The 144,179-nt window shown below is 32.0% G+C and overlaps 6 protein-coding genes across 8 annotated transcripts; 4 read left to right on the top strand and 2 right to left on the bottom strand.

The window, feature by feature from the left end:
- Window positions 1-20,732: 20,732 nt before the first annotated feature.
- On the bottom strand, window positions 20,733-23,585 carry LOC106125526 (uncharacterized). The gene is given in 4 exon segments (NM_001312708.1): window positions 20,733-21,094; window positions 21,638-21,804; window positions 22,142-22,317; window positions 23,313-23,585. Coding segments are annotated over 4 exon segments (708 nt in total). The 5' UTR covers window positions 23,482-23,585; the 3' UTR covers window positions 20,733-20,898.
- Window positions 23,586-25,900: 2,315 nt separating this feature from the next.
- On the top strand, window positions 25,901-40,767 carry LOC106125525 (uncharacterized). The gene is made up of 13 exons (XM_013322762.1): window positions 25,901-25,999; window positions 28,232-28,293; window positions 28,431-28,598; window positions 28,679-29,661; window positions 29,864-30,032; window positions 34,335-35,565; window positions 35,648-35,781; window positions 36,285-36,435; window positions 37,378-37,507; window positions 38,548-38,714; window positions 39,107-39,226; window positions 39,304-39,374; window positions 39,451-40,767. The coding sequence occupies exons 2-13, from the start codon at window positions 28,235-28,237 to the stop codon at window positions 40,127-40,129; spliced, it is 4,062 nt and encodes a 1,353-aa protein (XP_013178216.1). The 5' UTR covers window positions 25,901-25,999; window positions 28,232-28,234; the 3' UTR covers window positions 40,130-40,767.
- Window positions 40,768-44,237: 3,470 nt separating this feature from the next.
- Window positions 44,238-47,254, top strand: LOC106125474 (multiple inositol polyphosphate phosphatase 1-like). Its single transcript, XM_013322694.1, has 5 exons — window positions 44,238-44,523; window positions 44,958-45,379; window positions 45,449-45,547; window positions 46,202-46,659; window positions 47,001-47,254. Exons 1-5 carry the CDS (start codon window positions 44,367-44,369, stop codon window positions 47,149-47,151), a joined length of 1,287 nt encoding a protein of 428 aa, XP_013178148.1. The 5' UTR covers window positions 44,238-44,366; the 3' UTR covers window positions 47,152-47,254.
- A 709-nt stretch (window positions 47,255-47,963) lies between these two features.
- LOC106125473 (multiple inositol polyphosphate phosphatase 1) lies at window positions 47,964-50,770 on the top strand. The gene is made up of 5 exons (XM_013322693.1): window positions 47,964-48,224; window positions 48,292-48,707; window positions 49,040-49,138; window positions 49,815-50,272; window positions 50,538-50,770. The coding sequence occupies exons 1-5, from the start codon at window positions 48,062-48,064 to the stop codon at window positions 50,707-50,709; spliced, it is 1,308 nt and encodes a 435-aa protein (XP_013178147.1). The 5' UTR covers window positions 47,964-48,061; the 3' UTR covers window positions 50,710-50,770.
- Window positions 50,771-58,268: 7,498 nt separating this feature from the next.
- On the bottom strand, window positions 58,269-124,010 carry Rab3 (RAS oncogene family member Rab3). Of its 3 annotated transcripts, none has more exons than XM_013322681.1 (6): window positions 123,837-124,010; window positions 62,288-62,391; window positions 61,987-62,104; window positions 61,680-61,798; window positions 61,136-61,307; window positions 58,269-60,782 (listed from the first exon to the last, which is right to left on the bottom strand). In XM_013322681.1, the coding sequence occupies exons 2-6, from the start codon at window positions 62,389-62,391 to the stop codon at window positions 60,636-60,638; spliced, it is 660 nt and encodes a 219-aa protein (XP_013178135.1). In that variant the 5' UTR covers window positions 123,837-124,010; the 3' UTR covers window positions 58,269-60,635. The 3 variants fall into 3 exon arrangements, with proteins under 3 accessions (XP_013178135.1, XP_013178134.1, XP_013178133.1); XM_013322680.1 differs by lacking the exon at window positions 123,837-124,010 and adding an exon at window positions 64,598-65,073; XM_013322679.1 differs by lacking the exon at window positions 123,837-124,010 and adding an exon at window positions 62,455-62,569.
- On the top strand, window positions 69,499-133,517 carry LOC106125017 (extensin-like; the record flags this gene model as incomplete). The annotated part of the gene is made up of 5 exons (XM_013322105.1): window positions 69,499-70,121; window positions 86,972-87,893; window positions 88,129-88,317; window positions 103,617-103,725; window positions 133,295-133,517. Coding segments are annotated over exons 2-5 (1,167 nt in total), but the record flags the coding sequence as incomplete, so codon positions are not given.
- Between the last annotated feature and the right edge of the window lie 10,662 nt (window positions 133,518-144,179).

Here is a 144,179-nt window from a genome sequence, read left to right as displayed (position 1 = left end):
TACCTCATGGGAAAGTGAAGCTGGACATTAAAAACGCTTAGATTATTTATGTTTAAATTTTATGGATGGTTGAAATCATAAAACAACTTTTTACTATTGCAAAAATGTGAATGAGATTGTAAATCTTGATACTGTAATTTCCGTTTTACGGTTTTGAAGCTTTTTGTTTATTTCAGAGACGTCTGTTCTGTTATGTGCGTTCCGCTCGCTAAAATACGCAAGCTATTACGAGACTGCTCTAATGGAACGGGCCTTGTAACGAGACAGGTCGTTCAGGGGATTTAACGTTCCAACGCAGACTTCCTACTGCATCCTAATTTACACACCCACCATATCGTAAATTATTTATTTGGTTGATAGAGATGTTTGCTGGTTAATACCTTACACTTTAACAAAGTACATTTCATTATATTATAATTTTTTTTAAATAACAAAATATTCGATTTTCTTTTGTTTTATCTGAAGGAACCGTTCCAAAAGTTATAACTTTAAATATTTAACTGTTATGTTCATATGTTTCTTTTGTTATCAAATAATGCTTAGTTTTTGAATTTCACTTAAATGCTGGTGGGATGATTTCAGTCCTTTAGGTTTGTAGGAAGAAAAAACAAACTTATTTACTTGCCATAAATAACCTAAACTTTTGAAATTTCTCGTTCGATTCGCAACTGCTAAAAGGTCTATAAATCAGAGGAACGGAAACAATTTACGCAGTACGATATTCATGAGTAGGTGGCGCTAGTTTGATGGATGATCAAATTTTCGTCGCCATATTTTCACGCATCCGCATATTTTATTGCTACACCTTTTTGTTTCAATTTCTATTTTATCAAAATGGAAAAAAATACGGTGAGGTAAATCCACATTTTATGGTAATAAGCGAGAAAGGAATAGGGCAGTGGGTATGCCGTCTTATATAATAATTAAAATAAAATACTCGTAAATTAAAAATTATAGGTCACCAATATTCTTTACTTTTGATGCAATCACAACTTCTATATATCAAACTTATAAGAGCCGGTCACTTTTAGGTCATAAAATACAAAATACATATTAAAATTCTTCGTGGTACGACAACGCTTAAAAATAAATACTTCTAATGTTGTCTAAGTGCTCTTAATGATAGACCGCCTCCGCTTGCAGTCGCGCTTATAGATTATTATTAAATTAATATGTTCTACGAAATTAAATATCTTTGACAGAAATTTATCAGAACATTAAAAGGCATAATTTTTCGCATTTTTAACTTATAATTCAAACATTTTTAAATGGATTGTTTAATATGTTATTAGATAAACATAAAATAATTCTATAAATTTTATTTCGAATTATGATGAAAAAAGTATTTTGCATAAAGATTAAAATCAAAGAGACACTTGATTCAAATGAGAACATTGTTATGTATTACCAAAACAATGAACAATTCTTGTCTCTATTGCTGGAAAAGCTCGCTTTCAATTTGTACTGCAGTGGTCTACTCCTGATTTTATTATACATGAACCGTCCTCCCAATGCATCGCTGTAATTGCATAAAGAGACGACAGCGCCTATGTTTCTATTTCACTCTCATGAATATGTACTAGTTAAAAGAGAATAATTAAGATTTTCATTCGGAGATTATAAAAAAATTGGACATACAAATATTAATGTTACTAATAAGCTGTATAACTTTAAAAAGTTCTGAGAAAAATAAATCTAAGTTTCAAATGGAAAATCAGACATAGAAATTTCTTCGCTATTTTAAATCAATTTCTAGTATGAAATAATAAAACTTTTACAATAAAAACGTCTTCATTAAAAGAACATTGTTCGGAACTACAGTAATAATTTTTTTGCAACGGCACTAATTGTCGTAGTTGAAAATTATTTCTCTCTTTCAAGTAGTTGCTATTCAAAAAAAATTACTAAATTTTATTGCCATTTTATCCATCTATATGAATAAAAATTAATAGAAATATGTTTATACCGTAACTATGCGTTCTCAAAACAATGAGATTTAAATGAAAATTTTCGTAATTAATTTTTATTTAGTTAATAAGTCATTCTCTTACTTCTACGTTTTTTGATTACTTAAGCTCTTGATTACGTTTGACACTAGTAACCTTATAAATGTTTTTCCAAGACTATGTTCTACATCTATGCCAATTTTCGCCGAAATCCTTTAGCCGTTCTGAAGATACCTTGTAACAAACATCCATCTATTAACATTTTAACATTCGCATTTATAATATTAGTAAGATTGGAATTCAACACATTCTGGGTTCAGTTAGTTTTATATCTAGAAAAAGCGGTTATAGTACAATAGTGTGCATGAAAATATCTATGACTGTAGCCATTTCTGTGGCTAATGTTCAGTATGTAGAGACATTAGCGCATCAGTAAATAGCAGCATTGGGGTTTCCGTAGCGGTCCTACGGGTCCAGTCGCCATTACAACTACGTTAGCGTAGCATTAGCTAAATTCCTTTTATATCTTTTGTTCACATGCAAATATGTATATTTTGTGCAGTTAATGTTTTTGTTTACTTTAGGGAAATATAAACTTTAAAGAAATAAAAAGAAAACATGGTTAAGTTTTTCAAAAACAAATTTATATTTTGTATACAATTTTTTTTTTGTTTTTTAGATTTTGTATTAAGCGTCGATTAATTGTTTTAGTTTGCTATTAAGAATATTTTATGCTACAACTAATAGGAAGTTGTCCTGTATCCTACATTTTGTTTCTTTTTTTAACAGACTTGAAAAATGACACATTAGGAATTAATTTCAACAGATCTAGTAGTACAAAATCGTGTGTTTAAAATATAAATAAAAAGTGTATGAATTAATCACTTTTATTTATTGCAAACGAAAATAGCTGTTTTCAACGCTTTATTCATAAATCAACACTAGCTTCGTTAGTTCCAGAACGCTAAAAAGTGAATAGTTAGTCCAGTTTAACACGAATTTTATATCTGGCCACTAAGAAAATAATTTTATGCCAAAAGAAAAAAAATAGAAGCGGACATAGCTGCAATATTTCATTTAAAGCACTCAGAGGACTGAGTACTAGTATTTGTCTTCTAAACGTTGTGCTGTAATGAGCTTTTTACTTATATCGTGTAAATAAATTCCCTTTTCAGTGTTCGCGTTGAAAAAGGAGGTTTTATTACGAGCAAGTTTTTATGTTTCGTCTTTTATTTGAGTACACTAAAGATGTTTATCGGGCGTAATAAAAATATTTGCTCTGCTATAAAACCAATATGTGATATCTAAGTACGTGTTAAGGTTATGGGTTACTATTAATATTTACGTTCAATTCAAGGGATTATGACATACTTTAAGATCAACTTAAAAGCAAATGGAGCATATTTAGGGACATGGATACTCTAGAATTTAAAAATTTACATCCGTTCTGATTTTTATTCCACAATTACGTGTTGCACAAAGCTAAACTAACCTTATGTTGCGTGACCAAAATCTTTGGATAAAACATATCGTCATCTCTCTCAATATCTTTGACAAAACGATATGTTTTAAATGGGGATTTTGGTGTCCAAAAGTCACTATGAAAAGTTTTTTTCGTAATTTAAATACACGTCTATGAAATGAAAAGAAATTGATATTGTATCATTTTCGTACTACGTTACGTTTTCTTATTAATGCTTTAAAAATAAACAAGTTCACTTTTTTGCCTTAAAATTTGTGTCTGACGACATGAAAATCTAGGAATTATCTAGAAGAAAAGAATTATATAGAAATATCTAGGATACATCAAAGCTATGGTAAAGATTATGCCTTTCCATTTTATGCATTGATTTAAATCTTATCTCTTAAAATGTAGTCATAAAAATGATACTTAACATTGTTTTCTGAGTCAAAATCATTATATAGTTGAACAGATATTTTGGTCTCAGAAATCCACTATCTATTGATTAAATAAGCATAGTGGTGAGTAGTGTAAACTTCTGAGCGTTCTCAATATACTGGCTTCTATTAGATATTATGGTTTCTAGTCAAATCAATGTAACTTTAGTTATCTTAATATGCCTCTATGTGAATACGAACTCGGCTAATACAATCAAAATTTTATATGTAACTTTGCCTTTGTTCTTCGATTTCGAAGTTTTCTTATTCGCTAAAACTTTGTTTAAGGCAAACTGTGCCGACATTATTACTGTGATCGAGTAGTTAGCGATTCACAAACTTTAGGCCAGTTATTTGTTGAAACGAGCAACTAACTGGTGTTAAGTTCGCAGCCGCTTTTAGTAATATAAGAACATAACTGTTTTTACAAGCTTTTTAATTTAATTACAGGTTAGAACTTTAAGGTTTCTATTAACAGTTGTTAAAGTTGCTTATTTCAAATTACCTATTCTTATATATAAAATTATCATGTCACAATTTTAGTAACCATATTCCTCTGAAACGGCTTGACCGATGTATATGAAAATTTATATGCATATTCAATAGTTTCGAGAATATCCTACTATTTATTATTTAATCTCGCGTAAACGGAGTTGAGGACGACATCTAGTTTGTCTATAAAACATTACTTATTTAAATCGATAGAACTTTTTAAAATTACTTCGCTTGTGTGTCAATATTTCCAACACTGTTCTTGTTATGTTATGTGCAACATTGCAATATGTTTAGATGGATGGATGTTTGTTTGAAGGTATAGCCGGAATAGGAAATTTGGCAAAGATGTAGGATATAGTCTGGAAGAACATATATCTACGTACGAAGTTTTTTTTTTAATTTCTTGCGAATGGAGACGCGGGTGACAGGCAGTTTTATCTATAAAGTATAAGGAATAAAACTATCTTTCACGTGCTGTAAATGAAGTGAGATCTTTCATAAAGCATTCAATCCCTTAGGAAATCTTTTGTAACTGTTGGAAGAAGACATAACTTTATATCGGTAGGAATGATATTTCTTGTTTTTATAACAAAAAAAAAAGATTTATATGCTTTTGTGTGCGAACTTAGCGTTAACAATTACTGTTTTTTATTAATTAAAGCGCCATCTATTTAAAATAAATAAAACCTTTGTCATTGAACATCAATACTTTCATTTCATTCATTTGATATTAATCGCTGGTTTCTTAGGAAAGAAAGGAAGTTTCAGAAAACTATGTATAAAACATTTTGGTCTCAGTAACCAAGGGAAGTCCAATAAATTTAATATGCAATATGAAATAAAATAAAAAGCTTATTAGGTTCTGTTTAAAAACAAAATGTAATTCAAAAATATTATTTTAAACCAGTTACATAAGTACGTAACAATGTTAAAAATGTTTTTCATTAAGCACCGAAAGTTGTAAAAAAGGATATAAACAACTTCTTGATGTATATTAGCACGAGGGAACGCCAATTTATCCTTCGCACAATTAACCCGAGCCTTAGCTTCCCGTATAATATTTATAGGTACTTCTCATTTGAGCCTCAAATTACTCGCCTTCCAATGTACTTTTTTCTTAATAATTACTTTGCAAAATTGCAATACTTAAATACAAATTAACAATATTTTTTGATTATTTTTTTCATTTTTACCCCTTTAGCATGATGGTTTCACGTTTATTACAAAAAATAATATTTTTTATTTTTAATTGTCTCTTTGCATGTATATGTAAGGTGGCCAGTATTTGAATATAGAAGTTAGAGAATTGTGTCAGGACTACGCCAAATAGAAGTCAGTGGTCTCTGCCTATCTGCTTGGGTTAAGTGCGTTATTATGTTCTTGATGTTGTAAAGTTGGTTTTAATATTTTTTTTTCTCTTTTTTAGTCTAATAAACTATGACAAGAATTTATTAAATATGTACGGCTAAACAAGCACTTTACATGAATTTTAATTAAAGCAAGTATGCATTTTATAACATGTTAGTAAAAGCGTCAGGCAAATTACACTATGCGGATATTAAACGGATGACACAGTCAGTGTGCACTGACACTGCACTTCTGAATTTGACATTCCGGCTCATAGTGCGCGAATATTACAGTGCCCACGTTGTTCATAAGTTTACTATGACATTACTGTCGGTTACCGCTTCTGATAAATTCATACAGAACTGCAGGTTATACTCTTGAATAAATCTAAATACCAATATGTTTGCGTATAATCTTTTCGACCGTGAACACTCATAACTAGCTCAAAAACGATACACAGCAAGGATGAAAATCTTGTAACCTTTATGGGCATCGCAGTAAGTTCTTCAGGTGTGATCTTTTAGTTATCTCATTAAATATTAGATAATCTCACCGCCAGCAACATTAACATATGAAGCACAAACGGCGGACTTGTCTTCTGCAATACCACGACCACAAAAGGCAGGCGTGAAGTCTACCAATTTCATTGTTCGCGTGCGCGCCGAAGGCCTATTTTTAGTCCTCTTTTCCTGCTCAACCTGTCCTTAAAAGGACTGAATGGGAAGGGGTAGTGAAATTTAGGTGATCACTCGCTCGTTTGCCACCTTAAGATATAAAAAAATGATATATTTAATAGAATAACGTGTGTATATTGCAAGAAAAGATATTGGCTGCCTAAATACTAGCAATAAAACATTTCACTCGGGCCCTTAAGGGTAATGTATAAACATTTTGATTCCTTACCCGAAGTGGAGTTGATGTTTATTGGTGGATATAAAGTCAAGCGAATTGTGTCATCGAAATCTTTCACTTAAGAACATAAAACTTTTCTTCCGCACGCAAAGACGTTTAATGAATACTAAATGTAGATTTAATACCTGAAAGCTACACTAAATCTCATTATTAAACGTGATTGCATTAATGTTATTATAAGGATTAATTATTATAATCAATTCCAGATCACTTTAATATTCTATTTTAATTTAAGTCTTTAAATAAGTAAAATTCACATAAGTTGGTGACTAACCATAGTTTACTGAGATCGTTTTTTTATATCGTAAGGTGGCAAACGAGCGAGCGGCCATCACCGGCTGAAATTGCGAAGTGATCGTTGCCCATAGACATACGCAATTGCAATAAGCGTTGCCTACCTTTAATCGACGTAGAAGAGGATGCTAGGAATGAAAATATTTTCCCTATCCATGTATCCTCTTATCCGGAAAGTCCACTTCCACTTCCCATCTTGTCCTTATAAAAAAAGGGTGGGAAGGGAAGAGGACTAAATTAGGCCTCCGTGTCGCACACTCATCAGACTAAACTCGGAATTGCTTCCACTTCACGCCTGTCTTCTGTGTGGTCGTGGTTATTCACCGGGCGAGCCGGGACAAGTCGTGCGAAGATGTTAAAGCGGACTCTACCACTGTTAAACAGAGATTTTGGTCTCAGAAATCCACGTTTAGTAATCAATTAAAAGTAAAACTAAATTATGTATAATATAAGTTATCTTAATACAATAGTTGTTTTGAATTCAGATCTTTTATTCATTTTGCTGGATCAAATAAACAATGATCAACCATTAATCAAGTGAACGCATTAAACTTCTCTTTTGTTTACGTCTATGAAATAGTATCCCTTTGTATTAATGTTTAGTTTAACGACACAAAGTAAACTGAATGGCTGTTTGCATTATCTTTACGGGTTATATATTGAAGTTTTCTTTGTGTGATTTTATATAAGCTAAATTTAATGATGTGGTTTATTTTAATTTGTATTTAAATTATGATTTTAGTGACATAAAAGAAATTTTTAATGGCAACGGAGTAGTCTCCAGTATTAATTTTTGATTTCCAAAAAATAACATTTTTTATTACTTTAAGTAACAGTACTAAAAATATCCACCAGACTAGCCACTACATGTTACCGACGAGTTCTTGGATACTTTGGACATATTGTCCGGAGACACCCCGACAAGCCGAAGACAGGACGGCGTAGAGGCAGCTGGTCGACACGGCCGTAAAAGTATATCAAGACGAGCACGACATTCAGTAATGAAGTATGCGAAGAAGAGAAAGTAGCAGTGAATTTTTTTTATTATATTTAGGAATAAATTTTGTCAAATAGCCGCGTTTGATATATGTTATTAACTTTGAAATGTTAAAGCTGTTAGGTGTGTTGTGAATAGCATCGTTGGGATTTTAGGACGAAGCTCGAGTTTCAAGAGCGCATCATTTCAGCCATCGCTATAAAACGCTAGACTTCTAAAAGTTTTTAGGCTTTAAATAAAACTACGTAAACTTTTGCTAAAATATTTATTCATCCGTGACAACATTTATTTCTTAAATTCAATAGTTTTAAAAGTATTTACTAAAATTATAAATGTGAAAGTTTAGATGGTTGGATGTTTATTAGAAGGCTAGATAAATTCTAGTGGCTCAAGATCTGCCTGAAATTTGGCACAGATGTAAAACGTTATCTGAAAGAACACATGGGTTACTTATTAAGTTTTTTTTTTTTGAAAATCCGTGCGGACGGAGTCGCGAGTGACAGTTAGTATGTCATAAAATTGTTACGCAAGATCATTTCAGGTAACATAAATCGTGCAATAGAAATAGATGTATAAAAACCCACAGAATGATATGTCAGGAAAGAAGTCATAAATCACGATAAGGCAAACAATTTGTTACAACTTGTTACGTGAAAAAAATGAGTGCTCTTTTGGTTCATTTTACACCTTCGTGGTCGCATTTTTACCTTTCGTATCTCAATTCAACGCCTTTAAATCTTCACCAAATTTATTTTGATAACTTTTACATTATTCCCTTTTATTTCAATTGATGCATAATCATTAATTTTACATATGTATTTATATGAACTATCGTTTATCAACGGAAAATATCGTGTGTTAATTTTTGAGGATAACGATACATTCAGTTGCGAACTGAAGTGAACTTTAAAGAACAATCTTACTAATATTATAAACGCGAATGTTGTGATAGATGGATGGATGTTCGTTTGTAGATATCTTCAGAACGACTCAACGGATCCCGCTGAAATTTGACATACATGTAGACTATAGTCTTGGTAAACACATAGGCTATTTATTAAGTTTTTTTTAATCACATGCAGACGGAGTCATAGCCAGAAGCTAGTGAGTTATTATATGTAGCACTAACAGGCTTCACAGTATTATTATTTTAAACAAATTTCGTTAATTAAAACCACCTCAGATCTATACAGTTACGACATAAATATCTGTCTCTCCCGTGAAAAACTTTCCACAAATTAATTATTTTCAGTGTAAAAGTTTTTACATTTTTAATTAAAATTATATATGAAGAGTTATTAAGGATGAAAGTTGGGTTTTCACAGATTTTTACAGAAAATTCTTTTCTTTCATTTTTCGGTAATTTATTATGATTTCCCTTATCTTTTATCTTAATACTATTTAAAAGGTAAAGATGGAAATTAAATATTACATTTTGTAAAAATAAATTTCTCTTTGTCCTCTATTTAGTTCATATCCTTTAATTAATGAGAACGATTTAATTCGCGATGTCTAATATTAGGAATGGCATAGAACCAAAGTATGTAACATCCATGAATTAAGATTAAGAACCGAATACAGAAATCAATGTTTTTAAACAATTGTGTCTTCATCATCATCAGCTCACTATACGTCCCCACCGAGGGGCTCGGAGCCTACCCAAGTTAAGGGTGTATGGGCCCATAGTCAACCACGCTGGCCAAGTGCGTGTTGGTTGACCCACACATATCTTTGAATTTCTTCTCAGATATGTGCAGGTTGCATCACGATGTTTTCCTTCACTGTAATGTCGGTTAAATGTACATATGTAAATCGGAGTATGTCTTCATATTACAAAATTATCAACGATCGAAACAGATCATATATTAAAAATTAATCTATTTATCGCATTGTTTACATTTACATTACAAAATAATAATAATCAATAAAACTTTATTATTATTATTATTATTAATAATAAACTATTTAATAAAACTAATTAATTAAACTACCAAAATAATACTATAAACTATATACTAAAACTAAACCAAACTAAAAATAAAACTAAATAATATAAAAAATCGACCCCAAATCGCTGCGGTCGCACGGTAGGGTTCCCAAGAGGCTGGCGGCATTTCCCCGTTGGATGGCCAGGCTCAACCTTTGGCCGAAATGCGCGCCAGCCCTTGGATCCCCTGAGGCGTCGATGAGGCGTACGGAAATCTCCTTAAACAGGCGACGGGCTTCCGCACCCCAAGGCCCCAAGGTCTCCACGGCAAAAGGCGCAAATATATAAGGATCTGCCAACGCCGCATATTTACGCCTTTTATTGATTTCGGCTGTCGCCGCAGCTGCGCCGGCTTTACGAGCGGTCGCTCTCACGTGGGATGGAGCAACAGTGTCCACGCATGTGGCATCCCACACGAGTGACCGCCCGTTTTTCCACGGAATGAGCGTCATACCGTCGGGCCTCTTGCCATCGTCTCGGGCAATGCCATTGGGTTCAAGCACTGCCGGCACGCCGGAAGAGGCAAGGGCTCGACGGATGACGTCATTTAAAGCGGCATGGCGCGGAATGCGTCCTGCACTGCGACGACATGCTAAACCGTGAACAATCTATTATTACATCTCGATGAAGGTACGTCATTAATCATCTTTCCGCCCTAAGTTTGCGCGATTACGCGTATTTTTTATTAATTTTGTACATCTCAAAGAAATATGCACGAATTTGTCGTGAGACTTATTATTTAATAGATGGTTAGGAAAATATTTTAAATTTGTCATTATCATTGATTGATGAATATGTTATTAATAATAATAATAAAAATGTAATAACGTGATAAGTTGCTGATTCTATTAAAATAGCTGTCGACATCGACTACGTCCGCGCGGAATTAAAGATAAAATTAATTAGTAGCCTATATGTGCCATACATGTGCATTGCATATGCATATGCATTATGTGACAAATTAAAAAAATACATAGTAACCTATTCTCAGACCTACTGAATGTGCATATAAAATTTCATAAAAATCGCTCAAGACCTTTCGGAGGACATGGTAGCATTGTGACTCGAGAATTTTATATAAAAGATCTTTTTTTTATACGAGTAAAGAATTGAACATCAAGTAAAATGTCCTCGATTCGATCAAAGTATCAACTCTTAAGAATTCATTAATCACGATAGCGGTAACCATTTATAAAGTTTGAATTTTGAGGTGAAAAGTTTCTACATTATTCGAGTATCCCGGTAATTATAACATCAAGGAAACTAAATTTTAATTTGATCAATTAGATGACATTTTAAATTTATTTTAGAATTAAAAAAAGCTTTTATTTTTTGCAAAAAAATATAAAACTGACTTGTAAATATCTGAAGTACGGTTTTCAATGTTGATTTATATATTTATAGCAGATTTTCGTTCTCATTGCTGTGGCAAAATAAAACATAAAAAATTTCGTCTCAAAAAGTAGTTTAAAAAATCAATTACTGCGACAAAGTTCATATTCTATTTTTAAAAAGCTGTAAATTCCATTTCAATGAAAACTGCTGTAAAGTTAATTTTGTTGATAAATCATTATAAACGATGTTTTTCTTTGTCTAATAAGAAAACTAAACTATAAGTGCAATTAAAATGCGAACTAGTATAAAGAATAAAGTAGTAAAAGATTGCTAGAGAATAATTATTGGATTCTAAAGTTCGTACCGACTTCACGTTTGAACAATGCAGCAAGCAGTTTTAAATTAACTGATAGTTGCGGCTGCTATAGTTACTCTACCGTGAAGTCATTAGGACTTAGCTCCGCATATTGGCGAACTTTGTAAATCGAATGAAATTTATATTTAAATAGATAAAACTTTGACCATAATATGGTTAAATTAGTAGTAGGCGCTCTGGTTGCTAAATAGTATAAGATATGGTATGACATGAGTTTGATATTATATTCTTTTATAATTTATCCACACGCTTGTTAGGGGTTAATGTACAACTAGAAACTAATGCCAGAGTAATCCCGTTGGTACGTTAACTTACTTCAGATTAATAGATTAAATATAATATCACAGGAAAGACAATTTATGTTCCATCAATTGAGAACACATTCTGGGAAAAGTAAATTATCTGTTATAGAAGCTTATACCTATTAAATAGTGAACTAAATTGGAATCTACGTAGTGAAAATATATCGCTGGAATATGTTAGAGAAACAGTGTGATAGAACGCGACATAAACCAATTACGCGTTTATCGAATTATGCTTAGCAATCAACTTGGTCCACAATTAATTAAATAAAATTTTTCTTTGTTGCAGATCACGTTTGAACAGTCTGTATAATTGATGAATAATTTATACAGTTTACCGTCCATATCGACTACTGTATAAAGCAAGAGATAAAGACCAGAGTGAATGTGAGAGGAGAAATCGTTAGATGTGGTGGATGGATTTACCTTGGACGTTGGGTTAGTAGAGCGTGGATGGTGTTTTCGTGGGTGCGTCGCGGGGGATGGGGGCGCGGCGTGGGCGCGCCGGGCGCGGGGCGCGGTGAGGAGGGCGCGCGCGGGCGCGATGCGCGCACACCTGGCGCTGCTCGTGGCGTGGTGCGCGCTGGCGGCAGCGCGCGACCTGCGCGTGCTGCAGGCGGACGCTCGCGCTGTCTTCTTCGTGGGCATCGCCGCCCCGGCCTCTGCGGCTGCGGTTGTACGTGCCTTCAATCAGTCGCTGGCAGAGGTCTCGCACGCGTACTTCGCAGCCGACTACCCGCTGCACCTCCGCAACATCACGCTGCAGCCGCTCTACATCGAGCTACCCGAAGATGAAAGGTAATTTTTTCAGAAGAAGTAGCCACCATATGTGGTATGATCGACACTACAAATCATAGTCCGCAATCAGAAGTTTCGTAACTTAGATAAATCAATTCTGGTAATAGCAACACGCTTTTCTGACTGTTAACGTAAAATTGCAGTCGTTTTGATATTTATTTTAATAAAATAAAAGTCGAATGTTTTTTTTTTAATACAAACGTTGTTGTCCCTTATTTATGAGTACAGCTTTGTATGATTTGTAAAAACAAAAAAAGATGCGAAAGTCTTCCATGCGCCGGGGGCGCGGATTCGGCGTTTTTATGAATAGCGCTGTAGAGTCACAGAGGATTTTGTATGCTAGGTAGGACGTTTCACAAAGAAAAATATCGTTTAAATTGCGATGCCCAAGGCGATTCGTCTTGTAAACGTTCGCAGTCACTGTTGACATAGTGTCACTGTGTAACAAAAGCAAACTAGAATTTTTTAACACTTACAATCCCTGAATATGTTACATTCTCATGGAATTAAAACTGGAAAACATTGTGTAGCTAGAAAATAATGATGAATATGGTACAATTTAACTTAATCAAATTGTTGTTCTTCCGTTTTTAAAAAAAACTTATTGTCAAAAATGTTAACCGACTTTCATAGTGGAGGAATTCGATACATTCAATTTTTCTATTTTAGGTTTAGGAGTTTGAATAGAGTCTGCAGTTGAATTAGGATTAATTATCAGAATTTTAGTAATCTAAGCTCTATGGTCTAATTCATAAATAGTTAGCGAAATACACTTTTTCAGACATGCTCCTTTATTTAGATATTATCTTAAACTCTCTGATCAGTACTTATTTCAAATTAAGCCGCAGTTTAGCTTTATCGTAAAAACTACATCTCTCTAGTCTCTGGTTCGCTTCAATCAGCTTTTTCGAAGCTTATTGAAGCGGACCAGCCATAGACGATGCCGACACTATAGTAATTAAGAAAGCTGATCTAGACGCTAAATTAAGTTTGTAATTAATTTTGTAACTAAGAAATCAGATTGTTCAAAGCTAACACACTCAGCTTAAGTTAACACATTTCCAACGATAAAATTCTACTACAAAAGTGTATTTAATAACTGACTTTAGTGTGCTACAGCCAGTTATCAAAATCCGTCCGCGTTGACGAAAAAAAAGAGTTTGTTGCTTAGGCGTTATATGCAAAATACGCGACAGTTGTAAGTAAAATCAGCGCATAGATACATCGGTACTCTTACAGCCTTACTAACGTTATAAATGCGAATGTTGGGACGAATGGATGGATGGATGATTGTTAGAAGGTATATCCAGTACAGCTAAATGGATATACCTTCTTCGCTTTTTGTCATAGATGTAGAACATAGTCGGGAAGAACACTTAGGCTACCAATAACGTTTTTTTTATTCTGTGCGGACGGAGTCGCGGGTTTAAGGTAGTGCAAATTATTAGTACTTCAGACTGGATGAAACTAACGTGATTAAGATTTTCTTAAGCTACATTGTACAGTATATGACAAATTTTGTATGTAGCAAGTGAAGCTTTGTCACTATTGCTATGTGCCGGGTCGCATGGAGCCTGTCAATTGTGTCGGCGTAAATTAATTATCCTGCCGCTGCTATTAATATTACATAATTGAGACCTTCTTGCGAATTAATTTGTTCCTTGCAAAATGATAAGGAATTTGTAACAATTTGAATACGGCCATTTTTGGAAATTATTTTTCAAATTGCTCAACTGGAAACTTATAAGGAAAAACAAGTGTTTATTCATCATTTCTAATTGAATATCTAAGAAAAGTAAGTAAGAAAGCAGGAAAGAATAATTTTTTTAATAATAATTTGAAGAATTTAAATAATAATAATTATATTACCAACATTTTGTTTAAATTTTCCAACTCTCAAATGAAAAAGCTGTCGCATTATATTGAACGGCATAAAATCTATCTGAAAATTAAATCGTTTTGTACAATTTATAATAATGCATTTATAAGCGTCATTTAATGAATAATAATTGATTATAAAGGGTGTTTTAAAGTAATTATTTGATCGTTAATAAACGACGTTGTTTCATAGCTGAATAGACAAATGAAGTTTTTTTTATTTACTAGCTGTTGCCCGCGACTCCATCCGTGTGAAATAAAAAAAAACGTAATAAGTAGCCTATGCGTTTTTCCAGACTATATTCTACATCCGTGGGAAATTTTAGCGAGATGCGTTAAGCCGTTCCGAAGATACCTTCAAACAACCCCATCCATCCATCTTAACATTCACTTTTATAATATTAGTTAGAAGTGAGAAGAACACAAGCCAACAGAATACATAAAAAATAGTATAGTATTATAAAATTATATATATATAGTATTATAAAATTTTCACAATTTTTTTTCATTAAAAACGTTTACATCTTTTTTTGTAAACTAAAAACTGTAGGGATTCGGAAGTTATTATTTTTGAAACTCTATAGTTAGTTAAACTGTTGGTCTGCAACTCTTCTTTAATCTTCTACGTTATTCTAACTGAGAATGTCTTAATAAAGCCTATACAAATGGTAACGGCAACTATTAATAAATCAATCAACAGTACATAGAAGCTCTGTCCAGTTAATCAATCAGTGGTTGGACGTGAACGCGTGTTGCTGCTAAAATTTTGCCAGTTTTGCCGCCAAACGATCTCGTTAGCCAACGTCGGACCACGTCAAATACATTATTGATTTTTTACCTTACTATGATGAAATTTATAACATAACACTAACGTTTAAAACCCAATTGGGTAATCAGTGATTCATCATCGAGCTTACTATATTTCCGCACTGAGGGGTTCGGACCTACCCTAAGTTAGGGGTAACTAGGCCATAGTCAACCATGTTGGCCAATTACGGGTTAGTTGACTTCATACATATTTTAGAATCTCTTCTCAAGTGTGTGCAGGTTGCATAAAGATGTTTTCCTTCACCGTAAAAACGTCGGATAAATGTACATATGTAAATCGAAAAACACATTGGTACAAGGAATCGAACCCAGGATCTGCAGATTGTAAGTCAAGTGCTTAACCCCTGAGCCACCGATGTTTTCCATCATCGTAAAAACGTCGGATTGCTGATTCCATTTTTTGAGAAAAATTTTATTTTATACATGTAGTTATTTTTACACGGCCATGTTTTGATCATTGTTAAATTTGATTAACTTATCAACTACATAAATATAAAAATGCCGTTATTCAAGACCTAACTTTTGTAGTATTTTTTGAAACAATATCCACAAAGCGAACGCAACGCGAGTGTAAAAATATTGCGGCTTAAATTCCGACGCCTAGGGCGGGTCAACTCGTAAACCTATTTGATAACGGCTTTCATATTTCAATACATAACAGTGACGTCATCGATAATGTATGCTTTAATACAATAAATTCTATATAGAATAAATCATGTATTTCTTATTATTCGCTTACTTGTTACACCAACAGACTTGGAGCCTTTTACTATTTACTAAGGACTCCAACATGCAGGCTAACGAGGTTAATGCATGTTTTTCTATTGATATACTCCAAGCATGACTTTTCAACCGTTTTATACAGTTTAAATGAATTTATAAAATACAAATATCTGGAAAATAAGTTGTCCATTAGATATTGTTGTCCTCTATCTCATGTTTTAAGCAAAAAAAGTATGAAAAAATATTTTTTAATATAACTACGTAACGTAAAGAAAAACGTAAAATGCTCACTCGACGTTTGTAACTTTAAAGTTTTAAAATAGAACGATAATATCTTGTAGTGAGAACTCTTAGTAGTTGAAGTCATTTCCAATCAAATGAAACGTAGTGCAACTCGGGCGGTAGTAACATTTCGTAGTTTCACGACAACTTGAGTTGTCGCGCTCAAGCTAAAAGTGGCTTTGTGAGAAAATAAAATCCACCACAACTTACTCGTGTCTCTAGTTTAATATCACTAAAAGTTTTGTTACCCTTATTTTAAAGCTATGCTTAGCTGAAATTTTAACCTCAGTCGGTTTAGGTTTGAGGTTAAATAAAATCAATAAAAATATATGTACCGTCATGCATTCTATACCATCGTAACCTAACATGGACATCACATTCTTTTGCGCTATTTACACTTTATTTCAACTGCATACCAAAAGTTTATAAACAAATGACTGTCAGATAATTTCATTGGAAATATGAGAATTTGATTGAAATAAAAAACGTAACAGTAATATTTCTGAGTATTTTGCTTCATATTAAGGTAACTACAATTAAAACGAACATTTTACAGCTGACGATTTTGATGTAGGTCAGTGGACGATTGAAAGAATATTTAATATGAATTTTAATAAAGTTTACATTATATAAAAAAATATTAATTAATTTTTCACGTAAAAGATACACTGAAAACTCTCTTTGTCTTCAATAAATTACAATACTGCCATTGTGTAATTTTTGTACCATAAAAACTTTATAAGTACTAGTTTCAGTATATGGAAACCATTGTTTTGACGTCCACGCATTGTACTGACGAAAATGAGAAATGAAAACCTGTATTTACGAAAAGCGTATGAATGTGCTAATTTTGTTCCTTTGTTATTGTTAAGTGTTAAAAAATAAATGATTAAAAGGCTGTTTCATAATTCTATAGCAATGTAATATACAAATATTTATACGTATTTTTCATTGCAGAAACAAGAGTAACATTTTTGTTTTTAAGAGACAATCAAAGGGTTTACAATGTGTTTTTGTACACGTGTTACGTAAATAAAAACTCATAGTTATGACATGAAATTACTTCTTACTTCTTGCTAATTACGATGGATGTTTTTTAAAGTTATCTCCAGAACGGCTGAAAGGATCTTCATGAAATTTGGCATACATATAGAACATACTCTAGGAGAAGACATATGCTACTAATTATGTTTTTTTTTAATTCTGCGCTGACCAAGTCCCGGACGACAGCTAGTATTTATATATTTTACCAAAAAGCAACTTAAGAGTAATTTTTAAAGTTTTAGAATTATTTATGATAGGAGTACAGTAAATTATATTATGTTTAAAACAGGTTTTCATATAAAATTATTAACATCTCGATTCATTTCCAAAATTACACTCAAAGGGTCTTTCTTAAGTCGAAAGAGAAGATTTCTTTTTACAACCTGTCATAATACTTAACCGATATTAAGGGTCAAAGTCTGTTTAAGAAAGACTCCAAAACTTTATTATTTTTAAATATTAAGTTTCTCGCAATGTATTGATTATTCAGGTTACTTTTGTTTATAGAAACCTTTTTGAAATAAGAATAATTTAAAAACATTTGAAGTTCCCTAAACCAGAGATTTTTTTAAATAGATTTTGCTATTGAATTTAACTTAAATTAATTTTCCGTACCATAATATTTAGCCTATTGTTCTAAGAGAGTGTTCTTGGAATTTTTAATCCTTTAACACGTATATATTAGTACAGTGAAAAGGTGTGAAAATGTAGATTTTAGAAAAATAGACTCATGGTTTTAAATATGGAGAGATTGGCAGCAGAAATGTTTAGTTGAAAATTATGCAGAATCACGTATGTGACACGTTTTTGTGTAGGTTGCTTTTTATTTTTAAACTTTAGTTTGCATGAAAAAATATTAGTTATGCCTTTTGATTACACTTGTTTGGTACAATGAAAATCCCAACGGTGAATCTTATAAATGCGAAAGTTTAGATGGATGGATTGTTTTAGAAGGTATCTAAGCTTAAAATTTAACAAATATGTAGAAAAAAAAAATTCAGAACGCATAGGGTACTTACTTTTTTTTTTATTTAGCGCAGACGGAGTCCCGGACAAGAGCTAGTATAATTACATATAAAAAAAACCTTTTCGGGTCAGAACCGAAAAGAAATATTCATGAAAACTATTTTTAACACGTTGAGCGCCACGCGTAGTTCTAAAACAATCCCGTTCAGGCCACGAGCGCCGCTTTTGCGCTCGTATTAAAGGGACGGTGTTTCCGATCGCAGTACAAAATAGTTTACATTTTTAACGCAAAATAGTGTATAATTTTATAGTTCTCATGTTACACGCTGTCAGCCACCGATGGTTGATGCGACCTAAACAGAAAATCTAGTGTCAGCGACTGATGGCTGACGCGGCCTAAACAGAAAATCTAGTGTCAGCCACTGATGACTGACGTGGCGCTCAACGTGTTAAAGTAAATGTGACTTAGACAAGAAAATTTATTTTTCACTTTTTTAAATTCGCAAAGATTTTTTAATCTTTGATTAAGTCATATTGTACAGTGCCAGAACAGTCTCAGTATCAGCATTCCCAGCAGTGAATCTTCGTTTGCTTAAGCTTCTTGAATCGATAAATCCATTGGAATATTGCCATGAACCAATTCTAAAGGCATAAAGTTAGTGTAAAGTAAAATAAAGGTACATACGGGAACAGTTTGTGTGGCAGTTTTATTTAGATAACGTTAAAATACACATTCAAATGTTCCTGATATTTGTATTATTTGATTACAATTACTACTAACTGTTAAATAAATTAATGCTTTCGTTTATTTGGTGTTTATTACTGGTTAATTTTAATTACACATCGTAGGTAAAGCATGAATTGTATTGTTATGTTTTACGATACGATACGTAAATTATATTCGACTATATATTATATACATACTAGCTGTCGCCCGAGAGTCCGTCCGCAAGGAATTAAAAAAATAATTAGTAGCTCTTGTGTTCTTCCAGACTATGTTCTATATGTATGCCAAATTTCATCGATATCTGTTCAGCCGTTTCGGAGATACCTTCAAACAAACATCCATACATTCATCCATCAGTCCAAACATTAGCATTTATAATATTAGTAAGATAGACTACATATAAATTATAAATTTAGTACATATATACATAATTAATACGATAGCTTTTTTTTATCGAAACCATATTTTTCTTCTGTCAATATTTTCTCTTAATAAAGTGCGTGTAAAAATAATTTTTATATTAATAATTGTACTAGCCCTAACTGTCAAATAAACTAGAGGTTGGCTTAAAGGCTCATGGAAAAAGCAATTTAATTAAGCTAGCTTTCAATTCTGACGTAGAGACCGTTGAATTTGGTACCAAATCGTTTCTTGGTTGAACCACTTCAGTTACCATTCATTTATTTATAAATCTTAACGATTTAAATTGAATAGTTTTAAATGCAAAAATTGTTTATTCGAAGGTGTTTTTTATATAAGTAAATTTTATCTCTATTTAGTCTTAGGAAGAAAATCCGGCACTGTGCCGGTGTATCGGCGTAACACTAGCCTTATTAAAATATAAACGTTTATGTCCCCTCACTAATCAATCTGACACTTGACTTGGATAATGTCTAAAATAAGTAAGCAAAAAGTATACTTATAATTAAAAAAAAACATTTGACACCATATCTATTTTAAGATAAAGACCCTCATTAAACTCTTTAACGTCTAAAATGTAAATAATTCATGAAGTTACGAAGCGTAAATTGTCAGTCGTTTTAGTCGCTTTCCGTAAATTCAGAAAGCTAAATTCACAAAAGGCAATAAAATGCAGGCATAACCTTCAAACATATTATATGTATTAGGTAAAAATATGTCAAGCAAAAAATATCCTCAAAATTGTTTAAATTTTCTCAAACAAAAAGCTTTTTTATGATTTACTCGTTGTCGCCCGCGACTTAGTCCACGCGGAAATTAAAGAAAAAACTTAATTACTGGCCAATGTGTTCTTTCAGACTATGTTCTATAGCTGTGCCAAATTTCTTCAAGATCCGTTGAGCCGATCCGGATATACCTTGTTACAAACATCAATACATCCATCCAAACATTCGCATCTATAGTACTACTAGCTGTCCCCGCGACGCCGTCCGTGCCGATAAAAAAACTTAAATTGTAGCCTATGTGTTCTTCCAGACAATGATCTACATCCATGCCAAATCTCATCAAAGATCCGTTCAGCCGTACTAGAGATATTTTCAAACAAACATCCATCCATCCGAACAATCTCATTTGAAATATTAGTAAGATAGTTATATTTCCAATAAAACCCATATTATTTCAAATGTTTATTTCGACATAGATGATTAAATACAAATTTATACATGGAAAGTTTAATTAATAGTATTTATTATTATATTTAAAAGCATTATTGTTTGTTTTATGTGAGTATATAAAGTTTCTCGTAGCGATCAAGATCAACCGTTTCCAGGATACTGTTGCATTATTCAACTTTTGCCCCAAATATTTTGAGATCTTCAGTTTCAGAGTCGAACTCAATGTCGCATTGTTCGCCGAATTGTTTATAGGAAATCTTGAAAAGACATTCCATATCGGCTTTTTCTGCGGATTTTTGAGCTGAATCACTTGTAAATATACCTCCTGTTACTTTAAAGCCAAGCTCTTTTGCCAGAGCTTTCCTGAAAAATTAAAGCATTTGAGAAAAGAAAAATAAAATAGCAGGCTTAATGCATGTATTGTGTTTTATTGTTAACACTTTCAGTGCCAACAACTTAATTTGCTAATGAGCTTTAGAAAGTAAAATCGTAGTGGTATTGAAAGTGTTAATATAACACGTTGAGTACTTCGTTTAAATCAGGGAACTGGATTCAGTATTGACCCTTGATTGAAATAAGAATTAACGTATGATAAGTAATGTTTTATTACAAAGCCATTTGGTTGCAAAGTTCATAACATAATACGACGATTTAATCCAATCACAGTTCGAAATTTCATCTCGTTATTGTAATTAAATGCAGATTGAACACGATATTAAATCAGTGTATAATGAAACATACTTAAATATACATATATTCTTTAACCAAATTGAAATTATTCTCAAACCGGCTATAACAACATCGAAGTATTATGAAGTTATAGTCATTGTATTCGATATCGTATTGTAAATAAGCGAGTATGGTGTTTAGTCGGGATCTATTGTTGAAAAAATATTTTGTTAATACCTGGCTTTTAGCAACTCAACGGCAATCCCCAGACCTCTATATTCTGGTGTAACAGAAAGACCAGCTCCCATTAGGTAAGCGTTGACATCATATTTGTCATATATGACAGTGAACTTCGTCGCTTCCGAGAACATTCGGAGTGACAAAATGCCAGCTTTGGACTTCGGCTGCGGACAAAGTTAGATTTGTTAAAATGCTTACACATCTTGTGACATGTTTTGTGTTATGATTTTCTTTATCGCTTTTAAATTGTTTAATCGCGAATTATACCTATCTATCTATAATATCTTTAAAATTGAAAAAAAAAAAATGAAAAGGAAGAAAAGCCTTAATCGCACTGTACTTATTTGAATGAAGTGTATTTTATTGTTGATAAAAAATGCTGACATTTTATCAAATATAATTTCAGTACGTTATAATTCACATTTAAATTATTCTGTTTTATTTAACGTCGTATTCAGTTATATCTATAAAAATAATAAGAACGTATTAATAACTTCTTACCGGTACGTGTTCAACGAAGCGATCTTTTTCCTGCGGCATACACATGTTCACCCCTACGAGCGTGCGCCCCGCACCCTCTGGTGCCGTGAGGAAGCAAGCTAAACTCATTTTCTGCTCAATGATTGATGTCAGGAGCACCCGGTACTCCTGTATCGCTTCAGGGTCCTCCGCTGTGCCTGTCAATTGTTAAACTTTTTAAATTAATAAAGTTCTATTTGAAATTCACTTAAAGTGTTCCATTTTTGAAATTACAATCTAATTGGAAAACAAGAAAAGAACGAATTCAAAATAAATGAAGAGTGGCAAGGTATAATTTTCTTTTTAAAATTACAGGTACACAAAAGAACCAAAAAGGTTATGTTTTACCTGTTTTATAAACCAACAACAATAATAAATACATAAAAAAACGAGTTGAGAAATTACATAACATTTTTTCATCCTATTAATAAGATCCCTTCAAACACAGGCGGACAATTTCTCACGAAAAATACCGAGTCATTAGCCATATTCTGCGAAGCAACCACAGCCCAATTATTTCGGAGGAAAAAAGAGATTTTTATATTCTTATAGATACAAATACAAATATAGAGAAGTAATTTGTTAATAATCGATGTTTTATATTTTAAGTAAAATCATAACGAGAGTTGTTTGTTGAGTTCATACAATGGTATTAATGTTTTTTTTTTATAAATATATCATTTAAAGAATAAACCAGAATTAATTTAACATACTTAGTAGTGTAGTCTGTGTCACTAAACGTTTGTTAACATTCGATTCCAAACAAAGGTAAACTCAATAAGGCGTTTTTTTTATATATATAAAAATATTAGCAGATTTTTTTTTGTAAATTTACTAATATTTCTTTTACCATTCCAACTAAGCTCTAGGCTTGTGCTAGGATATGGTTTACGACAATAGTCGAATGGCGGGATTCGAACCCCCGACCTCGTGATCGGAAATCCGTACGCTTAACCATTAGGCTATTGACGCTTCGTTCGTTTAAAAATTAAATTTTCATAATTCAAGGAAAAAATCGTGAAGTCGAACATGTTCCTGTTGGACTCTATAACACATACGATTTGCATGACAATCATCATGAGCACCCAAATTTATATTTTAATTTATAATACCAGTAGTTTTGTAAATATTAAATGTATGATAAACATCTTACCTGCTGTCTTCCACCATACGTCTTCCTTAATATAACTTCCTAGCATAAATTCAACAGCCGATTTCCATGTGTCCTCGGGAACATCTTCGATTGAAAAATTCAATATGCGCCCGTCGTCAGCCTGTCTTTCAAATTCGCTCCATACTTTAGGATATATTCGTGAAGACATTGTTTTTTAAGTTCTTTTGTTGTTCGTTTATTTTATAATAAATTTGTATTGACTTGTGGTAGAGTGCGCGGACTGTAACAGACTGGAGTATTCCTATTGTGGTTTCATTCGTCGCTAACAATAGTACAGTATATGATAGTTGCGAATAGTATTGTAGAGATGTACAGGGTGTTTCATTTGTATTAAGGCTACAAATAGTCAAAATCATTATATATAATATTTTTACTAATAACTAATATTTCTTTTACCATTCCAACTAAGCAGGATATGGTTTACGACAATAGTCGAATGGCGGGATTCGAACCCCCGACCTCGCGATCGGAAATCCGTAACCTTAACCATTAGGCTATTGATTTCATTTATTAGATAAAAATAAACAGACAAAAATATCGCACAAAATTGTTGTACGTAGATAGTGGCTCATGTGCATAAGTCGTCTTAAGTACAAACCCACGTTGCAGAATACTTTGTTGCGAAAGAAGTGCATCAAGTTGGTTTTCTCCTGAGAATCCTTTTGCTAAATTGCTCTTTATAAAGATTGAGTCTGAGCACCATAAACGAAGCTAAAACCTTGGTGATTCGTTGAAATATTAAAAGTCTTTTCTTTCTTCCAGTCTACTTATATATGTGTGTTTGTTTTTAAATTAACTTGTATGCTACACTTAAAAGTGATTTCATGTTATAGATTGATTTCTAGTGAAGAAACTATAAATAGCATACAAGGAAATGCTATTTGTGTCTTTGCACAGAATACATGTGACTTGCTTTCACCCGCTTAGAATCATCCTGTTTATCATAAATCAATACGATGAAACATGAATCTTGTAAATGATCTTTGAAATAATATATTATTGCGGTTGTTATTAAAATGTAAGGATGCTGGATAACATTAGATTGATTTATGTATAACGATTTGTACCAAAATAATGCAAAAGGTTCAAAGACATTTTCCTTGCTAGAAAAAACTGAGGCGATTCAAATTTAAACGTCCAAAGCACGTTTGTAGAAAGCAAAGCTCTGCTTTATTTTAAATGAGAATAATTTCTGTAACAATAGAGCGAGTTATAAAGTAAACAGATCTACTGTTTGTAAAGTCGAATTGCATAATTTAATATTGCTTTGTGCTAAAGTTTCTACTAAAATTGCCTCCATAACTGTGTAGTTGTTTGTGACATGTAAATAGTCGTTTGTGTAACTAATGTACACATTACGACGGCTTTGCCAACGCTTTAATATGACACAAAAATAACAGTAAAAGACATTGCTTATTTCAAGAATTTCATTAGAATTAAATTCCAGAATTCTTTTTTTTATTATCTGTTCCATCATTATCAGCTCACTATATATCCCCGCTGTAGGGCTCGGAGCCTAACCTTTGTTAGGGGTGACTATGCCATAGTCAACAACGCTTTCCCAGTGCGCGTTCGTTGACTTCACCCATATAATTCAATCTCTTCTCAGACATGTGCAGGTTGCATCACGATGTTTTTCTTCACCGTAAGAAGGCACATGAAGGTATATACGGATACGTGTACATATGTAAATCGAAAATCGAAAAACACATTGGTACATGGAGGGTTTTGAACCTAGTACCTGCAGATTGTAAGTCAAGTGCTTAACCCCTGAGCCACCGAAGTTTCGGTTGTATATTAACTATACTGTTAGTCCTAAAATCTCTTAAATACACATGCCTTTTCTATGTTTACATTTATAATTAAGACAGAAACATTAAGTTGAAAGTTATAAAAAAGGTGCAAACGCTTTATCCTTAAGCCTATTTTAATGGACTGATCAACAGATCGTTAAATTTTAATTCTTAATTTAAGATCTTTATATCTTTCCCTCTTTCCCTCAAGGTGAATTATCCTAAACAATAATAGCCCTTGGCAAGCTAATTGGCAACCCTTGAACCTTTATTTCGCTCCCTTTCCGGAAAGGATGTGGCAACAGAAAGGTTGCTTGATTAATTGTTTCGGCCCCTAAATAAGACATCTATGGATACAGATTGTGAGATTCGACAATCATCAATCTTTCGATTGTCAGTTTCTTCTTGCAATTTTTTTTGTTATGTAACGATTCAAATAAATTTATACAACAATTTTAGCGAATAAGTTTTAGTAGTTACTTGTTATACAACCAACAATAGTTTGAAAAAGTATTATTTAAATTAATCTGAATACGGGAAGGGGGACATTAATAGCTAGTTAATTATCCAACTGGTCCAGATATATGTCTTAATTGCTTTGAAGACTGGAGTCATTCAATTTGTATTCTTTCCCGCCAAATAGGTCTGGACAACAAATGTTGAGTTATTTTTTTAAAATCTTTGTTATTCAGGTTTAGTACGCGAGTGCTGGAGGCGACGTGCGCGGCGCTGGCGGGAAGACGCGTGGCCGCGCTGCTGGTTTGCGGCGGGGGTGGCGCCGCGGCCGCCGTGGTTACCGCTGCCGCGCGCGCCGGCGTCCCCGTACTCCGAACCTCACCTTCACATCTGCATCTCTCTTATACTATCGCTAATGTGAGTTACACCTTGATACATTTATGCTTTTAACAGTCAAGAATATGATTAATGGATACTTACTAAACTGGTGTCTACTACCTGTCTACAGCACCATTTGACATCAGTTGGTATCCTGGTCAAGTATTGTGTTATTCACCATAAGAAGAAGCGATAAATTCGAATTGGTCAGAGTTGTACATGTATTGCCATTGTTCCGAATTGCAAAATGCCTTCTTGCAAGCCATTACATCAAGAGTATGGTTTGTGAAGTCTCTTAAATTCTTTTTCCTAGCCCTGGGTCGACAAATATTACGAAATTACGTGTTACATTTAAATACGATGCCGTAATAATAAGTCGCGCATTTAGTCATGTAATTACGCACCATAAAAAGCTTAAGATGATTCATAAATCTATAAATAATCGTAAAAAATGTTTATTATCCTTAGCACGTAATTATAGAAGACTTAATTCCCTAGTGCTAGTGACTATTTATAAATTCTTTATTATTTATCAAACGATTGTTTCATAGTCCTCAGGGATTCGATGTTACGTGTACGGTATTCTTTATAACCCTTTCAATTATAAACATAAAGGGTGTTGCACAATTTTTAAATTAATTAATGCATTAAATTTTGTATATTTTGGTCTTGCCACCACCAGGAAAATTATATAACAATGTTATAATGGTTTATATCCTGTAGTATATTTTCAATCCAGCCAGAGCTATTTCCATGTCGAATGCTCATTTGCATATAGGATTAAATGAACCGCTTATGTTATTACGAGATATTCAATAAAAGGTTTAATTAGCAGCTTAAATAAAGTATGTAGCGATTAAGTATTCTGTTAATTTTAACAATAATTTATAGTTTAATACTTTAGGTTTTCAATAAATAAGAAAAACTCTATCCAGAACTTATAGGAGACTGGTTATCGCCCGCGACTCCATCCGCGCTAAATATAAAACCGAAATAAGTAGCCTACGTCTTCTTCCAGACTATGTTTAATATATATGCCAAATTTCATCGAGATGCCTTCGAACAAACATCCATCCATTTATCCATCAATCTAAACTTTTGCATTTATAATATTAGTAAGATTATGTAACTCATAGGTAGAAACAAATAGTATTTGCTTTCAACTCTATTTTACTTTCGTACTTAAATGCGGGCTTTGCAAATGTACGATTGTTCATGCAAGTTGTAAAGAAATATTTACATTTTATATGCACGAATAAACCTGTGTAAATATTAAGAATATTGAATTACATTCACAAAATTGGTTACGCAAGAACTGTAACATGTTTCATTTTAAACAATTTGTCATTAAAACGAATGGTATTCTTTTAAAGTAATATATATTCTTGCTAAATTCCGTTCATACTAAAAAGCCATAATTTTTATCAAAAAAAAAGTTAAAGTTTGAATTTACTTAAATATAGATATCATCCGCGCGGATTAAAAAAAATAATAATGTTCCTATGTGTTCCTCCAGACTATTTCCTATATGTATGTATATACCAAATGTCATCGAGATCCGTTCAGCCGTTCTGAAGATACCTTCAAACAAACATACATCCATCTATCTATTCATCAGAACATTCACATTTATAATATTAGTAATATATAATAGTAGTACAATCTTAACCACAATGTAAGCGGTTAGATCTTGTAATAACATTATGGACATGTGGTCATAATTGGTACAGACGAACAGTATCAAATCTGAACAATGTAATCTAGCAACAAAACTCGAACTGTGTATTAATGATCCTAAGTAAAAAAAACATGTACATACAAAGCATCTTAACAAATAATGTGACTAAGAAATTGGAATTAAACAAAAACTTAAATGCCTTAACATACGAAAGGAAAAACTATTCATGTGACTGTCTACCCATTTCCGAATAAACAAGCAATAGTTTTCCATCTAAGAGTTTATCGTCACATGCGAGAATAATAAATAAATAGAGAGAAACAAAAAGCATCCGGTATTGTGAAACGTGGAACGTATATATCTACGAAATCACGACATTCCAAGAGGCTTTTTTGTCGCCATTCTATCCCCTTTTTCCAGCGATGTGAGCTCAACTAGGTGTCTCAGAAAATGATAGCAATTTATTTCCCACTCTAACGTCCGATTACACAGCGACATCGACTAATAGCCTGCTTACAATGCCAGACAATTTTGAATAGATTATAATGATAAAGTATGCTAATATCCGCTAAATGTATCCAATCTTTAATCAGGACATGCTACCCTTCGAGATAAGACTGGAGATTACTGCAAGGGAGACGTTACACGCTTTAAGGTAACTTATACGCAGTTAACTATCACTCTATTTAACATGTTTAAATTGTTATTGTAATCGTCATCATCATGATCATCACCAACATCATCATAAATAATTTATTAATAAAAAAATAAATAATAATATATTTCTTACAGGGCAACACTTTTGCATACCCATTGGCATACATTTACTTTGTTGGCGGAAGAAGATATTTATTCATCGCTTTATTTGAGAAAAGACTTGTCTTCGATTCTGACAACTCAACCGTTGAATCCTATATGGCTCTCGCTTCCCACAAAATATTCCCGACATGCTATTTTCAGGTTAGCTTTAACATATTGATGTAGCATAGAAATTGTTTTGTAATTTTAGTACATCTTATTTCATATTTTACTACTTTTAGGCGTCTCGCCGAAGTTTCAAGGCTAACACGAGGAGTTGTGGTATTGATATCAGATATTCATTATGCCAAACTTGTTATGGATGAGGCAAAACGACTCAATATGCTCGACGGACATTTTTTTTGGCTCTGGCTTGACGCTTCCAGTGAATTCGATGTCTTCCAAAACATAGTAAATTCAACCCAGTACACCGAAGACAGACGTGACTCTGCAAGCTTTAGTTATAAAGAAGCATTATTCTACGATAGCTTTGAACGCAGTAAGCGAGATGATGCAGACAATAATTCGATAGTCAATGCGAATTTCAGCTCTTCATCCATAAGACATAAGATAACGACTAATAACGTAATTAGTGAAGATATTTTAAAATTAGATAATAGTAATGGTAGAAGAAGTATTAATAAATCTAAAGCGCACATAAAAAACAATTTATTAAATGTAAATTTAATTAATTCCTACAATGTAAGTCAAAATGGTAGTTTGGAAAGTATTAGCAAAATAAATGTAGATAACAAAAGCGTTGAAAGTTCTAAAATTGAAAATTTATTAGAAAAGGAAGATGTTAGTTCCTTCCATGTTAATAATATGAATAAAGATAATATTGAAGCTACTTCTAGAAGTAAAACAGAAAATGAATCATTTAATAAGTATGTAAATAGTATAACTTTTAAAGACTTAGGTAAAGCAAGAAAAATATTAAAAGAAAGATATATAGATATTAATGTAAAAGACCGGGAATTAAGAGATAGTGTATTTTTTTCAAGTGATATTAGTGATTTCTTATTGAATCCCACGGTGCATACTTCTACTACGAATAATGTTAGAGATAAATTAGTAAAGAGAATGGATAAATATTTAATGAATGATGAGAAAACAGTCGATGAGAATAAAGGAGATATAAAAAAGTTAAAGGAGAATAGAAGTTCGGTGTTTAATGACCTTCCAGTTGGACTTTTAGCGTTGTACCCTCAGCCTATGATAATTGGTAAGCAATTTTTCGAACTGAAAAATAAATTCTTTGTTAGTCACTGCTTGACATAGAAAAATAAATATCTTGCGATTTTAATTTATCGTATATATTAACTAGACTTTTTTGAACTGATATTCTTATGAGTGTTTTTCGTAAATGTTTTTGTAGATACAAGTAAGAATGTAAGAAACTAATTTTTAGCATTTCTGCATTTTAGATGAGACTTTCATAAAGTCCGCTGTCCGTTTGACAGTGAGTGCATTGTACCGGGTGTTGAGAGCGTGTGATGCATGGTCAGCACAGGCTCAATTTTTAAGCGACGCCGCTGCGTCTTGTTGGGAGGAACCGAGTGACGCTGCTGCGGATTTTTCAATAGAATTTGTTAGGTAAGTTTTCAATTTAGTTACACTTCTTATTTCTTTGTTCGTCTATCTAATGACATGTGCTAATAATATAATAATATTTTCTTATTTTTACCTATAATTTATTTCTATCATTGAATGTCGTAATTTGTAGTAAATCTTTGCGTCTTTTTATGCGTAATTTGAACATAATACGATAAAAATCAGACTTGTAAGTCGAATGGCTTACGAAAGGTATGAGATGAAGTGACTTGATATTTGCACAAATTCTTAAAATACTTTAATATACACCACATATTATCCTTTCATATTAAAATACTCATAAAATATCAGCACAGAAGCAGAAATTAAAAGTGACTATAGTAATTTTATTGAAATTATTACAGCTAATGAAATGTTTTTCATACTTCTATCAAAGAAGGAATGGCTACTTGAAAGTTTTATTACAAAGCTAATTACGTACTCCAGTTTAGTAAAACGACTCTTGCTTATAAGAAAACGGCTGACGACCTCTTAATTATTCTTGTCCTTTGTAAGAAAACCTTACGTAGACAGCCGCCGTGACTGATTACACTACCCACCGTGATGGATAAGTAGGCATTGCGGGTTCCACCTAACACATTAATAAAACATTATTATGAATCTCATCCAAATACCTTTTTGAGGAGCATGTTTCTTACAGATAAAATTCAATTTGAATATTACAAAAATAAACGTATACTATTAAAATTGATTGAGGTAAATGTCCGAGCAAATATTTATAAAATAAATCAATTAATCAGTTTGACTTAATTAGTTACAAGTTAGCTTAGAAACAAATTTTGCTTCTAACTAGTATTTAAAATAAAACGTTAGGAGAACATACACTTAAAAATAAGTGATAACGTTTAAATAAAATTATGCTAATCTCCAAAGTATTCAGATTTTAAATGGACAAAAGTCGTTTTATATTATTCCAAAGAAGCTTATGTAAAGAATAGTACATGTATTGCAAATAGTAAACAGACTAGACTAAATCTCGTCCACTTTAAGTTTGCAAACATTGAACCATGTTTAAACTACGTACCGCATAAACTGCGGAATAGAATGGTAACAAGCGAGGCATCATCATAAAAGTAAATTGAGCGTCGAGTCCGAGAATGGTGCGAGATTACTTTTACGTCCCCTATCTAAAAGGCGAAGGTTGGCCGGTCTATATCAGGGCCTGCATGATGCTATAAAACCTTGTTTTCAAGACATCTTTGTTCATCTATTATTCTCTCTACGGCGTCATTTCTGAAATTTCCGTATATTTTCATGCTAAAATCTATACGTCAATATTTATAAAGAAAGAGCCAATATTGTGTTTTAAAGCGACGCAAATTGACGATGTGATTGCGTCTCTTTAAATCCTTATTTCAAGAGACAACTGTTTTGAAATATCTTTTCGTCTATTCGTTTTATAGATTTTTAAATATTATGCATATATATGCATTGAATATCTTATTAATTATGTCGCGCTATAGAAAACGGGGTCATTTGGTTTTATGATGTTGTTGTCAGTAAAAAAAGCAATGAGCAATAAAATGTCAAATTGTTAATTCTTGCATTCTTCCTCCTTTCCTTTTGCTTGATTTTTACGATCTGATTGTGAAGATACGTAGAAACAAACATCTAAAATATCGCATTTATAATATTAGTAACTAAGGGGTTCTAAAACCAAAATGTCAGTGTAAAATATATCGTCATCTCTCATTATCTTTGACAAAACAGTTAATGTTTTAAACGGAGTTTTCCTGTGTGAATAGATTAATAAAAGCGATTTCTAAGGTAACCAAATAACTAATCTTAATAAGCATATCTGTATAACAAGGCAATCATCATCAGCTCACTATACGTCCCCACCGAGGGGCTCGGAGCCTACCCTAAGTTCGGGGTGATTAGGCTATAGTCCACCACGCTGGCCAAGTGCGGGTTGGTTGACTTCACACATATCTTCGAATTACTTCTCAGGTACGTGCAGGTTGCATCACGATGTTTTCCTTCACCGTAAGAACGTCGGATAAATGTATATGTTAATCGGAAATCGAAAAACACATTGGTACATGACGGGATTCGAATCCAGGACCTGCAGATTGCAAGTCAAGTGCTTGACCACTGAGCCACCGACGCTCCCAAGCCGACATGGCAATAAGGAAGCAGTAATTGATGTTATGAATCTTTATAGTCTATTTTAAGTGATAGAATGCGTTCTGCGGTAGAGGAGTTTAGACATTGACGAGGGTATCGGACAAACTTGAATTCGGACGAAGATATATGCAGTGTGTTAACTTAAAATAGTAATTCCGTATAAATGTCATGTAACCTTATCTAAACCATTTTCACTGTGTTCATATTGAAAAAAAAAGACTTTTTTTATCGTAGATTTGAAAATAGTCTCATAGATAAAATTTCTAATTTATTTCTTAGTGAGTACTTTGGAGGTTTAGTTTGAGTTGAAATTTAGGAAAGTTAATCTCTTTAAAAAGACGTGGTAATTATAATTGTTAAATTATGTCACTTGATTTATATAGTACAAATCGCAAATGTATAACATAATAAGAAATCTTGGAAATCTTTGAAAATCTGATTTACACTGCTATATATTGAATTGTCAAGAAGAAATAGTACGGAAATATACGAAGAGCTGACTTCAATCTATGATTCAATAAGTACAGTATGTTCAGCTATTTGCCAATGTGTCTGTTCGGAAATAGCGTGATATATTTTAAATTTGTCTAGTTCTTGAATCGAGTAACGTAGTATAATCTTACTTGAATTATACTTATAATAAATGTTATCTTTTGTGTAATAGAATTAATGAGCAACCACGCATTTTTAGGCAAAGGCTGTTAATCATAAATCATTTACCGTAGATTTCTGAAATCAAATGCTATCTCCGTTTGAAACATACTGTTATCTCTGTGTTGTCTAAAGTAGTGACAAGAATGACTATATTTATAAACAGTTTTTGGTGTCAGAAACCCACGGTATAAAAGATAAAGCTATTTAAAAAATGTAAAACTCTGTGCCATCTTGAACCGACTGCGAAGTCTCTAGACGCATCTAATGTGATTTGCAGACCGGTAGTAATTTTTACAATGGTTTCGGCGGACATAATGTACGAATATTTATTTGTCTTTACGACATTGTATTAAAGTTAACATAACCACAATACACGAACATTATTTGTTTAGTAAGTTGGTACCCTGCAACATATGCGCTAAGCATACATTAACATTTCACCTAAATACATTTCGACATGTGTTTGTTGTTTCATAGAAAATAAATTATTCACAAGGGTTGTTTGTTTCACTTGTGACTAAGTTTGTTATTTCGCTAAGTCATGGAAGTACGTGAGTACTTTTATATTCGTTTCATAACACTCGAGTCAGCTCCATATGTTTTTGAATCTGTGTAAAGTTTTTATTACGATTTAGATTTCACATTTTATTTCCTAAATATCATGGCTAAGTCGTTAACGCAATTTTAATTTTAACATATTTTCAAATCTGCTATATAAAAGTGTGTAATAGATTTTAAAATAGGACTAAAACTGTACCTTCTAAATCAAGCGTGATATTTGTTAACAATAAATTTTCAGTATAAAATTAATTATAATTTGTAATATGATATTTTCAATATATAGGTTATTAGTGTGACATAATAAGGTTAAATTTTGGGTTGCAGCCAAGTCTCTCACCCTTTAATAAATCGGAAGGATGTATCCGGAAGAAAATTATTGGCTTGCGTCCAGGCTTGTACTGACTCATCAAAAAGTTGACGTTACATGACATGGCCGATGATAATTGTCTTTTTTATAGATATTAGAAATTAGGTCGATTAATAAGGTCAGGAGAGGTCATGTTTTTACGCACTCCTGACAAATTTGCTTCGTAATCCGTCCTCATTCGCAATCATCTCCCTTTTATTAGGTCGGTCGTCTAGACTTTTACTGCTATCATCAACATCTTTATGGTTCCCATTGAAATCTGTCCACACACATAAATATCTTTCTACGTTAAAATAACTCATTATCAATTGTTTTCTTCTATTAATTATGATTGTAATGAATACAAGTCAAGTTCTGCTACAATATTTTTAGGTTACAAAAACTAGTGTTGATAAAAAAGGCAGATAATGTGTTCATTGTTAAAATAATAACTGTGTTTTTATATAATTTGTGATAAGCTCAAGCTGTATCATTGTTACGATAAATATTTTGTTTAAAAATATTATTCTATTGTCTTAAACATGTTTACTATTTTTTTCTCTTTAATTATAAATTTTTCTTTTTTGTGATTTTAGAGAAATGCGAGTATTATCAGCTGCGGCACTAGCGGGTGGATTTGGAAGACAAGATACATCTCTTACAGCAACATTTTCTTTTCTTAATTTAATTTTGAATCCCGAGGGTGGTAATGTTTGGCGACAAGTTGGCCATATTAGAGGCAGGGATGTTCACTTGCATACTATCGTCTGGCCGGGAGGGCGACTCGTTGCCCATGGTCAGTCAGCTGGAGCTAGAACTATATTTCGTATAGTTACTGCTCTAGCTCCACCTTTTGTTATGGAAGGCGAACTTGATGAAGACGGACAATGTCTGCGAGGACTAGCTTGTCATCGACCACAAACATCCGATAGAGATAATCTAACCTTAGTATTTAATGTACTTGAAAGGGAGAACGATCAAGACAGTAATGATTTTTTCTTTCCCACTCCTAAACCAACAACATTTTCGCGTATGGCTACTCATTGCTGCTACGGATTTGCAATGGACCTCTTAGAAAACATAGCACAAGAGCTTGAGTTTGACTTTCATTTATACATAGTTGAAGATGGCTTGTACGGTTCGAGAAAATTAGTAAAACCATTTCAGAGAGCGGTTGATAAAAATACTGAAAATGCTTTTTGGTCAAAACATAAGAACTCACGACTTCATAATATAGATGATGATAGCGAAGCAGATAAAGATGTTAACGAAGACAGGCAAAGTACCAAGGAAGATCTTGAAAAATGGAATGGTATTATTGGTGATTTGGTCTCAGGCGCCGCTCACATGTCATTTGCCGCACTCAGTGTATCGGCTGCTCGAGCTGAAGTCGTTGATTTCAGTCAACCCTACTTCTTTAGTGGAATTTCAATACTGGCAGCACCAAATCAACGTCCAGATATACCCTTACTAGCTTTTTTATTACCCTTTTCACCAGAATTATGGATTGCAATATTCACATCGCTAAACGTTACAGCAATTGCCGTAGCTATATATGAATGGTTGTCACCTTTCGGCTTAAATCCATGGGGTCGTCAGAGATCTAAGAACTTCAGTATTTCTAGCGCTCTATGGGTGATGTGGGGACTTCTGTGTGGTCACTTAGTGGCATTCAAAGCACCGAAAAGTTGGCCTAATAAATTCCTAATTAATGTATGGGGTGGGTTTTCTGTGATATTTGTAGCCAGTTACACGGCGAATATAGCAGCTCTGATTGCCGGCCTCTTTTTTCACAATGCTGTTGATGATTATCAAGGAAGGAGTAACGTAAGTAAATATTACCAAATATAAATAACATAAAACTATTATTTCACTTGTTTCAGCTGTTAAATTGTAATAATTGTTTTAGTGGTTGTCTCTCCGGATTGGGACGGCTAAGTCTTCAGCTGCTGAGTACTATGTTCAACGAAATAATCCACATTTGGCTGAAATTATGCGTCGGTACGCTCTACAAGATATTGAAGAAGGAATTCAACGTTTAAGGTATTATTACGTTAAAAAAGATTAATTAATGTTGGGATTTAAAAATTAAATACAATGATTTTATCTGAACCCTGTATTTGAGGATATGGGTGCGAAGCTCCGTTTTATGACTTGCTTTATACACCAGCCACATATAGATTTCACGAAGGTTTAAATGTCGTAAAATCCATATCAATATTAAAGAGGCAATAAAATTTCACGATTACAGAATACGTGAGGTTTAACTTAAATCCCATGATCATTCAGTTCATAGTACCTTGAGGATTTAACAATTGTCTTTTATGTTTTCACGATCCGACCGTCAAAGCTGTTAACGTAAGGAAACAAAGATCTGAGTAGATTAATGATTGGAGGATTGATTATTATCATTTAAAGGAAACCTTGTATGCCTTACGATGTTATCTTATAGATTTTGCATTCCTAAGTTTTACCTTTTTGCTATCTATATGTATATAAGGCGTACATTTTTGATTAATTTGGTATAATGTTTTACTTCCTTTTAGAAATGGTACTCTAGATCTTCTAATAGCGGACACTCCAGTACTGGATTACTATCGGGCTACAGATCATGGATGCAAACTGCAAAAGGTCGGGGAACATGCACTAGCTAAAGACACTTATGCTATAGGAATGGCTAAAGGATTTCCGCTAAAGGTACTTTAGTATTATTACTACTTAAGTATGAAAAAAATGAAAATTATTCTAAAATTAAAAAAAAAAACATAATAAGTAGCCTATGTGTTCTTCCAGATGTTTTACATCTATGTCAAATTTCATGCGTGATCCATGCAACCATTCTGGAGATACCTTCTAATAGACGTCCTTCCATCCATCCATACATTCAAACATTGACATTTATAATATGAAGATAAATGAAAATGTGACATTCAAATAAATATCCAACGATGACAGTATAGGCTCATATCGCGAAAGTTATTCTTAAACATTGTAAAGGCTCACATTATATGAGGAAAAATGTTACATCGATGTTACATTGTTACTAATGGATGTTCGTGAAACGTCTACATTCATCAGAGCATTATATGTATATCAGAGTATTTACATGAGAAGAAAGACTTAGATTGAAGGTGTGAGTGACAGCGAAACGACTCCGCCTCAAGCGGGCTAAGATTGATGATGGATAGAATTTGCAAATAGCGTGATCGATAGGCTTAAATTATTATAAAAATAATAGCTATTGCCCTCAAATCCGTCCGAGTGGAATAAAAAAACTTACTACTAGATTTAATTTACTTAGACTAGTCTATGTCAAAAAGACATCTATGTCAAATTTCAACGAGATCCATGCAGTTGTTCTGTAGATACCTTCTAACAAACATCCATCCATCTAATCAGATTTATAATATTAGAAAGATTATTATTTTATCATTACCTCTTTAGGATGAAGTTTAATTATTAATTTATTTAATTTTATTAATTATTAATTAATTTTATTTATTATTTAATTATAATTTAATTATTGATCAAAGAATACAATTCTTTAGCATTTTTTTAGTGTGTTTTGTTTTATTTTAGTTTAAATACAAAATATCTGTGTACTTTTTAATGTATAAATATTATAACACCTTTCTTCAGGATAGTATATCAGCAGTTATAGCAAAATATTCATCTAACGGTTACATGGATATTCTAACTGAAAAATGGTACGGAGCTCTACCTTGTTTTAAACTAAGTTCAGATTATGGAATACAACCGAAACCGTTGGGTAAGTTTTATCTTAAACTTAGTTTATTGTTTCATTAAAATTTGCTACTAGAAGTAGCAAGTTCAAATATTTAATGTAAAATAATTGAACTATTAGTTATTACTATTGGATTGTTTTAATGTTACTATAGAATAAATGTGTATATCGTGTTTGACACCAGTACGGCTACTATTATAATGAATATTGCTTATACCAACGTAGTCAGCTGGTTCGTCTCCGCCGGAAATTTCATTAGAATTTATCGCCACCCTCGCTTTAATCCCACCCCCGGGGATGCGGAGGGGTGAGACGTGTTACCACCAGCCGACCTAAAAGATTAAACATAGGATTTATCGTCGAAAAAATGAGAGGCCACGTAAAGTGTGTTTACCTCTTATTTAGGACGACCTCTGATGAGATGATAAGAAAATTAAAACGTAACGAGGTTAAAATTTTGTTACGAGGCAATTTGTTTTTTTTTGTCCACCAAAATCTAATTTTTATGTTTTAATTACCAGTTTACTGGTGAGATACAAAAAAATTGAAAAAGTACTAAAAGAATATTTGTGATTTTCTATTACTTTTTATTGTATTCGTTTATGTAGCACATATTATCCAAAACATTGTTAAAACTGATTTTATTGTAATAAAATTGTACGCCTGTAAAAATCTAATAGCAAAATTTCGGTGCAACTAAATTGCTATTTACATTTTATCATCAAAGCGCAGTTTAGATTACACTTAACCACTACACTCTGTATAAACGATTAGTATATAAGTACGCGCTCTTTGTGCCATAATACGATGTAAAGCAATAACAACTCTTTGTTACAATGATGGCGCTACATAGCAACATAGTCATATAAATTTAAGTACGCGGACATAAACATTAATGTAATCCAAAAATATGTTTTAAGCCGCGATGTTTTTCTAATACGTAACATGGTATCGTAAAACGATTTCTGGATATTATTTGTAGCTTTTAAATAAATTCTTAATTTTTTTTATTGTTACTGTAATTAATTGATTATGTGTTTCTCACAAATATTTTATTGTTTTAGGCGTGGCTGCTGTTGCTGGTGTATTTATACTCCTTGGGGTTGGAATGATCGTTGGTTGCCTGATATTAATTTTAGAACACCTCTTCTATAAATATACTTTACCAATTTTACGACACCAGCCAAAAGGAACAATTTGGAGGAGTAGAAATATTATGTTCTTCAGTCAGGTAAAATAAAAGCCCATATACGATGACCTTACAAAGTTATGACTCGACTTGTTTTAGTGTAACAAGTTTTGATGCAAATGTTATCGATGCTTAACAAACTCCTTAACTTTATGACGTTCGTTCCATCATAAATTTGCATTCAAGCAAAACTTTGACGACACTTTATTTACCGTACTCAACGGTTAAGCCAAGACCGGATTACGTCGAGTGAGCCGCAGTTCACTGCAGCTTTTAACACCGAACGAGCTCCTTGTCATCATAGAGTATGCTTAATCTTCTTAAATTGCCTTGGTTACTTTTGTTTTACAGTGTAATATATTTACAAGTTGTGTACTAAATTGTTCGTTCTATAAACAGTTTAATATTGTACCACAAATTGTAATTTGTTGCAGAAATTGTATAGATTCATTAACTGCGTGGAGCTGGTATCTCCGCATCACGCAGCTCGGGAATTGGTCAATACCATCCGCCAGGGACATTTTACTTCTCTTTTCCAGAAAAGCGTTAAAAGGGTAAGTAATTGGGCTACGATTTTAATGAGTAAGTAATTTTATATTCGGTTTACGACAGGAGAGCACATTTGTTTCAGAAGGAACACGAGCAACGCAGGAGGAGAAAGAGCAAGGCACAATTTTTCGAAATGATCCAAGAAATTAGAAGGTATTTATTAATTGTCTACTTTACTTCTTTTCTTTTGTATAGAATAAAAAATAAGCAATTTTGTGTAACTTGTTAGGGTTCAGCAATGCAGAGATCACTCATTGGATTCTATAAAAGAAAATGTTGCTATTGAAACATCGGAAGTTTCCGAAGAAGTCACGGAATCAAAATTCTTGTCTCCATCTCCCGACGTATCCAGTCGGTCCCCAAGACAAGGTCGTTCACCCAGACAATTACGCTCTCCAAAAAGTAGAAGAAAACGGTGCAGTGTTGCTGGATTAAATGTAAGAAGATTTAGTACAGATTCAGTGTTAGGATCTGACTCGGCATCTATCTATGAAAGAACAAGTCTTAACATTGGCAGAAGACTTAGCCGTGATGTGAGTTGTTTAACAAATTCACCTCCAGACATTAATACTCGTCTTAGAACACCATCACCTATGGCTCGTCGAGTTGAAGGTTCGTCGACTCGTTCATATCAAGATGTTTCAGAGAGATCTAATAATTATCTGAATATTGACGTTCCGACACATAGAGCTAGTATAGAAATTATGGTTTCCCAAGAGCATGAATTACCACCTGCCCCACCGTACCCAAAAGTGTCACATTCCGGGGGCAATTCCCAATTATCACAACTATCAGAAGATGAGCTGATAAGATTATGGCGGAGTTCGGAAAGAGAAATCCAAGAAGCATTGTTAGCTGCGCTACAAGAGAGAAGAGCTAACTTAGATCCTAAACAAGATCCAGGATGAATTCAAATTTCTCAGGTATATCTGGAAAAGAAATCGTCTGTAGAAATAGATCACTTCGTATTTCTCATTGAATCTCAAGATGGGGATGATCGGGAGAATAGTGAAGAATGCACCTGTGGGTGTGAACAAGGTGCCTTTTTTACATTGTTTGATGCGTTCTCCTACCATATATTACTTAAACGATCGGTGTTCATTTGAGTGTCTTGGTATCGTGTTAAGCTGCCTTATTTTACAATAAAATTTCTCCAATTTATATTCGCGTCAAACAATTTAATTAATGGTACGATTAGTAAGTAAATGGAAATTGTAAAAAAAATAACGTCCATAATTCTCATTAAGGAATGATAAATAGATAAAGTATAGTAGAATAATAAAAAAGCGACTGTAGAGTCTATGTTATGTATTGTAGATATGACCATGACATTTGAAGTGCTTTATCCTAAATTTAGTCTAGTTCGTGGTAGAGTTTTATTGTAATAAAAATATTCATGTATTTATTACTTTGCAAGTGTCGTTTATTCATTGGGAATACGAAATACTCTGGTATCATATTTTATTGTGTCAAAATACTGTAACAAAATGTACCATAATGTTGTTTGCTGTGTATCTTTTTTGTTCTAATCTTTATACTTTCATTCAAAAATGAAACCCCTTATTTAAGCTATCAGTATTGAAATTAAGTTAAAAATTAAATGATTATTGTAGAACAAGATATAGTTATTATAAAATTACTGCCATTAAAATAATCGTAAACATTAAGTAAATTTTTTTCTTAGACTTGCACCCTAGCCCTATTTAAAAGAAAACTATAAAATATGCACACTTGTACTTATCCTCTAGTTGTTTATTGATTTTTTAACATATAAAATATTAAAGAAAAGAAATGTATGTAAAATATTTTTTCAGTTTAATTTTTTTTTTTTAGTTATTCCCTATAAAATATTTTTTTTTTAATTTCAACCCAATAAATATTGCATTTTTTTTTCACAAAATATAACAATATCGTTATCACGCAAAAAAATTCTAAATATTGTTCTTACATTGGTCTGTGAAAAAATATATATTTCTTTGTCTCCAATTATTTATTTGTACGACGTTTATAATATTTTTGAAAAATTAAAATTTTTGGACCAAAGTCAAGTTTAAATGATGAGTTTATCAATTCTATTGGATGTGATTCATCTGGTGATATAAAAAGTCTTATGGATTTCTCTCTTAGATATAATAATATTGATCTATAAATTTATTGATAATAAAAAAAATTAAAAAATACATGTAGATCGTACAGAATAATTGTATAAATTAAAAGATTGTAATGCACATACATTTCGATTCAGATTCTTTTAAATCTTTGTTTTATTTAAATGTAATTTTTCAAAATTATTTTTCAATTATAAAAAGTAGAAAATTGTATTTATCAACCTCATTTATTCCTAGGTTGAATAGCTGGCAGAAATAGAAACTGAACAAGTCTTCGGAGAAAGAAGAACGAATTGGAATATTTATGAAAACGTATAATCAAAATATTTCAAATCTTATAGTATTGTAAACCGTGAATTTAAAATTAAATGATATTATTTAATCTATGGTTTTGTCTTCAACAAGATATTTATAAGAGCTGATCTGAATAAAGTAAAAATTAAATATAATCATTAATCTTTATTTCTTCTAAAATGTTTATATAATGAAAAACATGCAAACATATGCGATACCCATATTTAATTGGAAATCTTTGTATATCTGAGGGCATAACTCGAATATTTCCTACAAGCACCTTCGTAGCGTCAACGAGATATGTCAAAATTTGTTTAAGATTTGTCGGTGTAAATTACGCCCCGTAGGGGGTGCTGCACAATTTTTAACTCAAAATACAGATTTGACAGACGTAATTCAGATGAAGTTACAAAACCGTTGTCACAATAATTCGTGTTAGGCCCTCAATATGCTGACGCCTGTGACTTTGTTACTTTTTGTATTCCATTAAATTTAAATGATTTGTATTGAAAATATTTTTAGTCAATTATCAAGTAAGTCTGCTGAAGTAAAACATTTTTCATCCCAATTTACATTGCCTAATTGGGGATTAGATGTAACAAATTTAAAAATAATTCTATAAAAATATATTTCAAAAGATCTAAACGAGCAAACAACTTAAACGGGCAGACAAGAAATAACTCGAGAGCTTCGAGGAGCGTTCCGATATAAGCAGCTTAAAGGAAATCTTATTGTGCTCGCATTTAACGTCATCGAGAGATATATTATTTCAAGTTTAGATTCTTTACAATATATAAGTTAGCTTTTGATTTCAAAAACAATCAAAAATTTGATATCAAAGTGATGCTAAACCATACTGATTTCGAAGTTATTTAGAACACTCTTGTAACTTTGTTTTGGATTTAGAAATGTATGAAACATGCATGACTAATACTTGATATGTCTTCAATCAGATCAGACCTTATAAATATTTAAAAACGAATTCCAAATATTCTTTTTACTTTATAAAACACTGATGTCAATATAACTGTAATATTATAAAGTACTTAAGTTATAAAACTCTATTTAATAAGGAATCAAAAGACGCCAATTTTATGTGTAGATTATATGAATTGTAGATGTGTAAATTATTCATTATATATTTGGACTTTAATTGTACATAATCATAAGAGAAACTAACGAATGTAACGCTTATAAAATTAAAATCAGTACATTGAATTGTTAAACATTATTAATTCTAAATTTATTGTAAATTATACGCTTTGTCAATCTTTTAAAAAACAGTGTGAAATTAATCAAAACCTATGTAATATTAATAAATTGGAATCAAGTTTAAATTCATTCAAAAAGAAATATTTATCTAAACATATTAGAATAATATTTAATCAATATTAGTTGCCATTGTCATTATACGAATAGGTAAACAAATAAAATATTTGTGCCAAATTGTATGTTTTATTTTTAATTTAATATTTCATTCGTTACTTTTAATATTAGGTAAGTAGCTGTCGCCCGCGACTTCGTCCGCGCGGATTTAAAAAATCTTAATTAGTAGCCTATTATTAGTAACTAAATTAGAGCGTCGGTGGCTCAGGGGTTTAGGCACTTGACTTGTAATCTGCAGGTTCTGGGTTCGAATCCCACCATGTACCAGTGTGTTTTACGATTTGCTTATGTACATTTATCCGATGTTCTTACGGTGAAGGAAAACATCGCGATGCAACCTTGCACATATTTGAGAAGAAATTCAAAGATATGTGTGAAGTCAATCAATCCTCACTGGGCCAACGTTGTTGACTATGGCCTAGTCATCCCCCTAACTTAGGGTAGGCTCTGAGCCCATTGGTGGGGACGTATAGTGAGCTGATTATGAGTAACCTATGTGTTCTTCGGGATCCGTTCATCCGTTCTGGAGATATCTTCAAACAAACATCCATCCATCCAAAAATTCGCATTTATATTATAATATTAGTAAGATAACTTACTACTTTAATTGAAGCATACACTGTTGAATACATAAATTTATCACCATAAAGATTAATTAGCTAAGATTTAATTTTTCTTCCCACTTAAATGATATGCGTACTAAAATATATGATAAAAAAATCGCAGCACTTAACGTTTTCTAGGATAAAATCGTAGGCCTTTTCTGACATAATTTACCGAAGCAAACTAGTTAGTTATTCATAAATAATTCATTACGTAAGGTCGATCGTTTTATCATAGCAAGTTTAAAAAAATATATTTAAATAATCTTTAAGATTTATAAAAAAAAATTCTGATACAGTTACAAAAATTGTTGTTATTACTAATTTAAAAAAATTGTTACTTACACATTTCTTGTCATCACGTTATAAATCTAATTTCGGTAATCGTCGAATTTAAAAAACAAGCAACCACTCCAATCACTTATTCAGATCTTTAAACACAAGCCTATTTATCTAACAATGCTTATAAATAATAAATATAAACAAAAGGTGTTATTCAATTTTGTCACAATACAAATTACATCATTCAAAAATTTCAGTTTAAATTTTGATAACTAAAGCTAAACAAATAATAATTATGGTAAACAATAATTTTAATTAATCAATCAAGACGCAGTAACCGGTATCGTTTCTTACATAAAACACAATATTAATAATACAACGAGTTAGTATGCTGATGACCTCGCAAAAGTTAAAACGATTGCACGTGTTGTGATTTAAAATATAGACCAATTCTGTTAAAGAACGATTTAAAAATGAAGATATTAATACTCGTGACGATACTTTTCACAATAAAAATGTCTAATTCCTCTTGTTATTGGAATGAAAACTGTCATTACAAACAATTTTCAAGTAAAACTCCGTATGAGTTTGTGAGAGGCGATATCAGAGATTCAGTGGTGATGAAACCAGGTAAGCAACACTTAATATCCTTATCATACTATATACTAATATTATAAAAGCGAATGTTTGGATGCATGTATGTTTGTTTGAAGATATTTCCAAAACCTCTCGCTGAAATTTTATCATAGACGTAGAACATAGTCTGGAAGTACATAGGCTAATACTAATTATTATTTTAATCCCGCGCACATGAATTCGCGGGCGACAGCTAGTACAATATAATTTTAGAATAGTTTAAATTTTTATCATCTTTAAGTTATCATAATATTAAACCTTTAGTGGAAATCCTTTAGTCTTACCTATAGCATGTGTATATTTAGCGAGCGCATGTTCCCTGACCTTTGGCAGTTTGCATAGGCATTTTTCTTTAATTCCGCGCGGACGGAGTCACGGGCGACAGCTAATAGATCATAATTAAATTTGACGTGTTAAATGTTTACCAGGATGTAAAACGATTAGTTTATGGGGATTAGTGAGACATGGAAAAAGAAATCCTGGTGAAAATTTCGTCTACAAAATGTTAGATGCAACTTTATTAAAAGATTACATTAAAACCAGCCATGAAAAAGGTGACGGTATCATGTGCGCACAAGACGTTGATAATTTAAGCAATTGGATAATTGATGAAGACACATTTCATAATGTTCACCAGATAGCTAAAGAGGGTTATGAAGAAATGGCAGGTTTGGGACACAGGTTCAGTGCTGTATTTAAAGATTTGCTAATTAGTACTGATGAAAAAAATTATACTTTACGATCTGCTTATGGACATTGGCTTGAAAACAGTGCTAAAGGATTTATCCAAGGCATAGGAAATGAATCACTAGTTATAGATAAACCACATAAAACCTACGATATTATTGCGGTTGGTATTTATCGAATGGATATAAAATTCTAAAGTTTATATAATTAAATTAATTTAACATTTCCCCAGCCTTATGAATCCTGTAACTATTACATGAAAGGTGTAAAACAAAATCCAGAAATATACAAAGAACCTACTAAGTATCAAGATATGACTGAATTCCTCGCAGTAAGTTTGTACATTTTTATAACATGCTAACAATTTGATTTCAATTATGCTAAGCCAACGGCTTGCCAAATTTAAACTTTGAATAAAATTATTTTAATAAAAATAACTACTATCTTCCTTATATTATAAACTAGCTGTCGCCCTCGTTTCCGTTCGCGTGGATACATAAAAATCTTAATTAGTGTAGCCCATCCATCCATCCACATCACATCCACCTAAACATTCGCAATTAAAATATTAGTAAGTTAAATAAAAAGCAGCTCTTCAAGGCATAAATTGAAAAAAAAAACAATAAGAAGAAAATGAATAAATAGTATCCTATGTCCGTCTCCTGGCTCTAAGCTACCTCCTCATCAATTTTCAGCGATATCAGTAAAGCCGTTCTTGAGTTATAAATAGTGTACCTAACACGACTTATTTTATATATATATATGTATATATATATTGATGAGAATGATTGGATGGATGGGTGGATGTTTGAAGGTTACTCCATTAAGGCAAAACGGATCTTGATGAACTTTGCCATATGTACATATAGAACATAGTCTGGAAGAACACATATGTAGGCTATTAATTATATATTTTTTGTAAACTCCGCGAGGTTGGAGTCGGGTGCGACAGCTAGTAAAGTTATAAATCAACACCATTATTTAGGTAAAAGAGGGAATTCAAAAGAGAACTGGTATCAATTACACACTGACTAATGAAAATATAACATCATTGTACGATTTATGTCGCTACACTTCTTCTGGGACTCACAAGAAGCTTAGTCCATGGTGTGCTCTTTTTACAACAGAAGACATAAAAGTTCTAGAATACATTGGAGACTTACGACATTACTACAGAAACAGTTACGGTACACCAGTTAACAAAATATTTGGTCGTATACCTTTAACTGATTTATTAGAAACATTTATAAAGGCAAAGAATGGAAAAGGAAATCTTTTTACAATATATTTCACGCATGCCACTATGATGGATATGGTATACACAGCACTAGGCCTATTTAAAGATGAAGTGCCATTGACTGCCGAATTTAGAAATGATACGAGGAAATGGAGATCATCTAAATCAAGTGCTTTTGCTTCGAACTTAATGGTGACATTAAATAGGTTTGTACTTAAGACTACGATAATATCTACGTCATATTTTGGACATTCAGTAGTACGGAGTATTCTAAGATTTACACTTTATGTCTCGTGTTTAGTTGTAAGCGCAAGTCTGCGTAGATGTACCACGCGCGCCCTTACGGGTGTGTCTCACTATTGTATCCTAGATGTCTCGCAGAAAATGGTATTTGGAAGCATCATAAAGTTTGGATGACACTATTTGCATACTGAGAAATGCATTGTACAGTTATGAAATTTATTAATTGAGGCATACATTTGGAAAAATAATATTTTAAAATTTAAATTATTGAGTATGCATTATAGATGCACCATTTTTATTTTAGATGCATTGATGGCGATGAAACCGATTACAACGTCGTATTTTATTTGAACGAGAGACCTTTAGATTTAATATGTAACAATGGAGAATGCTCATGGCGGGAGTTTGAAGAAATACTAAAACCTTTCGTAAACACTACACTGGACTTTTGTTAAGCTTTATAAGTGAAAAAAAAGCTATGAATGATGTTTTAAAATCTAAATATCTTTATCTCTATTTTATTGCGTACGTCATTGGAATAAATGCTAGTGAAAAATAGATTTTAGATTTTATTATATTTTTTAATAACATAATAGGTGTTTGGTAAGAAACTCGAAAAACATTGTTCCGACAAGATAAAGACATAACTCGTTTTTGTTTCTCACTAAACATGTTTCTAGTATGTATGTATGGAAATATTACTTTTTAATTGGACTATTAAAATCTAATTCATTTATTATCCTTATTCTTAATATATAACATTTCATATAAAAAATAAAAAATTATACAAAATATATTATATTAATAATAGAGCACCACCGGCTGCGGAGTCCCATGACTCAAACAACCAGTGGTCAGGGCTGCAGAGATAGGAACCCAATTGGACTTATTATTAAATTATCTACTACTATCTTTTGTGTAAGCGGATGACACAAAGTTAATAATTTTATAGGACAAAATAACATAAACAGAAAAAATCTTTGTTGGTATGAATAGGAATTGTCTTTAATTTTTTAAACACTTTTAAAGACACATAAAGTACAATGTTAGTGTTTTAAAATGCATACTTATAGTATAATAAATATATTATCACAATTGTCGTTTAGAATATTAGCAAATGTTTATTGACTTTTTGCAATAAATAAATTCAAATAAAAAAGAACTGAAACAAAATGAGTTTCGAGATAAATATGAGATCACAGTTACCTTTTTTTAATACAAGTTTGTTGTACAAAAGCAAATAATACATTAGCATATTGTGGAAACATTGGATAGTATTTAGTCACATCTCAGCCTCGATGGGGACACCAGGTCTCCTGACTACATTTATATAATTAAAATCCAAGTGATATAAAATATAATACAATGTTAAAGAACATATTTTTCATAGTAACGATCTCGTTATTTGCAAGTACTTTTGCCTCGTTTTGTCATTGGAATAGCGGTTGTCCTTACAAATATTTCGCTTCAAAAACATCATATAATGCTATACGAGGTGATATAAGGGATTCCTTAGTTGTATTAAAGGGTGAGTTCCAATACAACTAACTTTACAACTTTTTAATGCGGTTGAAATTAATATAATATTATTTCAGGATGTGAACCGGTGAGTATTTGGGGTTTATTCCGTCATGGAAAGAGATATCCATCGACTCGCTTTGGTAAAAGTATGAACGAAGCTTTAGCCATAAGGGAGGACATACTGACAAGTTATGCAAAAGGACATAGTTCACTTTGTGCCCAGGATATAGAAGATTTAGATGCATGGGTGGCAGACAAGAAAATGTTCGACTCAGCCACGGAACTTACTCCAGAAGGTCATGAAGAAATGTATGGAATAGGAAAAAGGATAAGACACACTTTCAACAATGTACTGGAGAAATTGGATAAATATACTTTCCGTCCAGCGTATGGTAAATGGATAGAAGATAGTGCGAAATCTTTTTTGAAAGGATTTAACAATGATAAACTACACGTCGAGAAAGCGCTCCCGGAATCTGATGTTATGGCTGTAAGTATATTGGTTTTAACCTACTTCTTACTATATTACTAATATTATAATCTTACTTAATATTATAAATGCGAATGATTAGATGGATGGATAAATAAATGGATGTTTGTTTGAAGGTATCTCCGGCATGGCTCAACAGATCTCGCTCAAATTTGTCATAGATATAGAACATAGTATGGAAGAGCGGATAGACTAATAATTAAGGTTTTTATTTCGAGTCGCGGGCGACAGCTATATAATATAAAAATGTATGATGCCTACTGTAGTTTTAAAAGGTATTTATAATGGCCTATGAACTAAGAACAATCAATTGATTATCATTATAATTTCAGCCATATTTAACTTGCGGAAAATATCAAAAAGATGTACAGAAGAATCCTAACATATACGCGGAATCAGAAAAGTATAAGAAGACCTCAGAATATTTGGCTGTGAGTATTTGTAATTCTTATAAACAACATTTTAAAATAACATTTTTACAACAGTAGTAATTTGACGTTGTTAGTATTCAACATTTATAACAAAGTTGTGAATTCAATTTCTACACAAGGACTCTATTTTTCGAATTTTAAAGTATTTAGGTACATAATTTTTATTATACATTTATATCCTAAATAAAAAGTAGATACCATCAGAGAACCATAAAATCTCCAAGAAAATGCTTATATGTTTAATTGCTTACAAACCAAACCTGCTTAGTATACAAAGTAGGCCAAGTGAATCTACTATTCTTGGCACGTCTTGATACGTCTAAGAAATTAAACGTAAAATTAATTTAGACTTGACTTTAAGACTTACTCTATTATGTCTTACTCTACCGCAACATATAGTAAAACAATTAACGTGTTTTGTTAAAATATTTGAACAAAAACGTGAGACTATTAAAAATAGAAATCTCATTGAAAAATTTTATGTATTTTACATAAAAACAATAATAGTAACGAAAAGTAAAATAATTCAAATAGCATAATAAATTCCAGCTTGATACCTTCACGCGTTTTTGAGAAAAAGGGTCTTGACAGACGGACGGACGGACAACAAAGTGATCCTATGAGGTACCTAAAAATGATATAAAGTCCTATTTAAGCGACATACAATTTGTTTCAGACCAAAGATAGAATACAACGAAGAACTGGAATCGATTACGAGCTAACTGACACAAATGTGACCGCACTATACGATTTGTGTCGTCACACTTGGTCCGGTGTGGAGAGTAAACTTAGTCCCTGGTGCGCGCTTTTCACCAAAGATGACTTGCAGGTCTTAGAGTACATACAGGATTTGAGATCTTACTATAGAAATGGTTACGGTACTGAACAAAGTGAAATATTCGGTCAAATTCCTCTAGCTGATTTATTAAGAAGCTTCCAGAAAGTGAAAGAAGGGGATGGAAAGAAGATGACAGCATATTTTACTCACGCGACAATGCTGGATATGGTGTACACATCGCTCGGTTTGTTTAAAGATAACAAGCCCTTGAGTAGTACAAACAGGGATCGTGATCGAAAATGGCGGAGCAGTGCAAATTCGGCGTTTTCAGTAAATCTTGTAGCTGTATTAAACAGGTATTTTATAATATTATTTTGTTTTTAGCTAGTTTTTTCGCAGCTGTCATAAATTTTAACGATAAATAATTTGATTACTTGACAAATTAATTTCAATTATTCGTTAATTTTAAGCGTCTCGTTTTTTAAACTAGATTTATTTATCATGTGTTTTAATTCTATTCTTAATTCTACGTTTCTACTTAAACGTGTAATTTCTTATCTAGAATTTTATTAAATACGAATCTAATATGAAATTCAAGTAAAAATTTTATGTTTGTTGCAGATGTACAAAGGAAGATGAAATTGACTACAACGTCGTTTTCTATTTGAACGAAGAACCCATCCGAGCTATTTGCGCCGACGGTACTTGTACGTGGAAGGAGTTTGAAGAAAAACTAATACCATTTTTGAATACAAAAATTGACTTCTGTGAATTCAAATCTGAACCTTATTAATTAAGTTTAAAGATTATAATAGCTTTTTAAGCTTTCAAGAAATAAAAGATTTCAATACAAATCGCTAATTTCATTTAAAAATCATCTCATTTGCCCGAACTATGATAAAAAATATATGAAATATACATTAAACATTAAGGACTAGCAGTCGCCCGCGACACCATCCGCGCAGGATTAAACAAACTTAATAAGTAGCCTATATGGCCTTTCAGACTATGTTCAACATGTGTGCCAAATTTCATCAAGTTCCGTTGAGCAGCTCCAGACATACTTTCTCACAAACATCCATCTAAACTTTCGAATTTATAATATTGGTAAGATAAGAAGTAAGTCTAGTAAAGTGTAAGAAGTAGCAATTATCAAGACTGTTGTCAGTTCTATTTTGATTATGTACTTAACTCTACAATTTTGTTTCCAATTATAGATTGAGTATGTTTGGTATAGTACAGTTTATTAAATTACACGATATGTATATGTTTTGTTAGTGAACACAACATTGTAGCATTTTTCTGTTCCCCTGCACTCTATTGTGAAGAGTATATCGATTTCTATTCGCTTACATTCCGCATTGTTGGATTTTATCGGAGCGTTTATATCTACAGAGACAGGTCACAATCTAAGAATAATAGGAAAATAGTTCTTTGATAATAATTATAATAAGAAAATAAACTACTTGGCTGTTATTATTTTTTTTTGTTTCCTAGCAATTATCTTTAATAGCTTTTATATATTTAATAACTTTTGGAAAAGTGTATAATTTAAATTATTCATATGCATCAACGACAAGACAACTGCAAAAACAAACAGGTCATAATTTCGAAATAAGGTTTTGTTTATTTTGAAATTATTAACTTTTTGAAAATATTAAAAAAAAATGTTTTTTTTTTCAATTAAAAAACTAAACAATATGAATAATAAATAGCTTTGATGACAAAGTAAATTAACTTTACTTATTCGAGAATTCAACATTGTGTTTTAACATTTTAGACGGAAAAATAAAGATCTCACTCTGAATAATGCGAGTGTACTACCATATCTGTTTCAGGTTAGCAATTAAAGAAAATGCTCTTACTAATCTTACTAATATGCGAATGTTTAGATGTATGAATAGTTATTTGTTTGAAGGTGCCTTCGAAACGGCTCAAGGGATCTCATGTAAAGTTTTTTTTTTTATCTTAGCAGGCGGAGTCGCGGGTGTTAGCTAGTAAAGAATATATAGAGGTAAAAAAGTGACACTATCAGTAATTCGAGTGTGTATGTATATCATGATTAGTACCTTACTCCTAGTACCGAGGAGAGCTTTAAGTTTTATTGTATTTATTATGTTTAATAATAGTCACGTTTAATGTTATATATCGTTGATGTTGCAAGAAAAATCTTTTAAGGTTTTTGGCTAATTATTAAGTTTATAATTAACATATATAATTTTAATTTATGCACCTCAAAAGTTAAGCCAAAACATTAAGGTATGTAAAAACTTGTATGCCGTCCTCACGTGTGTTCGAATCAGGCGAGGGAGATGACAAAATTGCTTGTCATACGTTTTGCATGCACCCATATATAAAGCCAACCCACACGATTTTAAAAAATTGATACAAAAAATGTAAAGGTCACTTGTTCACCTTAGAATTCTAATCTTAATATATGAATCTAAATTCATTGATCTCGACTTATTTATGAGCAAATTTGCAATAAACATGGACTCCCAAAAAGTTAAGATTATTATGTCCTTAATTTGATTTCACCTCCTTTTCACCTCTAAATGAAACAAAGATACATATGTGTTTTACAACAACAACAACACAACTTAGGAGGGAAGGCAGAGAAGGGCTTTTCTTTGTGGCATACATCTTTATATCTAGGCATTTCTGTACCTAGTAAAGTCCAACCAGGATAATCGAAAAACCAAGGGACCACGTCATTTTTCTCTCTACTAGAGTTTCTCTAACACCAGAATTTCTCGCGCATAAAAATCGTCCGTGGGGACTGAACAAATGACATTCGCTTATAAAGGTTTCTTGCTTATCCAAGTTCGACTGTATTCATATTTTTATGTTGTTCAATAAGTGGTACTTATAACCACAAACCTTAAAATGGAAATACTTTTCTTCTTTTTAAGTGATTTAAACAATTTTTTTACGGAGTTTTCATAGAAATACACACCTCCTTTGTTATCTTCACATTAACCACGTGTGTATCAGACACCCAGTCTTAACTCTAAGCAACAACGGCCGCAAAATTTGGCTGTTGCCCAACAAAGTAAATTTATTGTCATGACCTCGCCTAAGACTTTGCTATCAAAGGAGCTAAGCAAGTTGGTACTTTCTACAAATTTAAACAATTTGACACTCTATAATATGAAATAATTATTGTCGTTTTCTTCTAAACAGTTAATAAAAACAACGTTGGCAAAATATGCTCTTTGTATCTTTAAATTGAATTTTTTGTTCTTGCAATATATTAAACTAGCTGTCGCCCGCGACTCCGTCCGCGTGGATATATAGAAAAAAAATAAAATGAATAACTAGTATCCTATGTTCGTCTCCTGGCTCTAAACTACCTCCTCACCAATTTTCAGCTATATCGGTAAAGCCGTTCTTGAGTTATAAATAGTGTAACTAACACGACTTTCTTTTATATATATAGGTAACTTATATGGTGGCCAATAACTTTGAGCGAACTGGTTTGAACTGGATTATTGTCAAAAAATTATCGTTGGAGTAGTCTAGACGTTGTAAAACTTTTAACAAATATTCTACGATATATAAAACAATTTACTTATTTATATAATAAGATACACACAACCTTTTTTATCTACTCTCATATACAACTTAATAACAATGTATTGAAGTAACATTACCTATATTAATGTTTGAGTTTGCTTACGTAAATACCTGAGCAGCGATAGTGTTTGCACGGGAATCAAGCCGGCCACTAGCGGTTACTAACGACCTGAATTACAATTTGTGATACAATTACTAACGTTTATTGGCTGATCGTATTTATCTCTATAAATTGATTTCTGCATACGAGTGCGAATCTTATGCTTAGATATAATAATCTATATATATAAAAGAAAGTCGTGTTAGTTACACTATTTATGTATAACTCAAGAACGGCTTTACTGATATGGCTGAATATTGGTAAGGAGGTAGCTTAGAGCCAGGAGACGGACATAGGATACTATTTATTCTTTTTTTTCGAATTTATGCCTTGTAGAGCTGCTTTTTATTTAACTTACTGATATAATATTATAATTGCGAATGTTTAGATGGATATGATGTGAATGGATGGAAGGGTGTTTAAAGATATCTCTAGAACGGATCTCGTACTCTCTACTCTACTCGTACTACTCCCGTACTTGGCATACGTATAGCACATAGTCTGAAAGAACACATAGGCTACACTAATTAAGTTTTTTTATATATCCACGCGAACGGAGTCGCGGGCGACAGCTAGTAATGTCGTGCGTCTCTATATAGCGTCTCCACTTTACATTTAATTTATTTTTCTTTGTGCCATACTTTTAGCAGAATCTGTCTTTTCTTTGACACATCGCTCATTAAACTGAAATGCTGATAAAAAGACTTTATCACTTGAACAAATACGTAAATGATTGTCGCTGATTTGAATCTTATGTTCTTTTGCTAGCATTTTCAAAATATTGTTTATTGTCATCGTTATACGGTATCAGTTAACGTGTTTTATTCCTCTTAATAATTTTAATTTATAATTACTATGAGTTACTCTTTTACTATATTTGGTCAAATACCAACTCAATTTCATTAACTTGATTTAATAGGTCAGTAAAAGGTGAAACTATCTGCCACATTACACAAATCAAAGTTTCTTCTGGACTAGCTGTCGTCCGCGACTTCATCCGCGAGGAATTAAAAAAAAAAACTTAGTAGCCTCTGTCTGCCTTACTTATTCCGTCAGCTTTTATTCTACATCTACCTCAAATTTTAGCGAAAACATCCATATATAAACATGCGCATTTATATTATTAATAAGATGTATATTTTAAAAATTACAACAGAACCGCAAAAGCAAGATTTGTTGTTTTGTTTTAAAGTGGATTTTATGGATTTTATTAACAATCACTAAATTGTAAAGACTGAAACAACATAAAAGAAAAACTATATACAGATAAAGCGTACCCTAATAAATTATGAGAAACTCGTAAGCTGTAGAACTTTGATATAAATAAAATATTAAGAATTACCTATCATATGGATAGGAAATAAATTAAAAACTGCTTTCTTTACTTTAAAACAAACGCAGATTTATTGCAAAGAAACATATCGATATCGATATATTTATTGCAAAGAAACATATCGATATCGATAATTTACTATTATAAAATCTCAAAAATAATTTCGTACATCCTTTATCTATTAGTTTTTAATAAGCTCTCAATACTTTCATCATAAGTCTAAACCAATAATAATTTTCAAAAAAATTAAATCGTACGACGCCGACGATCAATCGATCAACGTTCAACAACCTTGAAAGGATTAATACTTGGGGATGGTTAAAATAACATTTTACTATTTAAATAACCACCATTGCAATTCTAAATTATCAATTGATTTCTAGTTGAAGGTAATTAATTTTTAATAACTGAATAGTTTACTAACGACATTTCGACGACAACTAATGAGTTTTTCATTTGCAGTTATTTAAAATGTTGCAATTTAAGATTCTTTCCCTCTAATAACTACAATAATAAAGCTATATTTATCATTAAATAATTGATAAAGTATTTAAAAATAACATTAACGAAGCAAATTACGATAACCTTGATAACCGTTCAATTAATCTTGTTTTTCTGGAGACATTGCTTGCGAATTCAAAGTATTTTGACATTTAAATATGATGCTATACATTGTAAAATGACTCAAAGAAACAAGTCTATCAGAAAGCTGCTGCCAATCCGATCCAAAATCCTTTAAAAACAAATAAAAGTAAGACATCGTTAACCTTATGGTTAAAAAGAACATATTGGTAGATATAAATAGAGCACACGCAGTCAAAGTTATTGTACAAAAAGATTATAGTTCAACTGAGGGGCTCGGTATCTGCCCTAATTTAGGGGTGCCTAGGCCGTAGCCAACCACACTAGCCCAATACGGGTTGGTTGACTTCACACATATCTTTGAATTTCTTCGCAGATATATGCAGATTGCATCACGATGTTTTCCTGCACCGTAAGATAAATGTACAAAACACATTAGTACATGGCCAGCTTAGAACCCAGGATCTGAGGATTGAAAGTGAAGTGCTTTAACAACTGAGCCACCGACGCTCGTTATAATTATAATGGACCAAAATCAACTATTAAGTTAGTACAAAAATGTGTACAAATATTTTTGTGTGTAATAACGACTATTAGCGACAATCGCACAATAGGCTGCGGCAATCGCGTACAAATTGCTTTGCGGTTAAATGTTATGTATGTGTAATGACGTAGCCTAATGGAGTATTTGTGTCGTCGCGTATCCGTGTACTGATTAGCAGCGGTTTGCCCTCGTCACAGTTAGGGAGCCGGTGCCAGCCGAAACAATGAACATTAATTTTATATGGGTTTTGCACGCGGATTATTTTTAATACCCGAGATTTTTCTTTACCAATATAACTATCGCACTCAGTTAAATGTTCAATACAATACAATATATTTTTTTGGTAATATTTAAAATATATAAGATAAGAGTACGATTTTCACAAAATTAATTGTCTGTTAAAAATCTTCATATGAATGAAGCTGGCTGTTCTTATTCTCAATCTCCACTAAGTGATATCCTTAATGATAAAGTGACTTTCAGTGTGGAAATAAGTATGCGATGCGTCTGTATAATTTTCTTCCAAGTTTAAAATAAGCTTCGCCTCTGCATAACTCGGACTGTCCCGGGTTTTTAAGAATAAAATAAATAAAATAATAAAATAAATCATCTTTGATAAGCAATACATGATTTACTAGTTTGTGTGCCATTTGTTTAAATAAAAAAAAACAAGAATAATATTTTTACGACACATAAATTATGGTATACTTCGGTATATCTTTTTATTCTTTACGTTTATTGTACGTACATTTATAAAGAACTAATACTTCTGGAAGTTAGTTTTTTATTACTTTTTATAAATGTGCATCTTGACATTTCCACTGATATTTAAAACAACGCCATCTATGGGTGTATAATGCTACGCATTAAGTATTTTGTAGAATAGCTTATTTCATGCTTACAAGTTCATACGATTTTCGAAAGAGGACAGAAGTGGGCACCACTAAGAGAGCACTGTCACGCCATCTATTTGGTACACCCTAATAAATTAAAAATTAATATTTGGTATACTTTATAGTATAATTATACTAAATAATTCTAGTATGAATTTTTTGCTTGTACTAAAAAAACCAGTAACTATGGAAGTATTATTGAAATATTTGTTATATAAGTAGTAAATACTTTTTACTTATGTATATTTAAATGATTATATACACACTTCAATATTTAAATATTACTAATATGTTACTTTCTCAAAATCTAAAAAAAATAATGTCTTTTTTATTAAAAATTCGATAAATGATTACAAAAGACTGTAAAATTTACTCGTGATTTATGAGTCGCCGTCCTTGACTTGTGTTTTATCTACACAGACCTATCGATTGACCTACTTGCCTATTGGATACATTTACAACCTCTTATTTCGTGTTCCTTTTTGCAACATGTTTTATGGATTACGAATCTTATATTTATTACATTGTCTTTTACTTTGCTTTATTTAAAAGTAGCTGTCGACCGCGATTTCGTCCGCGTGAAATAAGAAAAAACTAAATAAGTAACCTATATGTTCTTTCAGACTACGTTTTACATCTGTGCCAAATTTCATTAAGGTCCGTTAAGTTATTCCGGAGATACCTTCTAACAAACATCGATCCATACAACTATACTTATGTACGTATTTATAATATTAGTGATAAGATATAGTTTCAGGTTTAGTCAGGAAAAGCCTGCAATTAGGTACAAATCTATGAATATTTAAAAGGAAATTTGACAAGGATTGAATTAACTATTATTTCTCTTAACATCTAATTAAAAGTGTATTCCTGAATTATTTATAACCATCATCCAAATTAAAAATATTAAATCCTTCTACATTTTACTAAATAAAAGGTGAAAATAATTATTTTTAATGACTGAAAATCTTACTAATATTATAAATACGAATATTTGGATGTATGGATGTTAGGTATCACTAGAACGGCTGCATGTATCTCTCTGAAATTTGGCATAGATGAACACATGGACAGCTAACACCCAAGTTATTTTTTTTAATTCCGCGCACAGTCGCGGGCGACAGTTAGTAATTGTTTAAAATGCAATTGAATAACATTGGACCTATTCTCTAATATCAAAAGATTAGAGGTATCTATTAAAAACCATTTTGTATATAGTATGTATATTATATCAGTAAATCTCTTAAACAGTTATTTCTTTTAAATATTTTCTTTATTAACACACAACAAATATTATACATTAATAAATACAGCTAAACGATTATAGTTTTTTTTAGTGAATAACTACATTTGTGTCAGATAAACCGTAACCATTTTTTTTAAATCTAAATTTCAACTAAAATTGTAAGAATAGAAAATATTAATGTTTTGGTCATAATGTTTTACTATTATTGAACAATATTTTATTGTTTCATAAACAAAAATAATTCATCTAATTCCTTTCACTAAGATATGCTTCCACGCCCATTATGGCACCATCTCTCTACTGTTATCTTATGTCAACCCATAACCTTTATTCCATTTTTAAATGTATTTTCCTGAGAATATTATTTCATTGGATCATTATTTTGTAATTGATCCACTAAAATTGACATTTAAGAATACTATTGGAGGCGTAATTCTATTTATAAATGGGCAATTATTATCCAATTCCTTTTGTGTAGTTATAGTTTAAGTTGAAATATTAAGAGGTTTATTATTTTTAATTAATAATGATTATATAGAAAGCCTCAATTCAACCATGCTACAGGTACGGAATGTAGACGAGATTATTTAATAGGACTCAACTGGTATACGTATTATTGGTAGTACATCAATAGATGTCAGTTAGCTACCTAGTGTAGACACACCTTATTAGCTACAGTCTAAAAAATAATGTGCATGCTGTTAAACAGAATTTTGATATAAATTGTATTGTCTATAATTTCTACATATAATAAAATCAATAGATCTGTTACAATTGCGTATACAGCCGGGATACTTGTATTAATACATATTGTCATCCTTTTTATGCTCATTGAAAAACAAAGACAGCATGTGTCATTTAGGGAGAAAAACTGAATGCTCCAAGTAGGTGGCGCTAGCGTCAAGAGTGCGCTGTCATCTGTCAAATTTTTAAACGTCATTCTAGCGATTTAAAATTTTTATTCTTTTTTCATTTTTGAATTTTTTAATGAAATTTAACAGAAGTCCTTGTATACAAAATAAAGTGTTTTTTTGTATATCTGTGTTATTTCGTGTTACTTTCACTCTTGATCGTGACATCTATAGTAAGCAAAAAGAACTTTTTCTCCCCATAATCGCGTCAGTTGTTCACGATGACAATTTAATTAGGCGTACCGCAATTTGTAATTTAAAGAAATTAGATATCAACTTTAATATTTGAGATTTAAGTAATTCCTAAATTATATAGCATCATAGGTAACAAGAGTACAAACAGATTTATATGCATGTAGATATACTATACAGTTGTAAATTTACACAATAATAAAACTTATTTACAAACGTTGCATAAAATCAACGTAGAGATAAAAGCTATGTATTTCCAATAACATTCATATGCGAAGCGGATCTTTATACTTGCGAGATTACATAGACATATAATAAAAGCATATAATTTTTATTCATATCGTTTAAGTTTTAGGATTAAATAAAATAATTTTATTTAAGCATTCATAAATAATGTAACTTTAAACTATAAATTGTCAGCAACTAAATATGCGAGGAATGAGGTAATACATGGATTACAAAGTTTCTATAATGAAAAAACACATTTCTAAAAATATTTTGCGCCTTTTTAGAACTATGAAATCTTCTGAACATTTTCTTATTCTTGATTTTGGTCCATTATCCGCAATTGTGACGAATGTGCCGTATTTTGTTTCCGTAAAGTTATTTTGCGCAAATTGAATAATGAAAATATGTTTTTATTTAATTTATATGTCATTGGAAATTAAGACGGAAGGTAATTACGCAACACTAATATATTGAATTTTAAATTTTAACCAGAAGCGATTTGAATACATCAAAAATCTAAATGATATCAGATCCCTACTCCAGCTTGCATATATAGCTACCTAACATCTAAATTATAGATACTAATACATGTTATTATTGTTATACAGAGTTTTAACAATTTTTCTAAATTACATACATCAATGAAAATGCGTTGTTAACAATAAAATGTACGGCAATACATTAACATCAAGTTTATCTAATTTTCTACGAACTTTTCAAATTATTAAAGACATTTAACAATAACATGGCGACACATTTAATTTAATATAACGTAGAAATAGATTTATAAGAACATTTACGTCGATAACTAATAGAAAAATGTACTCAGAATTCAACAAGAAAGAACATAATTCTAAAGTTTAGAGAAATTAATGTAAATAAAATTATACCAAAGAATGAAAGATTGAAACTGAAGTATAAGATAGAAAAACATCAAAGGAAAGTATAGTTCGACATTGTTGGCATTTCCATCAGATTACATTTAACATTGATAAGTCAAACATGACTCGCAAAGTGAGCTTTTGTACGTCAGCTAGAAACGACGGAATCGCAGATAATTCAGAACAAGTCTTCGTGTAAATAGTATTCAGAAAGTAACGTTTATAGTATATTCTTAACAGTTGCAGTTGGGGTTTGCGTTGTTTTGCGGCTGCTCAGTAAGACGTTGGCCGCGTGCTCCGCCGGCGAGCATCGCTGGCTCAGAATCGAGGCTCTCGGACATCTTGTCGCAAATTATATCAACCAAACGCTCGAACACCGTCTGCAATATTTATAGGATTAAGAGGCACAAGAGCAGTCACTTTGACCATAATTATAGTAACTGTAGTACAAATGCGATTCCAGCCTTCCTTAAAGTAAGAAAGAAAACAACTGTTGAGGAGACAACCTCAACCGTAAGCTGTAGTATGCTAATCAAGATAATGAACATTTATTTTAATTATAAACAAGTGTACGAGCTTTTATTGATTCTTTAATAGCTCCTTGCATTTGATTTACCTGAAAGAGTGTTTTTATCATATCTTGCACGACAACGGTAATTAATTCACTCTTTCGGTACTATCAGTGCCTCAATTGATTTTAGCTGCAACAGTGTATGTTCTGTGAATGTCTTACCTTAACATTTATGTTTTCTTTAGCGCTGGTCTCATAGAACTCTACTCCAAGCTGATCGGCAAGCTGCCGGCCACGCTCAGCACTCACCACGCGCTCCTCCTCCATGTCGCACTTGTTGCCGACCAGGATCACTTGTGCGTTGTCCCAAGAATACGTCTTGATTTGAGTCACCCTACAACCGGAAGAAATTCGTTATTTGCTAATTTTGTAGGAGAAGGAATACGAGCAGATCGCCTATTCGACGCGACGCTCCTGGAAATCATTAAAAACAGAGGTACCTCAAATGCGTTGACGGTACAAATCTTTAAGTTTTTGGAGTTTGGAGCTTTTCAGATGTCAATTTAGTATGACGGTAGTCACGGTCAGACCCTTTTGATGGATGGAGTAGATTTGTAGTGTTAATGAGTTAAAAGAGAGGAAGGTTATCAGTTGAGAGATGCATAATCGTTACACATTTGTTAGCAATTATGCATTTTCTAAATTTGTTATCCATTTGCCTTTATATACTTGAAGGTGTTTGAAAAAATCATGTTTTTAAACGTACCAATCTTGAACACTATTGAAGCTTTCTTCATTGGTTATGTCATACATGAGTATGAAGCCCATAGCGCCTCGGTAATACGCAGTCGTGATGGTGCGATAGCGTTCCTGGCCTGCAGTATCCTGTAAGTAAAAAGGTTGGATTTGTTTTCTTTAGAATTTTTTAGAAAGTCAATTTTTTTTCGGCTATTATGCAATAAACTTGTTTTGAAGATTTTCTTTTTCTTCTTTTTTATCTTTCTTTTACAAGATCAAAAATTGAAAGAAATTATCTAGATACAAAATAGTTTAAAATATATAGTTATACGTACCCATATTTGAAGTTTAACGCGTTTGTCGTGGCGGAAAACTGTCTTCACCTTGAAGTCAATGCCGACGGTGGATACGAAGGCCGATGTGAAGGAATCGTCCGCGTAGCGAAATAGGAAACTGAAATTTTATAAAGGATAACTTAAAATTCGTACAAAGCTACCTAGCTTCATAGGTATGTCCACTACAATAGTTAATAATGGTTATAAAATTTAATAAAAATCGACTAATATGAAAGCACGAAACTTTACATTTATCTAAACGTATAATATTATGCAATTATTAATTTGATATCGAAAATACCTAGTTTTCCCGACAGAACTGTTTCCAATGATAAGAAGCTTGAACATGTAATCGAAGTTCTGGTCTCCAGCATCCTTCTGCCATTTGATATCAGCACCACCCATCTGTAAAAAAAGAAGAAATTATATTCTATAAAAAACGTAACATATAGATTTGCTTCTCAATACCTCCCCATTTTCTGCTTCAAAAAGTCCAGGGTTAATACATTTTTGTATTACATTTTCACTAACAATCATATTTAAATCCTGGAGAATTATTCCTTCATAATACAACTCTTTGTTACGAAAACCAGTAAACGAATAAGCTATCCCGGTACATTTGCATGTTCTATAGTTTTGTCGCGAATGAATTTCGACTTTGAAATTATTTAGTTATAGTTGCTTTTACTTTAAACGTCTACCATACCGACATTTGAATTCAACAAATTTTGTTATCTCTGTCGCTTCTAACTGGAAATGTGCTTTAGCTGTACGATTTCCATATCTCTGTTGATTAACGACAGCACTTAATTGTTTTAATAAAAATATACACATGATTCTAATTGTTTAATTTACCCGCACAATTTTTGCTGACGCACAGAGAAGTTTAGGAGATGCAAAACAATCTAGACGAGTAATATGGCCCTTAATAAGTCAATGATAATTGATGAATGAACTTACAAAGTACCTTTTTAATTATTCCGCTTAAGTAATATTAATGGGAATCTGTGTATGTTTGAGAAAAATATCTTTATGAAAAAATTCAATGTATTGTTTCTATTCTTTTGTACTCATAAGAGATATGTAATTTTAATGATTGATAAATGGAAATAAATTTTCTTAATTTAATAATGTGTCTTGATAAAGGTCAAATTATGTTTATTTCTATAGGAAAATTAAAACCATCGTTCATTACTTATTCAGGACATTGCCCGCTTTAGGTACCGTTGACATGATAAACAGCGTCAAGTCACTTGGCGAAGTCATAAATTACAAAGTATAATGACTTCCCATGGTGTTACTGAATGTAAGGGAAAATACGAAGAATATTTCGACTTTCATATAAGGTATGCGTTCGTTTTTTAAGCAACAAATAGAAATTCCGTTAGACGTATAAAAAATATGTCGATTTTCAGCTTAAAATTAAACTCAGAATCGAGAAGAGAGGAGAGAACATCTAGTATAATTATTATTTTTTTATTAAAATATTCGAAAAAAATTCTAAAAAATTACCTAAATATATTTGGGAGAAATTTATTTCTACATCTGACTGCTATTAAAAGAACACAATAAAATCCATTTAATTTTCCTTTACTATTCCTCATTGGTTCTTTATCTTTTAAACAATATTACGAAGGATATTAAAAGTTTGAGAATCGCTGGCAACAAGAAAACGTTATGAAGCGCGACCTATTTATAAATCATGATATTCTTTCATCGATCTTTGTCTTCATTTTCTTAAATATTTAAATCTTTTTAGCAAACTGGTGTAGATATGTACATGTATAATTAAAATAAGTTAATTTAGTAATACTAAACGTAATTTTATCAAACATTGGAAGAAATCGAATATTTATGTATTCATATTTTTTTTATTTTTTTTTACGTTTTATAAGCTAGCGCTTGACCACGATCCCACCTGGTGAAGTAGAGATTTGGACGAAAGATGGTACGCGCTAGCTTAGTCACTATTCTATATCTTAGTGCCTATTCACTATTCATATCTTTCAACATTTAAAAGTAACGCAGTAATACTTGTGTAACTATAAGTACTCGTATTCATGAGGCCCTAATAGCTCACAATTTTGTATAGAATTAAATAATATTATGTTATTGTTTCTATACATATCTTATACATAATTATGCTCAGAAATTAACACAACATAAACCTTTAATGAATTATTAGAATATAAATTGAAAACGTAGTTATTGAGGAAAAACTGATCTCAAGTATAATTATAGACGATTTCGTGGGCGTACTTAAATCATTGTAGGCGTTACAGGGAACTCTCAAATTGAGAGGAAAATTTATCCGGACTCGTAATTGATATTAGAATATAGATTTTGTAATTATGTAATAGTAAGATTTAAAGGATTTTTAACTATTATTTATAAAAATAGAACAAAAGGTAACATGCAATATGTTTGAAAAGAAACTCAAAAAAATGTTAAATATTTACAATTTTTTTCTGATTAATAACAATGATAAGCGATTGTAAAAAATAAAATAACCATTAATATAGTTATCTATATAAATTTTTAGAATCATAAAATGAAAATAGATTTTAGGCACGTTAAAATAAAATATTAAAAGTGCTTTTTGTATACTAACCTTTAATTAATACTTGACTTCGATTGTGAAGGGTTGTTCAGTATTTATATTTTATCACCAGACTGGCTATCAGCGTTGTAAGGGTACAGCTCTCCGCCTATAGCTATCTCTTTTAGATTCGCATCACGCAATGGGAGCAGATGTCAGACTTTTACGCGGTTATCGATTTTTTCCGTTGACGCTTTGTTACTTTTCCGATGACACAACACTTACTGAAAAATATTCCAGATATGTCTTCGCCTTTCAATAATTCAATGCTGCCAGCTGGTTGGTTTGAAAATCGATACTTCTAAAACGACTCTTTCATAATCGTTCTAACACAACATTTAACATTTCTAATTCATGATTGTTGATATTTGAACGTTAGATGATATATTAAGAATCCTCTTGAGCAACTATTAATCTTTTATATCAGAAAACTTAGCTCTTGGTGGTGCTGTTTCGCGCACACAGCTGTTAACTACGTCCTGGGACTCCACGGTGTCGCGGGAGAGAAAAGGAAATCTAAGATGGCGGCGGTTGCGCGCGCAGCCTACCCCAGCTTGTCAAGTTACTAGCGGACGTGTCCTCATTGGCAACAAACCACGGCAAGCGCTGCCCAATTTTTTACAAGTGCCGCTTAGCTGTTGACACACATTGAGCTTGATTTAAACAACTGTTTAGATGCGATTTACGGAGAAAATAAACGTTGTTTATGTGATAGTAAAGTACAACTCTGCAATAGTACAAACAGTACTGATTTAACTATCAATGTGGATAAATAAGAAATAGAAATTACTAACTAATCGCAAACCGCGACTGGTCTTATATAAATATGCAATGATAAAATGAACTTCACATGAAGGTTCCATCCCATGTGACTCTTCAGAGTCTTCACTGATATTAGTAGCTGCTAAGAATAAACAGAATAATGATAAATTATGTGTTGGGATGCTTAAGAAACGCGTTGTTAATTAAAATTTTGTTAGTCATACCATGACTTATATACCAGGGGTATTGTAGCTGGTTTCTATGTAGTAAAGCTTTAATCTGACTTAACTTTTATTACATTGAAGAATAGTTTCTATATAATCTATTTATAAGTAAAGTATGAGAGAATAAAATAAGCGAAGAAATGTTATATAATATTTTCCTATTACACTCGGTCCAATCTGCGATGGCTGGGATCTCGTTTCGCAGACAAAGATGTAAAGCCTTGACCTCTGTTTGACCTAATTTTTAGCAACTCATGCATTCCATTGAAAGTTGCATTCTCTCCTATTTAGTATATAATTATAGATATTTATCTACATTTGTCTATATACATAGTAAAATATATAAGGTGCTATTAAAATATGTTACTTTATTGATTTATCAAAAGCTTATTTGAAAACTATTTTTTTAACTTTGAACAACGTACCTTATTTTTCTGATTTATGTTTTTTTATTTTATCATATTAATTTAATTAAAAACCTCTACTTAATTAGCTCACACTTCACTTAAATTTAATTTTATTTTCAAATAAATTGAAATATACGCCATCTATGTTCATCAATGTTTAAACATAGTAGTTGTTTCAATAACATTTTGCAAGTGTACTGAAGTTTCGTTTGAGTAGTTACCACTTATAACGTAGATGTCGCTGTTAAATCATGATTTCATTCGTGTTCTACTAGATGGAGCAAAGAGAATACAGATCGTAGATATCGTAGGATATACTACGAATCGTTACAGTGGGTTTTTACTGAGATTAGAGTTAGAGATAAAATTAGAGGTACGACCAATTTTCGTATAAGTTTTTTCGAAATAGTAACTGCCTGTTATTGTTAAATTTGGTAATCTTCTTATTCACTTAGATATCCAAAGTTCTTCACAAAATTGGAAGGAAATTTGTCGAGTATTGAATTATTATTTTAATAATTCAATGCTCGACAAATTTCTGAAGATATATCTGGATGGATGTTAGAAGGTATCTCCATAACAACTGCATGGATCTCTCTGCAATTTGGCACAGATCTATACCGTATTTGAAGAACAAATAGGCTACTAAATAGGCTTTTTATTCCATGTGGTTGGAGTCTCGGGTGACATCTATATTTCATAAATATCCATCACCTGTTTACATTAAATATAACATCGAAATGTCCTCAGTTATAAATATATCTGCAGCATTTGCTAGCACTACACTAAGAGATTATTTTTGGGACTTGTTCAATATATTGTGGAACACCGCGGGACGAAAATATTTGCGCCAGTTCTTCTGCATTGAATTCTCTTAATTAGAACATAGCGAGACAATATTCCGCCTCGGAAAACAACTATAAATACATTTAACCGCCTTTTTAGCGTTAATTTATTTGTTTAAAATATGCAAACTAAATTGTTCCATCATACTTTCGTGCTTTGAAATAATAACTATGAGTAACTGGAATAATAACATACAAGAAGTCCGGAAAAATGTAACCTGTATAACATCACAAATGCCCGTGGTTGACAATATCATTATTTGAAACAATTAAATGCTATTTTCCAAACTGATAATTCAAAAAACCACAAAGAATCAGCTGGTGAATCGGAAGAGAAACGGTTGGAAAAATATAAATTTTCCCATCTTCATAAGAATAACCTTTTATTATAAAAATTACCTTTAACTTTACGGCGTATTATACATAACAAAGTTTGCATTTTAATTTTCAGTGAAAGGAACAGTAAAAGCCCTTTCATAAGTACGCTATATGTTTATACATACAGCGTGTTCTTTTATTTTGTAACAGCGACTTAATAGTATACATCAATAAAAATATGAAAATTGCGATCGTACACTCGACCTTTGAATGTCGTCAAGTATTTTGTGTGCTCTCGGTCGTGGTCGTGATCCAAGGAAATGTCGCGCGGACTAGAATAGACTCACCGACGACAGTTGGCATAATGACGTCACCGCGCGTCATGTGATGCGTTTACGCACAACAAACAAGCTTCAGACCGACGTACGTTTATTTTTTTGTTTTCCATTCCATTTATTTTTATTATTATTAATTATGACGAGATTTCTTAGCTTTCTACAAGCTTAGAAAAAGCAGTTGATTGTTATCGTAACGTAAGGAAAAGATGACTAAGTTTTTTTAAGACTTTAAAGTGAATGTGTTGAATTGATCAATGCTTTTAAATGTAGCTCATTTACTAATGACCACTATACAATCTGAAGTAAGGAACTAAATGTATACTTAGGATGTGACCCACTTCAGCCATGTTTTCGTAATAGCCGAAGTCACGATTGTCACGGATATCAATTGTTTTAGCATTAACATCCGTGACAATCGTGACATTTTATAAGAAATAATAATAAAAGAAAGAAATGAGTCTTCATATCCATCAATTTCATTTGCGATTTCAATTCTATTTATTTTTAAGTTTTCGAACACATATTTAATTTGAATTAAAGATAAAGAAATATATCTACAGTTTCTTATAAAGTGTATAGGTACACATTACACACGCTGAGACATCCTGTATAAGCGTGTAAAAATACTCATATTTTGTTCAAAATCGATAAATTTTTCGTCCGTCGTCCTGATGGATTGTTTAGTGACGCCTACGATGAAGCGATGCGAGAGGAATTCCGTGTGTGTTGTCGTCCTTAATGAGAAATGGAAAAGGCAAAATATGAAAGATGGATTGTTTTCCTCGCAAATTGCCTAAGTACCCTTTTAGAAAATTTGCATTATATAAAACCAACTTTACTGAAGCAATTACAATATATTCGTTCATTTAACATACACATAATATACATAATTTTATTATACCTTTTATAGACAGCAAATATTTTGATTTCAAAATAATTATAAATGCCACAGGATTCTTCCGAAGTATGTTCATACAGAGATTTGATATAGGGTGTTCTAAACTTTTTATACATTGTATATTGTTGGAGAATTTCAACAAATAATGACCGTATTAAATTTCAAAATGTAAAATCTAAAATACCAGTAAAAAATCTTTAAACATTTTCCATTAGAAAATAAATGATTCCGCGAAATATGATACACCCGCCTACGTACTATAGACAATGATGATTTAATTTTAAGTACTAAATGAAGATTAATTTATTTAACGTATTTTTATTAAATATTCTAAAGGAATATTTTAAATCAAACTTTCCATATAACATGGAGAATTAAAAATTTTTTTTGTTTAATTTTCAAATTACACACTAAAACACTCTTACACAATTAATTTTTAATAATAATTGACTGCATATTTTTAAACCGGAGTTCTGGTGTGCTAGCTGTCGCCCGCGACTCCTTCTCCGCTGACCTAAAAAAAATCTTATTAAGTAGCCTATGTGTTCTTGCAGGCTATGTTCTACATATATGCTAAATTTCAGGGAGATCCATGCAGCCGTTGTGATACGTGATACCTTCAAACAAACATCCATCCAAACATTCGCATTGATGATATTAGTAAGAAGTAAGATTGTAGCGACTAAACCCCCACTGGACCATCCCTAATATTTCATATTCACTTTTCGATAACGAAAAATCATTATAACCACATCCGCTGTTCAAATTGCATTCTAATCTTCGTTCAATCAAACCGACACATTTAATTAAAAAGCTCAGATGAGATAAAATCCATTTAATGTTTTCCAATTTCCGACCATTTAACGTATACAAGTATAAAATATTTTATACTCGTATCCATATACAAAAAGGATTCAATTAAAAAAAATTAACACCTTGCCTACCTTTTCTATTACGCGGTATAATTGAAAATGTGTGCCGATGTTATATTAATTTCCATTAATAATATTTTTCTCTCCAAAAAATGTTCGGTTTTGAAGCTTGATTGAAGTACAATTGGCATTGCAAAATAATGTAAGGTGTGCATCCGAGGGATATCGTCAGCGCGCGTCAGTCCTACTTCGACCTCCGCGCTTGCCGACCGCGCGCCTCTACGCCGCATCGCGCGTTCTACGCGTAACTACCAAATGACTTACGATCGACAAAACGAACATAAACAAATACATAAAAATTGAAAATATTCCCTCCTCAATTCCCTCTTCTAAGTCTCAAATCCCTTCTGCCTCCGAGAAAAATGACAATCGAACTCAATCGCGACAACTTTTTTCAACTTTCATATTTTTATCAGTGAATCAAGGAAACTTAGTGGGACTCGTTTTCAACTTTTTTGTTCCTCCCAATATGCAGCTTAAAGATAAATTTTATCAAAACTTATTTATACACAAGAAACGACTGAAAATTTCTACCTAAAAACCTTTAAATTTTACAAATAATTTTTAAACACAATTTACACGATTTTCGATAATTTTGGACAATCCTTTATCGTCTTAACCTTCCTCGTAGAAAAATTTAAGTGTGACCAAAAACTTAAAATAGAAGAAAGTATTGTGCATAACTTAGTACATAGTGTGTTTGAACTAGTGTTAGTTAAGTTATACTACATAATTAATTAAATAAGTAAAAAAAAACTTAGTTATTCGATTTAGTGTTAGTGAATTAACCGGTGAAGAACATTTATGAATTGGTAAGAACCAACTTATAACTTAATTTATTTTCTTATAATACACATTTAAAGTATGACCAAAACCTTTGTCAATTTCTTAATTATAATATTATGAAGGAAGATTCTACAATATTAAATTCGAGTTAATTAAAAATAAATATGTCAATTAAAATAAGTAACGGAAATGCATAAAATATTTGGCACTGAATCTCAAATTTTTATTCAGCAATTTAAAACAGTTTTCATGAATAATTTCATAATCAATATCTCATTTCATAACAGAGGATTCTATACATATTTCTTTAGAATACGTGTACAGTGAACATATTATTATTTACAAACATTTTTATACCTTCCCAAAGAATAGAGTAATATATAAAATACCATTATAGTAATATCAGTGTTTTTGCCCCCAGGGGTAATAAACATACAGCTGAGCAAAGGCCCTATCGGTTCTGCATTGCAACGCTTCATTGTAATTTCTTTGATTTTTTCTCTTTTTGATTGTGTTATGTGTTGTAATGTTTTTGAACGGATTAAATGTCTTATTATTATTATTATTATCTGATGTTTATAAGTATAATTCTTATGTAACATAATATTTTTTCGTAAAATTTCATAAAACAACTTTTTTTTAAAGAAAAAATTTAATAATAGAGCTGTTACCAAACATGCTATACCTACATGTCTATTAAATTAAGATCATATTATTCCGTCGGTGCCAAGTCCAATGACATCGTGGGTATTTTTAAAATTATATCACAATGCCAAACTGTAACCGTTAGCTTCCACTGGAGAGACACACTTAAAAACATATTGTTGTCTCTGTTTTACATAGAGAAAGAAAAGGATAGTAATATTATTTTGTCTGATAACTTCAATGGAAGCCCACGGTAATGTTAACGAAACGTCGTAGCTGCATTACTTCCTTGTCATTCATCGCCAATCGTAAATGTAAATTCTATTAGTAAAAAATAATGTACGATAAAAAAAAATTATCAAAGTTGAAACACTCGAGCGTGCTCCAACATCGTTAAAGGGGAATTTTATGACAAGAGTTTTGAATTAAAATATAAAATATACATAGTTTTAAATTAATTAAACAAATAAAATAAATATGAACGACATAAAAATATTAGCTAATTAGATTTTCTTTTTACCTTGAACCGAGAATATTTAAATATTAGTGAATAGATTCAGAAATATTACTCTAATTTATATCTTATTCAAATTCGTTGAAGGAGTCAAATATAAAGACGATATCATTAAGTTTGAAAATGTTTCACCTTAGTTAATTATAATTAAAATATTTCAATGGAATTACAGGGTATGTTTTTAGTGATCTGTCATTTGCACATAAAGCCTCGACCAGACATTTAGGCGCTCGAGGGAATATCAGAGGTGTGCTGTGCGTGCTTATCGACAATATGATAAACAGTAACATAATACATTTATATCATTAAAAAAAATTAATACTACATTTTAAAATTTATCAAAATGGTGTCAACTTAGTTCCAAACAAAGACAACCATACGATGAAAATAAAATCAAAACAAATACAATTAGGCGATTCGTTGCTCGTTTGCCCCCTTCTCCTATAAAAGAAATACATAATCACAATAAACTAGATGTCCCCAGCGACTCATTCCGGGCAAAATTAATAATTCATAGCTTATGTCTTCCTTCTTCCAGGTTAGTTCTACATCTATGTCAAATTTCAGCAAGATCCATACAGCCGTTCTAGAGATACCTTTTAGCAAACATACATCAAAATATTCGCATCTCTATTATTAGTAATTTTCCTTTAGAATTTGAGTAATATCTAGATATTTAACATCTACTCTCTCAATTTAATATTGGTTTTAGTCATCCTCCTTTAATTTATTAAAAAAAAACGAAAATGTAAGTACTTGCTATTCATACATTTCTTGGAGGAGATTCCTTTTCAAGTATTGTACCCATAAACAATATTAGTTAAGTTTAACTGCTTAACTGCGGTATATATAGCGATAACATTGACACAGTATACAAGCGAGAATACATAATGTACATAACTACTTAAGAACTTACAAGACTTTATGAACTTAGTGCTACAACATGTAAATCTTGTGTTAACCAGTTCTACCGAAAGCGAAACCTATTTTTTTTAAAATAACGAATATTGGTTTTTGGAACTGAATGCCATTTAGAAAAAAAACATATGAATATTAAAAAGTACGATAGATTAAAGAGTTGCCTGATATATTTTATCTTTCATTTTTATGTTCAAATATTTTTACATTAATTAATCATTATCGTCAATTGTTTTGGTACATGGTGTGAAATACCGTCGAGGGTCAAAACTGATCTTTTCATACTCTTTTTTTCTGATAAATAAATACATCCTGTATATTATTATTTCTATATTTTACAAGATTGAGATATAGATATTGATTTGACGTCTTCTAATTTCTAGTAGCCATCAATCTATCTCAGATTTATATGATTATTAACGTCACTAATTAAAAGTAATTTGAGGCTCCGATAAGCCATTGGATTAGATTTCGTCTTAAGTAATTAAGGGTAGATCAAATTCAGAAACCTTGAAATGTAATATAACAAATGTCAATTATTAGTATCGATATACATGCAAAAGTGAATAAAAGCACAAATTGACTTAATACAACCGTACAAGCAGCTAATTTATCAGTACAAGACTATGTAATTATTCAAACTTTCGTGAGACATTATACTAAACTGATATATAAACACGGCTAAACACTCACGTATGTGTATGCGTACACACACACTGGTATTATTTCGCGGACGCGGTATAATACCAGTATCACTCATCCTGATGAAGGGCCCCCGATGGTCTCGAAACTAGTCGGTGCCGCCACCGGACGAATATACGTGAGTGTTTAGCCGTGTTTATATATCAGTTTACAAGACTTTGTATTTAGAAAAATAAAAAATATGACAAAACTTGCAAGTACAATAAAGGGATAAATTATAATTATAAGAAAATTCAAAATATTCGAACAGCTACTAAACAAAGTAAAAATTTAGAAACGAAGTATGAATTAAGGTTTACTAATTGATGTTAAAAAAGCTAAATTTAGTATACCAAAGTTTATTCCCAAATGTAGGTGTATCTAATCTCTTACCGTATCGGATCGATACGACTGAACAACGAGCTTAAATTAAACATCCTCGTCCGTCACACTTCGGTATTATCCGATACCATGAATTTTGAAATGGAAATGACAATTTTAATAAAAAAAAGCAGAAATATAAGCATTTATTATTTATCAATAATCTAACAGTCACCGGCGATTCAAACCGCGAGGCAATAAAAAAATAATAAGTAGCCTATGTGTCTATTCGGGCTATGTTCTACATCTAAGTCAAATTTCAGTATGATACATGCAACCGTTCTTGAGATATCTTCTAACAAACATCTCTATCCAAACATTCGCATTTATAATATTAGTAAGATTGTGTAAAAGAGGATATGTTTAAGCAAGGAGAGAATATGACGGACGAGAGAAATGTATGAAACAGTAGTATGGACTTCGTAGAGTTTATGGTCTTTTGCAATACGGCTTATAATACAAAATATGTGGTTGTTTATTTCAATACACTTACAACAGCTGGCATTCATCCGTCTTAGACAGCATTAAATAGGTAATCCTGTTCCGTTTCAACAATACCTTACTAATTACATCGTAGGCTTACGCTTTGAATAATTATTTACATACTTATGCGGCACGAGGCTGAACGAATGAAATAATCCATTTAGTCAGTCTAATAGTCTAAAGAACATACCTATTCACTTTTTGAAGACTGTCCGCTGATTATGAAAATAAAGAAACACGTTGTAGTCTGCTAGAGTGAGTGAGACTCAAGCCTACTCTAAGTTGAGGTCTAACTTAGGTCTAGTTATTTGTCAGTATATGTGTTTCGTTTTTTGTAGAAACATTAAATAATTACCGAGCCCACTATTATTTTTCACACGGAAGCGTTATTTTATAAAAAACACATCTTTCACTAACAGCAACAAGGTTGTTCGTAATCCATGCATCGATTGCGCTGTCAACTTTGAAGGTTGACAATGTCCGGCGCTAAAAAATTTCAAAGGTCGAAGTTTGAGGAAATCACTGAAGAGCCAGTAATATAAACAGCTGAGAGCTGAGCGGTGAGTCCCGGCCGCAGGTGGCACGCTGTTGTAAATATAGATCGTGAGTTAGACCGTTCATTGTCACCAACACGCCAAGGCCCGATAAATTGTTGGCCCATCTCTATTACTAACGATACTCTAATTTACAATTACGTTACATAAATATAATTGTTATAACGTCTTTACCATGCAGTAGTATGATATTAGCGTACTAAATTTTTTTTATATCATTTTCATTCATTTTTTCATTTTGTCACCTGAAATCGCTGAAATAGCGAAGTGACCGTTGCCCATAGACATACGCAATTTCATATGCGTTGCCTACCTTTAATAGACGAAGGAGAGGATGCACAGAAAGAAAATATCTTCCCGTCCCATGCATCCTCTTATCCGGAAAGTCCACTTTCACTTCCCATCTTTTCCTTGTAAGAAAAAGGGTGGGAAGGGAAAGAGGACTAAATTAGGCCTCCGGGACGTAAACTCATCAGACGAAACGCGGAATTGCTTAAATTTCACGCCTCTCTTCATAAGATGGATAAGCCTAGATATAAAAGCTATGAATATACAATTATTGACCTCTCATAACTAAATAAGCATGCTATACGTCCGTTGTTAGGGATATGTATATAAATATGTTATCAATTAATTTCCTTTAAACTTTTTAAATAATTAAGAATAATATAGACAGTTACCTTTTAGCCAAGTCTCTGACCACGAAAAAAATATTAGAAGCCTATGTGTGTTCTTTTTTTCAAATTTCACCCGAATTCGTTAAGCCGTTCTGGAGATATCTACTAACAAATATCAATCCATTCAACCATCAAAGCTTTCGCGTGTATAATATTAGTAAGATGTATCGGTCACTCACCCGAGTTTGTCTATATGAAATTATGAAGGATATTCGTTACAGAGTTGTCATCGAAAATCTACCGTTTCAATCTCTCACACATCTTACATATTTTGCTAAACTAATTGAGTATCACAATAGTCTAGTAGACATGTTATTCGTGTCTTAGAAAATTCAATAAAAAATTTAAGAGTGCTATTTGATTGCATTTTAATTAATCACTAAAATTACTCTTTATTATTCTCATCACGTCTCTTTGACAGCTTTGATCTGGCCCATATTTACATTCAAAAGCGTTCAGACGATCGCTCGCCCAATTACCGTAGAGTTCGTGGTAATAAATCTTTCTTTAAGCGATTCACTCGTTGATGTTTTTCACGGGAAATGTACACCTATATTACTATGTCAACCATTAATACATATAACATTCATACTATAATAATATTTTCTAACTAGCTATCGCCCGCGACTCCGTCCGCGCGGAATTAATAAAAAAACAGGTCGCAGCGTAATGTTATATAGCCAAAAGCCTATCTCTATAAATGGACTATCCAAAAAAAAACAATTTTTCTAATCTGACCAGTAGTTCCTGAGATTTAGCGCGTTTAAACAAACAAACTCTTCCGCTTTATAATATTAGTAAAGATTTACATATTTGATTAAAATACTCAATATTTTAAATTAAAAAAAAAATTGGAAAAAAACTCTATTTGTTTCAATTAAGATCTTCCCATAAAGTTGTCAAGCTTCGAATTGGAAATACATCTGCAAATTGTCCCAAACATGTTTTATTTGGGATTTTTCACTTTTATCTGTAACGTAATATACCGCAATATTAAATAGTAGGCGTATAATAAGCCTTTAATATGGAAGGAGGTATTAACTTGGACATAATTATGACGCAATGGGAACATAAAGCACACCGCAGACAACGTTAATAATAGCACCTACTTTATTAGAAGAATATTAAGTATATTCAACAGTGGTAGAGCCCGCTTTAACATCTTCGCACGAATTGGCCCGGCTCGCCCGGTGTAATACCACGACCACACAGAAGACAGGCGTCAAGTGGAAGCAATTCCGCGTTTCGTCTGATGAGTGTACATCCCGGAGGCCTTACTTAGTCCCCTTTCCCTTCCCACCCTTTTTCTTATAAGGAAAGGATGGGAAGTGGACTTTCCGGATGAGAGGGTGCATGGAAAGGGAAAATATTTTCTTTCTGTGCATTCTCTTCATCGTCGATTAAAGGTAGGCAAAGCATATGTAATTGCGGATGTCTCTGGGCATCGGTCACTCGATTTCAGATGGCCGTTCGCTCATTTGCCACCTTATGATATAAAAAAAAAACATTTAAAAGATATTTCGTAGTACTTCCATCTCTTATATATAATACTCACGTCACAATGTCAGTTACCATACTTCTAGGAAACGACTTGACCGATTTTTATCAAATTAGGTCTAAAATCGGCTATTATCTATGTTGTAATCCTGCTCGGATGTAGTCACGGGCGATAGCTATTATTTTTGAAATTATAATAAGCGTATTATAATAAATTCAAAAAACTATTTTGGGTATATCATAAAAATAATTTTGATTATTTAATTTTTTCCCAAAGTGTAATTTAATAAATTCATGAGAGGGAACGTTCAGCTATGTATAAGTTTAAATTCCGCACCAATAGCTTTGTGCCATTATCAAAGTTATCAAACTCGACGTCATGTTCCAATGCATAAGATAGGGGTGAAATAAGATATGGATATCAAATATTGATTTTGTAAGCACACTGCAATGTTTAATAGAAAAGTCATATCATTGAATATTACATTTATCTTATACATGTATATAAAGTATATATAAAGTAAGTATTAGGCATTGTGGCAATCGACGGGGGAGGCCTATGTCCAGCAGTGGACAAATTTGGGCTGATTATGATGATGATGATGAATATAAAAGAAAGTCGTGTTAGTTACACTATTTATAACTCAAGAACGGCTTTACCGATATGGCTGAAAATTGGTGAGGAGGTAGCATAAAGCCAGGAGACATAGGATAATATTTACACGTTTTTTTTCGAATTTATGCCTTGAAGAGATGGTTTTTATTTTAATTATCTATATATTAAGTTTTATATATATCCACGCGGACGGAGTCGCGGGCGACAGCTAGTTTGATATAATGCTTTGATACAATTTAATTTATGTAACTTTGTTTTTCTAAAATAGGTTTGTCAAAGATTTTAAGATACAGAACGTGCGAACATATTGTAATCCTAATATTATCTTAGAAAACACAGAGTCAACTATATGGTTACAGTTAAGATCTGTCCAGACAGACATGAGCGGAAAGCAGACGTTTTTACGCAAATAAAATTGAGCTGTATACGATTGAAACAAAGATTATTTTACAACGGACCTTTAAAGACATTTCTCCATAACGATGATTGAAAAAAATAGAATTAGAGTGTTAAGGATTTGTTTTAGAAATTATGAGTGGCTTGGTAATAAGTAAAAAATCGGATATATATATTTTTTTGGTTCCCGAAGTAGAGCTCAATTTAGAAAAACCTTTCGGTAAAAAAAAAATCAGAGCACCAGTTACGCGGTAATATACATAAAAAAGAAAATACAGACGAATCGATAACCTCCTTCTTTTTGAAGTCGGCTAAAAATAATCCAATCCAAGAATAAAAAAAGGTCTGTCACTTTTGTTAATCACTATGTTTGTAAGCCCTCAAAATCGACACAAACACAATACATAAAATAAAAGATATTTGCTGTGATTTATCATTAGAACTATGTTATTCCCATTTATCATTTTCATTGATAAAAGAAACATACTAATGTATAATATATGACATAGAATAATTACTACAGAGCTCTTCTTTGATGAACTCAAAGCAATATAAACGATGAATTGAAAACAAATGTTTATATGTTTATACATAAAGTGTCATAAGATTTATCAACAATATTCTTTTCCAATAAATATTTTTATACAATAGTACATAGCTTCCTATTTTTAATAATAATAGAATAATATTGAAAGTAATTCCATCTTCCTGATAATCTTACTAATGTTATAAATGCGAATGTTTTGATGGATGTTTGTTTGAAGCTATCTCCGGAATGGCTGAACGGATCTTGACTAAATATAGCATAACATGTAGTTATTTTATAAATGTTATTGTTTCTTTCTGCATTCTTTGAACACTTAGATAAATAATCAAAAAACCGATGGCTGTGATTAAAAAAAACGAAAAGACTTTGACTAAAAAAAACATTTCAAGCTAAAAACATCACAAAGGGACAAAATAGGAAGACATAAAGGATAATAATAAAACAGGCCATGGTAGAATGGAAAATTATACTTTAGGAATTAATTTCTAGTAGGTTAGTCACACAATTTTCGTGCTGCAAAATTTTTGAAAAAATGAACTTATCAGGCGAGACGGAGACATCAAGTATACGGTTGATCAGTTTGCAGGTTATCTGCTACCAGTGTCACTCTACGTCAAAGATATAAAGTTGAGTTCGCAGTCAATCATAAAGTCATTTTGTTAAAGTAATCATAAATTTACATTCGCTTACGGTCGGTATATTTGCCACGAACATAAAACTTTTTATTACTCCGCATGTTCTTAACGCGAAGCTACGCAATATACATTATAGGCGTACAATATAAACTGCTAGTTGTTTTTTAATGTTATTACTGTCAGAGATATAATTTCAATCGTTAGTTATTTTGGAAAATATTAAGTGCTAATAGATATTAAATATAATTGTGGTTAAAATTCGAAATATATTTGTCATCAAATTAGTTTTGCAAAGCAGTACATTTAAATACAGATCTATTATACTTAGAGATTTGAAATATTATTATAAAACATTTTACCAGCTTACTCTTGTTTCTTTTACTTTGAAAGAGACTAAAGAGAACAAAGAAGTTGTTTTCAATATATATATTTTTGAAAAAAAAATTATATTACAAGTACTTATATTTTGCACAAATTTTTACACTTATTTGCCTTTTCTGGCTCTGATGACAACTTCCAGCTGGTTTACTTCAAAACCCTAACAATATAACAAATTAAAAGTTTTTGAGAGTTTTGATGAATGTATATAATTGAATCGAAATCTAATTTAGGGGCTATATAATCAAAATCATAGTATTATATACAGCGGTTCTTATGTTTTTATATACATTTTAAAAATAAATATTGTAGAATATAATGTTCTATAGTAATCATCTATTTTTGCATTGCGTTACATGTTTTGTCTATTCAAATGGAGACAAAAGAGCTCGATGCGCGACATTTTGCATTTGCTTGACGTCTCCTGCCATTTATCAAAGCACACGTGTTAAATAAAAATCAAAGCTCACTTTCTTAGCGATCTATTTGTAGAATTCTTGTAGAAATGTAAAATTTCAGCGAACATCTAATAAAATATATTTTTCTTTCACCTCTTTTGAAGTAAGGTGATATCACAAGCATGAAATTGTAAAAGAATGCTGGGCAAATCGTGCTTATTTATTTATCTTTATTTTGTTTACTAAATGTATACAATATCATAAATAACACTGAATACCAGAACTACGCAAGTCTATATATTATTACGAAAAAAAAACACTTGAGGTTATAATTTACTTTCTCCTTCGAAAACCATTAATCTTACTGAAAATTAAAAAACGTAGTCTAAAGGCTGTAGTCTCAGACTATAGATATATTTACTATATGCAAACTTATAGCAAGATATTAAAATAATATGAAATTAAGAAATCAATTAACCGACCCTATTTGACAGTGGTAGAGCCCGCTTTAACATCTTAGCACGAATCGGCCCGGCTCGCCCGGTGAAATACCACGACCACACAGAAGACAGGCGTCAAGTGGAAGTAATTCCGCGTTTCGTCTGATGAGTGTGCGTCCCGGAGGCCTAATTTAGTCCTCTTTCCCTTCCCATCCTTTTTCTTATAATAAATTTACGCAACGATATAGACAAAAGAAAAAAAACTATATTTTAAAATAAAATATTAACAACAATGACAATTGGAAACACGTGTATATGTCTCATAAAATAATATTTATGTGACAATATACAATTTGTTAGTTCAAACGAAATTATTTTCATATATTTCAAACAATAATTCATAACTTTTATGTGTTTTACGATTCAATATTTTGAAATTGAAACGTAAACACAAAAACGAAACATTGTGCTTTTAAGGCACCAAAATCTATCTTCCACCTACTCTATATACGTGTTAGGTTTACAATGTATCCTTCATCATCATCATCGTCATCATCAGCTCACTATATATCCCCACCGAGGGTCTCGGAGCCTACCCTAAGTTAAGGGTGATTAGGCCACAGTCAACCACGTTGGCCCAGTGACGGTTGGTTGACTTCACACATATCTTTGAATTTTTTCTCAGATATGTGCAGATTGCATCACGATAATAAAATATATCCTTACTTTAAGATAAATCATTTTGTTCATATAATTCTTTTTTACTTAAAAGAACGATTTGACTAAACCTGCTTAGAATAAGACTTTGAATCTGAGTAGAAACAGTTAATAAGACAACGTTCCGTAATGATAGAAATTCGCCAACTGTAAATAATTCCACAGATTTGAATACTTTTCTTCAAAATCACAAAATCTATTTACTAAGAAACTATCAAGCTTAGAAATTGTGTAGGAGATGTTTCTGGCATGTGGATAATGAGTGGCAAAAATAAACATTGTAACGATGTATGTCTTGACACAGTTTTGTGAGTCGGCCAAGTGCGGCAATAAATGTCGGTCAAGTTTGTCACTAGATAATTGTTCCGCAATAATTTTTAATTAACTATCGACAGCGAGTAATTAATTTAGTCTGCCGGTTTTAAGTATTCTTCAATCAATAGATATTTGTTAAAAAGTTTTTATAACATTAGATTATTATTTAAACTAGCTTTCGCCCGCGACTCCGTCGGCACGAAATTAGAAAAATTATTCTATAAGTAGCCTGTGTGTTTCTCCATACTATGTTCTAAGTCTATGAGAAATTTCAGCCGAATCCGTTCAGCTGCTCTGGAGATCCCTTCAAACAAACATCCATCCATCTAAACATTCGCATTTATAATATTAGTAAGAAGTAAGAATGTGACTGGGCATTGTGATTTATCTTAATTTTATAATGAAGATAAGAAGACGTATGATTTTGCCAAGAAATCTTGTATAATAATGAGATGAATTGTATAATTATGATTGTTTGAGGTACAATTTACAATATAAAAATGTAAAAGAATAAGACAAATCCCATCAAAATTGGTTAGGTCATTGATCCATATCCTTCGTGATAAGAAAACATAGTTTGTTTTTAGATTTTTACTATGGGTTACCACTGTCAATATTATTTTTATACCAAGGAAGACAAATGTTACATATTTTACATAATTACATATTCTAGTTGTGAAATTTTATATTTATTTACACACATTATTTACCTTGTCATTAAGAATAAGTTAAATAATATATAACATATTATATAAAACCCTCATTTAGATTACCATGAGGGGTTACATTTTAACGTGCTATATAATTGTTAATAAAGGAATTCTCAAAAGAACAAACTTAATGAATTATTTGCTTGCTAATTATTCTGTTGATGTTAATAAAAACAATATAATAATCTTTTTAATTTATATAATTTTAGTTTTAGTGAACTTTTTAAGTCCCCTCTGACCTTTAGTAATGAAAGTAATTTACAAAATGTTTCACAATCTTAAAACGTGACTTTAACTTTTTTAAGTTTGCTGATAAGTAAGTAGTGTTGTTGCTGATAAGTTAAATTAATTTGAAAACTTATACTTACTTTAGTTTTCTCATTAACAGTTAAAAACAATTACTAATTTGTTCATATTCAAGTTTACGGTATATATTTTTCATATGGTTAAATAAAAAAGACAATGCAATTGTTTGAGCTGTTCTCTTAACATTTTTATAAATTTTTCAATAAAATCTTTTGTAGCGACTTTATAATCTCTTAACCTTTTCAGATATTTAAGATTATTATCTAATTAATCGTGGGCTTTAATTTATAATATAAGTAATATTTTAACATACGAATAATGTTAACGAAACGTAGGAGTTAATACGTCGTTTATTAAGATTTTGTAATTGATTAAAATACTAAAAGCTTTGATGTTACACGAAGTATAGGACTAGAATTAAGAATTTAATATGTTTTAACTAAACATAAATTTCAAGAGGAAGAATTTATGATAAGGCTTTTGAAGATTTCTTACATAAAATAAAATTACACTATATCACCATCATCAGCTCACTGAACGAGTGGGGACGACTGGCTCGGAGTCTACCCTAAGTTAAGTTTGACTAGGCCATAGTCAACCACGCTGGCCCAGTGCGGGTTGGATGACTTCACACATACCTTTGAATTCCTTCGCAGATATGTTCATGGTGTATTATGATGTTTTCCTTCATCGCAAAAATGTCGGATAATATTTTAAACAACTACTTTTTAATAAAAATGTTCCAGTCTTTTATTAAAATCGAATATATTTTAACAATAAGTTAAGTAACTTAGCATTCATGTCAGATGCATACACTTTAAAAGCATAAAACCATATCGCTTATTATTTTCCATTATTTTAAAATTACATTGTATCAGAGATACGCGAGTACGCCTGCAATAGAGCTTTCTACCATATCGGAAATTGTTTTCCACGGGAAATGAAATACTCAAAGGCTTGTTTCCTCTAATGCAGAATAAACATGCATTACTTCGTACACATTTAGGTCAATTTTATACAACCGCAACATGTATTTTCTTCACTTTCATTTTAAAATAATAAAATGTTTAAATTAAATATATGCTATTTAATTTTAGAAGGAAAAAAATATTACAAAATATAATTAAACATTAATTAAATGCAATTAATTATCAAAGATATTTTAACTATTTTACACCTATATATTAATATACTTAATTAATATATAGTATTTTAGGTAAACATTAGTTATTTGTTCACTGGAGACGTAATAATTCGTAAGTATTCTTATTTAAAACCTTTAATTTTAAAAAGCATTGTTGTAGAACATCTCTTGAGAGTCATTAGAAAGCACAAAACAAAATAGCTCTGTCAAAAAGAATTATGGGAGAAACTCGAATGAATTTATATCTTTTACTTTAATAAATATTCATTTTTAATTATTAAATACATTTAGACAAAAGAAAATGTCACTATGGAAGCCTTTAGTACAAATTTTGTATTGGAAAGCTACATTAAGCGGCTTAATAAGAGAGAAATGCAATGAGTCATTTAATTTAGCTATAATTATATCTTACTTCTTACTAATATTACAAATGCAAATGTTTAGATGGATGGATGTTTATTTGAAGGTATCTCCTGAACTGCTGTATTGATCTCGCTGAAATTTGGCACACGTGTAAAACATAGCCTGAAAGAACACATAGGCTACTGTTTTAGTTTATTTTTAATCACACGCGAACGGATTCGCGGGCGATAACTAGTCAATTATATACGAGTATTTATAGAAGTAATATTTGACTTCATAATTCATTGAAATAGGCATTTAAACATGTTTATAGTAAGAGGCTATAGAATCTTTTTGTGGAAGTGGAAACTTTCCTTAACCAGTCCAGTACACATTAAAAAATAAGTTTTTTGATGTTTACTATACGTTGTATATTTATTAAGTTAACTTAGGTAGACTATTTTACAATAACTAACTACTACAAAACAGATGAGTTAATTTATATTTTATTAAATAAACTAAATACTAAAACTTATCAAACTAGAAATAAACCTAAATAAAATAAAAAAATCGACCCCAAATCGCTGCACTCGCACTTTAGATGTAGATCGTCTAAATATAACGATATAGAATTTAAAATTGTGATTATACACGTTCCTTTCAAACTTAATAATGTATTTTTCTGGTAAAAGCGACGAGAAAAGATGAAAATAAGCACGTATTTGATAAAATTTATTTAAGTATACTTGTGCTTCATATATATACAATGTGATTGAATTTTCCACATACTATTTTACGATGCCTACTGAATTATGAATAAAATAAATTTCATATATTCTCATAGAATTACGATCTCGAAAAGCCTGCGAGATATATGTGATAATGGTACAATTTTGATTTATTACAAGCATCCAATAATCCACTCCGTTTTACAAGAATATAAAATTAAACGCTGAAAACTAAATGCTTACAATATGTATAGATAACAATGGCTATTATGATGTTAATTCTATAATATGAAATTCTAGCATTATAAACTAAGTGATCCTGTAAGGGTTCCGTTTTTTCCTATGAGGTACGGAACCCTAAAAAAATACTTAGCAGCCTATGTGTTCTTTCAGACTATGTTCAACATCTATGCCAAATATCACCTAGATGTATTTAGCCGTTCTGGAGATAAAATCTAACAAATATCCATACATCCATCCAATGTTTCGCATTTATAATATTAGTAAGATTAAAACATCAACAAACATTAAATAAATGATTAGGAATATATTGTCATTAATGTAAAAAAAAAATCTAATACCGGGAATAAGTACATCTCAAGATCAAAGAGTGTCTTGGCCATATCCAGGTTACTGTAAACTCATAAAAATAATCTTATTCCCTCTACCAACGGAAGTGTGCTCGTGTCACGTTCTAGCTGGAGTAATATCCAGAGGTTATCTAGGTTAATTTTATACTGAAAGTGCCTCCCATCTTTGCACTCTACGTTAAAGTGGAAATAATTTAATGAGACCAGAAGATAAATAATAATTAATTGCTTTAAAATACCTCTTCCCGATATCAGTTTCCTGTGATCATGTTCGCTAAAGCATTCAGAGAGAACAAAAATATCTTTTGATATTTCTGTTCTGAGACGAATCTGTGGATAAGTGATCTAAAAAAGTAAATTCTCGTAAGGATAGAACTTTATAAGTTCTTATTTTATCTTATTTAAGCCCTTATTTAATTATAAAAAAGTAAGTTTCTCTTTTTTTGATAATTATATGAACTATTAAATGTCACCCGCGACTCTGTCCGCGCGTAATAAAAAAAAATAATTAGTAGCCTATGTGTTCTATGTTTTATATGTCTGCCAAATTTCATCGCGATCTGTTCAGCCGTTCTAGCGATAACTTCAAACAAACATCCGTCCATCCGTATAGACACTCGCATTTATAATATCTGTAAGACGTAAGATCTATTTACGTATTTTTGATATATAACGTTGAATTAATATACGTAAGTAATAAAGGGTAGAAACCATATTAACTGTGTGGCAGCCACTAGTCCTGTAATGAGACTACGATGAAAAGAACTCCGCACAAGCCTTCACATCCAACAAAGAAATAAATTGAATAGCTACAGGTTCCTACGTGATATCAGCTATCGCTAATACTACTTGGATACGAGTCACGAGTACTACCTTAAAATACATATATACGTAATTACAACAACATAAAAGAATATGTATACATTAAGAATTTTGTAGAGATTATTTTTCTCTACATTCTAGATTTTATATAATATTTTCATCGGTATGAGTACACAAATCTATGGTATTTCAGTAGTCAATTAATGTCCTATTTTAACAATTTTTTGTACATGATGTTAGGTAGAACTTAAGGTTATTCTCAACTAACTAAGTTACTTATGCGTGACTCAAATGCATACATTCTAGTGTGCTTTCCATATTTCCGTGACTGTTAGAACAATTTAATTTTAGCTAAAATACGAATTAGTGAAATTTTCTTAAAAATAAAAATTAATGTTTAGTCGTAGAGTAACTGGAGAATAAGTTTTTATTGGTAACTATATCTAGCAATTCACATCTTTGGGCTTATATTGGTTGATTCCATTGTGCCTTATAAACTTCCATACATGTAACGAAACATACATGAAGAGTATTTAATAAGAAGTTGTATTCAAAATATGTTGTGATTCTGGGCAAAGTTCGAAGTTGAGTGAAAATAGGTCGAGTTCATTCACATAATACAACTCTCTGAGAGCCATCTCTACCTCATTACATTCATAATTTACGGAATAAGATAAAAAAATGTCGCTTTTAACATATTTAAATTAGTTTATATTTATTTGACTTGAGTACGAATAAAAAGAAAAGTTGTGTCGACACAAATATTTAACTAAGTAATCTTAATACAGCATATGTTATTTTCTTAAGTTACATTAGACTAATTGGGTATGAAATATCAGATGAACATGTAAATGTTATGTCGTTCACTGTAAATTTCACTTATTTTCATCATAATATGCCCATTATTTTGGGCTTCAGTTGTTCTAAATCTTTATACTCGTAGGTTTCTGAGTCAAATAAACCCTTTAAAACAATTTGCTACCACTGTGTTGTCAAGGGTAATAACAAGACAATATTTTATACAGAGATTTTGGTGTCAGAAACCCACGGTTAATCGAATAACTGTAAAGTAAGTCTGAAAAAGGCACTTGAAAAACGGTAAAATAACCATAGATAAAATAAGATCCAGCTCAACAATAACCATGACACGCCTCGTCTACTGACAGTGTCGTAAAGTTACATTGTGTAAATTTTGAGTGATACTACAAAACAGGATTTGCTGGAGCTATTGTGGTAGCACTTGACCCGTTTATCTAAACCCAACTAAACTTTTGTTATACTCTAAAAAATATTTATTTATAAGACTGAATCTATTTCTGTAAGACCTTTTCATAAATATATTTTTTTTAAATTTGATATTAATCTTCAAACAAATTAATAAAATAGTAAAACAATTCAATTATTAATTGCACAGATTAATGTTTATTTTTTTGCTCATCTAGGTTGAAGATGCGTTATATGGACGAGTCCAGTCGACTGTTGTTACATGAAGAATACACTTTCCTACCTCCCTCAGCTCAAAATCTCCCATAAAACATTCCTTACCCTAGGTCCACGTAAATAAAATAAAACTTTACATTCCACAGAATTCAACAACGAATTGACGAATAACATCAAATAAAACGATAACGAATTAGGTCGGTGGTAGTGAAATAAGTGAACGCGCGTAAACCTCTTCGGAGGGCGCGAGGGGCCGGCGCGATGCGGTCTCGCCAGGGATGTACGTAATATATCCCGCAGAAGAAGTAGTTTCCCTGACGTACAGCTCGTACTCGCTGCCCCGCACCCGGCAGCGGCCGACGCTCGACGTACTGTTCGAGCCTCCGCCCCAGCCGTCCCCGCCGCGCCCCCGCACCCCGACCCCCGCCCCGCCCCGCGCCGTCTCCTTCCCCAAAACGGCGCCCCCGGAGCCCGCGGAGCGCGCGCCGGCCTCGCCGACGCCGTCGCTCGAGCGGCCGGCCAAACTGCGCGAGCGCACCAAAGCGAAACTGCTCAAGAAGCTCGGGCGCCACGATGATAGCGAATTCGGCAAAATCGTTAGGACCCCCGCGCCGGATGAGTTCGAACTGCCCGCCCCCCTGCCGACTCCGGCCTTCTCGCGGAAGAACATTTTCGACAGAAACTTTGATGCACTGTTCGAGGTAGCGAACACGCCTCAATTCACCGCGAATATTCGTGTCACGACTCCCGAACCAGATCGGCGCTCGGATGCGTCGGGGACCCAGTTTCCCTCGCCCTCGACATCATCCCTTAGCTTACTTCCGCCGCGCCCTTACTCCGAACCTGTGGCCTCCAACCCCTCCCCCGCGCCCTCCGCTAGAACATCCACACCCTCGACGCCGACACATCGATCGTCTCTTGAAGGTTTTTAAGAAAAAGTGTGGATTTGAGTGCCTCGTGATATAATAATGCGTGTCAATTCTGTACATGATGCATGAGGTTTTGATTGACTCTAACAAGCTTGAATGCAAACAATAACTCATAACACAGCGATTTACCTAACCGATTGGCGTTTCTTATGATATATATACATATATGATAATTAAACAGCGTATAAAGAATTTAATGCTTTTTAATACATTGTTTCATCTCTTAACAGGATCAAATTCCAAGCCGAAGAAGAGGAGTTTCTTTAGAAAATTCAATTCATCAAAGGAGGCGACGCCTCCTAAGTGTGTCAGCATGCAGCAGCCGCCGGTGGAGATGGTGCTGCGCGAGCTGACGCATCCCGCGCACAACGACCAGCTGAAGAATCAACAGCAAGTCACCTTCAAACTGGTCAAAACAGGTAAGTCTATGTTGTGTTATAAAACTCATATAGAATGAAATATTATTTACCATATGTTTAATGTAATGTTGCAAATTGTTTTTGAGTAATTATTAAGTTGTTTGGTAAAAAGGATTTGCCAAAATTAGATTCGAAAATCTATTTTTGGAAGATCCCTCTTAATATATTTATGGCAGAGATGTCTTGTAGTTCCATTCAACGCCACGAAAGTGGTTGTCTCTCTGTCACGTCCTATCTCTAAAACGTAATTGAAATTCGACCACAAAACCGCTGTCCAATACGATTTACGCCGTCGCGAAATCTAACCACAATTCACGACGTCTATAACTCGTCGAGTATTAGTTATGTACTCATTATCAAAGTTATTAGCTGTAATTAAATGTGGAGAAGTGTTATTTTATGACAGGTCAGATAAAAGTAATGAAACTAACAATGAGGTTAGAAAGGTCTGGAACTTAACAGAGGAAAAATGAAATATTTCATACATCGTATTCACTTTTTCAAATAAATCTACATAATTTTAATAAAATTGGAGTGTCTGTATCTAAAATAGAATATAAAATGTTTCGAACCTGCGATGTATTTGCGTAGCTGATAATGAAAAACCAATTTTTAAAATTTTTGTCTGTCAGTCTGTCTGTTCGCAAGGCCACGTTTGTTCTGGTTAACTTGATATTTAAAATCACGCTTTAATATACATTTATGACAATGGAAAAGAAATACATGTATCCAATTATATATTCAGAAATTAAGACGCTTAGTTAAACTCATACATAGATGTTATAAGTATTAGTAATTACTAAAATTATCTTTTTTTTGTTTTTAAGTTCAAATTAAAAAATAAATCATCTTTTAAACTTACAAGCGGTATATTTTACATACATTCTATTTAAAACGGTGACCACTTTACACACGAAGGCTGTTGGCCCATTTTCGAGAGGCGCTGAGAGTGTTCGCTGAAAAGCCTCATTCCCCTAGGAGAGTAGAAAGATGAATCAACCTTTGACTTTTCACTAAAAAATTTGTTCCGTAAAAAAGTATAAGTATTTAATGATATACGAAACACAACTAGAAATATATAATTAATAATATTTAGTTACTAAATAAGACAAAAAAAATATCTTACTTTTTTGATTTCATAAATCAAAAGTAAACATTTAAAAGTTACATTTCCATAACGTAATAGAGGCACGAAAATATTATAATTACGTTGTTAAAAATACTTTGTTAAAATATTTAATCTTAAAATGAAACAATTCAGGGACACTATAAAGGTAAAGATACTGCAAAAAATCCAAGAGCAAATTTGACAAAGAAAAGCTTAGAAAAAACTAAAAAGAATATGCAATAAAGATTTGATCGTTCAGTCGACCCTTCCAGTTCTATCAGTCTTGTTCGATTCATACATACGACACATTCAAATCGATCAGCGCCATCCAGTGCACTGAATCCCAATTAATATTGTTAGTCCTGTATCGAGGTTCAGTGCTTCTACTGTCGACCCGAAACTCGATTCCACAATGCAATTTACACAGTCCCCCCTAGACCGCAAGTCGTCGGGATTATTCTAACGTTGAAGCGAACACTTGCTTTCCATTCCTGCTTTCGGACATAATCTTATTTGTTGCATAAATTTGCAATATGGTGGCAACGAATTTTACATATATTTTACAGTTTTAATATTCGTGATATTTTAAATCTACTAGATTTATTAAGATATTGTTTGGTTCCAATCTTCGTACGGATTGACCGGTTCGCTCGATGTAATACCACGACCACACAGCAGACAGGCGTGAAGTGGAAGCAATTCTTTGTGAGTAATGAGTGTGCTTCCCGGAGGCCTAATTTTGTCCTCTTTCCCTTCCCATCCTTTTATCTTATAAGGAAAGAATGGGAAGTTGAAGTAGATTTTCCGAATGAGAGGATGCATGGAAAGGGAAAATGTTATTTTTCTTTGCATCCCCTCCTCCGTCGATTAACGGTAGGTAACACAAATGCAATTGCGTATGTCTAAGGGCAACGGTCACTTCGCTATTTCAGATATTTCAGATGGCCGCTCATGCCACATCACATCGTATGCCACATTATGACATAAAAAATATTGTGCATTAGAAATAATATTTTTAGGTAAAACTTTTCTACAAATCACTTTTATTTCGTACTATCTATTTTGATAACAACTGTGGTATTCAATTGCATTCCAACAAAGCAATCCATTCACCCGACACAGCATTGTATGAGTCTCCCATTTGGTTTACTATTGTAAACCAAACAAACCACACTTTTAACATTTGACATTTACGTTGTTTTAGTTTATTCAAGAAACCTGTAGCTCGTAGTAGCATTTACTTTACAATGTAAAGAGCATCTTAGAGACTTGTATCTTCATCTTAATTCATGCTATTTTAAACTAGCTAACTAAACTAGCCGTCGCCCGTGACTCCGTCCGCGCGGAATTAAAAAAGAACCTAATGAGTAGCCTATGTGTTCTTCTATTTGTGTGCCAAATTTCATCGAGATCCGTTCAGCCGTTTTGACCTTCAAACAAAAATCCATCCATCCATCCATCCATCTAAACATTCGCATTTATATTATCAGTAAGATTTTGATATTTCACGTAAAAGCGATATTTTATATTTTTTTATTAATTTAACATACTGCCTTCGCGTTACTTTCTTTCGTTCGTATAATCTCTGAAATCCTGACTTTTAGTTTTAGTGATAATTGTGAATGCATAAACAATCAATTCTGTTTTCAAAATATCTTTAAACAGGTTTAAACGCGATGTCTATTTGCGTAATTCACTCTGTGTTAATTTGGAAAACGCTAATTAAAATAGCAATTAATATCCGTACTCACAAACGTCATGCAGTGGCTCCAATTCAATCTGTCCAGAAGCCACAATACCGCACGATGCAATGTTACAAGAGCGAACACATCGACCTATTGTCGCTCTTTGACCTACATAACTATGACTTTTGCATACAAAATTACAAGCTTGTTATACGAGTTCAACATTACGCTCTCATAACTCTATCAGTCGTTTTTAGTTCCATAGAAATAGAAATTAATATGTAATCAAAGATGACAAATATATATGGCCACCTGAATTTGCCTAAAAAGCGACCGTTGCCTTTAGACATTTGCGATAGCAACTATGTTGCCTACGTATAATCGTCCCATCATTTCCTTATTAGAAAAGGGGAAGGAAAAGTTAAATAAAATTAAACTTTCGACACGCACACTCATCAGATGAAACGTAGGTGAATGTTGCTGCCACCACATGCCTGACTTCTGCGTGGTTACAAGCCGGACCAGGCGAGCCGACGAATATTATTGTTGCTGACTCTACCACTGTTAACATTTGAAACATGCTGGCACCTATAATAAAATTCTTAATACTGTTTCATATTTCCTTACATAGATAGATATTTTCATCAAAGAAATCGGTTTCAGGCGTATTTTTCTACAGGACAATCATAAGGTCGATTAAAGAATCGAAACAAGCCTTACTTCTCACGTTATCAATTCATGTATGAATAACGAACCCAATTATTTCTATTAAAAACATCATACTTTTAAATAAATATCCTAAAGCGTGGACCATTGTTAAAACTTTGAAATTTGGAAGGTCAACAATACAATGACTAACGAGCTTTCGGGCACTTAATAATTCAGGTCTCGATCAGTTTACACCGAAGGCCTCGTTACAAATTTTGTCGACGTTTGAATTATGTATTGTGATCTACTTCGATCTGAATCTTGTGAAATGGAGTGGTGTAATCTGTGCCCTATCAGTGTTTGTAATCTACTCGAATCTCCGGAATCACGTCTGGATTTATTTGAAGCATAATAAATAAGAAGCATAATAAATAAGAAGCATAAATCAGACATCGTTTTATCTCTTGACGGAACGTAGCATTTGTTGAACAATTTATTAATTCGTCAATTTAATAGTAAATATATTTAAAACTAGCACAAAACAAAAAGATTCCTTTAATCCAAATAATGACGCTTTTAAGCACGTGGAGTTTACCGTAAAATACGTTAGCAGTAAAAATAAAAGCCTTCGCCCTTCCATCCTTTCAGTTCACACATCAAAAGAAAACAAGCGTTACGTTCCAGAGAACATGTCCGCTGCACAAAGGTTTTACTCTTTACATCAGTAACAACTCGCGCTTAAAAACAACTGAACTACGACACTCGCAATTTGTTCATTCAAAATTGTTTTAATAGAAATAACAGACTGTAAATTGTTTCCAAATTGATTTCGTTTTCAAAGAAAACATTCATTATAAATTACATTTTACAAGCGAACCGCTTTAAACGGTAGAAGGGTAGTAACAGCGTTTGTTTTCGATTTCTACTATTCAAATTGTCTTAGCCAATCCTGGACATTTTAAGAAAGTAACATGATGTACACGTAATTATTTTTCGTCAGAATTTTATTTATGGATAACAATAGTAGAATACGTTAATAACAACTTAATAAGACTTAAGATAGAGCGGATTAAAAAGTCTACATCCTTTGCGGGCTGAATAAAAACATATTTTGTAGACGACAATCAATTTTATTCACTGCCCTATATTTCACTGAATTATTTGTATTTACAAGTTTAAGAAAGAGCGAAAAGAAGTATCAAAATCGGTCGAGCCATTCCGGAAATTACAAGGAACTAACGCGGATTTGTAGAAAGGCAGACAAAAAAAAATAAAAATAAATGGTATTTTCATTAAAAGCAAAGTAAATCCATCATTTCTAGAAATATGAAATATTTTTCAATACTACAACACTCCAGTTTTAATATTTTTTTAGATGCACGGTTGTTTTTTAATTACCGGAAAAAAATATAGCTCTACCAATGCCGATACTGATCTTATATTAAAAAAATATACAAGCAAATCAATATTTATAAAAAAACTTAACTTCTTCACTTTTTAACCTTTAATTTGACAATGTATGATGTGGCATACAAGTTTTCAGGAAAACTAAGCTTTTCAGATTTTTTAATTATTTTTTTATGATAGTTTTATGTGTATCAATTACAATTACAAGAAAAAATAAAGCTTTTTAATCAACATTAAAAATGCCGATTTATAAAACTAAATACTAACCATCTGATATGCGGCATTTTTACAAAATAGTCAAACTACGTGAATGCTGTAAAAATCTATAAAATTGAAATAGAAAAAGCGATGTAGGCCAACACAAATTGAGATTGAAAAGCAATTAATTTCATAAGCCTCACATATCGAGTTCCGGGAATGACCCTAACTGTCCGTAAAATCTCATTTCAACAATGCAATTTAAGCTGACCTCGCAATAACGTAGTCTATTTAGGATTACCTCGGCTTCACATAGGGACACAATAAAGTCCTTAATTTATTGTCTCTATAATGCCAACATTACGATAATAATAATATTTTTTTTATTTATCCTAGACGTAGTTGCGGCTTAAAATCATGTTAGTAACAATAATATTAAAAAGTGAAGTACTAAAAATCTGATACCGAAATCTTTGTATAAAACATATCGCCATCCCTCTCACTCTTTTTGAAAAAAAAACAGAGAACAATCAAATATCGTTTAAAATAAAATATTACAAAATATTACACTTCTCATAAAAATCTATTTTTCATGATTCGATATTTAAAATAAGAATTATTTTTCAAATAAAATTAAGAAGCAGAGTTATTGGATGATAATAATATTTCCATTTGAGTTGGCGCTGCAAATGTGAAGGATGCTTATACAATCTCATCCAAGCCTCTTCGCTTTAGAGCAAAGATCGTTAAAGAGGGCGCTAAGGAGCGTTTGTGAATTGAATATCCATTGATGAAACCTATTCATTATTTCTTATTATTTTCTTATGAATCTCTCGACTAAGAAATTACAAAAAGTTTAAACTAAACTAAGTTTATTAAAAAAAAATCTTCTTCACATCTTTTTTGTTCTTGACGATTTACCGTTGATTTTTGAGACCAAAATCATTCATCATCATCAACCTGCCCTTATTCCTATTGAGGGTTGGCACAGTATGTACTACTCCTCCATACATATCTATCAGCCGTCATATCTGAATCTACCTCCTTCTTATATCCTCTTTCACATAGTCATTCCATACTTTTAAGACCAAAATCTCTGTAGAAAACATATCGTCATCTTTGTCATTATCTTTGACAAAACAAATATAACAGTATATTTTAAACGGAGTTTTTGTACTCAGAAACCCACGGTTATTAAGTCAGACTTTAAACAAAGGAATGAGAAATATGAAGTCCTATTTTCATTTTACGAATACACCGAACCGAGTCGTAAAATATTTAGACAATGCGTTTTGTAATAAATATTTATTTCTCTATATTAAAATACTTTTCTAAATATTTTAATAGTGCTCTACATTTTATTTAACAAAAAATATTTTTTTTTTACTTAAAAATAATTTAAGTCGACGCTTTTAATACATAAAGTAATTATTTAAGCGGGTTTAGTTAATGTTTAAGTTAAGTAAAAAAAATGTTTATTACGAAAAATATTTTTATACTGTAGTTTTTTATTAACGTTCTTAAGAAAGTGCTTCTATACGTTATTATATTTTAAATGACACAAAGAAAATTGTTTGAAAATTTAATACTTGGTAAAATCTATTGAGATGATTAAATTTCATAAACAATAAACCTTTGTTGGTTGAAGGGAAATTTTGTTTGATGTTGTCGGTGACTTTTTGAGTAATTTATATCGTTCATCGTTAAACGACAAACTTTTCATATAATAACAATGACAAATAATTTTCACTTTCATAATGTAACTAGCTGTTGCCCAGAACTCCGTTCACGCGAAGTCAAAAAAATAAACGAAATTAGTAGTCTTTAACAGTAGTAGAGCCCACTTTAACACCTTCGCACGAATTGGCCCGGCTCGCCCGGTGAAATACCACGACCACACAGAAGACAGGCGTCAAGTGGAAGCAATTCCGCGTTTCGTCTGATGAGTGTGTGTCCCGGAGGCCTAATTTAGCCCTCTTTCTCTTCCCAGCGTTTTTCTTATAAGGAAACCATGGGAAGTGGAAGTGAACTTTCCGGATGAGAGGATGCATGTAAAGGGAAAATATTTTCTTTCTGTGCATCCTCTCCTCCGTCGATTAAAGGTAGGCAACGCATATGCAATTGCGTATGTCTATGGGCAACGGTCACTTCGCTATTTCAGCGATTTCAGATGACCGCTTGCTCGTTTGCCACCTTATGATATGAAAAAAAAAGCCTGTTTCTTCTTCCAGACTACGTTTCTTACAGATCCATGCAGCGGTTCTGGAGATACCTTCTAACAAACATATATCGAAACATTCGCATTTATAATATTAGTAAGATAAACAACGTTTGTTTATAAGTATTTAGTCGTTGTATCTTCACTATATTAATCTATAATTTATTTGAAATGTTACACCTAAAATTTACGTCTGCATTCTGAATAATCTGAATATTTATATTAATTTAAAATAACAGTTATATTTTAAATCCAGAATTTTAAAAATAAAATGTACACTGAATTAAATTTTTAAAGAATAAAATAAAACTATCCTTATCATACAAATATACGTTGAAATAAAGTATGATTTAATTCTCCCTACGTAGAAATAAAGGATAATTAAGAGACCAGCTAGACAGTGATTGACCTATCCTTATACGGACTGGGCTTTCCACTAGTTAATTATGTTTAAGCCGAACTTAACATTGTACGGGGAGCGATTCGCTCTGTATGTAATGATAGCTGTCTGTTGAAGTCGGCTAAAAAATCTTAGTAACCTATGTGTTACAGTCTATTTTCTACATGTGTGCCAAATTTACACACGTTCTAGAGATACCCTCTTAAAAAACATCCATGCATCCATCCATCCGTCCGTACGTCCATCCATCCGTCCGTCTATCCATCCATCTAAAAATTCACATTTATAATATTAGTAAGATTAAGACCACTGTTAATTTTAAATGAAAGTTACTAATTACTATTAAATAAAAGACTGGGTTACAAAGACTTCATAAAATGAATCGACCTAATGGTACAGATCTCAAGTATTGATTACTAATAACATTGTATACGTATGTTTTGTTTGACGGTCCTCTTGTTATAAGCTTATAAAGGTATTGTCCATTGGCCCGCGCCGGACGCATCCACCGTACGGCCCGCAGCGGATTTTAGTTTGCTTTGTATGATTTTACATTGCGCTACGTCTAGCATCCCTGCCACCCGCATCCAAAGACAATTAAAATCCGTTTAATCCGTGCGGGGCAATGGAATCGTACCTTAAGAATTACAATACAAATAAAACGATAGATGAAGAAGTACACCCTTTAAAATCTTATAAAAGAAATAAGCTTATGTTCGATTTACAAAAAGCCAATTTCAGCAACAAAGTGAGATATCAGGTAACTTTAAATACTTAAAGAGAATGCTAAAAGCTAAAGCGTTTTCTTAAAAGAAAACTCTTGAAGACAATAGGTGTTTGATATCAAAGTTCTTCGTGATCCACTGTTCTTCAAATTTACTTATTGCCATTATGAATATTACTTGTATTTAACTATTAAAATTCAGTAAAGACTTGTATCGTTCACGATGAAATCTTACCGCTGTAAATTTGATTCTTTATCTCGTCATCAGGTCACTATACGTCACTATATTTTTTTTATTCATTAAGACACATCGCATATTCATTTATCATTTTCTCATCAAATTAATAAATCCTAAAAACAAAATAAAATATCAAAATATCTAATTTGATATAAATTAATCGTAAATCTTATAATAACTCTACGTCTCTTTGTTTCAGTTACAAGGCATGTAAATTAGACACCCTACGTTATGTAAATGTGTTTAATACAAGTGATTTACTAAACACATTTGTAGATTACAGAAGACGTTAATTAACACTCAACACCTCATACAAGCCTCAATTCTGTCACAAACATGAAGAGCTCCGTATAACCACACACACAGACATACACATGCAACCACACACCTAATAGATCTATAAATCAACTATAATTAAAAATGAAATTTACTAATACATATTGAACATAGTGTGAACGGGTCCTTACGCTCGAATCATAATTATTAACACCCGCAATGTTTCAATGAATTGTATTCTCTTTGTAACTACCCAAATTGCTTGTCACTTTTTTTTTATAAGGTGGCAAACGAGCTGGCGGCCACCTGAAATCGCTGAAATAGCGAAGTAACCGTTGCCCATAGACATACACAATTGCATATGCGTTGCCTACCTTTAATCGACGGAGGAGAGGATGCACAGAAAGAAAACATTTCCATGCATCTTCTCATCCGGAAGGTCCACTTCCCATTCTTTCCTTATAAGAAAAAGAGTGGGAAGGGAAAGAGGACTAAACTAGGCCTCCGGGACGCACACTCTTCAGACGAAACTCATAAAAATACAGTCGAACTGATAACCTCCTTCAAAACACAGAAGACAAACATACAAACATTAATTTGTATTTATATATATCAAAAAGAAATTGAAAACCATTAAGGCTATTAAGATATCATTTTCAAATAAAATATTTTATGTTCTTTCTAAATACAACACGAATAGTATTAGATTATAACTAAACAATCAAATTATCTAGCGTTTTTATCTGTAATTGCTTCTTTCATTTAAAACATAGAAGCTTTAAAAGTGAAATTGATACAATAGTCGATATAATGGAACTATATAAGTCGCATTGTTTCTAGAATCTCGTTTACTTCAGTATTAATTTCCAACGCAACCAGTATGAAAGCTGCAAAGAAACATACTGTTATATTTTATACGAGAATGAAATACATGTGCCGTAATTTAACCGTCCACGGACCAAGTTTCCTGGCTAGAAGAGATATCGCCTTTGTTTATAAATTTATCTACTTCATTATATACGTTCAGATCTGGATCGTTGCAGTTGCTACGATAGTGAAATATTACGCGACATATCAAGAAAATACAATAAGATTCACAACACACACTGATTATCTTCATTGGAACATAACTTTCCCATCAATAACTGTTTGTGAAATTGTTAATACAGAAGATATTAATCAAATTCAGGAAAAGAAATATAATGAGATTATAATTCCTGTAAATTTAATAAAAGAGTTGAAATTCTTTAATGGAATATGCCATTCTTGTTTCTCTAACTTATCTTCAATAAATCAGGCTGATTTTAATAAAATAGTGTCAACTTACAGTACAGAATGTAAAAATTTATTCGCATCATGCGAATGGAATGATCGTTACGTGAATTGTTGCAATGTTTTCAAACCAGTTATAAATGAATATGGAACATGCTATACAATTAATAATAAACATACTTCAGGAAATTATTTACATGTTGCATCGAAAGAAAACATCGTCGATAAATTTACGTTAACATTATCAAAGAACGCTGAGGCTTTTCTCCATTCACCTGAAGATTTACCATTTTGGAATATGGAATATGACAGACGTATAACAATTGCTGATGATGCTCAAGCAACAATGATATTCTCAATTATTGACATCGTTAATGAACCAGAAGTTTCTCTAATGTCAACATATGAACGACAATGTAGATTTCCAGAAGAAGTTCCTTCTAATTTTCAAGTTTTTCAAAGATACAGTTATTCCGCTTGTATCATTCAATGTCGTATTGATAAACAATTAGATCTTTGCAATTGTACACATTATTCATCGTCTAATTATTACGATAGATATTGTAATTTAGAAGGTTTTAGATGTCTGACGAAGAATTATTTAAAATTGGCAAAACTGAAAATTCCTGGTACAAATGAGACTGGATTAAATTGTGATTGTTTGCCCTCGTGTGTTGAATCTGATTATAATATTGTGTCTAATAAAGTTAGTGATATTAGAACAATACGTCGTGGAGCTAAAGTCCAGTTTAAATTAAACAATAAACCTTTTGAACGCATTACTCGACAAGTGGCTCGTACAGCGTTAGATCTTGTTATTGCTATGGGAAGCTGTTTCGGGTTATGTTTTGGAGGATCTTTACTTTCAATTGTTGAAATTGTTTATTATATATTCTTAAGACGATGGTGACGTAATTCGTCCCATGTATTGCATTTGTTATTACAAGGATTTTATTAGGAATCAAACTCACTAATATTATAACAACGGCCTCATGGATCTTGTTGAAATTTGATATAGACGTAGAACATAGTCTGGAAAAGCACTCCGCATGGACGGAGTTTTATTTTTATTATTTCTACATTACTTCTTATTTGAACTATATTGTGACAATTATCCATTTGAAACAGACTTAACTCTCATATGTATCGTACTCTAAGGTATCAACTGCAAAGTTCTGCTTGACAATAGCAAACGCAAACAACCACGAGTACAATGCACTGAAAATACATATTTAATTTTCATGAAACTTTAAATATGTCCCGAGCGTACGCTACGACATTGTACAAAATCTGAAAAAAAAATCTTTTCATCTGCATATTTTCTCGTTTGCACAGCACTGAAGTCATTGTTTCAATTTTAAAATTGAATGAAATTTGTCCTAAAATTAATAATAAATTTATTATAAATTTCTCTTTGAGTACAATGAATTTTGAAGAGCCAAAACTTTAACAATGGAGACGTTCAACAATTATACGTATTTTCTGACCTATTATACAAGAACTCTTCAATAAATAATTCATGTTTATTTATAGTTACTTGTACTTAGTACAAATATCCTTGAGTATTTATATTTTTGGTCTCCAGGTGTTCGTTAAATAGAAACCGATTTTTCTGCGGAAACTCGATTTTGCATTGTATTCGCGCAGAGTTTTGGTCGTATTCGTTAGATCAACAAGCCTCGTTGCATGGATTGTTCGGGGCTTCACTCGCAAGCTCTATTCAAACTTTGTTATTACACTTGTAGTCCCCGCTAAGCTGTACACGAAACTTTACAATCGCTAAGAGCTTTTTGTGATTTTAAGACTACACAAACGACGTTCAATTTTAGAATGTTTGTATATATATATTTTTAATCAATCCTGACAACAAAGAGTATTTGATTTTTGGACATTGACATTTTAAACAATGTGAAACTATTTTCAAAAACCTCTTTTCTTCTTTGGAACTTAAAAGTAAATATTTTATGGAATGTATAATATTATATTTTACGTGACCGTAAAATTTTAATAATTTTACAGAAACGCATTATTTAACTTTACGAGACAAGCTTTTACATAATTAACACCAAAACAAAACACTCACTAAAAAAAAAGAATTTCTTGTCCTAACAATCAGAATTCCTATAATAATTAACATAGTTTACTTTAATACTGAATTAAGCACTTCCTTCTGATAACGCTTGAATTATTCATAATATCGAACGACGACGTACAAGGCATTTCTTTTCCGTGCTCTCACTTCGAGGTGACAGCTAAGCCATGGTATAATTTTGATATTACTATAAAACCTTCTTGTTTGAAAAATGTTTACTTCTTACAGGGACTTTTGAACATTGTAAATTGAACGTATAAGGTAAAATGGACGATAATAATGGACTTTGGTAATAAAACATTTTTACTACAAGTTCAACTTTATTTATTTTAAATCGAGTATTAATTGTTACTCATCTTACTATCTTAGTATTATAATATTATAAACGAATGTTTCGATGGATGTTTGTTTAAAGGTATCTCCAGAACGGCTGCATGAATCTTGCTGAAGTTTGGCACAGATGTAGAACATAGTCTGGAAGAACAAATAGACTACTTATTAAGTTTTTTTTCTAATTCCGCTCGGATAGAATCGCGGGCGAAAGCTAGTTTATGTAAAACGATCATTGTAGTACAGAAAGACAAAAGTAGCTTTGTATAGTCAGTTCTTTTATACGTAAACCTCTGCATTGGATTAATTACTGTATATTCTACTAACAAAGATTTTTATTCATACCAGCGTAATTAGTAAAAACATTTCACTAGTGAGCAGAATTAAATTGTTGAACTTTAAAACAGTACTCAAACTTTGTAATTTTTACTACTGCGGCAGATTTTTTAAACTGTGTTCATTTATTTCATCCATAATTACTATTGATTTTATTAAGAGAACCTACTACAAAAAATAATATGTTAAAGATTTTAAACAACCTTATTATCGATTAACTTAACTTTAGAGTCGTTTGAGAATATCGCCAAGTTATAATTTTATCTTACTAATATTATAAATTCGAAAGTTAAGATAGATGGACGGATGAATGGATGTCTATTAGGAGGTATCTCCACAACTGAAGAAGAGATCTCTCTGATTTTTGGCATAAATATAGGACATAGTGTCGAAGAACACATAAGTCACTTTTAAGTTTTATTGTTTTTAATTTCAAGCGGACAGAGTCGCGGGCGAGAGGTAGTAATATTATAAAACTACCAGCTGTCGCCCGCGACTCCGTCCGCGAGGGATTAGAAATAGTTGTTGGCCGATTCTCAGAGACCTACTCAATATGCTCACAAAATTTCATGAGAATCGGTCAAGCCGTTTCGGTGGAGTATGGGAACGAAAATTGTGACACGAGAATTTTATATATAAGGTAATTCGCGCTTTTCCCTCTAGTTATTTCAAAAAATAAACTGTCACAAACAATCAAACAATATGATACTAGTACTAACTTTCACATTTCCCGCCGAAGCTCAGAAAGTATTAAGCAACTTTTATTATTACATTACGGCCGCTGGCCGCGCGCGCATACACAGCAAGTCATGTAAACTTTCATTCCCTACAGAATAGTACAAATGTCATTTGTAATACGTCTCATAACACAAATAGAAATATTTTAAACTAGCCAACGCTCGCGACTCTGTCCGTGCGGAAATTAAAGAATGTTATTACGAGCCTATGTGTTTTTTCCAGGCTATGTTTTCATCATCATCAGCTCACTATAGGTCCCCACTCAGCTGAGGCTCAGAGCCTCAGGGCTCAGAGCCTACCCTAAGTTATTAGATTAGGCCCTAGTCAACCACGCTAGCCAAGTGAGGGTTGGTTGACAACACACATATCTTTGATTTTCTTCCCAGATATGTGCAGGTTGCATCACGATGTTTTCCATCATGTTTTGTTCTACATTATGCAAAATTTTAGCGAGATTCATGCTAACATTTGTGTAGATAACTTATAACAAACATCCATCCATTCGTTCGCATTTATAATATTAGTAAGATATAAAAACTGTGACTAGAGATAGAAAACTATTGTACTAAATTATTTCAAAACATTTGCATATTTAATAAAAATAAAAACAATTGCGTATCAGATTAAAAATAGAATTGAATTATGTCAAATATTAAATTGTTAAATTTTTACACGTAATTTATAGTTTTACTAATCACTTTTTCTTTATATTGTCAAATAATTTTAAGAAACGAGATTACATAAATCAATGTTAGTGTCCCCTCACAAAGTGCTATAAAGGTTTGATACAAACGTCGAGTGATAACGAGGTATAAACAAGCCGCTGTTTATGAACGTGCTCTTAATAAATGATCTCCAGTACCCGACATCGCGTTAATGTAAAATACATTAAAGTTAACTTACAAAGGGACTTTTGACGTTGCATTTGCCGTATTAAAAATTAGAAACTAAACGAACTATGCAATGATGACCGACTAACCGGGGGTTTCTAAGATCTAAATCATATTTTTATCTCTGTTTTGTCAAACATAATGACGAGTATAATGATATGTTTTATACAAAGATTGGTGAGGAATGAATTTAGGTATTGATCGATCGCAATATATCAGTGTGTGTGCGCACACACACTCAGGTAACGTTTGTTATGATAGTTTTTTTCTTTAATTTTTATTTATGTAACAAACAAACTCGTAGTGTTTTATTTCTAAGAAGTATTCTATTTATGTTTTTACACGATTTTTAAGTATGTAATTTGTTATTAACTTTATAATTATAATATGAAATATTGACTACATATTTAAGATCTTATATGTATTGCTGCTTATATGTACTGCTGCTATATGCTTCGTATTTTTTTTTAATAATGAAGAAATAGTGGTATATATGTTGGAATTATTTGATCTAAGCCATATAAATATAAAGTTTTATCATTATATTACTTCTTTGGATTTGCGTTCATCCGTCCTTAACTTTATATAAAAATAATCTTCAACATTTCTTATCATACAATAATAGTCTAGAAAGTTGCCTAAGACTTATTAAATCCAGTCAAGTGAAACTTTGAACGAGTTATTCTATTATTGATATGGAAAGTTTTAATTGAAGACACTCAATAGCTTTTTGTTCCAGTGTCTGACTTTACAACGCAGCTATCGCAACTGTATGAGCGGCACTCGACTGAAATGCAAGCACTCGTCGCGAACTTTCGCAAGAGGAACAGCGAACTGAGGAAAGAGAGGTTGGTAATTTTTTTTAATTAATCTAATATAAGCGGAACAAATTATACCTTTTTGAATTATCCCGAGACTGGAATATGTCTACATTTGCGACATGTTTTTGTAATTAATAAGTTCTTAAGTTGACTATAGACTAGAGCTAACTTGAAACAGAACAACGAGCCTCTATGATGTTCAAATGTATTACGCTTTCACGAACCACATATTGCTTGGAAATTATGCTTTCACCTGTTTTATAATATTCTTAAGAACGTTACATTACATAGAAATGCTCAAAAAAATGCTCTAGTGTATATTCACCTTTATAGCTTGAAAAAAGAATTAAGAGCAGGACCAAAAGAAGTAACGCGTTGAATAACATTCGATGTTCCATTGTTTTTCTACTCAATAAACATTTTAGCTCCTTCATAAATGAATTCCGTAACTATTTGTCTACGTAATATTATTTATTACAGAACAGTAGATAATATAAAACTAGGTTAAATTAAGAAATAACCTGCGACATACATACCGGAAGACCTCATTTACACAGCGGAGGCATTCTGAGTCTCGCAGTATCCGCTAATGAAATGAAATCTTCACGAATGAAGTGAGGAAAAGCTTTTATACGTTTCCTCTGAAACCCACTAATTTAACCAATACACCATTCGTACCTATATATTATGATAATCCCTTACCTACATCTGCTAATCGTTACGACTGTCTATTTTTTTCTTTGTTTTTCTCCAAATTTATCTTTAAATGTATACATGTATACATTACTATGGATACATGTATACATTAGTATTTGGAGTATAATTCTACGACAAAGTAATAGAGAAGTTCCATTATTTTATTAGACAAATTTTAGTTTCAAACAATCAAACTAAGAACAAAACATTAATATTTGTTAGTATTTAGCTTCAATTCAATAACTTAAATGTAGTCGTACAAGTATTTTTTGCCGTAGTTTTATAATGTCTTTTCTTATAAAACAGTGTATGTTTTTTACATCGTTTACATGATAAGAGGAAAAACAGTTAGACAGTTTTACTGCATAATGTTAAAAAAATAAACGCGCCTTCCTAATTGGTACCTACGTCAAGGTATCAACCATTTTATTCTCGTCACAAGACATTTTTATTACCGTAATGGTACCTCAAGCGAGAGACAAGAAGGCGAAGGGGAAAATACTTATGTATTTACCAACGTCACGCTAAAATTGCTATACGGGATAAAATTCATTTATTTTGGAAAAAGGGTCCAACACGGTCTTTTTTATATTAAAAGTAAATGAAGTTGAACGTAGCACTTCACGTAATTTATAACACAAATAAAATCTAACAATCTAAGAATTGAATGTAATCAGAAACATAGGTTTTAGATATATGACGAGAACTATCTGTCGCTCACGACTCCGTCTGCGCGGAATTAAAAAAAGACTTAATAAGTGGTCTATGTGTTCTTTTAGTATCTGTTCTACATCTATGCCAAATTTCAGCGAGATCCATGCAGCCGTTCCGTAGATACCTTCTAACAAACATCCATCCAAACATTATTTATAATATTAGTAAGATTAATCTGTTGTTTCGAGTAATTTAAAAACCTTTAAATTAAAATTCGTATTGTTTGATTAAAGATTCCATCTCCGATCGCTTTGGACTGAACTAAAAATCATGTTACTCTTTAACGTAAAACGTAATAGTTTTTCAACCACGTACTATTAAAAAATGCAACTAATCTGTTTCGTTTTTCCACAAAGGATTTATTTCCCTGCTTTGAACAAGGTATATTGTACTAACAGTTATCAACTGTATTGCCCAAGTGACTCGTTATTCTTGCTACATTCCCATTATCGAACTTCGTATTAGAATTAATGTTGTCCGAGCAAAGTATACTTGCCTACTAACTCTAGTAAAATAGAAGATGTGCTTTTATTTTCGTGACCGTTTCGTTAATGGTCAAATAATTTTGTTTGTAGCTCGGTGTGGTAGAGACAAACTATTTTAGGTATTCAACAGACACATCCTTACCAACAAAGGTTAAAAACATTAAACACTTAAGTATGGACAGACATTTGAAATAAGAAGCTGTATCATAAATTTCATCCACAAATCATAAATTTAATAAGATTAGAGTTTTAAATAAAATGAAATAGAACAAATCATATTTGATATTCTCAAATAAAATCGTACCTTTGAAGCAATTTTACCGATCCTATTAAAAAACCTCTCGACCCAAAAATATTATTTCATTTTGGGTTTTGTTCTTTTTCTGTTTTTTATTAAATTGTTTGACTTGGATATTTTAGGCTAAAACTTTTATTTGTAAACGCAATAAAATTCTAAATGTATTTATTATATTTATCACAAATGAGAATATTGAACATACCTAAACAAATTTAACAACGACTTGCTTTTAAAAAATGTTTCAGGACTGTTCGACATTCTAAAACATATAAAAAAATTATTTTTGTCTTTGTGTATTTTCCTTCTACCAGCATATATTATCTCTGTCAGTTTTCCGTTTTAAGTACAACATTGATAAAATCTGCATGGACACTATTCTACGTTGTCGCATACATTATTGAATTTACATTTGTTTCTTCAAAAGAAATATACTGTCTGTTAAAATTTAAAGAACAATTATTTGTATATTGCTTTCAAGCCATATCATTTGGCTTTAATTTATTTCTTTTGCTAATAGGTACTATATAATTTAAACCATTGGAATGTAATTTGCTCGTCGTGCCGACAAAGCCGACGATGCGTCTAACTGATTCGATCACATCCATCCCCATTATCCCCCTCGCATCTTGTGCGTATCCGTTCTCAATTGATGGAAATTGTAATTCTATTAGATTTTCAATATACCGAAATTCGTCCAATGACAAATAAGATAGAGTAATATTGAACAACGATCGGCCCAATTTTAACTTTTGCCTAAAACCGAATGATAAAAAAAACATATCACAATAAATCTTATCTTTCTATTTCTTTTTTCAGACATATTTATCTTTGAAAAGTTGAATTATTAAATAAGTTTTAACTCTAACTTTTAATAGATGAACTGCGAGTTGAAGACACAACTTCTTTATTTCATTACCGTAAGAAGTTGAAATTAAGTTAGTACAGGCTTTAATAGAAATTTCTGGTTCGCCAACTTTGCTTTTACTTTAAGTACAAAAAGTAATTTCTTTGTTGACAAATGTCGATCCATATAAAGTTCTATAATTGATTGATTATCGACATTCTAAAGTTGGACTTTTACTGGCTAATAGTGAAGAAGTTGTTGCAACCTTAATTGAGTTATCACAGGTTGTATGGACAGAAGTTTGGATGAGCTTAACTGGAGATATTAACAGGAGACATGGGCATTTTTTCTTTCAAACTAGCTGTCGTCCTTCGACTCCGTCCGCGCGTGTTTATAAATACTTAATTAGTAGCCGATGTGTTCCAGACTACGTTTTACATTTATGCTAAATTTCAGCGAGTTTCTTGCAGCCGTTCTGGATATACATACTTTCTAACAAACATCCATCTATTTAAACATAGGCATATAATATAGGTAAGAAGTAAAATTAGTAAGATGTGTCCTATTATTAAAGGCCTAAGTTAGTTCTGTTTTCATCTTTGCAATCAAGTCAAATTCTAATTGAGCTTTCAATTAATGTTATATCAACGTTAAGGATGTCTGTAATTTGAACTGAATTTGACAACTTAATTACCCATCATAGTATCAACAGATTAGAACCAATTAAAATATCTAATAATTACACTTTGGTTTCTAAATTCGATTTAATTATTATCTATGACATCTGAATCGTAATAAATTTCTACAATGAATTAATGAACTAATACGCAAACATTTTTTATTATATTAAATAAATTATCATGTATCGGTAAAAAATAATAGAATTACAAATACCATCTAAAAAAAAGATCTTAGAATTAATGTACAAAATTATTAAAATCTTTTTATGGAGGATGAAATTGAATAAATATGCTTCTACTCAAAGTAAACTTATTATGCCTTAATACGAAGCTTCGAATGCAAACCATTGAAATATTTTCCCAATACAAATTCACGAAGCTGAAGGAAATTAGTTTCTTGTAAAGTTTGTCGAAGTGGACTTTTCCAATGAAATACAAATCTTCCCTTTGCGATTAAAATTTTGTTTACACTCGATGTTGGTCAATCGCAAACATAAATGTGCTGAATTTAATACTTGATAAAATTTTAATGTTATATCAAATGTACCTATTTATTAAAATACTAGCTGTCGCCCGCGACTCCGTCCGCGTGGATATATAAAAAAAGTTAATTAGTGTAGCCTATGTGTTCTTCCGTACTATGTTCTATACGTCCGTTCTAGAGATATCTTTAAACACCCATCCATCCATCCATCCACATATCATCCATCTAAACACTCGTATTTAAATAAAAGCTCTTCAAGGCATAAATTCGAAAAAAAAAAAATATATATTATAGTATCCTATGTCCGCCTCCTGGCTCTAAGCTATCTCCTCACCAATTTTCAATTATAGATAACGGTTTCAATAATAATAATAATAATAATATATATAATATATATAAAAGAAAGATATAGATAAGTTTAAATAAGAAATATTATTATTGAAACCGTTGTTTTTTCGCCACATAATCATACCAATGGATGGATGTTTGTTAGAAGGTACCTCCAGAACTGCTCCATCGATCTCACTGAAATTTGGCACAGATGTGGAACATAGTCTGGAACAACACATAAGCTACTCATTTTTCAAGTTAAGTTATTTATCCTGTGTGGACGGACCCGCGGGCGATGGCTTGTTATATATTTATAATTCTCGTGTCACGATGTCAGGTTACCATACTCCACTGAAACTACTTGTAAGATTTTTTTATGCATATTCAGTAAGTCTGAAATACGGCTACTAACTATTTTTTTATCTGGCGCGGACAGAGTCGCGGGCGACAGCTAGTATTTGAATGTTTTATTCGAGTATGTCAGCAATGGAAAATAACGGTTAAAACATAATTTTCAATCAATTCATTTTAATATCCCGACCATTTTAAATATTTAAATTTGACTTCATAATGACAGGAATGGTAAGGTTGTCGTCTCCTGCCTTGCATTAAAGATGAGGTCAAGGCCTGAATTTAAGAGCAGCCGCACTGCGACTTCAATTAATAAGGAAACCCCATGTTTAATAACAAATGCATGACAAAAACGGTCATATATTCTTGACGGACAATTAATGTTGGTAATTTTAGTTTACTCCATACACGTAATAGCTAACGCCACGCGAACGATATAAAGAAGTAAATAAATTACTATTATTTTCTTTTATGTACATAAAAGTATCACTTAATCATGATCATAAAAAAATAGTTACCATTTTTTATTAGCAAATACACTCTTACGAAAAAGACTCATTTTGTAGTAGACACAGTAAATTAAACCATAAATAATTTAATTCAAACGCAAATCCACAACAAAAAGTAAGAGGGAACATCCGTGTACCTAACGCTTAGAATGATTTGTCTACTATAATATCTGTCGTCCGCGACTCCGTTCGTGGCGGGATTATAAAACATTAATTAAAAGCCTATGTTTTCTTCTAGGCTATGTTCTATATCTATGCCAAATTTCAGCGAGATCTGCTCTGGAGATACCTTCAAATAAACATCAATTTTCCAAACATTTGCATTTATAATATTAATAAGATAGTAAGAAGTAAAATTTAGGCAACGCTTATGCAATTGCGTAAGTCTATGGGCAACGGTCACTTCGCTATTTCAGCGATTTCAGGTAGCCGCTCGCTCGTTTGCCACCTTATGATATATATAAAAAAAGTAAGAAGTAAGATGTTAGTAATAAGTAATATTTTATTAATTATATTAAATGAAGATTTTCTTCCTTTTTTATGTGCAAATTACACACGCCCTCATTTAGCTATTAATATATGTTTTAATAAACAAAGATCAAATTGCACGCATCTTCCGTGCACTGAAATAGCGTCTTGTTGACACATTTGAAGTACGACACAAATATAACTCAATTATTACATGTCATTGGCATTGGTGTGAGTTATCACACAACTAACTAGTTGGCGTAAATCCAACTCTGTGCAAACGTTTTACAAACTAATTTCTACTCTTCACTAAATGGTGAGGTGTTTTTATCTAATAACGAGCTGTCGCCCGCGACTTCGTCCGCGCGGAATTAAAAAAAACTATTAGTCGCAGCATAATTTTATATAGCCCAAAGTCTTCCTCTATAAATGGACTATCCAACAAAAAAAGAATTTTTCAAATCAAACCAGTATTTCCGGAGATTAGCGCGTTTAAACAAACTGTTCCGCTTTATAACATTAGTATAGATTTTATGATCGGATCTATTTTATAGTCTACGTAAATATATTTGTATTAACTCTCTCTCTAAAATATCTAAGCAAATTAAAAGCAGAACAATACTTGACATTAATAATCCTACTAATATTATGAATGCAAATGTTCGGATGGCTGGATGTTTGTTAAAAAAATATCTCCAGAACGGCTGCATGGATCTCGCTGAAGTTGACATATTCGTAGAACATAGTCTGGAAGAACTCATAGGCTGATTACGCTTTTTTTAATTCCTTACGGCAAACATACGGGAAACAGCTAGTATATAGATAAAAATAATAAAATCTGCCTTGTAACAAATGTCGCTTAACACAGGTGGGCGACATTTAGCCCCTGTCAGTACGAAACAAAACAACTGCGCGTTACTAAATTATTACTGGAAATTGATGCCCGTTGTTGTCGCCTTTTTACCTCTTGCATTAAACATGTATTTGAAGCCTACATTTTCGAGCATTCCGATTGCGGGTCTCCTGTTTATATTAAATGAAACAAGCAGTATACAAAGTGTTAAAAATCTGTTGTATACCATAAACCTTTTTTTTGCGGTTCGATAGAATTTGTTTAAACGAAAAAAAAAAAAATTAATTGTAATCCACAACCAAATACGAGTATTGATAATCGTAAATAAAGTTTAAAACATGTTTCTTACTTAATTTTAATATATGTTTGAATTATATGTAAATAATATATTTAGATATTGCAAGTTAAACTTTACCTATGACATAAGAAATGTGTACAAAAGCCATAAATGAAAAAGTTTTTAAAAGCAAACTTTTTTAACGTCGCACAGAAGTCGGAACATTTCATGAAAACTTTTCAACCCGTGGGAATCACCTTGTACTAGCCGTCTGTTAACCTTAAATTTATGATGTAGAAAAACGAAATTAGTTTTTAAATACATTAGTAATTAAAGACAAACAAAATAAAAACAATTTTCCTTATCTATGATACTAAGAACGAATTTATTACTATAGAAAAAAAAAATACAATTATATGATTACATTATGTAAAATGTTATTTCAAATTATTTACATTGTACTGTAGATTACAAAAAAAAAATATCTTTAAGCGACCTACTTTTGACTACTACAATCGTCAGTCGATCTAAATGTTTTGAGACGACATTTCTATTATATTCAAAGCCATTAAGACTCGTTTCCATTAGCCGTTAACACATGTGTCTGCATTCTAAATATTACTTCTATTTTCGTAGTAATTATGTTTGAATCCAATTTGTCAGTACAGTAAACACGCTACGACGTGCTAAACTATTTATGTTAGTGTGCAGTAGACGAAATACGGTTTTTTCCGCGTTAGTTGTCTTGTGTTGATTTTCGATAGAGTTACGATATTTTAATTTTAAACACCTTTCTTTGACTAATCTTACATATAATTCTCATGACCGATTTTTATGAAGTTTTATTTGCATATTTGGTAAGTCTGAGATCGCCTACTATATGTTATCATTCCTTGCGGACGGAGTCGCAAACGACAGCTAGTTATGTTTAAATATTTCTTATATTTCGTTGAAAACTAAAAACAAATGGATGTTTTTATTTTCACAGTTCATTTGTTATTAACAACAAATTTTAATCAGATAATAGAGGATGGAAAATTAAAACTTTACAAATAGTGCACAGAACAGACAATATCATCTCACAGATATCTCTAGAGATTGCCAGAAAAGTACTATTTACAATTATTTACATTTTTTATATCTCAGATATTTCTTTTGAGAATAAAACATCGCAATACGAAGAAAAATCTTCATAATTTTTTTCTCACGATAACCAATCAAAATATATGTTTTGATATCTAATTGAGAGGAAAAAATGTTATCTTAACATATAGAATTAGAAATTTGGAACATCATGAAATAAATTCCACGTGGTGGCCAATTCCCCATTCCACGGCCCGGCCATCGCCAAGAATAATAAAAGCTCGAAAAGAGAATTTAGTTTCCATCTAATTAACGATAACCATTTCTTTCCTTCGTATAATTACTTTCGTAAACTCGCGTAGTGCAATAACACAGATAAAAAGAAAATATATTTATTTAAACCAAATACAATTCTTCTTCTTCTAGTGCCTCTTCAGTCTTGAAGGTTGGCCGCTAACTTGGAATATTTGGTTCAGTCAAGAGCAAGGCGAAACAGTTCCTCTGCTGACCTAATCCCCGTCGTAATATTACGCCACGACTTTTTCCTACGTCCAGCGCGTCTCTTGCCTTCAAAAACAATGCTATGGATAAATTAAATAGGTATATTTTCTTCAACCATATTAATAAAAATCAATATATTTCCCAGTTCCAAATTGTTGTGACAATAGAACTTTTAAAAATAATATAAGAAATTATAAAAATTAAAAACCTGATAAATCACAAATTACTCACAAAATATATTCAATTGGTATTTCTGTTTACTCTTCTACGATTTATAGTCGCAAAAAGTTTAATTTATAAAGGCAACAAACTTTCACCACACTAAGGATGGTAAACAATTAAAGTAATAACAAATGATTTTAGAAACCCTTTGATTTTATAATTTAACTATATACCGATGTTAAAACAATATAAATGCTTAGTTCATCCTTAATTAACGCTGACAATGGAACCCTCATAATGCTTGCCTTTGTAAGTCTTATCAAATACTGACACTTCTAACCCTAAGTCAATATAACCTTAGAGATAAATATTCTCTCTGTTGGTATTATGGATTATTTCATTATATTATACAGTGAGCGTCGGTGGCTCAGTGGTCAAGCACCTGACTTGCAATCTGCAGGTCCTGGGTTCGAATCCCGCCATGTACCAATGTGTTTTTCGATTTCCGATTTACATATGTACATTTATCCGACGTTCTTACGGTGAAGGAAAACACCGTGATGCAACCTGCATATATCTGAGAAGCAATTCAAATATATGAGTGAAGTCAACCAACCCGCACTTGGCCAGCGTGGTTGACTATGGCCTAATCACCCTTAACTTAGGGTAGGCTCCGAGCCCCTCGGTTGGGCCGTATAGTGAGCTGATGACGATGATACAGTGAACCTGCATGTTTCGATCTAAATTCGCCAAAATATATATTTTCAGATGCATATACTTTTAACTAATGGAAGAATAGATGCACTGAAAGGTGATATACCTTTATGAGCATCGCTTTCTTTGTCTAATCTACTTCCCCTACCTATCTTTCCTTGTAACTAAAGGATGGGAATGGGAAGAGAACTAAATTAGACATCTAGCACGCACTGATCGGACGAAACGAGGAATTGCTTCCAATTCACACATGTCTTCTGTGTGGTTGTGGTATTCCACCGAGCCGGCCCACTCAGGCAATATATGTTAGCTCTACCACTGTAGTTAAGGTCAATACTGAATTGTGTAATAGAGTTCTAAAGTACATATTTCTACAAATGTGCGGAGATTATTTTTGCGTAGTTCACGAAAATCTGTGACATTTTATATTGGAATATGCCACACAACTGAAATTACCTGTGAATTAGTAATTAAAATATCATTCGTGCCATAACAAATTACTTAAAGGCTTTAACAGGAATTAACCTTAATGACTTCTTTGACTCGTATTTGACCTACATTGTAAACATGCAACCGTTAACCTGTACAAATATTGGAATCTTCAGAAAAAATATAATTACATGATAAAAAAATGTGGAAAGAGATTAAGAAATTGTAGAGCGCCGTTACACTAATGGTTAAGGGTACGGATTTACGATCAGGTGGTCGAGAGTTCGAATCCTGGCATTCGACTATTGTCCTAAACCATACCTTATCCCAAGCCTAGAGCTTACTTGGAATGGTACAAGAAATATTAATAAATTAAAAAAATATATTTTATAACGATGATAATATGTCAATTTTTTTATAATAAGAAAGATATCAAAAATGGCACTGATGATATCGTAGATGTTAACAAAACAATGTCTGCCTTATGAACGAAACATCTGGTCGTCTATTTTTTTTATTATGAAATTATTCTTATAAAAATATGAATATCTTTTCTAACTATTTCTCTTTGATTTAAAAACCGAACGTTAAAATAAATTGAATAAAAAATATCGGCATTACACTAGACGTAAAAAGACGCTGTTCGTTGAAAATTAAAACCATCGCAAACGCAAAAGGAGCAACTACAAACGCTTAATTAGATCCAGAATTTTTTGTGAATAGATCTATCTGCAATGCAATTTATTTCACCCTTTAGTCGCGACCCAAATCTGTCTACTGTCGGATTCAATCATGTTGATGTCTTATGATGTTTTTTTCTAAACTCAGTTGCTCTTTTCTTGTTATTAGTTTATAAATAATTTAAACCTTGTCTAGATACTTCTTCGTAATCCGGTTTAGTTCACAAACAAATAAGCAATGTAAATCGTAATAAAAATCTTTTGAATTAACAAATTATCTTGCTACTATTACAGCAAACTGCTTAACTGATAGTTATTTAATTTACCTTTAAAAAGATAAAACGATCCTAAGTAAGTTTACAAAAATAAACTACAAAACTTTAGGTAAGAATTGGAAACATTTCTATAAACTTTTACCCTTGGGAGTGATTACATCGTGCCAAACTCTCATCGGACTTTCAACTCCATATAATGGCGGGACACCGCAATAACTTTCTTACTTAAAATTAAAGTTTCAATAACAAAGTTTTGGGTACTTTTTAAGCATTAAACCATTCTGAATTTAATGTATTTTGTCTCATTAATATCAAGGGATTTTTATTTAATGTGAGATATTAAATTCTAAAAACAAAATAGAGAACGCAGCGAAAAAACTCAATAAGGATAAGTTGCAATATCTTGATAAACAAGAAATAAATGTCCCGAAATATTTCTTACTTTTCATTAAAATTTTTCATTAGATTTTCGTAAGGAGCTCTTCGATCATAATTCTATTTTCTTGTCTGCTTATTATTTAAAAAGCTGGTTCGTAATCGACTTACTTCGTGTCCGTGAGCAAAAGCCTATTATTTTTGACAAAGTAGAAAGAAAAATTACAATATTTTGTTATAAGATACAAAGTTAAGACTGCCACTCGCTCTTTTTACTTTTAAAAAGAAAAGATAAGAACGTTTATTGTTCCTTTGAAAAGGTAAGGAAACGACTTCTAAGCTTCGCTTGCCACTCGAATGATACACTTAAAGTATTATAGTTGGCTTTTTTAGAGTTTCGTGGTTAAATTTGTATGTCTTACTAATATTATAAATGCGAATGTTTGGTTGGATGGTTGTTTGAAAGTATCTCCAGAACGGCTAAATAGATCTCGATGAAATTTCGTATAGATGTAGTACATAGTCTGGAAGAACACATAGGCTAATTTGATTACGTGCAGACGAGTTTGCGGGCGACAGCTTGTATTATAATAAATTATTTGTTCCAAACACTCGAATTTCGAGTTTAACACAGTAATAAAAACTTACTTTTGTCCTTAAAGTTTTCATCTATTTTGGTACAAAAGTTTTAGGAGTAAATGTCTTTCGACTTTTCAATATAGTCGTTCCTATTCCCTTGAGTATCTTCAACTTTTCTTACGTTTATTGATACCATTTTCGTATCCAATATACGGACTTAAAATATGCAGATATACTTTTTCCATGACATTTAATAATGTCTAGTAAAACTATTGGATAACTTTTTATTTCAATATTTTTCTTAACTCCGTTAGGTAAACGAAACAGCTTTGTATTTTTAAAACTACTTTGAATATCCCAATTTCAACCAATAATGGTTTCTATTCTCATCGAATTTGTTGTTTGTTTCGCCAAAGGATTACGTATTCGAAAATAAGTATTTTATTGTGTTCCATATAACATGAATAATTCGCAAATTTGAAATTAGGTTAAAATTAATTCATGCGCAAACAACACACGCAACGGTCTGGAAAACGACAAGCACATTTTGTAACATATTTCGAGGCAAACTTAATAAAGAACATTAAACGTATAAAAGATCCTAAATATTTTAAAACATTAAAAATTTGCCAGATTATGTATAATTTATTTTTTTCAAAAACTTTGTTACTAACCTTGTCTTATCACCATGCACGAACAAGTAGGAAAAAGGCATGAAGTGGAAGCAATTCCGTTCGTCTCTCGAGTGTGCGTCCCGGATGCCTAATTTAGTAATCTTTCCCTTCCCACCCTTTTTCTTATAAGGAAAGGATGGGAAGTTGAAGTTTACTTTCCAAATGAGGGGATGCATGGAAAGGGAAAATATTTTCTTTTTGTACATCCTCTCCTCCGTCGATTAAAGTAAGGCAACGCAAATGCAATAGCGTATTTCTATGGGCAACGGTCACTTCGCTATTTCAGCGATTTCAGGTGGCCGCTCGCTGGTTTGCCACCTTTATGATATAAAAAAACCTAGAAGATTTTAATGCAAATCTACCCACTTAGGAGAGCATGGCTGTTAAGTTAAAAAGCGAAAATCTTTACTATACATTTAACTTCAATGTAGTTCTTTAAATGCGGGCATTCAGTTCGTATCCGGGACGATAAATACCTAGGTTTTGATGCATTTTGTGACGTAAGTGCCATTACAACACTTTTTAAGACGTATTGTGAATATAGTTAGTGACGTCAAAATCCGAAATGTAATATTGAAAGAGTTTGAGTGAACATGTAAAAGTGTGTTACGTTCATGACAAATAGAATCGAAATCTCTTTTAGATTGCTCTACATTATAAATATTTTATCCATCTTACTTACTAGTAATATAAATGAGCAGGTTTATGGATGGATGCATGGTTGTTAGAAGGTATCTTCGAAACGGCTCAACGGATATAAACTAAATTTGGCACAAATATACAACATAACATCAACGACACTTAGGTTAACATAGGCTATGTAACTTTACTATTAACTTGAATATTATTCGCGGATGGAATCGCGGGTAAAAGCTAGTAATATATATAAAAACTTCCACATTATAATTTGTCGTTGGTATCATACAAAAATAAATACATAACAGTTTTTCCCCAAAACCCATAATCATTTAACATGTGACACCTGTCCATTTTATACATTACCTTACTTACTTTAATTATTACCTTTATGTTGAACGTTTTAGTGCACGTCAACATAATGTCGTCGTAGCAAATAAATTTTTGTAACGTAAAAAAATCTCCAGAAAATTATCAAAAGCAAAAATTATAAAGGAAAATGTGGCGATTGTTATTATGTATTATTTATTTCTAAAAACAGCGCAAAAAATAAACTATGTTAATTTTAACAAAAGTAGAATTTTTATAAAATGAGGTGGTAAACGAGTAAGCGGCCACTTCAATTCGCTAAAATAGTGAAGCAATCGCTACCCATTGATATATTCACAGGTCCGCATTCATAGATCTAGTGCCTTCCTTTAAACTCTAGTTATATAAAATTGATTTATATAAATAGAAAGAAACATAGCAACAAAAAGTTGATTCGTGTATAGTTGAAAAAAAAGTTTCTATAAAACGAATCGAAGCAATCGAAGTTTCGCTCCAAGTGCTCGTAGGAGGCCTCTCTCGGAAATGGGCCGGGAAACGCAATCTCACGCTTTTTAAGTCTTCCAGCCTCTTTTTGCCTGCCTTAAATTGCTGCATGGTGTAGTATTCGTAGAATTCAATACTTGTTTATACCATTATCTATAAATAACTTTATTATGTTCTTACACTTATAGAGAATTTACATTTTCTTGTAGTTACTAATTTAACCAGTGGTAGATCCCGTAATAACAACTTTTGTACAAATGGGAAGTTGACCGGTGAAATGCTACAACACACAAAAGACAGGCACAAAGAGAGAGCTATTCCCCTTTTCGTTCGATGAGTTTGCGTGCCTGAGGCATAATATTAGTCCGCTTTCCTTCCCACCCTTTGCCTATAAGTTAGGGATGCTAAGAAGAGAGGATTTGGTAGAGGCGTGGTAGCATAGGTTTATCCACTTTCTGGGCGTCCCCTAGTCTGTCGATTAAACGCCCGATATATACTCAAAGCACCTGTAAATCCAATCGAAGTTTCGTCACCTATTCAATGGTCAAGTAACTTATAGGATAAACACATACTGGTACAAGCATAGACTTTAATATATATAGTCATAGTCATAAGTAAAACAAATTTTATTTCAAATATGTTTTATAGAAAAATGAAATATGAATGTCGTAAAGCGGCAGTTGGCGTATTTTGTATCGATTATTTTTTAACGGCGCACGCTTACCTTGCCGAGCGTGACATGGTAATCGGATGGAGTTCAACGTCCCGATGGTTCATATTAATTTATTTATAAGTAATTTATCATTGTTACACAAATACGATTACTCTATTTGCAGTTTGAAGTTACTTAAATGAATTAATATTTATTTGTGTTGGTATGGAGTATGTAACAAAGGCTTTTTGTTTTTTCTTGATACAAGATCGCCATCTTTGTATTCAACGTGCTTTACACATGCTTTAGTACCCAAACCAAATGAGACCGACATTTCACAATTATTAAATATACTACAAAACAATGCGACTTATTATCGGTATCTGACACGAAATGCCCTGTTTGAAACTTTATTATATCTGTTTTTTTTTTCAAATATAATAAAATGATGACGTGTGTTTTGTAAAGCGATTTTAGTCTTAGAAATCAACGATAACTCGTATTACTATAGACATAAATAAGAAGCTAAAATTAGTTAAGTTCGGAAACGTAATATGATGTAAATATATAATGAAGCACGCTCTGTCTACAGACAACTCGTTAAGTCTTGTCATCTCGTAAAATTACATATGAGTTCTTATTAACATGATTTTACTTATAAGTTATGCAAAATCTGACATTATTTTATACATTCCTAATTGTTGTACGCCATTTTGTACGCATAATACTCGTAATATATTTAATTACTTTTGTTCGTGTATAATTTCACCGTGGGTATGTATATTTGTTGCTATGTTCTTATATTTGTATTTTAATACTGAAGTCGGGTTCATTTTGGATGATTATAAACTAAAAAAAATATTTGTAGCCATAAAGAAGTGTGTCACTAGAGTCGTAATACCAATTATTATTGTAAAATTTTCAAACATCTTAAAACAAGCCTTTATAGAAATTATAGTTTTTAGGATGATGACATTCGATTATGTTCGTTCTTAAACAGATGAAAAGTAGTATTCATTTATCTTGATTTATAAACGCAAAAAAAAATCTGGAAGAAAATTAAATTACCTTTATATTAATAACACTATGTAAGCTGCAGGAAACTTAATTATCAGACAACAGAGTTAATCAAAAGATCGTATTTTACAAGCTAACAAAGAAAACGCAAGGTAGAGGGACGACGCCTAATTGCATCATGAATCTTGTAATATTAAATAAAGAAATCATACAAACAATTATTATTAAAAAGTGCACTAAAATTAAAAGTATGTCAAAATTCCCTTACTCTATTTATAACAAAACTTAATACACTTATGTCATATATACATATATATGAAAAGTATATCTTAAGTATATGATTTCATATATAAAATAAAAAATTATACAAAATATATTTTATTAAAAATAGAACACCACCGGCTGCGGAATCACATGACTCAAATAACCAGTGGTCAGAGCTGCAGAGACAGGAACCTTCTCACTACGCGCGGGGTTTCTAAAATAACTGCCCTTTGTATCGGGCCCTGAATAACCTTTTATATTTTATTATTTTTTTTGTTCTCTACATTTTTACATTACAAAATCTGCGATTTCATTCATATCCTAAGGACACTACGCAACGCAACGTAAATCTTCGAAACCAGGTGACTTCTTTTCTGGCCATTCTAATTATATATGTACAAAATAATTAATAATCAAAATATGTAGTTAATAAAATTGTGAAAAACTCGTTATTGAAATCATACATTCGCGGTTAGCAATTTGCCAAAAATGATTGATCACAGACTATATGACGGGTCGCGATATTATGCTCTCAGCGAGGATCAGTATTATGATTGCTTGTTGACACGCCGCGAAACATTTATTTTATTCTGGCAATATTTATTTTACTACAATATATACATGTTTGGTAAATCACGGGGAAGGGTTATTTTGAAGAGCTATACTAGCTTTGGAGAACTAATAATACCAAAGATTAATTTTTTACCATAGACAAATGTTAAAATTTGATACATTCACAAACTATAATACTTTCATAGATACTTATGATATTCCTACGTAAGAGACATTTAAAAGCCTTTTACGTTTCTCTCGGTAATTGAGGTGACCGCTCAATTACATTCCCATCTCCTCCCCTTTGCCATTTTCTTACCAATCTCCTTTATAAACGTTGGAAATGGATTCCCTGATATTTGCGGTTTTTACGCCACATTTTAAACTAGTAATTAAACTACCTCGTTTCCCCATATTAACGGAAATTCAAGTAAAAGTAAACTTCAATTATCCGTCCGACTATAATAAACCTTCAGGGTCACTAAAAAGTTCAATATCGTCTACTAATGCTCTTATGAGTTGAATCAAGCTTATTTTTTATTATCATTGCGTTATCATGATAAAATACACTTTTCCATTAGTATTTGAATTATTAAACATTGAACACATTCAACGCCCGATAAATATTTCAACGAAACATGTCCGTTTGCAGTATATACCGTAGCGTACCAATGCGCGCGAGGTCAATGACTTACGTTTAAATATTTACTGTAAACAACCAATCGATACACACTATTCAAATCAAAAGCTACGCCATTCATTAAAAAATGAAGCAGCGGATTAATTAGATTTGAACTGTGATGGATATTTTTGAATACCTTGCTTTTTATACTCGACATGTAAATACCAGAGTCCTGTACATATAAGAATGGAGACATAAAATCAGTTAACAAAACAGTAGTAACTAAATTGCCTACGACGCTATGTGACAGCGGTCATATTTGACTATTAAACCTCTTGCTTGTTCGCCATTTCTTTTGTTAAAAAACAACGTTTTGTTACTAAAGTTCTCTTTTTTAAGTATCAACTTGCCACTTTAAATATATCACTTTTGTATTTACTATTGTAAGATTTAAACAAAAACCATCCATTTCAGTCTTTTGCCAAATATCCAGAAACAGTATCTACAATATATACGAGCATTATCCGTGAGCAGAATTTGTAAGCAAAGCTTCTATTTAGAAATGTCTACGTCTTTCAATAGCAGACACGTAAAGCCTGATAGAAGGTTGAATAAAGAGAAATATTCAAACTAGCTCCAACCTTTGAACATTTACAAACTGGTAAATAAAATTCAATGTAATTTCGTAATATAATTTAATTAACATGTTCAATAAACATGTAGTCATTTTATAAAACTTTTGCCAGCTTATGTGATGTAACTACGTCTTTAAGACTTGGGAGTTAAATGTTAAACACAAACAACATTTAAGCCGCTGGCTTGAGCAGGATGCTCATTAATTTACAGAAATTATAAAATAAAACTTTCTTTTACACGTCGTATTACCATTATTATTTTACTAGCTGTCGCACGCGACTCCATCTGCGCGAAATTAAAAAAAAACTTTATTAGTAGCCTAAATGTGCCGTCAGACTAATCTACTGTATGCCGAATTTCATCAAGATCTGTTCAGCCGTTCTGGAGATACCTTCGAACTCACATCCATCCATCCATCTAAACATTCGAATTTATAATATTAGTAAGATAAGATGGAATAAAAATCGCTATCAAAATTATTAATAGACTAAGTTATCAAACAGACTTTTTCCTTTGGGTAAAATTATTTATTAAGCTAATAAAATTATTCGGAACCTAACAAAAGTATTTGACAAAAGAATTTCTTGAATTGTGTAAATCGAAGTTCCATTCGAAATACGACGTCAAATATCATCCACGGAAATGGTTCAGGAATCGCAATCTTATGTTTTTTTACTCCGTTACCTTTATTGTTATTATTATTTTTTGCTTCACATCATATCGGATTTTTCGTTATTGCAAATTCTTCTAATAGAAAAACAAAGTCGGTGATTAAAAGAAACAATAAATAAAATAGCAACATTTTTGACAGCTTTTGTTTCTGGTACAGTCGGCTGCTTAAATAATGTGGCATACAAGATATCCAGATATATAAGCAAATACCAAAGTGATCTATTATACCTATAAGTACAAAGTCTTTAAAGTAATTCATCACTTTAGGAATTCCTATATATCTTGATATCTTGTCTGCCACTTTATTTATGTAGCTGACTGTACAAAGTTTACGTTTTTTTTTTAAATTTCATGTTCAAACGTGCTAAATCTTTAGTTAGTTTAAGCAGTCTACGAAGTTTTCGCTCACTTAATACGGAAGTGTATGATTTTATTCCTTTAGAAAATATTCATGTGTATTAAGTTAAAATATATTTGAAATTCTTTCAAGCACTTTTACGAGCTGTACGATTTAAATAGATTTTCCTCCGTCAGTGCTGAAATCTAGTAAATCCGAGACCCGAGCAGCATATAGCGAATATGTGTATCTCTCAGCTTTCCAGTTCGTTTGAGCAACCGGAGTTATTGCAAATATTATGGCATCCAGTAACGGCTCTTATTGATTATTTATAGAAATATTTGCTTCGCGTTTCACTTAGAGCGTAGCACCTGAGACGCAGAAATACCGTACGAGGTTTATCATACTAATATTATAAATGCGATTTTTTAGATGGATGGATTAATGGTTGGATGGATGTTTGTTTGAAGGTATCTCCGGAATGACTCAACAGATCCTGCTTAAATTTGGCATAGAGGTAAAACATAGTCTGGAAGCACACAAAAGCTACTCATTAATTTTTTTTTTATCACTGCGCGGGCGGAGTCGCGGGTGACACCAAGTTTTTTTTAAATAAAAATATTTTTAATGCAGATATACAATATTGTAATTACGTCACATGAAAATGTAATAAAGTTGCTATCAGCGGTTGTCTAAGAGTAATACCAAGAACATTTGCCATTAATAAAAAATATTGCAACATATCGGAGCAAGGAACAATTAAAGGATCTGACCCGGCCACAAACCTGCCACAACGTAGACCAATTGTCTTGAAAAAATCCTGCTATTTAGTTCTTAGTTCAGTTACCGCGGGTTTATAATCAAAATCGTCATTTAAGCCATATTGTTATCTTTATTTTATCAAATATAATGACAGAGTTGACGATATATTTTATACAAAGATTTTGGTCTCAGAACCCAACAGTTAATGAAGGCTCCATTTGATAGATCTTTGTAATTAATATTATATCTATCCCTAAAAATTATAATATAAATTATGCCTGCGATAAATTTCTGTCCCTTACCCTGTAATTATTAACTTTCTATAGAGATGAAAGTCGCATGAATATTCCTTTGTGAAAATTATATCACACCCTCATCTTTAATTCACAAAGTTTAACTACAAATTAAGGCGTAGTTACTGCGTCGTGAATAATTCTAGGATATTCATAAATGCATTAAAACAGTAGTAATTACAAGACAAGTAAAGAGAACGCGTATGGTTACACAAAAGACGCGGTCTTACGGTGAAAAACACATTACATCTGTCTTGCCAGCGAAGACAGGTGAGAGAGGAAAACGCCTTCCTTCAGATCCGAAGACTTATTGCGGACGGTGTCATGTATACGACGGGTTCGGGTCTCGTGGTACTACTACCCTTACACAACGTATTGTCAGGGATGGCGTTATATTGTAAATAGATAATTTGGCACTTACCAACACGATGCCACGTTCGCCACCAGCAATGCTGCACTCCTGATGCACTATTTAAGATACGCGCGCTATAGTCGCATCATCGTCGAACCAAACGCGGACCGTAAACATAAGCGACTCTATCCGACAGGAAACAGACACGTCCGATACGTAACTTTTTCCGTCCAACTTCCGTTCACGCCCGATGCTAACTCTCAACTGTGCAGACACATAGCCTTCCCCCCACAAACCCCGCAGGCCCCGCACCCGGCCGTGGCGGTGCGGAATTTGAAACTACCCGCTTAAGCTGGAGAATAAAAATTGAGTCGGCTTACCTACCGAGTATGCGAAATTGCGAAATACTAGAATATAGTACGTCATTGATTATGACAAACCACAATACTACAAAGCGGAAGAACGCATACTTTGGAATGCATTAGGGAAGATCTATGCCCAGCAGTGTACAGTGCCTAAATGATAATATTTTTTAATGTTAATAATTTTATTGTCATTTTGTAACACCTTTTTATGAACTCTCGCTTCTTTCGGCACGTCAATATTTTTTCCTTAAAATTATTCAGTAGTAACGACACTATTTAATACGAAGAAGAGAAAGGTTCATTAAAATTTGAATAATTGCCAAGTCGTTAGTCCAGAGGACAACCATGAAATATTAATTGGCAATTAACGTAGGCATCTACATTGGCCAAACACCGTTGAATAATTTAGCCCAGTTAAAGATTTATTTTTACACTTGATTTGGCTTACAGAATACTAACTCAATATTAGAAGTTTTAAGCCAAATAAAAGACTATTTATATTATGCAAGTGTACAAAACTTTATGTGATTGTTTTATATACTACAACAAATTAATGTCCTCAGCGCTTTTGACAAAAAAATTAAAATGTATGTTACTCTTAAAAGAATTTGCTATATATCAGTATTTATGTCTAACTTTAAATAAAATAAGATATAAGCTTAGGGTTTATAATTTTTTTTTATACATCATAAGGTGGCAAACGAGCGAGCGGCCACCTGAAATCGCTGAAATAGCAAAGTCGCCGCCTATAGACATACGCAATTGCTTATGCGTTGCCTACCTTTAATCGACGGAGGAGATGATGCACAGAAAGAAAATATCTTCCCTTTCCAATAACTCCCACTTCCCATCCTTTCCATAAGAAAATGGGTGGGATGGGAAAGAGGAGTAAATTAGGCCTCCGGGACGCACACTCATCAGACGAAACGCGGAGTTGCTTCCACTTCACGCCTGTCTTCTGTGCGGTCGTGGTATTTCACCGGACGAGCCGGACCAATTCGTGCGAAGATGTTAAAGCGGGCTTTACCTCTGTTAAATGTTTTATCTTGAAAACCGATTAAATTAGAATTTTACAGTATATATTGTCTGTTTTCTTGTTTTGAAATATTTTATTCTTGAAATTTGATCTATCAAAACATGGACTGAGAAAGTTCAAATTGCCTGTAAACTTTATCCTACTATACAAAACAGTGTACCTGGCCGAGTGCCAAAGTGTCAGTAACCTTGCGATTCTCCAATTATTCGGGGCTTCATTAAGCTTTCAGCTTTCATGTCAATACCGTTAGACCAGAAAGTTCCCTTTTAATAACAGACGCTATTACTTTCCTGACTATTTAATTGGGATTGAAATTATTACGTGTTAATCTTGCTAACATTATAAGTACGAACGTTTAGATGGATTAATGTTTGCTTGTAGGTATCTCCAGAACGGCTTAACGGATAACGATGAAATTTTGCATGCGTGTATAAAATAGTCCGGAAGAACACTTACATAGGCTACTAATTAAGTTTAATTTTTAATTCCGAGCGGACGAGGTCAGATAGTATGATTATAAGTAATTATTGAATCGTACGTATCCGTTCATACAGTACTTTCTGTTATTCCTCTCTTTGGCTTGCAATCCTGCCAGGCAAAGAGAGGAATAACAGCACTGTTTTCTTATTTTTTTACTTTAATTATGTAATTTTATACGAATTTCTTGCTTTAGTAGTGACTTACAAATGAATTTTAATACTGTATTTTTTGTTTTTATTTTATAAAACTATCTATGAAATCAAAAGTCTGAAATCCACGACTCAAGTTTTAATTAAATCCCAAACTTCAAACTTACATCAATTTTCAAATCAATTTATTGAAAATTTTTAAGTTTAATTAATTCAATACAGAATTTTGTCGAGCGAATCAACTTATTTTATACAACTCCCGATAAATCTACATCAAATCTCTTAATGTTTTCTAACAAGAATTTCTAATTCTTAATGTGTACTATTTCATATTTTAAATAAAGCTAAATAACAAATATATATACATATTAAATACTTGAAATATCCATGTTTATAAAGAACTCGAATTCGGAAAAAACTTAAGCGTAGTTTTCTTAACCCTTTACACGTCTGTCAAATATTCGGATTATACTAATAGTAAGAAAAATTCAACCTTTATTTTGTGAAGTTTGGTAGTACCATTTCAAAGTCAACATAAAGAGTACACTATTACTGAAATATTTCAAAACCTTGAATATAAGGAGTTAAATGACAACATAATAATTTGAACGTCGGTGGCTCAGGAAGCTCACTTGATTTGCAATATGCAGGTTCTGAGTTCGAATCCCGCCATATACCAATGTTTTTCGATTTCCGATTTACACGTAAGTTCTAACGGTGAAGGAAAACATCGTGATAATGATATGTGTGAAGTCAACAAACCCGCACTGGGCCACGGTGATTGACTATGGTCTTCACCCGTGACTTTAGGTAGGCTCCGAGCCCTTCAGTGGGAAAGTGTAGTGAGCTGATGCTGAATAATAATTTGATTGTGATCCAAATATGTTTTCTTATTTATTCTATACTTTTTATTCCTTTTGATAGTATTGATTAAAGCACGGCGACGAAATTATAAATAAAATATTTTTGTTCTTTGGATATTAATTTAATTTGTATTTACCATATTTAAATATCACAATAATTTATAATTCATGCCATCTCTGAGCTCGTCTATCGAATAAAATAAGCTTAAATATATTTCAGTTTTAATTAACGCAATTGTAAGTTGAAATCAGATCAGAACAGTTGACGTTATTATTTGTGATGAATTTCAGCAATAAAGTAATCATTTGAGTGTTAATAATTAATTTACAATGGGAACATTAAGCTTTAAAACCAAAGTTTAGAAGCTTTTAAACTTTGTTGTTTTATTTTAATTTCGAATGGTTCGTGTTATTGAATAAAGTTTTGGTTTACATTATTGTCAGGTTTAAACTTTAAATAGAATATTATTGCATATATTCTTTCGCCGCGTCACTATTTTATTTTATTTTACGAATTTCCATTTATATAACTATATTAAACCCGAATGTAAATTCTAAATTTATAATTATAAACTTCGCATAAAGTTTCCAAATAGTTTTTGAATGTGAACATAGAGATTAACTTTAGGGCTTAACTACTTAATTACTTGACCTCAATTAAATAGGAATAAAACATTTAAAACCACTTTGATTCATATTTTATATGCTCTTGATTCATTTATTTTACTAAAGAGCCAAAAAAAAGAGCGTCGGTGGCTCAGGGGTTTAAGCACATGACTTGCAATCTGCAGGTCCTGGGTTCGAATCCCGCCATGTACTAATGTGTTTTTCGATTTTCCAAATACATATGTACATTCATCCGAAGTTCTTACGGTGAAGGAAAACATCGTGATGCAACCTGCAGATATCTGAGAAGAAATTCAATGATATGTGTAAAGTCAACCAACCCGCACTGGGCCAGCGTGGTCGACTATAGCCTAGTCACCCGTAACATAGGGTAGGCTCCGAGCCCCTCAGTGGGAATGTATAGTGAGCTGATGATGAAAAAAACAAAAAATATTTGATAAAAAGTTTTCTAATGAACATTACAAATATATCTTGTATTCATAAAGATAAAGGAAACAAAATTAAAAAAATTCAACGTAATATATAACTAAAAGGAGAATAATATTTTTTAATTTAAAACTTGGTTATGACAGCAGTTTATCTCATACTAGAATAAACAATTACTTGACATTCATTTATTTGATTACGTCATTATCATGCATTAACCTAATTGTCTATTTATTTGGGGCATTTACCTAAAAAACCTGACCATAATTGTCTACACACATACATGTAGACAGTGCTTTTTTCACGAATAACAATCTTACTAATATTATAAATGCGAATGTTTATATGAATGTTTTTTTGTTAGAAGGTATCTCCATAACGGCTTAACGGAACTCAATGAAATTTGTCATATTAATAGTACATAGTTTTAAAGAAAACTTGTTAAGTTTTTATGACTATTTTTATTCTATCATGACTTACGCTGATTTAACTCGATATAATTAATATATAACATATTATATATAACTCGATATAACTCGCGGTTCCTCTGGTATTGCTGATGTCCATGGGCGTCGTTGAACATCTCGGTGTTCCCGCTGCTCGTTTGCTCCCTTCTGTTATAAAAAAATATATATATAACCTTGGAAGTTATTTCTTCTATTTTATACATAGATGTAATTAATTTTCGCATAAAGCTTATTGTGCTTTGTTCTTATTTCACATTCACAAACAATTTAAAGCTATGATTTATACGCAACAGTCCTAAACAAACCACTCGGCATTCAATCCATTTTTGGTGTCACCTTTAAAATTTATGTGATTCTATTAGCAAGATAATTTCATTATTTGTAAGAAATACATTTGTATGTTTATATAAATTGTTAGGTTAAATAATAATAAAATTATTTTAAACTTTATATAAACATTAAATATTATTCCACAAAAATTATTAACATAATGTCTTTAATCTTACTTAAGTGTTTCGATCATTTTAGAACTATCTTTTTAAATTCTAAGTCCTAGTCATGAATCACCCAGTCTAGAAAAGAAAACCAAATGAAAATCCATTAGGTCGTTTTGACATAGGTAAAATAATAATGTACATAGTAATAATTAACAAATTAAAGTCACTCCGAGTAGGAGCTCCATTTATTTCGTATTCAGGCAATGTAATCTGTTTGTGCGGCGAATTGCAACTGAGGCAAGTCGGGTACATTAATAAACTTGTTCAAAACTACGACTGCATTCGTCGCCACATACGTCCTAAAGCATTAACTTGTTTTTGATTCGAAATATAAGTACATTCCACGTTTTCAAAATGAAAATTTTCTACCTTAATAAATGATAGTTATATTATGCTTTGAGCGAGAACCACGCAGCCTAGTTCTAGAGATACCTTCTTACAAACATCCATCCATCCATCTAAACATTCGCATTATAATATTAGGAAGATACATTCATCATCATCATCATAATCAGCTGACTATAAGTCCCCATCGAGGGGCTCAGAGCCTACCCTAAGTTAAGGGTGATTGGCCATAGTCAAGAAGATGCATTCATAGAATAAAAATTATTGCTTTCACTTGAGTTAGTGAACTAAACTTAATCTGATCACTTATATGTACGCATGGGATCATCACGACTCAGGCTTAGTCTAGTGTGATGGTTATAGGAATAGGAAATAGCAATTAACATTTAACCGTTTGTCCGTTTTTATGTATCCCTTACATCGGCTGTATTATATTTTTCATTGCAAGTGAAAATGCTTTGTTTTTTAATAAATAAATTTAAATTTCAAATTAGAAAACGTAAATGTTATATGCATTTATATTTTGACTAGTATAGATAAAATGAATTACCCAAAAAGGCATTTGACCGAGAATAATGAGTATCTTCATGTAAAACAATGATACTCCTATCGTCTTAATTTTGTTACAGGTGAGGGTAATATCTTTTAATAAATTTACATCACCCAATTACCTATTACGAGTTCAGACGACGTAGCCCGGCAGCAATCTCCCAAGTAGGTAATTTGGTTTGTTCGTACGTCTAGGATGCCCTTTGGCGGTCTGTGGCGGTGATTAGTTTCAAGGCTCGTTTGCGGACACGTCGTCGTCGCTTTGATTGCCCTCTTCAGGCCACGTCACTTTAACGTAACGATTACATAATTACTTTATGTCATTCGCAAACGTTCTCCACACTATAATTAATACATTAGTACGCTCACCACTATTTCATAATGGATGTACAGTCAGCTATATAAATATGTATAAATTTACTAAACTCTAGAAACTTGTATACGGCTTCGGTTTCAAAAATACGAATGCGCGTATTCGTTATTAGCACGTATTCATGGCCGGAAGTAAACGAACGAATACCGGTACATATTTTTGAAACCCAAGTTGTATATAAGTTTTTGAAGTTTTGTAAATGTATAAATATTTATGTAGCTAACTGTACATAATAATTGAATGTGCAATTAATAAGTTTTCCTTTAGTGCGTTGATTAAATACAAAATGAGACCTAAAGGAAAATTCCAATCGCCTAAACAGTAAAATCTCAACAATTTTGTTAGGGTAAAAAGTAAGGAATCCAGACCCCAAATAATAGGAAAATGAAAGCACATAGAAGAATTCAAAGATGGTAAAGAACGAAGATTAAACAAACTTGAGCTATGAACGATTATCCCGTTTAATTAAGGAAGGAAAATCCTCAAGATCTAGTTATCGACGTTCGGTCGAGTCTTTAATTCAATTGAAAAAGTTAACAACTAAATTGGCCTCGTAATAAACTTTCTTTTTATTTCTTTGATCGCTATTCCATTAGACACTAGCTGATGCCCGCGACTTGGTAAGCACGGAATTAAGAAAAAAAGTCTATCCTATATAAAATAAAAAATTGTAGGTAAGTGTAGGTGTTAGTGTAGCTTCCTAACAGTGAAAGAATGTTACAAATCGGTGCTGTAGTTTGGAAGACAATTGCAAACAATCAAATCTTTCCTTTTTATAACAACACTCGGGGATAGTGTATCTGCCCAACGGTGCAAAATTTTTTCAAATTGGTGCGGTAGTTTCGGAACCTATTCAATGCAAACAAAGAATCATATCTTTCCTGTTTATAATAGATACATTCTATGGACTGGCAGCTTTCAGTTTAAAAAAAGACATGGAATGATGCATGTGTTGTATACATTTTAATTTAAATAATCCCATAAATTATACAAAAATACGATCGTAGTTTACACGTAAGATTTACGATATACATTTTCACACCAACTTAGGAATTAACTTGAATAGTTAACACTTTAAATCCACAGAATCTAGTTAAAGAATAGAATTTTAAAACATTGAGCAATCGAGATCAGTGCAAGAAACGTATTACGGAACAGACCTTCGTCTAGTTGACGGACACTTGTGAAGACAAATGGTCATTTAAAAACTCTTGACGGGTTGGCTCGCGACAAAAATGAGGGAAGCGATTTACTCTTATATTGCCTTTGTCGTGTAAAGCGTTTTAAGTCTTTTTTATTGGATAGTGCTTTAGTTATAGCTTTAATAGGAAAGCTGAGATAAGAGTCTCAAGAAAAGACTACTCTTTGAAACTTATCTATGGGCGACATGGTGAAAATCTATATATCACAAATAATTTAAGATTATTGAACGCAATGACTACAATAACCTATAATACTTATGTTGATTTCTTTCCTCAATATTAAGTAATATCTATTCAAATGTCTAATGTCTCAGGAAAGTAATATCCTATCTATTCCCACGTAAAAGCAATAATGCTTTCTTTCGATAGGATTATAAGTCGTTCTTACAAATATATCGCTTCATATATTCGGTGAAGCAAGTAAAATGGTTTTATTTAAATTATTTTATGTATAATTAGAAGCACTTGGTCGCGAATGAGATCAGCACAGCGACTGTCATCCACTCTAGCACAACCGTCACTCTGAGAGCCCTTACATCGTTCCTCAATGCGTATATGCGAGGGTAAAAAAATAAATATATAAAACTGAGGGAAATAATTTTATCGTTCCATATATCATTGTAAGCCTTAGAACAAAATTTAATTTAGATTAACTTATTTAGATTTTACATTTTGTAGTGATTTTAATATGTAAAACTAACAAACCTAGTAGCTTTGTCGTTATGTAGATAAATATTGTCAAATCCTAAGGTTCATTAATTCATTTCAGTGGAAAATTGGTCGTCGTCGAAAAACCTGTAAACGACATTTTAAACGGGCTCTGAATCTTTAATAGAATTTTTAAATTGAAAGAAAATTTTCCAACAAGAAATAAATCGACCGTATCATCTTTTAACAAGTTTCAATGATTTTTTTATTCTAATAAAGAGAACAATTTTAATAACTCATACCTCACCGCGTCTGATCCAAATGTCACTTGCTTTTTTAACACGCATTACATGGCACTCAATTAAAAAAAAAACGCCTCTCAAGATTCGATCCAAGGTCACTGAAATATTGATTATATCACATTGGATTACCATTTTCTCGGAAGTCAGTGGTTTTTTCCACTCTATATTAAGCGCGACATAATCCTTACATCTTATTCCCGTTGGTAATCCCTTTGCAGCGACCGCCTGCACCCTAACATATCTCATCAAAATGTTAGGAGGCATTTTTAGTTATTGAATATTAGTTATTGAATATTGATAAAACTTTCACTTCGTGTTTGGGTTCTATACAGACTTACTATCCTCTGGGAGTTCGCGTAATGGCATAATTTATTATTGATCAAAACCGAACCAATATCTCATATATTCATTCCCTTTAGGGCATAGTTAATATGTTAACTTCGTCTAATTTCGTATCGAACTAAGAACAGAAATTTGTACTAATTGTTGGTTTTTGAGACCAAATTTTTTTTAAACGAAGTCTGGTTCAGAAACTCACGATAAATAGATTGTGATTATAGATTTCCTTTTGGTACTGGCTTTTTCCGAATTTCAATTCCTATACTAAAATCGTATAGAGTGATATTAAAATATTGCCCTTTTCCTGCCTTAAATTATATAGAGCCTATTCAATTACAGGATTCGTTATCCATGACAGTTATACATGTAGAGCCTTCCGGCGACGTAGGTCGAGACCCATTATATCGAAAGCTTTTAACTTGATTGTCGTTATTTTCATTATATAAAGTACTGTCAAGTATAAGGGATTTAATTTTTTTTATCAGAAATTCATTGGAACACTTTAATTAATTAAGATTGTTCCTTTAAATCATGTCTTAAATTTTAGTCTTGCCTATGTTTAGTTAGCTATGTTAGCGTATCTTAGCGTATATTAATATTCAGTAAGTGTACTTTTAGTTTTAAGTTAATTAAGTGATAAATACTATACCTGTCGCAATTCTTTTTGATACAATTTAGCCAAATTTTAGTATACTTTTCCTTCTTAGCGTTTTTATAAGGAAAGGGCAGGGGAAGTGTGTTTGACACAGGAGAGGACGCATAGGAAGGCGAAATGTTCGTTTGCTCGTTTGCAAACTAATAATATTACTACATTTATAAAGACTGAAAAAAATAATGGTATTCCTCCGATTTGTTTCAGAGCGTCGTGTCCTTCATCGCTGTTCCACACATGGGAGACCTTGCTACAAGAGGTAGAGGCTGACGTGGTGGGTTGTACCAACGCCGCGACATCTCTTGAGCGCATTGTCGCAACACCACTGATCGAAAGGACCTTCCACATGAAGGTGCAAGCAAGGAAACTGTTCGCGCATCGCGAGGGCTGCGAGGTTATACTAGGAAAAGCTGATGATCAACTCAACAAGGTGAGTTTAACAACTTGAGTTACATTAGTCGTTTGCGTAATGAATCGATATTATAACTAACTAGCTGTCGACCGCGACTCCGTCCGCGCGAAATGTAATAAAAACTATTGGTCCCAGCGTAATGTTATATAGCCTAAAGCCTTCCTGTATAAATGGACTATCCAACAAAGAATTTTTTTTTCAAATCTGACTAGTAGTTCCTGAGATTAGCGTATTTAAACAAACAAACTCATCCGTTTTATAATATTAGTATAGATGTTGTTTCATTCCTATGAATCATACTGTAAACATATTCAGTACGGCTGATTTAATAAAGATGTGCTTTTATAACTATTTGATTCGGTGTTATGGATTTTAATGTTTATAGTTTGGAAAAAATGTTTGATTTATTTTATATTAAATCCTATCGTAAATATCTTCCGTAATTTATCAGTGTTTTTATAAATATTCTAGAGGTTATAAATCTTACTTATTTTCCTTATCTAAATCAGTAACTGGCATCTTCGTTTTTATTATAACAATGTATACCAGCATTACATCGTGATTATTCTTTTGTAAAAAGGACATCTCAAGGGATGATCTTGGATATCAAACATTTACCTATGACAAAGTACAGAGATTAAAGAGAAGGAATAATCCTTAATATAGTAAATACAAAAAATGCACAGATAAACCAAGACTTTGTTATTTAATGATACAAATATTATAAACAGATTTTTGAATGTTTGGATGTATGTTCTTGATTAACTCATAAACATGATTAAGGAAATTTCTAAATGTTTTATATCGAGCGAATTAAAAAAAGTTTATTGTAAAACCCTACTGAATATATTATTAAGGACATTTTTAGATAAACAGAAAATGCTAGCACGATACTCAAACAAGATTTGATCATAATATTAAAACTCAAAATTTTAGCGGCAATGATACGTTGTGTACATCTGCTATTTTGTCCACAAGGCGCAGCTGTCGGGTTTCACCGCAAGATGTAAAATAAACATCATTTAAACCAAATTGCACGTAAAATATTTTTTATCGTAGATTAAAAATCGTCCTGCCTATGGGATTTTTAAATTAAAAAGCGTTTATTCATGTTTAAATGGTCTATGTCTCAACCCATAATATTTGATAGAATAAATTTAAAAGGGTTCTTCTAGAAGAACAATAAATTATTCTTTTCGGTGTTGTAACCTTAGTAAATAATTCTGAATTGACTACAACATTAATTTCTTCACGTAAACAATGAATTTAAAATAACGCTATAGAAATATTACTTTATTTATAGAATAAACTTATTTTAAAATTAACCGGAGGGTTCTTTTAAAAAGCATAAAATTCTCGGTCCTCTTTAATTTCAAGAATGCTTCCTACGCCCCTCCTGGTCGAATGACTTGTACTATTAATAGATGTTCTTAGAATTTGTTGTGTAGTTTTTTTTATTGTATTATCATCTTACTTTAATATTATAAACAGACCTGTATGAAATTTAGCATCGGAATAACTTACTGTCTTGAGCAGCATAGAGGCTATAATTTTTTTTTAATTTGACGTTTTTACAGTTAACCTTAAAAGGACGTTAGAGGTTTTTGATTTCTAGTATAATCATTTAATACGATTATAATTAATGAATTATAAATCGCCTTATTTGCAAGTAAAGTCAACTGTGGTCTTTTATTTGTTCATTCAGATGTAATCTGTGTATGTGTGTACGTAGATTTAAAAGTTAAGAAACGCAGCTACTAAATCAAAAATTATTGCGGCGGTCTATCGTGGGAACATGGTTATAACTTTTTTATTCTAACATATAAAAAACGGTGTAACTTTTTTTTTAATAAACCTAGTGGAAGTTTTTATTAAACTTTGAGAAAATTTACTTACCATGTTCAACTCGTTTTCAACTCATCTAAAATTATTCCGTGTACGCACGAATTTGATTAAATTAAATCCGTTGTAAGCTTTCTTTTTAATATATAATTAAATTGGAGTTTGAATCACAACTTAATGTAGCAGCAGCTTCATTGGGTTTTTTTTTAATATTAGCAGATTTTTTTTTTGTAAATTTACTAATATTTTACCATTCCAACTTATTTCTAGGCTTGTGCTAGGATATGGTTCACGACAATAGTCGAATGGCGGGATTCGAACCCCCGACCTCGTGATCGGAAATCCGTACCCTTAACCATTAGGCTATTGACGCTTGCTAAACAATTAACATTTTATTATTTTGCCAGATTTTTTTATTTGAAGATCTTACTCGGATTCTCACATAACTTGAACCATTTTTTTTCTACAATTAGGTAAATAAAATTGAATGAACTTACTACATATTTAATAGGTCTGAAAATCAGCTACTATCTATATTTAATCCCGCGGGGACGGAATCGCAGGCGATAGATAGTATAGAAATATTTAACGTAAACATTTACATGATAATCTCGAGGAAGTTTTTATTCTTTTTCTTTTGATATTTTATAAAATAAAGGTCGCGGATTTATAAGCGGTTTTACTGTTATGAGAAGGAAAGCTCTCGTTAAAATTATATTTCCTTTTTCAAGTAAATCTTTAGCTTATTCTAATCTCGAGATAAATAAAAAATAACACAAAACGAAAATCAGCTGAATATTTTTAATAAATACGATTGAAGTTGTTAGGAAAATCAGCATATTTTTCAAACATAAACAATTTTACTTTGCAGTTAATATTACTCTATTTAAAAGAGCGGAATAAAGGAATTAAAAATATCAAATTGTAAACTGAATTATCTTGATGATAATATACTAGCTATCGCCCGCGATTCCGCGTGGGGTTAAAAAATAATAGCCAATTCTCAATCCTACTGAAAATGCATATAAAATTTGATAAAATCGTAGTATGGTAACTGACATTGTGACACGAGAATTTTATATATAAGATTTAGTAATAACTAATTCAGATTTAACGGTAATGTTTAAATTTTCTCGTATTAAATTAGATAAATTCTCATACAGCGACTAATTGAGCTACGTTAAACCTCAAGCAATGTCCAAAGTTCCTGAACAAATAGGAACATTTTGCAACAGTAATTAATATAGATATAGGGTATTATGTCCACCTTCAATTTGAACAAAAGTTTTCTAGCAAACCTTGTAATTTACAGATAGGATTTTATTTGTGAATAACATTACCTTGTTACCTACCACATTTAATCATAATGATGTTATTTTTTGCCAATTATTTATTATTTTTATTACTTTTCTAACATGCAGGTTTTATTTATGTTAGTTACATTGTTGACAATTAACATTCGGTCGGAATACAACTCATACTCATCATGAGCTCACAATACGTCCCCACCGAGAGACTCGGAGCAAAAAAATAAAATAGAATAACTAGACTAATAGATTCTATTTGTCTCTGTATAATCCTGATTTATAAAGATGTCCGAATGAGTTTGTAATAAATAAAATTGATAGAAACAAAGCCCTTTCAATACACAATCCATTGTCTATAACACTCATATAGAAAATCCATTCATGTGCACTGACGAACGTACAAGTTTACTGACGGCTTTCGAACATCGTTCGCGATTTTAACATTCCTGGAAAAGCGAACAAAGGTTTTGAAAAAAATAAAACTTAAAACAGTAATAAAACAACGAATACAGTTTAGATTTATCAGAAAATGTTCTGTAGTACTAGAAACCATTTAATTTTATTCATCGACAGCGGGAAAAAAGCAATTTATGATTTATTACTAAAAAATAATGGAATAAAAAACCAGGATTAACACCCTTACGCTTACAATACAGAATCACAGTTTATTTGCGGGAATAAATATAGAAAAATGGATACTTTTTAGGGTATTTGTCCGTCTGTCTGTTAAGACCCTTTTTCTCGAAAACGCGTGATGATATCAAGCTGGAGTTTATTTTAAATAATAACGAACAAGAACCAGAATCGAGACAAATGAACAGATGGAGCTATAAAAACTATTTTATTGCCTTCAGACGATTTAAGAGACCGTCTGTTTCAAGATTAAGCTATAAACACATAACGCCTCTTTAATTAGTAAAAGTAAGACTAGATAAAATGCCAGTCCACACGAATATGTCAGAGAATTAAGTAATAGAGGTTTATGGATTTTAATAAGGAAAGGATGGGAAATTATTGGAGAAGGGGACGCTTAGGAAGGGGAAATATTCTCTGTATGTTTCCACCTTCATCGATTAAAGGTAAGCAACGGTCGCTATCTCATTTCGTCGAATTCAAATAGTCGCTTGTTCGTTAAATAAAAAATTTATGCCCAACAACAAACATTAGTGAAAGAGCACTTTATATTAAATAATAGCTGTCGCCCGCGATTCCGTCCGCTTAGAATGAAAAAAGACTTAATTAGTAGCCTATGTGTTCTTCCAGACTTTGCCAAATTTCAGCAAATCATACAGCTCCAAACAAACATCCATCCATACATATAAACATTAGCATTTATATTAGTAAGATTAGTTATATTGCTATCTTATCATAAACATCATAAATCTGAATTGGAAAAGTTTTTGATATTCTTCAATTGTTCTGGTAACTAAGAAAATTAATAATTCTTTCATGTTATATGATGTTTAGATAAGGGAATAGCGATTGAATACTTCACTAGAACAGTGTTTTATTTTACGAAAAATCTAGTTAAAAATATATCAAAATAATAAAACTGTAGAATTTTCAATTTACGAAAATTCAGTTACCGTTAATTGATTTCATAAAGTGAGTGGTGAACCGTAATTGAATTCCATATGGAAAGTATTTAATATTGACAAAACATCCAACTATTCCGATATTTTACGTACTATGAGTCAATTTAATTAAAATAAACATATTAATATATTCCGAAATTTTTTAAAAACTGTAAAACCGAAAGAGCTATAATAATTTTTCAAACTGACGAAATATATCATCAATTAATAAATTTAAAATGAAAACTTGAACTTAACGTAAGGTATTATTAACTTAACAAGTCGCTCTCAGCAAACAATTTTTTTTATTATGAAGACATATTTTTGCTATTCAAAGACCGCGTACGTTGTCATATCATGTGGCTAAAGTTGCTACGTGGGAGTACAGTCTTTTTCAATGTATTTAGTTCTTAAGTTACACGAGTATTTTTATATCAAAGAATTTCACAACAAGAGAGTTTCCACTTGAAATTCTTATTTTAGTTAAGCTGTTGTCTGGACTGAAGATTATTTATGATCAGTTAACATAGGGCAATGACGTATTTTAACGCCTCCGCAATTTCGCGAACTCAACAGTTTTCTGCCCACGATACAGACTGTAAGGGTGATGGGGAGTCAAAAAGTGCATTGAACTTCCTTTATCTATTTGCGTATTTTTGTAATTTAAAATGTACAATATTTGCGTATTAAAAAAATATTTTGTGCTTAAGAGTCAGATAGCTTTGATCGTCTTTATTTGCATTACATTAATGTTATTAACCTAATGATCTTGCTCCAATTCCAGCGAGATCTATGCAACCGTTCCGGAGATACCTTCTTACAAGCACACTTTAATTCATCCAATCATTAGCATTTATAATATTATTAAAATTAGGGAATTACGTGTGATAGAAATTAACCCAAAAAAAATATGTATAAAAATAGCTTATTGTATATATTATAATAGTTAATAACAGTAGAAGAAAAGCTTGGTTGTACCACCGCATGCATCGCCGTTAAACAACGAACTCGGTCTATATAAAAAAGGAATATTAAACGGAAACTAATTCCAAATGTAAATATGTTAAGTGGGTACGGTGTTAGTACTGAAACATGAATTATGAATGAGTTCCGACTTGGAAATTAGTCACTTTAGACTAAATTATACTGTTGGATATCGGAACTGAAATCGTTAGGGCTGAAAAGTTAGGGATCAACGTCTAAGAACTTTGGATATTCAACTAAAGTTTTAATAAATTAATTGATATGGTAACTCGATTCAGGAATAGCACAAAAGCTTCAATTTCATATGTTGGGAAATCGTGAGCGTCGGTGACTCAGGTATTCAAGGTCAAGCTCAAGATTTGACGTATAATCTACAGGTCCTGGGTTCGAATCCCACCATGTACCAATGTGTTTTTCAATTTACATTTATCCGACGTTCTTACGGTAAAGGAAAGTATCGTGATGCAACCTGCACACATCTGAGAAGAGATTCAAAGATTTGTGTGAAGTTAACCTGCACTAGACCAGCGTGGTTGACTATTTCGTTGTCACCATTGACTTAGGGTAAGCTCCGAGCCCCTCAGTGGGAACGTATAGTGAGCTGATGATGATAACAAAAGCCCAATTTTATTTTGATTTTTAAAAGACAGTGTAATTTATTTGAGGATTCTATATGTATTTAAGCTTTTGAATGAAACATATATAGGACACGCGGCGAGGCTGTTCAAAACCCTGTAATCTAAAGGTATCTTTTCAATGCAATCAGTGTACATTACCCTGCACAACGCAGTACTTTCATGAACGAAGAATGTAAAGTAGTAAATAAGTATCTTAGTATTAAAACAGCTATCTACCAATAATCAGTATAGCTTTGGATCCACTGCCACCGATTCTGATATATGGAAGCAGAAGGATTTGATAATGACAAGGAAAACGTTGTCGTAGTTCTCTTTTCAGAGCAGCTCAATTATAAAACATTTTGCAACGGAATCTGTCTGTATAGTGGTCACGTATTGGATTTTATATTTAACTAGCTGTCGCCCACGACTCCGTCCGTGTCGGAGTATAAAATAACTTAATCTTTTGTGTTCTTCGAGACTATATTCCTTCCAGAGATACCTTCTAATAAACATCCTATCCATCCATCCATCTAAACAGTCGCATTTGTAATATTAGTAAGAAGTAAGATTACATTGTAGAAACCTTTAGATAAAGTGCTTAAACTATTAAGTTACCAAGCAATAGTACTCATTTACGGTAGCCTGAACCTGAAATAAATTCAAGCGTTTTATAATTTTGCTTATTGCTGTAGATAGCTTAACTTAATCTTCAGTTAGCAACATAAGTCTATAAACAAATTTAAATAGAATTAACTCATTCGGCAATCTCTTTAGCAAATAACGATCATTTAAATAAATTTTATTGTAACAATAAATACGTAACATCATCAAATAGCTATTAATCGCAATAAAACATTTATAAAGCTGCAACTGTCGCTTTACGGTCCTCATTCTGTTGCTCGTTTGTAGTCATTTAAATGCTTTTTCAGTTCACATCATTAACAGTTTTAAAATAAATTAAACAAGGTTATCGAATGTCATTAGCAATTTAATTTATTCTTACTGTGAATATCGACTGTAGCACTTGGATAAAATCAGTCAGAGACAACAATTGGGAATAAAAGTGTTACGACTGCGGAATATAACGACACGCTATCAAAAACTAAACTAATAATTGACATTAGGGACCTAATATTATAGACCTCTGGTTTACTCATCATACTGGTTTGCTTTATTTATTTGGTTTTATGTATGTAAAATCCAACAAAAAATGCATATTTCGTATTCGATGAATTTCTGCGTATTTTTGGCCGGTCGGCCACGTTTATTTTCCGAAACGGCTGGACCGATTTTTATGGGACTTGTAGAAGGTAGTTTAGACTACTTTTTCCTATGCTGACGAAGTTACGAGTGACCGCTAGCTTTTATTTTACAATTTTAGGATATAATTAGTTCTAAAAAAATTAAATGATTCCAAAAACTGCCATAGAAATTGCTTTAAGCATCGTATTTACGATAATTCCTATAAGAATAATTAAAATAAAATATCGCGCTAAGGAATAAATTACGTGTCCGCTCTTTGTGTTTTAGTTCAGTTGAAACGATGGACATTTAAAAACCCATTAAGTGAGGATTACTTTTGAATTTCAAATATAGTAAACTGTAATGGAAATATCGTTTACTTACTGAAACAAGTATATTTAAAAATTCATATCGATTATATGCTGTTTTGTTATTTTTCTTTAGAATTTTTGCTACGTTTATATAATTTTACTAGCTGTCGCCCGCGATTCCGTCCGCCCGGAATTGAAAATAAACTTAACGAGTCTGTTCTTCTAAACTATGTTCTACAAATGTGCCAAAGGAGAGATCCATACAGCCGTATTATACGAGTATTAGCCGTAGTAAGTGCCGGTAATAAGATTTCCGACTTTAATTGAAACCCAAGCTTTCATCATTATGCTTAGGAATTAAATTTCATATACATATAGTTAGGCCATAGTCAACCAACCCGCACTTGACCAGCGTGGTTGACTATGGCCTAACCACCCTTAAGTTAGGATAGGCTCCGAGCCCCTTATGGGGACGTGGTGAGCTGATGATAATGATGATGATGATGATAGTTTGTATAAAAGACAAATTAGATTACACATTTTAAAATAGACGTCTGACAATTCAAAGAACAAGATCCGTTGTGGCATTTTCTCAAATAAAAATAGTCAGAAGAACTACACAATTAAATATGTACCGCAATGTAACTCGAATAGAGACGTGTTATTAACCTCGCTCCGCGCCCCAACGATGTTTCTAATTAACTTTTCTTCCCTTTTTTAATTAATAATTAAAGCAGACTTTCGTCACAATTAGTGCTTTCTACAAATGAACGTTACTTTTTAATATGCTACAATAAACTGTCTTAATATTAAAAATTGAAATAAAGACTAAACTTGATTCTTTTCTTACCTAATACTGGTCTTTAAGGATAAGGAAATAAAAGAAAAAATGTCCAGAGTCATACTTAGTATTAGACATTATTAGTTAGAATCCTTTGGCGCGAATGACGTCCTTTAGTTACAAAGTCCAGTGTCAGAATGAATAGTGAGGGGACACAAACGTCGACAATTTAGTAAGGCTAGTGTTAAGTCAATACACTGGCTTATTTTCCGATTTTCTTCCTATCATAAAATAAAGTATAATCATCCATTCTAGACTAACTAAAAATATCCACCAGACTAGCCACTAAATGCTACCGACGAGTTCTTGGATACTTTAGACATATTATTCGGAGACACCCCGACAACCTGGACGAATTGGTTGTAGTTTTAAAGATAGAGGGTAAAATGTCACGGGGTTGATCACCTACCCGCTGATACAATCAAATGCAGGCTATATTGGGACTCAATACCACGACTGCCCTGAGACAAGCCGATGACAGGAGGCGTGGAGGCAGCTGGTCGGACACAGCCGTAAAAGCATATCAAAACAAGCACAACCTTCAAGTATACGAAGGAGAAGAATCGTCTAAAATCATTAATCTGTTTAAATACGTTGTTATTGTATCAAATGGTCGTAATTACGAATTGATAATAAATAAATAGTGCTGTTTACATTATTTCAAACAAAGACTCGTTAGTTTATTGATTGCGTAACGCAAATGTATTCGTGTCATCATAAATAATTCATGTAAATATAATTACCGAGTTGTATTGATACAAAGAGTATTTACCATACGTTGCTTTTAGTACTTACTTTATTAAATATTTTTTCCATTCATTAAAAAAATAAAGACACAAAAGATTATATCTATATATATAAAAGAAAGTCGTGTTAGTTACACTATTTATAACTCAAGAACGGCTTTACCGATATGGCTAAAAATTGGTGAGCAGGTAGCTGAGAGCCAGGAGACGGACATAGAATACTATTTATTCATTTTTTTTTTCAAATTTATGCCTTGAAGAGCTGCTTTTTATTTAATTTACTAATATTATAAATGCGAATGTTTAGATGGATGTGATGTGGATGGATGGATTTGAAGATATCTCTAGAACGGCTGAACGGATCACGATTAAATTTGGCATACGTATAGAACATAGTCTGAAAGAACACATAGGCTACACTAATTAAGTTTTTTTATATATCCACGCGGACGGAGTCGCGGGCGACAGCTAGTTGATTATAAAGTTAAATAGCTTACAATTTTTTTACTACCACAATGAAGTTACTAACTGGTACACACAGAGTTTAATATAATAGTTATTAAAAGACTTTCTTAGGGTAGATTTAATATACAATGAACAACGGAATTTCTATAATTGTAAATGTGAAGTAAAATATATTTCTTTTGTAACAGCAAAAACAATTACAGAATAGAAATTAAATAGACCTTCATTTGTTAACAAACAGTACAATGAAATAGAATCGGATTGCATGTTTTATACGAACAAAAGAGGAAATTCCAATGTTCAAGTTATTTGAAATCATATTGCAGTATCGTTGCAATATCGTATCGTGATACAAAAGAACATTTCTAATACGAATGTACTATGGTATGTACTTCAGTCGACACACTCATGATGGTATCCAATGAATAATCTCAATATGACTTTATGACTATTTTGCAATAAACTTTACAATTGTTATATCCTAAAAGTTATTAGGGTTCCGTACCTCATAGGAAAAAAACGGTACCCTTATAGGATCACTTTGTTGTCCGTCTGACTGTCAAGACCCTTTTTCTCAATAACGCGTGAAGGTATCAAGCTGGAATTTATTTTTTAATTAAAATTGCTTAAGAATATCCTACTATATTAATTCATAAATAAATAAATTATAAATGTAATTGTATATATGTATGGATGGATGGAAAGATGTTTGTTTAGAGGTATCTAGAGAACAGCTCTACGGATCTTT

This window comes from Papilio xuthus, unplaced genomic scaffold (genome assembly GCF_000836235.2).
Source record: "Papilio xuthus unplaced genomic scaffold, Pxut_1.1 DF825928.1, whole genome shotgun sequence".
In the NCBI taxonomy this organism is placed as follows: domain Eukaryota; kingdom Metazoa; phylum Arthropoda; class Insecta; order Lepidoptera; family Papilionidae; genus Papilio; species Papilio xuthus.
Note: the sequence above shows the minus strand (reverse complement) of the source record. Positions and strands in the feature narration are given on the sequence as shown.

Coding starts and splice junctions, on each gene's coding strand:
- LOC106125473 (XM_013322693.1), top strand. CDS start 48,062: ATGTTAAAGAACATATTTTTCATAGTAACGATCTCGTTATTTGCAAGT. Junction 48,708..49,039: donor CGGAATCTGATGTTATGGCT/GTAAGTATATTG, acceptor TTATAATTTCAG/CCATATTTAACTTGCGGAAA. Junction 50,273..50,537: donor CTTGTAGCTGTATTAAACAG/GTATTTTATAAT, acceptor TGTTTGTTGCAG/ATGTACAAAGGAAGATGAAA.
- Rab3 (XM_013322679.1), bottom strand. CDS start 62,523: ATGATTGTTAGTGAAAATGTAATACAAAAATGTATTAACCCTGGACTT. Junction 62,392..62,454: donor TTGAAGCAGAAAATGGGGAG/GTATTGAGAAGC, acceptor CTTTTTTTACAG/ATGGGTGGTGCTGATATCAA. Junction 60,783..61,135: donor AAGAAAACATAAATGTTAAG/GTAAGACATTCA, acceptor TAAATATTGCAG/ACGGTGTTCGAGCGTTTGGT.
- LOC106125525 (XM_013322762.1), top strand. CDS start 28,235: ATGCTACCCTTCGAGATAAGACTGGAGATTACTGCAAGGGAGACGTTA. Junction 28,294..28,430: donor GAGACGTTACACGCTTTAAG/GTAACTTATACG, acceptor TATTTCTTACAG/GGCAACACTTTTGCATACCC. Junction 38,715..39,106: donor ATATTATGTTCTTCAGTCAG/GTAAAATAAAAG, acceptor AATTTGTTGCAG/AAATTGTATAGATTCATTAA.
- LOC106125474 (XM_013322694.1), top strand. CDS start 44,367: ATGAAGATATTAATACTCGTGACGATACTTTTCACAATAAAAATGTCT. Junction 45,380..45,448: donor AAACCTACGATATTATTGCG/GTTGGTATTTAT, acceptor ACATTTCCCCAG/CCTTATGAATCCTGTAACTA. Junction 46,660..47,000: donor TTAATGGTGACATTAAATAG/GTTTGTACTTAA, acceptor TTTTTATTTTAG/ATGCATTGATGGCGATGAAA.